This window comes from Daldinia vernicosa, assembly GCF_022497035.1.
Source record: "Daldinia vernicosa strain CBS 139.73 unplaced genomic scaffold F5Y00scaffold_30, whole genome shotgun sequence".
Taxonomy (NCBI): domain Eukaryota; kingdom Fungi; phylum Ascomycota; class Sordariomycetes; order Xylariales; family Hypoxylaceae; genus Daldinia; species Daldinia vernicosa.
Window position 1 is genome coordinate 319,349 of NW_025953946.1, and position 124,078 is coordinate 443,426.

General features: G+C 45.7%; 27 protein-coding genes across 27 annotated transcripts; 16 read left to right on the top strand and 11 right to left on the bottom strand.

The window, feature by feature from the left end:
* Positions 1–844: 844 nt before the first annotated feature.
* On the top strand, positions 845–3,082 carry F5Y00DRAFT_270856 (uncharacterized protein; the record flags this gene model as incomplete). The annotated part of the gene is made up of 7 exons (XM_048012680.1): positions 845–891; positions 943–1,147; positions 1,198–1,482; positions 1,535–1,617; positions 1,659–1,685; positions 1,825–2,021; positions 2,072–3,082. 7 exons carry the CDS (start codon positions 845–847, stop codon positions 2,968–2,970), a joined length of 1,743 nt encoding a protein of 580 aa, XP_047863879.1. The 3' UTR covers positions 2,971–3,082.
* A 211-nt stretch (positions 3,083–3,293) lies between these two features.
* Positions 3,294–4,354, top strand: F5Y00DRAFT_240151 (ARF/SAR superfamily). The gene is made up of 5 exons (XM_048008187.1): positions 3,294–3,455; positions 3,525–3,635; positions 3,706–3,722; positions 3,776–3,921; positions 4,003–4,354. Exons 1-5 carry the CDS (start codon positions 3,397–3,399, stop codon positions 4,213–4,215), a joined length of 546 nt encoding a protein of 181 aa, XP_047863880.1. The 5' UTR covers positions 3,294–3,396; the 3' UTR covers positions 4,216–4,354.
* Positions 4,355–4,701: 347 nt separating this feature from the next.
* Positions 4,702–10,334, top strand: F5Y00DRAFT_240154 (uncharacterized protein). Its single transcript, XM_048008188.1, has 3 exons — positions 4,702–5,197; positions 5,337–9,379; positions 9,442–10,334. Exons 1-3 carry the CDS (start codon positions 5,059–5,061, stop codon positions 9,802–9,804), a joined length of 4,545 nt encoding a protein of 1,514 aa, XP_047863881.1. The 5' UTR covers positions 4,702–5,058; the 3' UTR covers positions 9,805–10,334.
* A 1,044-nt stretch (positions 10,335–11,378) lies between these two features.
* Positions 11,379–13,077, bottom strand: F5Y00DRAFT_108198 (uncharacterized protein). The gene is made up of 2 exons (XM_048003877.1): positions 12,813–13,077; positions 11,379–12,759 (listed from the first exon to the last, which is right to left on the bottom strand). The coding sequence occupies exons 1-2, from the start codon at positions 12,947–12,949 to the stop codon at positions 11,832–11,834; spliced, it is 1,065 nt and encodes a 354-aa protein (XP_047863882.1). The 5' UTR covers positions 12,950–13,077; the 3' UTR covers positions 11,379–11,831.
* Positions 13,078–15,819: 2,742 nt separating this feature from the next.
* Positions 15,820–16,911, bottom strand: F5Y00DRAFT_270867 (uncharacterized protein; the record flags this gene model as incomplete). The annotated part of the gene is made up of 1 exon (XM_048012681.1): positions 15,820–16,911. One exon carries the CDS (start codon positions 16,909–16,911, stop codon positions 15,820–15,822), a length of 1,092 nt encoding a protein of 363 aa, XP_047863883.1.
* A 2,848-nt stretch (positions 16,912–19,759) lies between these two features.
* Positions 19,760–20,816, bottom strand: F5Y00DRAFT_240158 (alpha/beta-hydrolase). Its single transcript, XM_048008189.1, has one exon. It carries the CDS (start codon positions 20,639–20,641, stop codon positions 19,934–19,936), a length of 708 nt encoding a protein of 235 aa, XP_047863884.1. The 5' UTR covers positions 20,642–20,816; the 3' UTR covers positions 19,760–19,933.
* Positions 20,817–25,511: 4,695 nt separating this feature from the next.
* On the top strand, positions 25,512–27,259 carry F5Y00DRAFT_270870 (uncharacterized protein; the record flags this gene model as incomplete). The annotated part of the gene is made up of 2 exons (XM_048012682.1): positions 25,512–26,346; positions 26,403–27,259. The coding sequence occupies 2 exons, from the start codon at positions 25,512–25,514 to the stop codon at positions 27,257–27,259; spliced, it is 1,692 nt and encodes a 563-aa protein (XP_047863885.1).
* A 1,227-nt stretch (positions 27,260–28,486) lies between these two features.
* Positions 28,487–30,921, bottom strand: F5Y00DRAFT_108225 (RNI-like protein). The gene has a single exon (XM_048003878.1). It carries the CDS (start codon positions 30,595–30,597, stop codon positions 28,585–28,587), a length of 2,013 nt encoding a protein of 670 aa, XP_047863886.1. The 5' UTR covers positions 30,598–30,921; the 3' UTR covers positions 28,487–28,584.
* A 3,197-nt stretch (positions 30,922–34,118) lies between these two features.
* Positions 34,119–36,947, top strand: F5Y00DRAFT_240169 (HET-domain-containing protein). The gene is made up of 2 exons (XM_048008190.1): positions 34,119–36,640; positions 36,698–36,947. Exon 1 carries the CDS (start codon positions 34,156–34,158, stop codon positions 36,499–36,501), a length of 2,346 nt encoding a protein of 781 aa, XP_047863887.1. The 5' UTR covers positions 34,119–34,155; the 3' UTR covers positions 36,502–36,640; positions 36,698–36,947.
* A 6,045-nt stretch (positions 36,948–42,992) lies between these two features.
* On the top strand, positions 42,993–44,395 carry F5Y00DRAFT_108327 (uncharacterized protein). The gene has a single exon (XM_048003879.1). The coding sequence runs from the start codon at positions 43,084–43,086 to the stop codon at positions 44,107–44,109; it is 1,026 nt and encodes a 341-aa protein (XP_047863888.1). The 5' UTR covers positions 42,993–43,083; the 3' UTR covers positions 44,110–44,395.
* A 5,368-nt stretch (positions 44,396–49,763) lies between these two features.
* On the bottom strand, positions 49,764–52,719 carry F5Y00DRAFT_108337 (long-chain fatty alcohol dehydrogenase). The gene is made up of 7 exons (XM_048003880.1): positions 52,290–52,719; positions 51,700–52,223; positions 51,447–51,566; positions 50,873–51,309; positions 50,724–50,808; positions 50,577–50,662; positions 49,764–50,510 (listed from the first exon to the last, which is right to left on the bottom strand). Exons 1-7 carry the CDS (start codon positions 52,658–52,660, stop codon positions 49,845–49,847), a joined length of 2,289 nt encoding a protein of 762 aa, XP_047863889.1. The 5' UTR covers positions 52,661–52,719; the 3' UTR covers positions 49,764–49,844.
* Positions 52,720–55,445: 2,726 nt separating this feature from the next.
* On the top strand, positions 55,446–57,246 carry F5Y00DRAFT_108368 (GNS1/SUR4 family-domain-containing protein). The gene is made up of 2 exons (XM_048003881.1): positions 55,446–56,456; positions 56,513–57,246. Exons 1-2 carry the CDS (start codon positions 55,704–55,706, stop codon positions 57,209–57,211), a joined length of 1,452 nt encoding a protein of 483 aa, XP_047863890.1. The 5' UTR covers positions 55,446–55,703; the 3' UTR covers positions 57,212–57,246.
* Positions 57,247–57,900: 654 nt separating this feature from the next.
* Positions 57,901–59,643, bottom strand: F5Y00DRAFT_270873 (uncharacterized protein; the record flags this gene model as incomplete). Its single annotated transcript, XM_048012683.1, has 3 exons — positions 57,901–58,931; positions 59,125–59,414; positions 59,579–59,643. 3 exons carry the CDS (start codon positions 59,641–59,643, stop codon positions 57,901–57,903), a joined length of 1,386 nt encoding a protein of 461 aa, XP_047863891.1.
* Positions 59,644–63,090: 3,447 nt separating this feature from the next.
* F5Y00DRAFT_240186 (FYVE-domain-containing protein) lies at positions 63,091–65,168 on the bottom strand. Its single transcript, XM_048008192.1, has 2 exons — positions 64,112–65,168; positions 63,091–63,986 (listed from the first exon to the last, which is right to left on the bottom strand). The coding sequence occupies exons 1-2, from the start codon at positions 64,571–64,573 to the stop codon at positions 63,603–63,605; spliced, it is 846 nt and encodes a 281-aa protein (XP_047863892.1). The 5' UTR covers positions 64,574–65,168; the 3' UTR covers positions 63,091–63,602.
* Positions 65,169–67,777: 2,609 nt separating this feature from the next.
* F5Y00DRAFT_263131 (molybdenum cofactor biosynthesis prote) lies at positions 67,778–69,914 on the bottom strand (the record flags this gene model as incomplete). The annotated part of the gene is made up of 2 exons (XM_048011480.1): positions 67,778–68,517; positions 68,600–69,914. The coding sequence occupies 2 exons, from the start codon at positions 69,912–69,914 to the stop codon at positions 67,778–67,780; spliced, it is 2,055 nt and encodes a 684-aa protein (XP_047863893.1).
* A 603-nt stretch (positions 69,915–70,517) lies between these two features.
* F5Y00DRAFT_108471 (uncharacterized protein) lies at positions 70,518–72,890 on the top strand. The gene is made up of 3 exons (XM_048003882.1): positions 70,518–70,662; positions 70,768–71,621; positions 71,671–72,890. Exons 1-3 carry the CDS (start codon positions 70,638–70,640, stop codon positions 72,367–72,369), a joined length of 1,578 nt encoding a protein of 525 aa, XP_047863894.1. The 5' UTR covers positions 70,518–70,637; the 3' UTR covers positions 72,370–72,890.
* Positions 72,891–73,791: 901 nt separating this feature from the next.
* Positions 73,792–75,668, top strand: F5Y00DRAFT_108473 (uncharacterized protein). Its single transcript, XM_048003883.1, has 4 exons — positions 73,792–74,037; positions 74,120–74,258; positions 74,317–74,534; positions 74,584–75,668. The coding sequence occupies exons 1-4, from the start codon at positions 73,933–73,935 to the stop codon at positions 75,382–75,384; spliced, it is 1,263 nt and encodes a 420-aa protein (XP_047863895.1). The 5' UTR covers positions 73,792–73,932; the 3' UTR covers positions 75,385–75,668.
* A 2,874-nt stretch (positions 75,669–78,542) lies between these two features.
* On the top strand, positions 78,543–79,790 carry F5Y00DRAFT_270874 (uncharacterized protein; the record flags this gene model as incomplete). Its single annotated transcript, XM_048012684.1, has 2 exons — positions 78,543–79,453; positions 79,664–79,790. Exons 1-2 carry the CDS (start codon positions 78,915–78,917, stop codon positions 79,788–79,790), a joined length of 666 nt encoding a protein of 221 aa, XP_047863896.1. The 5' UTR covers positions 78,543–78,914.
* A 600-nt stretch (positions 79,791–80,390) lies between these two features.
* Positions 80,391–82,297, bottom strand: F5Y00DRAFT_108534 (uncharacterized protein). Its single transcript, XM_048003884.1, has 2 exons — positions 81,513–82,297; positions 80,391–81,463 (listed from the first exon to the last, which is right to left on the bottom strand). The coding sequence occupies exons 1-2, from the start codon at positions 81,866–81,868 to the stop codon at positions 80,848–80,850; spliced, it is 972 nt and encodes a 323-aa protein (XP_047863897.1). The 5' UTR covers positions 81,869–82,297; the 3' UTR covers positions 80,391–80,847.
* Positions 82,298–83,141: 844 nt separating this feature from the next.
* F5Y00DRAFT_240210 (cleavage and polyadenylation specific factor 5) lies at positions 83,142–84,609 on the top strand. The gene is made up of 2 exons (XM_048008193.1): positions 83,142–83,937; positions 83,995–84,609. Exons 1-2 carry the CDS (start codon positions 83,400–83,402, stop codon positions 84,255–84,257), a joined length of 801 nt encoding a protein of 266 aa, XP_047863898.1. The 5' UTR covers positions 83,142–83,399; the 3' UTR covers positions 84,258–84,609.
* F5Y00DRAFT_240211 (UPF0047-domain-containing protein) lies at positions 84,610–85,438 on the bottom strand. The gene is made up of 3 exons (XM_048008194.1): positions 84,909–85,438; positions 84,790–84,852; positions 84,610–84,733 (listed from the first exon to the last, which is right to left on the bottom strand). The coding sequence occupies exons 1-3, from the start codon at positions 85,419–85,421 to the stop codon at positions 84,638–84,640; spliced, it is 672 nt and encodes a 223-aa protein (XP_047863899.1). The 5' UTR covers positions 85,422–85,438; the 3' UTR covers positions 84,610–84,637.
* On the bottom strand, positions 85,434–86,696 carry F5Y00DRAFT_240213 (zinc-finger domain-containing protein). The gene is made up of 3 exons (XM_048008195.1): positions 86,249–86,696; positions 86,023–86,190; positions 85,434–85,918 (listed from the first exon to the last, which is right to left on the bottom strand). The coding sequence occupies exons 1-3, from the start codon at positions 86,540–86,542 to the stop codon at positions 85,856–85,858; spliced, it is 525 nt and encodes a 174-aa protein (XP_047863900.1). The 5' UTR covers positions 86,543–86,696; the 3' UTR covers positions 85,434–85,855.
* A 97-nt stretch (positions 86,697–86,793) lies between these two features.
* F5Y00DRAFT_240215 (uncharacterized protein) lies at positions 86,794–88,420 on the top strand. The gene is made up of 2 exons (XM_048008196.1): positions 86,794–87,477; positions 87,555–88,420. The coding sequence occupies exons 1-2, from the start codon at positions 86,992–86,994 to the stop codon at positions 87,930–87,932; spliced, it is 864 nt and encodes a 287-aa protein (XP_047863901.1). The 5' UTR covers positions 86,794–86,991; the 3' UTR covers positions 87,933–88,420.
* Positions 88,421–91,919: 3,499 nt separating this feature from the next.
* F5Y00DRAFT_108583 (LuxS/MPP-like metallohydrolase) lies at positions 91,920–96,246 on the top strand. The gene is made up of 4 exons (XM_048003885.1): positions 91,920–92,893; positions 92,950–93,804; positions 93,856–95,491; positions 95,550–96,246. The coding sequence occupies exons 1-4, from the start codon at positions 92,627–92,629 to the stop codon at positions 95,858–95,860; spliced, it is 3,069 nt and encodes a 1,022-aa protein (XP_047863902.1). The 5' UTR covers positions 91,920–92,626; the 3' UTR covers positions 95,861–96,246.
* A 1,481-nt stretch (positions 96,247–97,727) lies between these two features.
* On the top strand, positions 97,728–103,096 carry F5Y00DRAFT_108642 (UCH-domain-containing protein). Its single transcript, XM_048003886.1, has 6 exons — positions 97,728–98,408; positions 98,457–99,116; positions 99,177–100,818; positions 100,873–101,218; positions 101,306–102,062; positions 102,113–103,096. Exons 1-6 carry the CDS (start codon positions 98,153–98,155, stop codon positions 102,955–102,957), a joined length of 4,506 nt encoding a protein of 1,501 aa, XP_047863903.1. The 5' UTR covers positions 97,728–98,152; the 3' UTR covers positions 102,958–103,096.
* A 7,376-nt stretch (positions 103,097–110,472) lies between these two features.
* Positions 110,473–113,159, top strand: F5Y00DRAFT_253734 (3',5'-cyclic-nucleotide phosphodiesterase regA; the record flags this gene model as incomplete). The annotated part of the gene is made up of 4 exons (XM_048010089.1): positions 110,473–110,614; positions 110,667–111,518; positions 111,577–112,169; positions 112,227–113,159. The coding sequence occupies 4 exons, from the start codon at positions 110,473–110,475 to the stop codon at positions 113,157–113,159; spliced, it is 2,520 nt and encodes an 839-aa protein (XP_047863904.1).
* A 1,553-nt stretch (positions 113,160–114,712) lies between these two features.
* On the top strand, positions 114,713–119,926 carry F5Y00DRAFT_240250 (Pkinase-domain-containing protein). Its single transcript, XM_048008197.1, has 4 exons — positions 114,713–114,872; positions 114,986–115,672; positions 116,004–119,116; positions 119,173–119,926. Exons 2-4 carry the CDS (start codon positions 115,428–115,430, stop codon positions 119,436–119,438), a joined length of 3,624 nt encoding a protein of 1,207 aa, XP_047863905.1. The 5' UTR covers positions 114,713–114,872; positions 114,986–115,427; the 3' UTR covers positions 119,439–119,926.
* Positions 119,927–124,078: the final 4,152 nt, after the last annotated feature.

A 124,078-nucleotide genomic window follows, 5' to 3' on the forward strand; every position in this document is an offset into this window, starting at 1 on the left:
GCGCATTACAGGTATGTACGATGTATGACTAATATGAATATATCGATGTTATGCATATATACTAGGTTGGTAACCCCTAAGAGAGACGCTGATTCCAGCACTCAGTCTTACCTACTATTATTATAGCAACTATCGTTCTATGTAGACAGGGGAATATGGTTAGTGTAAACCTAGATCAAGTAATGATATAATTTGGGAATATGCCCATTCGTCCAGATGTGTACGTTAGGGTAACTACCTACAGAGCCTCAACGTCCTAGTTAGTAGAGAGCTTTGACTAATAGTCTTATAAATAACTCTCGAATTCGGATATTGATGTCATGTCCTTCGGTGTAGAGAAGTCAAGAGAGCACTTACACGGCATATTAAGCTACTCACTACGTCGGCGTTGCCGTTTACTTTGGACTACGTCATATCATATGTACACAGAGATCTAATGACTTGAAGGTAGTTACGTCTGATGCAATATGTACCTGACTTGTAGAACTTAGATTCTCAAGATGAGTAGGAGCTGTTGTCTCTATTTATGGTAATAGCTCTCTTAATCAAGTATGACCTTCCTTTGCTTATCACATGGATGTAATAGAAGTCACTAAGGGCCTTGGGTATTATTTGTTGCCTTTCAGTTTCGCCCCTTAATATGTAACCTCTCCTAGTAACACAAGTCAATATATAGGTAGCCTTACCATCGCCAATCCCTTATGAGATTGAATATTCAATTCTAGCAACGAGTTGATATATAATCAGTATTCTTTTCTTTTTTTGTTTACCTTTCGTAATAATCTTATTAGACCGAGTCGTGATCAAGGGTTGACACGAAATTACGAACCAAATTCTCTCTACCATGAAGAAGCGTATTGTCATTTGTTGCGATGGGACTTGGCAGAATTCGTACGACATATACAGATCACACCCAATTAAACGAGTACTAATATGTTTTAGGGACAATGGCTACGTCAAGCCATCTGCCTCCAAACCCGTACCGACTCTCCAAATCCCATCGAACGTAACGCGGATCTCCAGAGCTTTCAAAAGGAACTGTTCTAATGGCACATTCCAAATTATCTATTATCAGTCCGGCGTCGGCTCTAGAGCAGGTCCCGTCGACAGAGTTGTAGGCGGTGCATTCGGAATCGGAATTGCAGAGGTTAGATTGGATTATTCCTTCCGCGGTCATAGAAGCTGACTTGAAACTAGAATATTCGCGAGGCTTACTCTTATATCTGTGCGAACTACGTAGATGGGGACGAAATCATTCTTGTCGGCTTCAGCCGCGGAGCTTTCACTGCGAGGTCTATCGGCGGAATGATATCTGATCTGGGTTTGCTTACCCGCGAGGGCATGGAGTTCTTCTATCCGGTCTTCAAAGATATGCAGAACTGGATGAATCCCAATTACGAAGACCCATTTCCAGAGACACCATTCCCGAATAAACCAAAAGGACCTCAAGCTGCTGACAGGTACCGGGACATGCTTGTTAAGGTATTGTGTTGATAAGATCCCCGTCTACCTTGAAATTGCTAATTAGTAGTAGAATGGATATTCCCGGGTACGCCAAGATAGAGGCAAAGGAGATTTGATTAAGGTCAAAGCCATTGGTACAGCTAACGAAACACCGTAAACTGAGTGCAGGTAACGAAGGTTAACCATCTTGACAGGTGTATGGGATACAGTCGGCTCGTTGGGTGTCCCCCAGGGGAAGACGAGGGAGATTTTAGCTCGACTCGGAATTAAGTGGCGTAGCCATGAATAAGTCTAACCTACCCCAAGCTATTTGATTTATATATACTGACAATGATTTACGTACCGGTTCTATAATACTAGACTGTCTAATAAGATCGAGCATGGGTTTCATGCCCTCGCGTTAGACGAGACCCGCGGTCCGTTCAGCCCGACATTGTGGGAGCGGCAACCAGAATATCGAGACACTTCAGATCTTCGACAAGTTTGGTTTCCTGGCAGTCATGGAAATGTGGGAGGCGGTTGGGCTGATCAAGGCGTTTCTAATATAACCCTTGCTTGTCAGTTTCCCCTTTCTAATATGTGTGCCAATGCTTATTCGCCTGAATAGGGATGATGGATCAACTCTCTTCCGTTGGCTGCGAATTCATAGACGACGCCATTGAGAGACTCCACGATCGCAATGTGAAGTATTACCACAGTTTGACGCCGGAAAAGACGAGACGCGAAAAGCTCGTGGACTCCGCTTGTGGATGCTGCGGGGCCATTCGACAGAAAGAGCCCCGACCTTGGGCAGCATTGCCTATCTTCCATTCGAACAAACCTGTCCGCCCGTGGTCCCTGCATACCATCCAAGCGGTGAAGAGCCCAATTTATGATCTCGCTGGACGCGTTACTCGTTCGCCTGGCATGTACAGAAAGATGAATCCCGAGACTGGACGGCCTACAGGTGCCTTTCTTAAGGATACGAACGAGCGCATCCACAGTTCGGTGCGCGTCCGCCTTGCGTGTGAGGGCTTGGGACTCAACGACTCTAAAATTTGGGAATGTAAAGCCTTAGCACGAGCGTGGCGTCCTCGTCGCGTCGCTCAGACATTTCCTGACCCTGTGCCGCACGATGCTAGTTGGGGACCGAAAGCCAACAGTGATACTGGAGGGAGGCAATCTAATACCGCCAACAGTAGCAGCGCTGTTCCTGGCAAAGCCATTTATGATACAGAGGAAAGCGAAAGCATTACTACGCAGGGAGGCAGTTCCTCGCAGGAATCACGCTGGGTCTGGGAGTATATAGGTCCTGAGAAGGGTGCTCCGCCTGTTCGGACATTGGTGGAAGAGAACATAGGTCCGTGGGAGAGACATTTGCTAGAATTATCTGCTGGCAAAGTTCACGTTCGCCAGTACGCGGACGCCCAGGATATCAATAGGCTCAAACCTTTCAGACATAGAGGTCCCGCGAAGAAGTCGATTTTGAAGAAGGCAAACGAATCGACTCCGTTAGTAGGTACCTAAAGGCCAATGGGCATAAATTGTGAGAGACGGGTCACGGTTACCTAGCCGCGTGGCATTTCTTGGCGTTAGTATCGATAGATAGTAGCTTTTTAAGCAGTGTTTTGTCTCCGACACCTATGAATAGTATACCTAAAGATTCTGTTTGAGCTTCTAGAATTTTATGATATACGTGAGGGCTCTTGTTATAAAGGGTCAATGATGTTTATTAGCATAGGTGTAGGTAAACGTAGTGAGTTTATGTTGAATTGAATACATCACGTGAGAATAGGCAACGAATTAAACGATAGTCTAATAAATGCGAATTCAACCATCTCTAAGATGTAGCCTAAGGTCTACAACATCTTTAAGATTATTCAATCAAGGCAAATTTTAGTTCTATACCTTTCATACGACCTTCATCATACTATCCGAACAGACCCAGTAGACATGTTGTCCATTCTTCGAAAGGCGCGGCTAAAGGATAAGGAGATGAGGATCCTAATGCTGTAAGTTTAACTCTTCCGGATCCCCGTAATTTACAAGTGGATTAGTTGGGCTAATAACTAGTGGAATAGGGGCCTTGATAATGCAGGCAAGACCACCATCGTTAAGAGGGTAATGAACGAGGATGTCAATACAGTTAGCCCGACGTTGGGCTTCATCATCAAGACGATCGACTATGAGGGGTGAGCTTCGGGGCCTTTCCTCTATATTCCGTTCCGAGTGTTATGATGAATAATATTGACCTTTCGATAGATATAAATTGAACATATGTGAGTTGAGCTAAGCACTGACTAATCAATGGATGGGAATTGAATGGAAATAGGGGATGTTGGTGGTCAGAAAACGCTGAGATCATATTGGCGCAACTACTTCGAGAAAACGGACGCCCTCATATGGGTTGTCGATGCGACAGACCGGCTAAGAATTGACGATTGCCGAGAAGAGCTTCATGGGCTACTACAAGAAGAGGTTCGCATGTCCTGTCATTGCTCCATGGGTTGGTTGATCTTGTAGACGTGAAGACATGGCTAACAGACGCACGGCACACAGCGTCTCTCAGGAGCTAGCTTATTAGTTTTCGCTAATAAGACCGATGTCCAAGGCTGCATGGACGAGACCGAAATACTGGAGGGACTTCAGCTCGAAGCGATCCGGACACATCGGTGGCATATCCTACGATGCAGCGCTATGACGGGGGAGAATCTGAAGGAGGGATTGTCGTGGGTGGTTGAAGATGCGAAGGCGAGGTTATTCTTGTATTGACGGACTTAATGTACTTCGTAGATGTAAACACATGACATTATGTCGATGCATACAACATAAGAATTATACGAAACGCGATGTGACAGACTAGATGAAAGCTTCATGCCATCCATATTTATCAATTTGCCTATTACAGTACGAATTCGGAGAGTTGAAAGTTGACATTTGGTCGGTTTACATTGACAACCAACAGCTTGTAGTATGCATTGACGCTAACCCTTAAATGGATCAATGTCCATAAGGTTTCCGGGTCGGTTTCACCATTTGGTGCGCTGTCAGGCACCGGGCAGCCAGTTGCCAGGCGGCTAGGCTTAGGCTCCGTTGGGGCTAATAAGCGGGCTTCGTCATTGGTTGTGGATTAAACTCGGTGGGCATCATTTGATCGCACAAGCAGACAAGCTGACAAGGAAACGGCGGCCTGCAGGGATTCAGACGATGACAGCCGGAGAAACCAGGAGTCCACTTTGGACTTGCCTTTCCGCAGTTGTTTAATCAACTTTGTTTACCGTAAACTTTCGTAACTTGATTTCATATTAGGAGTCTTCAGTCCTCATATATGACTTGGACTGTTTAGATATTTATTAGGCTTGGTTCCTAATTAAGCACATCATCTCAAACGATAACAACAACAAGAAGCAAGATTTCTTGTTATTTTTTTTCCCTTTTTTCGACCCATACCCGACTCCGTGCCCGTGGCCGAAGAGAACGGTGTAAACGAGAATCTAGGTTACCTATCTATTCCGCCCCCCCTACGTGTTGTGCCGTAAAGTGTCTGCATTCGCATTGATCCTTGGATCTACCGGTAAAAAAAAAAAAAAAAAAAAGAAACCAAAAAAAGTAAAAATGTCCGAAGACGTATCCAAATTCCTACTCCAGGTTAAGGAACTGGGTGATCGACGTATTGAAGAAGACGAAGCCCGTTCACGAGAGCTTGAAGAGAGAATATTACGAGAAAGAAAAGAAAGAGAAGCTCGGCGCGCAGGTATGAAATTATTCTATCCGTTCCTGGTCTAATTGATCGCTTCCCGTGGGCAATGTCACCCTCTTAAATTCTAGAGGAGGATTTGGGACATGGTTCTACCTTGGACGCAAGGTTTAATTAAACTAATATTTTCTCCTAGAGCGTGCCAGGTCTATTTCACCTCAAAAATCCTCGCCAGTAAATACCCCACCGCCCACCGCCCACCACGTCGACATTCCTGCCTCGCCTGGCCGATTAAACCTAGACGCATCTCCTGTCCTGGAACCTCCTGCTGGTACTCAATCCTTCTCTTCTCCCAACCCCGAGGAAATGGTTAGCCCAGGATCATTTGCCGGTTCGCCCACGAAAGAGAACGAATTTCCAATCGACTTGGAAGGGAAACAAACCCCCCAAACATCTCCTACACGAGCTAGGGGGCTTTCATGGCAGAGACGGCCCAATTCACAAGCCTCCGAACGTTCACGAAGTCGGCCGCTATCTGTAGTTGCTGCCGAGAACGCGGCACGGAATACCCCTCCTGAACCTCCTTCGGCAGCCGAAACTATATCTAGAGATCAAATTACTTCAGCATTGTCCTCTAAAGACCCCTCATGGTTCCGTCAAACTGCGGACAGGGGTGCTACTTCTGCTGCATATAGGAAGAACCAGGTTGAGGATAGCCCAACGGCTGATATTTCTCCAACGCCGGCTCAGCTCCCGGGAATGTCGCGTGCACCGTCTAGCGAAATTGAAAAAGATGATACAGATCCACAGCCAGTCTCCCCCGGCTCACAAAATAGACTAGGTTCGCCTTTACCTCTATCGGCCGCTCAGAAACTGGACCCCCCCAACAACGATTCCCAGCTGGAGACAGAGGGTGATCAAGAACAGCCTCCCATCATGTCTCCTTCCTCGGGACGAACTTCGCCATCTAAACTAGACAGGTCAGGCTCACCAACGAAGGGAATGGGCGGGTTTGTACAGAGCGCCATGATGAAGCGATCCGACAGTATCAAGAGATGGAGCGTCCACTCGCCTACTGGTGCGCCTCGAGTAGACCCGGTTGTCTCTCATAAAACGGGTGGTGGGCCTAGGTCAAGACCTGCCAGTATAATCCGTGACCCCTCTGTGGAAGCTTCGCCGAAGGCTTCGTCTAATCAAGAGGAAGAGCGTCAAGAAGAGGATTTGGCTGCCGCCGAGAAGCCTGCCGAGAAGCTTGCCGATCCGCCCAAAGTTGAAACCACGCCCTTGCCGAATTCACCAGAGCAAGATTCAGGTCGAGCTATACCTACCGTCCCCTCTAAGACAATGGATTCTAGGAGATGGAGCCCTACAAAGTCTAGCTGGCTTGAATCGGCTCTGAACAAACCCGAATCTCCCAAGCGGGGGCATAGCCCTTCGAAAAGTCAACCATCTTGGATGGCGGATCTTCAGAAAGCAAAAGCCGAGAAGGCTGCCAGTTCTAGTACCGAGAGGAGCAGGTCACCGACTATTTCGCATAAGCATCAAGTCAGTATTGGTGGACTTATGAGGTCTTCTGCGCCTGGTACTACTACGAAGCCTCCGGTTGGTCTGGGCGTTCTTAATGTAGGCACCGCCGCCCGCCCTGATGATAGCGGCACGCCGAAAGATCTTCAAAGCCCTATAACCCCGGGCGTTAAGAGCCCGGACTTGGATCGCAACCCGGCGAAACTGCCTTTGTCCGCTAGCAAACCAAAATCTGAGATGCCTCCCAAGTTGGATTTCCGAGCGAATTTGAAACCTAGACAAGTTCCAGCCACTTCTAATGATAACGAAGAAAGCGAGTTCAAGAATGTCTTCAGTAAACTTAGAAAGACAACAACGCAAAATTATGTTGCCCCAGATGAACTTAAGGGTAATATTCTAAAAGGAAAAGCATCCCTTAATTTTACTGGTGGCCCGCAGAAGACAGAACGTGTTGACGACTTCAAGGAGGCTATTTTGACAAAGAAAAAAGATTTCCAGACAGTACAATCAGAGGGCCGTGGTGTGACGCGGAATGATAGCACGGCAAGTGAGACGCCAGTTCCCGAGGGTATAGCCAGGCGAAACACACTTCTGAGATCGAATACGCTTGGCCAAGACTCCGCCGCTGCAGTCAGCGCGGCAATTGCAGATTTTCAAAAGCCAGGTATAGTACCAAGACGTGATTCTGCCCAGGATACATCGTCTAGCAAGTCACAAAGATTTGGTGGTACAGGGAACCTCGATCTAACTGTGGATTCCACTTCCAAAACAGAACTTCCAATCATCCCGAGGCGAGGTTCGGCTCAACCCGTACCAATCTCTAAGGACATAAATGTTCCTGGCCGACTACGAGGAAAGACATCAGGTGGTGGCTTGGTTGGTCGATTCAACCCTGCTCTTGCTGGCCTAATTGCTAGGGGGCCGCCTGGCATAGCTCCCACATCTCCCTCTGGCACGTCGACGTCGAACTCACGCGACGCTTCTTCTGAAGTCAACGATAACGAGGCTGGCTCGGGGCCAAAGTTGACACACATGACTAAGGGTCGCGCTCGAGGGCCGAAGAGAAGCGCGCCGACCTCAGCACCAACCGCGACCTCTCGCGAACCTGAGGAAACTTCATCTAACCATATGCCAGCTGGACGTTCTGTATCGCCAGAGAAGCCTCTCGATTCTGCGTCAAAGCCTCATGCAAACGATGTAGACAAAATTGAACCGGCAAGGCCAAGCCCGCAGCCTATATCTCCTAACCTTTTTACAAATCCGTTCGTCGCAGCGGCGTCAGAAGAAGTCTCCGGTAAGACGCCGGGTACGAACAAAATCCATGAACAGGTAGCTACCTTCGCAACTCAGAGGAGGCAACGGTCACCAACGAAGGTATCCGACGAGCCAAAAGAATCCACTTCGCAACCGCCATCTCCGAAGAAGCTAGATGTGAGACGAATGTCACGATTTCTTGATGATACAACACAAGCTGTTGGGAAAACGGGTGAGCCTCAGGTGGTGAAAGATGTGAAGGGGGACGATGAAATGCCTTCTACGGCCAAGCCAAAACCAGCTTCTGATAAGCCTCTTATTCAGGATCTACCTAAATCGCAACCCCAGTCGCCGCTACTAAACAAGCCTAGGATACCACTGCCTGAACCGCTCTCCTTAGGTCCGAAGAAGCTACCCTCTAACGATGCTTTCGGCCCTTCTACTTCACCGGAAGTTGTAAAGACTCCCCCTGCGATCGAGCGACCCTTACCAGCTGTTCCAAAACATAATGGGCTAGAAAAGGCACTACCTCCTCGTCCACTACCAGCAGAACCTAAACAAACCCCACAGTCGTCACCTAGTCCTAGCTCAAGGACACTACCCGAGACGTCGTCGCCAGTACGGTCACCCACTAAGCAGTCCTTCGACGCATCAACCCTGCTTGGCGATTTTTTCGGTCCCGAGCGTACTCGCAAAAATTATAACGTAGATGCCGCTGAATTGCTAATGCATCGACTGAATTTAGCACCGCCTAGGGTTCAGACATTGAGCGCTCAACTATTCCAATTCTCAGCAGACGGCAAAAAATTGCCTGTTCCGGCCCATAACGAGCGAACGTTGTTCGAGCGAGAGATGTATATTTGCTCTCACACGTTCAAGGATGAATCAGGCAGGAAGCTCACAGAGGTATACTTCTGGGCTGGAGATGATGTGGCCCGCTCTACTGTAGACGATGCGTTATTATTCGCATCACGGGAAGCACGAGCTCTAGGCGGCAGGCTGATCAAACTTCATCAAGGCAAGGAGACTTCCGAGTTTCTACAGGCGCTGGGAGGTATAGTTATTGTCCAGCGAGGCTCGGGTAACAAGTTTGATTCGCTAGCTCCACATATACTATGCGGACGACGATACCAAGGGCATATCGTCTTTGATGAGGTCGACTTCACTCCTGCATCTTTATGCTCTGGATTCCCGTACGTTGTATCGACAGCTGGCAAATGTTACTTGTGGAAGGGCAAGGGCAGCGGGGTGGACGAGCTAAGCTGTGCACGCCTCATAGGGATGGATTACGCATTGTCCGGCGAGATGGAAGAAATTGAAGACGGTCACGAACCGGCAAGTTTCTGGGATCTTTTCAATGTCGAGTCCAAGGCTATGTCTGCCGATCATTGGCGCCTCAAGCCGAACTACGATAAATATTGCTGCAGGCTGTTCTGCTCAAACGCAGCCTCCAAGCAGCAGGTAGGTTTCACACATTTCCCCGTTTGTCACACGAGTCCCTATTAATGCGTAATACCCCGCAGATCGTTGAGATATCCCCTTTCTCGCAGGCGGATCTACGGCCAACGAATATTTACGTCCTGGATGCGTTCTTTGAGCTGTACATCATCGTAGGGTCCCGAGCCCAGGCACAATACGCGTCGTTCCATAACGCATTAGACTTCGCGCAGGAGTACGGCATTCTCGCAGCGGGAATGGAAGATAGGCCGTTTGTTCCATTTTCGACCGTGGTGCTAGAGGGTATCCCTCGGGATATGAAGAGCGTATTCCGCAAGTGGCGCGACGCCGACAGCCCGACAGTTACTAATGTGAGCACCGGGCTTAAGAGAGGGCGTAGTTTGCGGGTAGTGCCGTTAAACCAGGCGCTGCAGGCGCTGAGCGATTAGGAATCGCATCAGCCTTGATGGCATCTAGGGTTTCAGGCAACTAAGGAGGATGTGGCACTTTTCGGGAGGCGTAGACCTTGGCACCTGGCATAACAGCGGACGCAGAGCTTTGTGCACAGATGAGGTCTAGATGACCTTTTGCTGCATGTGCTTACCTAGTACGTGCATGTCTATTCAATTCGTGTATCATTTAGGGGTGTACGGACCGGATCTAAGGGCAGTAACGGTGTTGGGGGAGACATTGATTGTACGTATGCATGTTCTGGCGGAGGAGGCGTATATGCTTGTGTTATAGTCGGCGAAACCTGTGTTTTAGAAATACGGCTGGTTCTTGACACTAGATATCACGACGGAACGACGAACAGACAAGCAAGGAGATTGATGTCGAGACAGTAATACGTCATCCAAGTTTACGAAATTCTGGACTGTAAATTCTTCATTGGCCTTGATGCTGGGCTGCACCAGTTTGCTTGTTGATAAGTAGCAGCATATCGAATACAGTATATTGTGAAAATTGAAGGGTCCCGAGCTCTGTGCTGAGCTTTATGCCCGATTCATATATAATATCGGGTAAGGCTCTATTCACATACAGGTTTGGTTCTGGTTTGGTATAATAATTTCCGTGTGTAATAAAAACAGAACAAGACCAGTCTCGGGCTAACTCGGCCGCTGCCGCATACCTAATGCAAGACTGACGTAATAAAGGCTTGCGGAAACTTGTGGTTCGATACGCACTACTGGAAGATCCCGCAAGGCCACGGGGACTAAGCTATAGTGTACTCGCTATCGCTAGTGTTGCCGGTCGTTAGGTAATTAGAATAGGGCGTACATGGATTGGGGTATGAGGTAGGTGGACGGAGAAAAGATAAGGAATTAAGCTAAGGGAGAAGCCTCGGGACGGTCGAGTGCGAACCCGTTTTTCTTTTTTATTCCCAAGCCATTGCACTGGAACATATCTCAGCCCTAACGCCATTTCGTCTAGACAGACTTATAATTAAGTAGCAGTAGGGCTAAGAGACTCATGCTACCGTAACAAAGCAGCGTCACATAAACCAAAGACATTAATTACCTAGGTATTAAGATCCCAAGATGCTTCTATTATTAGTCCTACAACTACTACTCACATCTGCTGCATCTGCGAGGAGACCAACAGACCTAGGTATCTATCTATGACGTAGCCGGCCGTGTTTAATACCCCCAAATATACATAGCTAGCAAGGATAGTTGGTGAGGGAAAATAACCAACAGAACCAGCTTCCTACATACTGTGGCTGACTACCTACACGAGAGGCGGGCTGATTTATGTAGGTTTAAAACATCGCTTAAGACTATCGACTGCATACAAGAGACAAGGAGTGGTAGAATGGAGAATTGATCGTCGATATCGTCGGTCTACCTCCGGTACTTGGCCTTGCTGATCCCGGTATCGAGAGGAGAATACATACATACATACGTGCACTCACACACACCGACGTGAGGGATAACGGACTCTCAAGGGGAATTATCTAACCAGTCTCACACAATATTCAGGATACGGTACGGGGCAAAGTATTACTTATTAGGTAGTTAGGTAGGTTAGGTAGTTAACTTCTTAAAATTAATATGTGCCTTGGTAGCAAGACTTCATAAAAAACCTATATACACGAAGATGTCTTTCAAAAAACTACAGACTACATGTAAATAGGTAATCAACGGGGCGATTAGCCCCGCCAAATTAATCCCCCGTAGTGCCCATCGTGACAATAGATAGATACTACTAAACATTAGACATGATCGTGGCCCGTAAAACGAAAATCGTCTTTTTCGTTGGAAAAGATTGGTATGGATTATGTATGTACCGCCGCCATCGAGTTCCCCCTCCGTGCCTTGTTCCGTAAAATGAATGCTGCCCGCCCGTGATGGGGTATCTGCCGTGTTTATGCTCGTCCCTTTTATCCTGTATCCGTGATGTCTTTCTTTTTTTTCCTTTTAAAGAAAAGCAGCTTAGCTTGCTTTAGTTGGTTGCCTGTGTTTCAAAGCGGCCAAGCTTATAGCAGGACTGCGAGTCCGGCGAAAGCCAAGACGGCAGCGACAGGGGTGGCCTGGGGCGCGAGGGCGCTGGAGGGGACCTGGGGAACACCGGTGGAGGAAGAAGAAGAAGAAGAAGCGGGGGCTGAGGGGACGTAGGTAGTGCCGGCTGCGCTGGTAGCAGCGCTGCTGGAGGCGGGGACGGAGACTGTGGTAGGGTAAGGCACAGTCGTGGCGGACTTGGACTTGGTGACGATGGTGGTATCGCTGTAAGTAATCCAGACGGTCGGGCTGGCGGTGACGGTCTCGCCCGCGGTGGCCTCGGAGGTGACGGTCACATCAATCTCCTTAGTCTGGGTGACAGGGAGGGTCTGCGTGACGGTGTACTCCTTAGTGGTGTAGAGCGTCTCGGTACCAGTCTCGGTAACGTAGATAGTGTTACCCTCGGAGACGGTGGTGTGGACTGTCTCCGGGCAGGTGACAGTCTCGAAGACTTCGGTAGAAACGTGCTCAGTAACGGTGTAGGAAGTGTACGCGGTAGCGGTGGTGGGTACTGCGGTCTTGACGGTCGAGGTCGAGGTCCATGTAACAACGACTGTGTCACCCCCCAGAGTCTTGGTCTCAGTAACAGGGCATAGCTCAGTCAGAGTTGTGTAAGCAACGTCCTCCGTTGTCTCCGTGGCACCGGGTCCTGTCACTGTCTCAACGAAAGTAGTGTCGACATAGGTGACAGCTACACTAGTCGTAGTATACGTTGTAACGTAGGTATTTCCAGGAGCGGTGACTGTCTCTGTGACAGGGCACGTGGTCGTGTAAGTAACCTCGACGGCAGTGGTGGTGCCAACGGTGGTATCAGGAGCAGTCACGGTAGCCTCGCCTCCGCAGTTACCTCCCGCGCACGAGGTGACAACTACGGTTGAGGTCGTGTAGGTAGTCTCCTCGTAGGTCCTAGTAGGTGGTGAGCGGGTTATACCGAATATTTATATCAAGAGATGACTTACGATCCTCCGTAGGTGACTGTGTTGGTGATCGGGCAGACAGTAGTTGTCTCGTAGGTGGTAGCTGTAACAACGGTCTCGTAGTCTTTGCCTGCTATGACCGAAGCGGCCAAGGCCAACGCAGCGTAAACAGCCTTCATTTTGGATGTGATAGTCGCCAGCAGAGCGGATTAGACTTATAGCGAAAGTAAGCTGAAGCTGCGTAAACACTACTACAACCTGAAGCGAGTGAGATGCGGCACGGCTCGACGAGGGTCTTTAAGTAACCTTAGCGAAGGAGTTACTCGATAGCGAGGCCTTTGAGAAAAGTAGCAGGCTGGGGAGGTTGGTGGTGAGAAGGAAGATATACAAATATGGGATGTCAGGCTCCTTATATCTCCGTCCTACCACACATATATGCACGAGAGCTACACAGCGTCGCTAGTGGATTATCATGACATCTCCTCACAACCTATGTGCCCGGCCAATTTACGGATAACAAAAGGCTTGCTCGAAAAGCCTACCTTGTGTCCGGTGCCCTGTGCCTTGTGCCTTGTGCAACAGATATACATAGGCGTGGGCTAAAACCTCCATCTCGGCGGATTGGATAGACGTGGTGCCTAAGGAGGAAATGTTGCTGAACACACTCACTAGTGTCACTAGAGACAGCTCGACTTGGAAGGGAACAGTCGATCGTTAGCGACCGGCTCGCCGATCGAGTCGTCCGTTCCACTTTCTGATGATAAAATCATTCAATACGTATGTGATCGGTCGACCATGATAGACATTCGGCAACCGGAAGATTGAAAAGCAGGCGACGACGGCGCAGGTCTAGCCTCCGGCTATGCAAGCCAAGACGATATCGCAGCTGCAAGGGAAAGGCTGGTTATGGTTACCCTGCTGGGATGTTTACAGCTCAACCAGGTTTCAGGGATTACCCATGTCTGCTGGTAACGATGATGTAGTCGAGGCTGAGATCTTGGAACCGCACTGGCCCGACAACGCAACCCAACCCCTCATGAGTAACATGTGGTGCGTGGAGGTGGATGTCACCGCTACAAGCTGCATAACCAGCCGGTAGGATTGTATACATAGTGTATCTGTGTATTCCATCTCGAACACATCTTATTTCATTGCGATATCTATGCAGACTGTATGTAAACGCCTTACGCCTACAGAAGGCGGGGATGGCGGCTTAACGGGTGCGTGAGGCTTTTAGAGAATGATTACGCCTGCGGTGATGCCCGGAGCATTTCCATAACCCTGGTCTTTAAGATCGAGATTGCAAGCCTACTTTGGGACCTGGGTATAACTGGTATAAGCGATGAGATAAAATTTTACCACCGTCATCGTAGTGTTACCGAGGTTTCTAGTTGCACCAGCAACAGTTAGAGTCAGAGAGGTAAGCTCGTGTCTGCATGAGAAGATCTGCGTGCTGTATCTGTAGGCGTCCAGTAAGATGATAGGAAGAATTGTGATTCCTGTGATTCCTGTAGTAAAAACTTGCTTTTGGAACAGCCAGTCGATTTGTTTCTCCACAAACCCACATTGGACCTCAACCCCGTGTCGACCGTCGACCGTCGACCGTCGAACTACAACTAGCCCAGCCGCCTTGCCGTTCCTCCCCTGAACCAAAGCCAGCTACTATGTACTGTATGTAGGCAGTTAGTTGCATGCTGCATACCAAAAGCAGTATGGCTTGTATTTTGAAAACGCCATTACCGCCTTTGGCTCTCTACAGGAAATTCTTCATCCCGAAGCGTGCGGCAAGCTACCGGTAGTTTAGTAGGTAGTAGCCTTGGGTAAGTTTCCCATACGCTCTCTACCGTGGGACGGCAACGGTAACACGACGAGGCTGGGCAAGGAACGAATGCTAAACCATAAATCGCGAATGGTTGTCCTACCCGGTGTACATAGATAGGTAGGTAGTTGTATGAGCTGGCCTTCGTCGTGGTCTTCGTTGTGGCCGGAAAACATTGAGTCGCACTGCGGATATAATTGGCTTTTCTTCTGCAATAATCGTGTCACTCAAACCCATTTCAGACCGATTATGGGCGATATTCTGCAGTAGCACAGCATCGCATTGACGTTCTCGCGCAATTGGTGTTCGCGTGGCTATTAAGACGTAGCAAGGTAACAATCTTTTAGCAATCTTTTTTATAAACACCGAATGATCGTCCTGGCTAACCATTAGGACTCGAGTAGTCAGTCAGTCAGTCAGTCAGTCACCATGCTATTGCTATGTTCTTGTGCTAAGACGGGTCTGAACCCGATTCCTTCGCATTTGAGATTGGCAGATTGGAAGCCGGCAAAGTTGATTAATTAGTGGACTCGTATCCGTTCACCAAGGTTGTAATTGTTTGGTTTATCTTCGAAATTGGAATCCTGGGGAAATTTCCAATGGTTCCTCTACCCCGATGAACGCATACATGGGTACGTACCTCATATCTAGGTATTTAAAATATTCATGCATTTATACATTTGATAGGCTTAGGAGGTAGTCAGCGATCTACGTATGCACATATGGGGTTTCTTCGACCCAGAGCCGTGATTAAAACTTCAATCTATTTGCCTTGGAATATTTCGTATCATTGTGGAATATGGTTTATTTCACTCGGAAGAAACTAAGATAATTAAAAGATCGGATAGAATCCACAGCTACGAGCTTAGAAATATGTGTTTGTATATTTAGCCCCTGATTTTGTTAGAGCCTCCTCAGCCCGCAACAGCAACGGTGATCTTTTACAAAGAGAAAATATCAATATCTGCAGTCTCATATTTACTGCCATCTTCGTGAAGCCATTACTATATTCCTCTAAGTTACTTAAATCACTTCTGGCCATATGTCGAGGTTAAGAAAAACATATCAATAAGATAGTCAGTCGATGGGTATTATTGTACAAGCCGTAGATCCTAATCACGTATATACGACCTGTTATACATGAAAGGAAAGAAGGGGAAGAGAAAAAACATAGCTTATCGTAGAAATCGCCATATCAATACAATATAATACAATACAATACCCTTCGGTCTACCGATTCCTCTGAGCCTCTTGCCTCAACTCGATCAAAGTTTTGGCGATGGTATCCAGGGCAGGCTTCGCAGAGCCACGCAATACGCCCAGGCCAAAGCGTTGCATGATTTTATCTGTGTGCCATCTCTTATTTTCTGCATTCATGAGCTTGAATCTTTTCTCGCTCGAATCCACTAGCGACTCTGGTGGCGCTTTAGCGAAGAACTGCTTCACGTTGACTTCGTTAACGTCTGATCGTCGTCCTGATTTTACCGGCCAGGGGATGCTTCCTGGAACCAGGTCGGCACTGCTGTTCCACCCTCTTGAATAGCGATCCCATGAGGAGCGCCATTCTTCGGACTCCCTCTTCGCCTTTTCTCTGGCCTCCCGCTCTTTCTGCTCTTCGGCAAGGCGGACTCGCTCACGAAACGCCCTTTCGCGGGCTTCCTCTTCTTTCCGTCTTTTCTCCTCTTCTTTCCGTTTTCTCTCCTCTTCCTTCCGTTTTCTCTCCTCTTCCTTTCGCCTTTGCTCCTCTTCCCTTTTCCTCTTTTCCTCTTTTCTTCTCCGTTTCTCGTCGGCCCTCCGCTGCCTTGCATCTTCCCTTTCTCTCTCTCTTCTCGTGTATCCATATAGGATATAGTATTCAAGTGTTTCAGTCGTCACGTAAGGTTCGCCTCTAGGTGTATAGTCGGGCCTCCACGTATTCGTATCGCTGTCCACATCGCTGTCCACATCACTTTCCGTATCCTCATCCGACTCGTCATGTCTAGCAGCCCAATCGTTTAGGCGAGACTGCCATTCGCAGAGTATGTCTGAGAGGTAGCGATGATGGTGGTAGCATAACATGACACCTAGTGGTTTGCAGAGTTCCGGTGATGTCGCTGCCTTAGAGGCGGGCTCGCTCGCCAACCCATTAAGAACCCTTAGAGAATGCTTCAAATTGTGTTGAGCAATAGGGTTTCGACACCTTCGCTTTTTCTTCGTAGTACCAGGACAGGTTATAGCCATCTTAGCGTAGTTGAAAAGCTCCAGCACAGTCACTGGATCCCATTTCTGGGAAGTGGATGGGGGGTATGAGTCGTCAAAAAGAGAACCATCACGATAATACATGGTTGGAAAATATTACCAATCGGGGAGAAATTGTGAATATTTGATTTTGAGTGCAATATAGTATATAAAGCTGAGGTAGTATAAAGCTGAGGCTGCTTTCTAGTTCCTATTTTGTGTTCATGAGAGAACATCGAACCCTATTCTTATACATATCGTTATACTTCCCAAGGTGACCTACCTAGGTAGTTGGTTGGCTCCCTCCCGGTTTTTACCACCTGATCTCATATCGACTCACGCCTTTGCTGCGACCTGCATGCTTCTACGCAGCCTGCAGCAAATGTTACAAACTACATAAGATTTTATTCACCGAATAGCGTACCATGGCCATACATAGAATGCGATGAATCGAGTGCGCGGGGTATAACCCATCTAGTGGTGCGACATGGCATAGCCCCATGGGTGGACTGGGTGTAGCTAGTATGGAAGGTCGAAAGTATGTGCCCTCCCTTACGGTTAAACCAAACTACCCCTAACTGGAGAGTGACCACGTATAGCCTCATACTCTGGAACTTAGAAGGTCTTAGATAAACTCTCAACAATGAGCTACAACGAATGATATCGACAACTTGGGCTTCCTACATTAGACCATGCTGCAGTTATTATCCTATATTTTTAGCGAGGCTGATTTTCGAACTTCGTAGTTCCTTTGTAAAAAGCAGAAGGCCTCAAGAACCGTGGGGCCGTGGGAAGGGCCGCAGTGTCAGAGATATGTTGGTTGTGTGTAACCAATCATAGAATATTCCATTCGGCTGGCTGTTGCTATGATTGGCTGGATGTAATGCCGCCATTTTATAATAGCCCTTACTTCTACTGGTCAACTTTGACGAAGCCAGAGGTGATCTGAGCACAATACTTGAAGCGTGACAGCTCGCCGAAGTTGTGTGCTTAGTATTCCTTTGATGATTCAAGGTCTCTTAAAAGGCCTCTTACTTTATATATAGAGGCTATGTTACCATACATAATACGTTCGAAAACTAAAGAGGAATTCTTACTAGGATGGGATGTTGCATTGAAGGCCGGCGTACGGCTGGGCGTTATCTTCGGCGCTTAGCAAACACCATTAGGAAAGCCGGAATCTTTAACTCGGCCCGTGTCACGAAGCACGTTACCTTTCCCGAGGCCGCGCTTTACGAACCCTTTTCAAATTTCATGCGTGCTCTGGCTCTTAGTTGACTATTAAGACGATACTAATACTTGAAATAGTATTACAAATCTGGTTATAGCTATTTTAAGTGTCTTAGCGGCCTAGCGGCCTAGGGAGTAGGATCTGTTAAACGTAAGGGCTCGTTCAAGAAGTAGGAGTCAGGATAACTTACTACTGAGGTGGTCACTGTCGGTCGGGACGGTGTTAGCTTTATTTTCACCACTCTTGTTGCCGAGATCCTATGACTTACAGTGTTGAAACCCATGTTAGGTATACCAACTTCATGTGCAACCATCGAATCATTTATTGCTGAATAGATTCAGGGATATCTTTTCACGTCACCTGGGTATATTCCTCTCGAGCGTTTAGTAGATTCATATCATTCGTTAACCATTCCGCGAAGCAGTACGTACAAGTAATTATCCCCGATGCCCTTCCGCTTGAGCATCTTAGCCATTGTATGAAATTTCTGCCTTCGGCCACCGTGACGCAGGTTAGTGGTTGCTATTTCGTGCTAGGGTTCGGAATGCTTATGAGTACTCCAGAAAGGGTTGTTTCGTGATAATTTCAACAGTGGTCTCTGGCCTCTTAGGACCAGGCTAAATGAGGGGAGAGGAAATACTACTCTCAATGCCACATGTTCCTATCAGCTTCCGAGGTATCCAAACCGTTAAAATTCTACGGCCTGCCAGTGAATCTGCCTTGCACTTTCATGCGGCCCCGGCGGTTAAGATTTAATGATGCTTTTCATTGCTTACCACAAATAAAGCCTACAGCCTTGAGCACGCTTGTGAATGGCAAGGGCTTGTCGAATACAACCCCCTTTTAGGTCAATATAATTACAAAGTTACATGACTAACCCTAGTAAGATTCCCTCTACCGCCTTAAGGACCGCCACTTGGCTGCTCTGTTGTGATGAGGCATCGGCACACGATTCCGGGTTTTATCATTTTCTTACTCAAATAACTGTCGACGTGGGAGTTGCCTACGGCAGGAGCATAGCACATATTAATTACATAGCAGATCTGTGCTACAGCAGCATCACTACATATCGGCGTAATAGCCATTTCTAGTATATACGGAGCTCTCGAAAGCTGGGTTACTACTATAGGGGAGATACTAGGACTACGGGAATGGTACCTACGTCCGAACTGCCACCCAGTGTAGTATTTTGTTGGTTATACCATATTCCTCCAGAGATCTCTCGGTCTAAATGATTCAATATAGTTTTTCACGATCATTTACTGGACCGGTCGGACCTCGGAGGCTCTCATAAGCAATATTAGCTTATTAGGTGATTCCTCACATCAATAGAAGTTACTAGGCCTTGTGGGTAGGTAGCATGTGAGATGGAGTTAACTAAGCCGGTTATTCCTAAATATATCTCTACACCCCCGTAGAATATAGCTTGATTCTTAGGCATCTTCGTTTCTACTTTTTCCACTTTCCACGCCGGTGTTGATGTGCCCTCTGGCCTCAGAAGAGTACCTCTGGTATCACTTCGGAAGCTTTGGTTACCTATGCTATGAACCTATTAAATTTCTAGGATTTTGTCCCTAGTGAGATTCGTGATGACTTAGATGAAGCAGAACATACATTTATATAAGCCTTTGCACTAATAAAATGGCGTAGCCGGCGAATAGGTTAAGGCCTAGCGGTCGTGCTACGCCTTACGTTTATGTAGAGTATACTTCGACATAGCCCCTGTAGAATATAGTCGATTGCTGGCTACCGGAAACAGCATAGGTGTATCAAACATCTACGCCAACTTTTTCTATGTTCTAACTATGCCTAGAGAAGCCCAAGTCTAGCGGGTTCTTCCAAATTTTGCTAAACATTGGAGGTATAAACTCTTAACAAGGTGCTCTGTGAAAGAGTTTAAACATTTAAAACAGAAAACTTCAACCATCTCTCTAGTTCACTCGTCCAACCTAACCGTTCATCACCCAGTGCTAACCCTATCCCATGTGGACCATCTGGAAGAACAAGAATTCCAAATGGCCTCCGGTGCTTGGCCATAGCCGCAGCAAACCCTAACGTATTCTGCACTGGCACTTTATCGTCGTTTGCGGTGTGGAGCAGAAACGTTGGCGGCGTGCCTGTGTCGACGCGCTTCTCAGCGCACATAGCATTCTCAACATCACTACCGGCTTCGCACCCATCACCGATCAGGTTGCGTCGTGAGCCCTCGTGGGTGGTACCCGCCGCCATGCTAATAACCGGATAGGCAAGGATCGCAAAATCTAATTTTGCACCGGGATCCGTCGCCGTCACAGCTGCAAGATGCCCCCCGGCGCTAAAACCCCATATTCCTAGCTTGTCGACCCGGCCCGATGCCCGAATCCGCCGCACTGCCTCAAGCGCCTCGCGTTGTGGAGCTGGGAATATCGGTGCTGGATTTGACGGGCTGGCGGTCGTGTAAGAGAGCACCCACGCATCTAACCCATGGTCATTAAGCCATCGTGCTGGAGCCGTTCCTTCATTTTCCATCGAAATAAACTCGTACCCGCCGCCTGGGAGCACGAGAACCCCCGTGCGGCTGGGGTCCGATGCGGGGTAGAAATCGAGCTTCAAATCCAGGGTCATGGCAATTAGGACGACGAGGCTAGTGGATAAGAGAAATACGGGTAATTAAGCCAAAGAGTTCGATGGTGTGAATATGAGGGGGTTGTTATAAATAGGTATGTAGACTGGTCAATAAGTTGAAAAGGGCATTGATTATTCGTAAGTCTGGTGGCCTTGCAGGCCCTACTTATATACCACACATTACGGCCCTAATCAGGTAGGTGACGTGGATTACTCGTGAGTCACCATCCAAGAAAATAAGAAAAAAAAGACATTGGTTGCATGCAATTAGAGAAATATTAAGGCCAATTAGCTTTTACCACTTTTAGCCATACGCAGTAGTAGTAGAGCCCCAGTCGGCATTGTCCACGAGCCTCGCTGCCACGAGGTCTCATACACTATACTCCTACCGATAAGGGGGAGTAGAGTTCTCCGTATGGATATTGGATATATTCCTAGCTGAATGAGAATACCCCGTGATGAATTAGGATCGTTATAATAGTATAGTAATAACTCACATATATAAGCTTGTAATAAAAGCCTAGCATCGCCGACTAACAGTAACCCGGATAGGATCGTAATGTTCGCAGTGAAATCTGACAGTATGGCAAATACCGTTTCGATGTCGTGAAACGCGGTTACTTATTGCTTGGCCCGAATAACATAACAACCCTATTTTCTATACGAAGTAGGCGAATCGGAAAAGCTAGGATATAAGGTGAGATGGCGTACGAGCTCGGTCAAGAGCGCCTCGGATCCAGACACGGGAAAGAAATATGCATGTTTATCTAGGTACATATATACAATATATACCCGAAGTTTCGTATATGTAAAACTTGCTAGAGTTACGCCACACAGCTGACCTGTCTAACTATACGATTAGGTATCTAGTTGTGTCTCAAACTCAGCCTCACTGCGACCCGTTACGATGTCTCATTTGATTCGGATATTCCGTTAGTTTCCTCATGGTAGTACACACATTAGCTAACACGAAGCCTTCATATCCTCCGCAGGACTCCGTAAGAAGTAGCCGTAGACAGTGTATTAGCCACTTGAAGAGTCCTATAAGTTATATTACCTACCGCTTCAATACGTTACCAGGGCTTACTTTTCTTAATACCTATCATACTTGTTATACGACCGCCTTCTTCAAGATATCACCAATGCGAGCAAGCATTCTACGACTATAGAAGGAGAAAGTCTAATCAGAATAGAAATATTTCATTAAAGTCAACCTAAGCGTGCTAGACATGCTGCTGGATCAAATTTACCTTCTTTCACCCGAAGAGCAAGAGGCAATCCTAGATGGGCCAGCACTCTCTCCTCCTTCTGGTGTTGTGCCAGACTTAGAGAATCCTCCGAATCGCAATTCCGCAACCCTTACTGCAATAGTTATTCTTCTAGTGATAGGAACGCTTGCAATATCTCTACGGATTTATTCTAGGATCGCTCTTACACGCAAATTGTTCTTGGAAGACTGTGAGTTCTGCATAGCCTATCTGCTTTTCTATTGAATTAACTAGGACTAGTTCTTGCGTTTGCAGCATATGTATATCAATATTTACTTCCTTTTATATCGAGTCTATAATAATTAATAATATCTGATAAGGTCCTATTCGTTACATCACAGTGCCTAGGATTCCGTGTCCTTCGTGGTGTTGGGATGTTCGTACACCAGTGGAACGTCCGAGTGAGGGACTTATCCGAATTTCTTTGGGTGAGTCTGGCCTGCGGCTACTCCTTTAAATCCTGAAGACTTCACACTATGCATATCCACCTTAGGTAGGTAGGTAGGCAAAATTTTTACTAAAACAGAATAATTAGGTCGTCACCCTTTGCCTCGCATTTTACTCGATGGTGATAATGAATTTGAAAATAGCCATACTTCTAGAGTGGGCGCGAATATTTGTTCCACAAGGAACTCGTGGTTTCTTCTATGTAAGTACCTACGACAGTTTATCCCTAGTACACGATATAGTAAGAGCTAAGGCATGTACAATGTTTTACACTTTCTATTGCCATTTACGTTTGAATCTTATCTAGACTAACGTATTAATAATAGTGGACATGCTATATTCTAATATTGATCAACATCTTATTCTACACCTCCGCGTTTATTGTGGCGAATCTATCTTGCACTCCACATGAAAAGATATGGGACCAAACAGTGCCTGGAAAGTGCTTCAACAGGAAAGCCGTAGACGTTTCGGCAGCCAGTGTCAATATCGCTTCACACGTGCTTATTCTAATTCTTCCTCATACCGTTATTTGGAAACTTAATATGACGACAAGGAGAAAGATCAGCGTTTCGTTAGTATTTGCTATTGGCATTTTGTAAGTGATTCTCTCGGGTAGGTATATTAACTTAGAATCTCATGAGATATCTACGTAGGGCTTTTATTTCGGGTATCTTCCGATTGATTGTGACGGTACAGTACTTTCAAACCCAAGATGCCACCTATGCCATATCCCGGATGGCAATTTGGTGTGGTACCGAAATGGTGCTCCTTCTTTTGGTCTTCTGCGCACCTACGTTCCCAAGCGTTTTCCGCGAAATGAAGCTTTTGCCCAGTCTCGTTGCATCATGGGGGAAATATTTCCGGCCGCTTTCTAGCAGTGGTAGCCGGAATAGGAAGACCAGTTTAAATCACACATTGCCAAATTCTAACAACCCATATGAGAGGATTAATGAAGGCGCTGTTTCTCCTCATAACCCAGCCCTCCAGAGAGCAGGGGCTTCTGATTCACCTACACGATACCAAATACCTTACAATGACCAACTTCATGTATCTTTGGAGCTAGGCATCCTTCGGACCATCTAGTTTTATATTAGGGATCAGCGGAAACCTGGTGGTGATGTATTTAATATTAATTACAATATTTTCATTATTATTATTATTATACCTACACCTTAGGTACCTAATCTAGGTTAAGCCCTTTTTAGGTAGGGTATCCGGTCTGCATAGAAGCTAATTGTGCGAATAGGAACGGTGCCGGAGAAAACCTATCTTCTCTGTGTTCTTGTGTTTGCAGGTGTTCATCTTCCCAGCAGAGACGACATATTGAAAAGGGGTACGTGCAGTTTTGTACCGGCTCCGGTGTGGGGCCGGGGCTGTAAACGGCTTGCTCCGGAGCTCCGGAGTGACGTATTTAATAACAATGTTCAAGTACCACAGAACATGTGGTTCCTTTAATATCACAACATTTCGAAGTCATAGACTCTAAGTTTTAATAAAACTTATAGTTAAGTAGTTTTGCATTAAAGATTTTAAATATGTCTAATAAATGCATCGGCACATACATCTCTAAAGGTCAAGTGCCTCCGAGCTTTATGTGATGTAATTTGATGCCCCTAGCCCCGTTTACTTGTTTTCTTTTCTTTAACGTAAGTATCTCTTGAACTTATAATAACACGTCTCGTCTGATTTATCTACGTCTCGTATTAGAAGCTATAACGGTTCAGCTCTTTTAATTGTTTATCCATTACTATATAGTATGGCTGGCTCCCGAGGAGCCCATAAACTCATAAGTTTCCATGGTATACCTAATGTATGCCCTGCGGACATCTTGCTAAGTGTGCTGATACCGTCCCTTCACAAATACGAGGTACTAGCACGAGCGGGCCCTGTGGTATCATCATGTAATGTGCTATACATGAGGAACCACATATTTAACACTGCTAATTCCCCGAATATTTCAAGTACGATACTGGGTTGTTAGGCTCGTGAAGAGTGGCAGGGCGCAGCCACAATTCTAAAAGTTTCCCAGGCGATGCACAAGACTAGCCTGGTTTACTAGCTTGAAGTGCCCTCCACTATCATCCATCACTTGCATGTATTATGAAACCTACATTGCCCAGTCTACCTTCCATGTTTCTACACCCAAGCAACTCTATTTACTAATCAGAGCTGCGCATTAGCCAATAAAATTTTCTGGGTTAATAGTTCGCTCTTTCTCTCTCTTCTATACACCTACGTCATATCTGATTTTTTATTGCAAGTACGACTGGAATCAAGATACCAACTACCTTCAACCATCCCGGTTCATCATCGGACATCCTAGTCATACTGGATCGGGATTTGCGACTCGGTACACAAGTCGGGTTGGGGGCAACAGGAGAGGAATCGGATTTGGTTAGTATTACCTTGTCTACTCGCCTGTCTTCGAAAAGAAGGTCATCATCTCACTAACATTTGTTATTGCCAGTCTCCAGTCGCCAGTCACGTTGATTATCTGAAACGTACATTAGGTTCCGCATCGTGATACAAGGGTAAGTGCCTACTGTTTTATTTAATGTTGTCCATCCATTACTACGTCATTGAGACTGTTCATGTTTTGCAACTTCCTAGGAAAGAATCCATCCAACTACCCATCCCTCTACCCATCCTCCTTCATTTGAACGAGTAGCACTTTCTAATTCTAATCACCTCTTCGTCCTCTCTTTCCCTCCAATTTACTCTTCATTCCTCTACAGTGATAAATTGATGAACCAGCAACCTGGCTTCCTGTTTAGAGGTACATCTTGTGTCTTACTTATTTATTCGCAGACGTTCTCCCTTCAACTTCAACTTGCAAAGAAACTATCAACTTCTCTTATCTACAAAAGCCGTGGTATTCTTAGTAATTATCATACTTAAGGTCAGATAATTGGTCGGCAATCATCCCAACATATCTAATACAAGGTCAACATCGCAGGTAAGTCAATGAACCATATATCCATCCCCCCAATTAGGACCTGTGAACCTTTCAGACTACCTTTTCTGAGTTATAAGTTTCGAGGGGCGTCGCGTGCCCCAGGCGTGACCTACCTTTTCCATATATACCTACCTCTTGCGACTGAAATATTTCTATAAGATGTAATTTGATACTAATGGTTACCTTCCATACAGAAATGGCTCCGGCTAAGCGACAGATGTGGGTCGACATCTACGATCCGGAGACGGGTCACTACAACTGCCAACCAGTGGTTAAGGATCAATCACCCGGCCAAGCTTCCGGTGTAAATCTACCTAATAAGGTTCAAGAAGAGACAGCCGATTACAGCGTCAAGCATCCTCAGGAGAATGCGCATAAAACACCTGGCTTCTCGGGAGCTAACGATAGCACCTCGGATGAACCTACTACCACAAACTGGACTCGCCGCCCCAATGACTCAGCTACCAGCAAAGTCAAAGCTCAACCAATTGCCAAGGTTGAGCGTAGTCTGCGAAAGCCAGGAGGGCTATCGCAAAGCCGTTGGGCGCCAAAGAAGGATGCCAATGAGGTCAAAAGCGATCAGCAGTTTACCGCGCCTACTAGCCTAGATGAGAGTCAACGTAACTCAAATGCGATTGCGAAGAAGTATGACAATTCAAGCAAAACCATTGATTCTGGCGTTGTACACGAAGCTCGTAAGGCACTCGCTACTACTACCCTAGTAGATGCTGTGGAGAGAGACTCCCGACGTCACGACCACATGGATACTCAGACAAATACGGGGTGTAATGTCGTACCGAAGGATCACAAGCGTGTTGAGACGGTGGAGGACGAATTTTCACCCACTGAACAGTTTTCGTATCTACCAAAAGATGCCAAGAAATACGTCAAGAATTGGGTTCAGTCAACTCACGAGATTACCGTGGACCTCCATCCCGAAGGGGTTACAAACCCAGAACAATGCGATATAGACCCCGAAACAGGCCGTCTCATGGAACCGGTGATTTCTGCTTCTGAAGTGCATCGTATGGGTACGTACACGATTTCTTAGTGATGATATCTTATGCCTATTACTAACCTGATTTAGCCAAGGAGAACCCGGTAGAACCTGAAGATAATACCAAGCCTATCGAGGAAGACGCATTGCCCGAGGAACTCAAGCCGAAGAGGGAATATAGAAGTGAAGATGACGTGCCTAGGCAGCGCCTTGAAGTTCCCTTAGTCTACCCCGAGCACGCCTCCAATCCGCGTGAGATCAGAGTGCCGTGTCACCTCCGGCCGGCCAGGAGAGACGACATGATGCAGGTAGCGGCATTGTATAATGAAGAGATGGACGCCAGTTATAAGACACCGGACAAGCGACCAGTCGGCCATCATAAGTGGTTCGGCGTCTATGATGGGTGCCGCACCGAGAACATGCCGTTTTTCGTTGCCGTTGATGGCTGGTATAATACCGCCGCTGAGAACAATGGACCCGTCATTGCGTTTGCCGTGATGGACGTAGCCGTCAGGGGCATCTTTGGCTCCTACAAAACGTATGCAGCGCCCTGTGGGAAACTCACGGTGGTTGTACATCCTGATTACCGTCGTCAGAATGTATGCTCGGCGTTGCTTGACGCGGTCTTTAGCTGCTGCTCGACATATTATACATCGCGAGAGGGGTACGAGTTCGTGAACAAAGACAAAGACCGTAGATACATGACTCCGGAAAACAATGTACGCCAATGGAGTTATATCGACATTGAAGTTGTTGTTCCCAGTGGATCTTCAAAAAGGGAGGTCGAGCAGGACGAACGGTTCAAGTGGGTCGCAACTTACTTGAGCAAGTATTTCGACATGTCGGTCGTTTACCACGACGAAAAGCTATTCAAAGATGATCGATACAAAAACCTATGGCTCGACAGAATTACCTTCCGACACCAATGCCGACCCCGAGGATCTTGAGTTTATAAACCCTTAGTTTGCGTTGCAACTCATCTAGTGTCAAAGGCCAACAAATAAGAAACCTGCCTATCTTGCATTGGCTTTTCGCGTATATCGACAGAACGAACGGAAATAAGAACCCACGCCAAGAAAAGGCGTGCTAATGTATAATTCAATTATATGACTCCAATTCGGGACTGACTCTTTTCATGATTCTATGCTAATTGGTATAGAGATCAATTGGTCAAGACAGATACCTTGAGTTCGAGACAGCCTTCGGCGAGTCAAAGACCTATTGGTTGATTTTGATATCTGGTTTCTTTCATGGGGTTGATTTTCGACGAGGCATCTAGCCATGTTACTTACACGGCATCAACCTCCTAAAGGAAGCTGATGAGAATGAGGATAGGAGAATTTTCGCGTTGTATTTCCCACCCTATGGTCTAGGGGCGAGAAGACTTTTACTACTGCGCGTTTCAGAATAAGACCATGTAATAGGGTAGTAGGAGAATGCAAAAAAAAAAAAAAAAAAAAAGAAAAAAAGAAAAAAGAAAAGAAAAGAAAAGAAAAGAAAAGAAAAAAAGAAAAAAAAAAGGAAAACCGAAAAGGGGAAAAGGGGAAGGGGGGAACTTCCTAAATGAACTAGCCTAGCCTCACAACCTAGTTGATAGTTGCTTTGCTAGTGTTTATTCATGTACCTAATACTAATTTGCGCGCTTTCACTTTACATCTCGTGTTGTTTGGAATTCGATCGATACCCGTATTTCAGGGTGGTCTTAGGACTTATGTAGATTACCTGTTTTAGTCGCCCGGGCAAATTTCTAAGTTGGCTGCCGTTCAGAAGTATAGCCTCTAAATTAATACAGACTGTAGGGCTCATAAAAGGTATCAGGGGACGTGAAATCCATCTTTCCAATTCATCGCACTGATACTCAGCATACTGAAATATACAAAACCCCTCCCCGTAAATCTATATAAAAAGTATGACACCACCAGTAGAGACAGACTCGAATGAAGAGTCAACAAGAGCTGCAAGCCACACACATACCATATCCCGAAGGGAGACGCGAACGGACCATCTATCCGTCCCTGATACACCGACAAATACACTAAGCAACGACATTCTTCTTAAAGGGACAGACAAAAAATAGGTAGATTGGTGCCCATGATGGCAGCAGTAGGAAAACGCCGTTAATAACTCCCGTACAGCCAGCAAAAATGTGTACATGAACTAGGTAACTCCGCAAAAAAAAGTGAATAAGTGATAACCAGGCCCGACCTGGTTAGAGCCTCCAACTCCGACAAGTGTGGTTTATGATGCACCGATATACGCCATAAAAACGAGGTCACATGACAACGCAGTTGGCCGCTACGGTTCGTGCCCGGCGGCGACCTGCGGCAGGTCCTCCTTCCTCGTCGGCATGTAGCATCTGAGCGGCCCGAGCGCGACGTCGGCGCCGCCGGGAGCCAGCGCCCCCGGCTCCTATTTCCTCGACGGCTTGCATGTAATCCGCCCACTTCCTCTCCAATCTCGCGGCGGCAGCAAAGTCACCCTTCAGCACCCGCTGCGTGTGCTGGTCTACCGTCTGCTGCCACCCGTAGAAACATTTGAGGCCTATTATCTCGGTGGGATACGTAGCCGACCTCTCGGAAGGTCGCCGTATTTCGGCGTTCCAAGACAAGATCTCTCGGACACCGGTCCACGTCACCATTTGGCAGTCATATACAACTAGCCTGAGACCAATACGAGGGCGTGAAGCAGATAGGGGTGTCCTCGCTGACCGAGACCTGACCATAGCCGCGGCTTCTGTGAGAACCAGGTCGCCGACTCGTGTGTTGTCCATATCTACACTCTCCAGGCTGACGCAATTTTTCATTACAGGCAGCATACCTATGTCACTGAGATTTTCGCAGTAGCTTACAGAAAGATGCTTAAGCTTTGGAGCGCACGGGGCTTTAGCCAGGTGCTCAGAAAGGAAATCGTTGGTCAGTTCCGATAGCTCCTCTAATTCCAGGTGGGTAAGACGAGGAGTCGAGGCAAGAATTGGCCGCAGAGCCGCGTCGGTCAACGAAGTACATCCGTTTAACTGTAAGCCTTGTAGGTCAGGAACGAGGTGACCTAATGCACCTACAGCCTGGCTGGTCAGCTGTGAGCACCGGGTTAAGTCTAGATGTCGAAGCTTCCTTGGTGGAACCACTGGCCGATCCGTTAAGATATCGATTTCGGGTTCAGTACCATGGATCATGGTTTTGAAAGCTTCATCGTCGAGGTCCACGCAACCACTCAACACTAACCGCTCGAGATTGTTCGTCGTAAATATAGCCTCTGCTACCCCAATGCTGTTGAACCCTTTAATTTCTCCAGCTCTTAATTCTCGTAGCTTTGGACACCCTTGGACTACCATTTTGACACCACGAGCATCCATGTACTTACACCACGAGACATTAAGAGTCTCAAGCTGGGGGCAATGTTGTGAAATTATCTTGCATGTGCTATTTGTTACCGCTGTCATACTTGTAAGGTTCAAGTGGGCAAGCCCCTCGTTAGACTTGATGAGATTGTGCAGAGTAGTTCGTTGAAAGTTTCGGCATCCCTCTAAAGTTGCGTTGATCAAATTCTTGCAGGCTGTTACAATGACCTCGGCTCGTTTGTAATGCTCGATTTGGAGACATCCGCGGATATTGAGGTCTTTCACAAAAGGACCTGCCGCAAGGATGATCTTGGCTAGAGCCTCTGCGGGTATTTCCATATAAAACTCGGTAGCATCGAAATGAGTCCATAATTGACCATCAAAACAGAACTTCTGGAATTCCTTGCTTATACGCGAAATACGGATGAGTTCTTTCGGCCGGAGGTAGGAAAAAATGTGAAGTCGAATCTCGTCGGGCATTCTAGCCCAGAATTCAAAAGGCGGTTTCCGGACCGTGCCGGATCTGGACCTCGTAGCCGTGACGTCGGCGGGTAGAGAAACGGTAGTCGGATTTAATTGCGTCGTAGAAACGTAGGGGACTTTACGTGCTATACGAGTTTCAATGCCATCGAATCCAGAGTGCTCAGCTGCCGGGCTGCCGGGTATGGAAGACTGGCCATTCGAAAAATAGCCCGGCGTAACGCTGCCAGAAGTATATTGCCCGTAAGCGGGCGTCGTCGTGAGACTCGCGCATGATAAACTACCTCGCGTGCCGTACGGGGAGCTCGAAGACCGAGAACGACCGATTTGTTGTAACGAAGGAGATGAAGACATGCGTTGAATGCCTTGGAGGAGTCTCTGGCGACGCTTCTCCTTAGGACGACCCTCAGGTGGTGCGACGCCAGGCGACTCCTCGTCAATTGGATTGGGTGGGGTGATATCGGTCATGGTGGGCGTTGGGCGTTGGTAGTTATATTGCGTGAAGCCTCACTTTCACGAAACAACAAAGGTCTAGAAAATGAAGGACAAAAGCAACCGACTAGGACGAATAACCCTATATTCGGCTGTCGTTGCGAGATGCGGGGATTTCGAATCGTCAACTAAATCAATTAAGATGGCCAGAAAAAGGTAATACATAAAACTAGAACCCAAGGGTTTCCTGTGTTCTCTTGACAATCACGAGAGCCAAGTGCTGATGGAGACTAACATGACTCGTCTCACACTCACGCTTCCAGATGTGCCAATTCCAAAAGAGATAAACGAATGTAGTACCAGCCAGCTGTAGTGCCTTAGCAGCGGTAAGAGAAAGTAAAAGACGAGGAGCTGGAAAAAGGAGGTAAAGTAGCACGACGATCAGCCTGCACGGATTACAAGTTGAAAAGGGGTCCAAATTCGCCCCAATACCAGTTTCAATTTGTTATTCGAGGTGGCGTACGGACTACCCAATGCGGGTTGCGGCGATATGCTGAAGTAGCGCTTAGCTGATCTGACACTGACAGACCTATTCCTCAAAGACTATGTAGTGATGAAGAAGGAAAATTCGAATCCAGCTCGACTAAGCAAGGCTCGGGCATTTATTTAATGTTTTACGAGAAATCATGCATTGAAACTAGAACTGACCCAGTAGAAAGGCGGCTGGGATAAGTTAATGATTATATGTATGTATGTAGGTAGGTATACTGGTATGTAGATGAGACAAGATAACAACATAGCAACCATTAGGTGGTTGAATAAGTTTTTAATGCTCGGGTGGAGGGTTGGAATAATGGAACGAAGAGGGTTGCCAAGGGTTGCCATGGCCCGCGGATGGCCCCTCGCAAAGTCTTAGCTGACTTGACCATGTGAGACTCCATAATAAATCAGGGTCGGGCTCTTATCGTAAAAGAAACAGTACAGCACAACACGTGATCAGCACAATAAGAAGAATAAGAAGTGTGGTACAGCGTGGGTAAGGTGGGGTAAATTCCCTTTTTTAGCATTTACATAGATCCACCTATGTAGCAGGAGCAAGGAGTAAGGAGCAGACGGGCTGACGAGGCAGGTTATAACCCCTCACAGGCAAACAGTCCCTCAGTGGAGTAAAGCGGGCGAGTGGTTTAAGTTGTTTACCTACCCCTGACCTTCCCGAATTCTTCCATTTACATACGCCTTGTACGGATTATTCAAATAATGTATTCTACCCATTGGGCCAGACATATTATGCTTCATGCAAGAAAGACGATCGCATCTTCGTGGCATAATACTAAGAGTCCTCAAATGATAGTGTCACATTGTACGCAATGCAGAGTCATTTATTTACTCCATTATTGAAACTCTACCTAACGTCTTACCTTGGCTGTTCAGTCTGAATGGTGTGTATTGCTTCACGACGGCGCCTTGATTTTTAGGTACCTTTGGGTGCCTTTAGGTAGCCTAACTACCATTAGCTTTAGAGTCAGCTCCAAATCCGGAACACGAGACAAAGAATTCGGGAATCAGGATACTCGTTTGCGCGCCTTGTTAGGTAGTTATAAATTTTTTTCTTTTTTTTCCTTCAGGGCTATATGTCAGTATGTTTACGTGGCTCCACAAGCCCAGCCAGCTGGACCTGCGCCGTTTTCACGCTATATCTGGCATGCTTTTTCAAAGCTGACTATGTAGAGCTGTGCTGTAGCCAGACCCGCGCCAATCGTCAGCCTGCAGTGACTAGCAGCCGAGACGGTGATCAATGGTCCCTTCGTACAGCTGCAGCCAAGAGTCTGCCCACCATCTTCGTGTGTTGGGACCGCCTCGACTACCTAATCGACCAGAAGACTGACTAACAACCACCGTGTGACACAAGTCATCAGGTTCTTGGGTAGTTATATTCGTGATTATAATAATATTCATTGGGTTTAGAAAGCTTATTAAGCCTCCCAGGTTTTATAAACCAGATATATCTCTATCATATAGCTTATCTTCAAGTCTAAACTGACCATGTCTTTCGTTCAAGGATTCCCCGCATGACAAAGTAGACAGACAAGGGCTGAGCAGGGGTCTCAAGAAGCTTTAGTACGAACGGATGAGCAAATTGTCTCGAAAGAATTCGCAATGTTTATCTTGACTGATAAGAAATTATGAGATTATGATGAAGAAGACTCTTATAAAGATTTAATGGTTGCATTCTTTAGTTGATCTGCTGCAATTGTGTCTTTCCCCCGTGCTCGGAAATAGATCGCCTGACTCCGGTCACCATGTCACATCTACCACACCCATACCCAGCTGACCAACCGCCTTGATAACGAACAGAGACAAGAAGCTCCCTTAAGTAAGGGAATGTTAAAAGGCTGTTTAATTCAATGATGCCATTTCAGTAAATTGGTCAAGATAGTATCCCTATCTGGATAGTTCGTGCTTATCGGGTTTCAGCAATATTATATTAATAGGCAGTACCGGTGAAGCATTAGTACTATCAATATTGAATAGACAATCATCTCATATAATGAGTATGTTGACTCGTTCAAATATGTTATACGGATAAATATAGTAGCAAGTAAAGTTACAAGGCTCTTAGTTAATGCACCATTTGAAGTACATCATTAAGCCAGTTAAAGGTCATTCATTTATGAAACAATATTCACGGCTTCCACCCTCTAGTTCATGGATTCAGTAGTCTTGGTAAATTAATTTTCAAAGAGAAGCTAACTAGTTGCAGCTAGGAACATTCTTCTATATAGAGGATATAGTCATAAGATAACACAAGGAATCAGTGAAACAATCAATGAGACAATAAACTCGCCGAGATAACTTATGGGAACTCATCTCTGATTAGGTATTTCCCCTTAAATCAATCGAATTCATGGATCTAGGCATAATGTTGCACAATATATAAGGCGTAATTGCTCGTTGGCGATTACGGTGTCGTTTTTTAGCTTCGACACATAATCAAATAATATCTATTGTGTAGCTTACCCAATAGCTACCTACATTTATTAGTCAACCTAGTCACACTGAGCATAGATCATGAAGCAAGTAGGGCATTAAGCGAAATATAAATAACTATGACTACTAAGGTATTGAAATTTTTATAATACAAGATGTTCTATATTCAAACCGTATGGACCAGTAATACTTAAGAGAATTTTACTTTCACTTCTGTTTCTACATCACTGCATGTTCGCTGCCAATAGGCCCTTGGAGATGATATGAAATAGCAATAGAAAAACATCTAACATTCTATAACAAGTAATGCTTCAATATAATAAAAGTCAAATCAGATGTTAATATGAGTTAGAAGATACTAGTATAGTAAGATAGACCGGGGGGGCGCAGCATGTATAGTTGGAGAATGGATTTTACTGGCTGGGGATCTGAAGTCCAGCCCAACGAAGCTTAGGTAATTGGCGTTGAAGGATTTTATCTAAAACGAGAATACCTTCAAATGCAATACGCGATCGGCTGTTTTCGACCTTAACCAATTTTTCCTAATCATACTATTCTTCGACCTTCTCGTCCTGTTTGGTGTGTGATTTGGGTTCTCTGTTCACAATGCTCCGACTCCGAGGGAAGGTTGAGACTCCCAAGCAATTTTTTATTCCCCAAGATGACCTTGCACGGCCTTGCGAACTTTGCCAGAAACTATTCAACGAAGACCTGTACGGGAAGCTCAAGTCAAGTAGCGACGGTGAGACTGAAATCCAGTCATCCTGTGAGCTTTTAACTACGGATGTATACCATAGCATGCTCAATGGCTGTAATCTGTGTACTCTCCTCGGCAACTCAATCCTAACTGCCGCAAAAAACGAGATGCCTCTTCTTAGTGAAAGATCTTTCATCCTCCATATACCATGGTACCAAGGACAGGAGACAACTACAACGACATCTGCTGAATCAGGCACACCACAGGGCAACCACGACGATGACCATCAGCGAGGTTCAGCTTATGAATACCTCATGGGGACATTCGAAAGCCCTGCTGAGCCCGAAGAGTCCATGAAATCACAAACGAGAGAAGCCGAACCTGACTTGACCTTCCAGTCGCTTGACTGTAGCGCAAAGATAAATCTTATAATATCGATTATGAAAGGCAAGTATTCGACTGGGTTTGATCTTATCAATATTGAGATTGAGGCTACACCTAGTGAAAAGTGTTCTAAGCCTTGGATATTCATCCCTCCTTATGGTGGAACACTCTGGCTCGAAGTAATATCTGATGCTAGCCAGGAGGTCTTTAGTAGGGAATGGAAAGGACTTTCTGCTGCGGGCGGAGAGTGGCCGCATGTAGCGCGAGGATGGCTGGACGACTGTCAGCAAAATCACCAATGTACCGAGAATAGTACTTTTCGACCCACGCGACTAATAGATGTTGGGGATCCTCTGCATCCACATCTTGTCGAAACTGGTTCTATAGAAACGGAGGATTATGTAACTCTGAGTTACGTATGGGGTGCTAAGCAAAACTATACACTGACCCGAGACACTCTACCGATTAAGCTCGATGGCCTTGATATTAAAAAAATCCCTTCGTCAGTTGCAGATGCTATGGACGTTACTAGGAAACTTGGCTTTCGTTATATATGGGTCGATGCCCTGTGTATCATACAGGATTCACCTGAAGACAAGCTACATGAACTGCCATTGATGGCAAAAATATACCAGCACAGCGCCATGACTATTTCGGCGGCTAACTCATCTGGAGCATCCGAAAGCTTCTTAAAGCCGCCACTTCCTCCAGTTTTCAAGGTACAGCCATTCCACGTCACCATTGGAAAAGGTGTGCCTCAGTTCCCGCATATAAAATTAAGTCTAGGCTTCCGGGAAGAAGCCCCTGACTTGAAAGACCCCATTGATTCGCGCGGATGGACTCTGCAAGAGTGGGCACTCTCTTCGCGCCGCTTGCGATTCACTTCTCAGGGGATCCAATGGACATGTAACAAGCTGATTGCCGACCCAAGTAGCCTGAAAGAGCACCGAGACCCCCCTATACAATTCAGTCCAGACGGGTATGTCCAAAACTACTTTGGAGAGACCTCCGCCATTATTTCTAGTCCGTGGGAATCGAGACTATCCCATAGATATGCGATAGATGAAGCATATAAACGGAGAGAAATGTCGATGACATGGATAGAGATACGATCTCAATATGCACAGCGATCCCTCTCGTTTCCAACAGACAAGCTTTCTGCGATTTCGGCCGTTGCCGCAATGGCGGCTGAGGATAACGGAATGACCTACCTTGCAGGCCTATGGAAAGAAACGCTTCTGGTTGACCTCCAGTGGTATTATATATTTCGCTCCTACCCGACAAACAGCCTCTCGACCGTTACCCCAAATCAAGAGCCCGGCGACGAATATACCGCTCCGTCTTGGAGCTGGGCCAGCGTGAAATACGATAACGGCACTCTCTACCCGAAACAATCGAGGAAGTGGACGACCGATCGTCCGTGGCATTTTAAAATTTTAGACTGCGCCGTAACCCTTATTGACGGGAGTGATTTCGTGTTCGGGCCGGTCAAGTCGGGGTACCTGGACGTCGAGGGTAGGGTGCTAGACGTCGAGTGGGAGCTCTGGACCGAGCACACGGTGGCTCTGAATAAGCTTGCGTTGTACGAGTCGCCTCGGGATAAGTCCGAGGAAAGGCTGGGGCAGGCGTTCCTAGACTTCCCATCGTCGTGTCTAGATAAAGGGTTGAAGTTCAAATGCTTGATTCTGACAAAGGCGGACTTGGTGTACACTCAGGTCAAGCCGGAACGTTACGGTGATGTGATTTGTGCGCATGCCCTTCTACTGTTGCCACGATCAGAACCGAATACCTACCGACGAGTTGGTCTCTGTTATCTCAATGAAGGTGGTTTGTGGGAAGAGACGACTTTGGAGTCGATTAGGATTGTTTGAATACCATCAACAGTTTATATACTATAAGCTAGATTTGTCTCTGTCAAGTCACTAACCGGCATTTCTAAGATATCATGTTTCCTGAGGTTCTACGCATTATCCCTTCAAGGTATCTAGTAAATACCGTCTCAAGAGGACCCTAGGGCTTCAATTAGCAAACCGTATTGTGTTGTTTATTCGTCTCTCTAAAAATTACCTTGGGTATGACTTTGAATCACTGCGTGTTTCGATTCATAGTTCTCTTCATTTAGAAGTAGTATTTACTGGTGGACATAATAGATGACACGTAAGAACCAGTCACTGGTAATGTTAATCTTCATATCTACTAACCTATCCGATGGTTAGGTGGAAGACGTTTTGATACGAGCAGGGAGGAACCCAACTACGTTATTCTGTAACTACATGACTACAATTCTAACTAATACGGGGCCACTGAATACCCTGATATTTTTTAGTTCTACATGTTCTAGCGGTATTGAGCTGAACGTCCTCCCGGGGGCTTGACTGGGGATGTAGCTCGGATACTAGATTTCTAATGTATTCACTTGGAGAGGCTGAATACGATAGCATCATACTTGCTTAGCTTTTCTTCGGCCACGTCCGACTTGGACGTTGGCTGATCAAATCGAACCATATGAAGTCCGGACAGGGAAGCAAGATATTTCCAAGCGACGGCGCTTATAGCTAGAACACTGCATATCGTCGTATATTACCTAGTCTCCTCCCGATGAATCCTCGAGCAGTTAGAATATTGCTGCAAAAGGGCGGTGAAAATGCGCTCGACGGATTAAAAATATTTCAATTCGTTCGTTATTCTCCTAATCAAGTTTTTTTTTTGCTCGGGACTCGGGACTTTCATGTTGGGCAGTCTTTGGGTATGCCGGCAAGACTTACCAATCCCCGCTGAAGCCCAAAGCCAGCGATCCTTCAGCGCGTAGAATACAACATGATAACTTCGCTCTTGACGTAAGAGTGGCCTTGTAGAGACCCTGTAGATGGTTAAATGACGCGGCATTCACGGTGTTATGAGCCTGAGATGTCCAATCAATTATGGAAATGGTGCAGGCTTGTCAACGGTGAGTCATGAGACCCTACTTGAGGTTTTCATGCGATTATTGGCAGAACGGCGCCTAATCGCCGGTCGCCTTGTTCTCACACCCTGCTATTCCACCGCCTGATGCCCTTTTTTTCCATTGATAGATTGTTGATGGTCGTTGTTCTCTAGGAGGCCTCAGATGTCTTCGCCATAGACCCGGTCGGGCCAGTGGGTCGTTAACACGACATTGGGCCGGGCGGAAAAGCCAGATACGTCAACGAGGCAAAGTCGATCCAAGCAAAATGCCTTGGTTGATGAATGAGTAACTCTGTACGTAGAATCTTGCGCTGTGGGTCTTTGCTCTTTCGTGTTCTTCTAGAGGGCCCCCTCTGATGAGTCTCTCTGCATAGTAGTAAGTACTGTTTGTCGAGCGGATTCGGACGTTCCGCATCCTTAAGGTGTAAATCCCCTATGAGGTCATGGCCTCGCTTATGCATGCACAAGGAAGATGCTCTATCCGGTTCGAATCTGTTAAATGCGGTGGAGACTAAGCGAGAAATCTAAGATCGTTGAGTTGTCGAGTCGGTGTACCGGCGGCAGGTGTGGCTAATAAGTAACGTTGTGATGTGCTGGCGGGTCGCAACGTGGAATCTAGAGTTGTGTAACTAAGCACAGCCACATTTCCCCAGGGTCCAGCCTTAGGTACGTACACTACTTACTAAAAAAAAAAAAGAATTGACTGGGGGGAGGGGAGGGGGTAAGGGGGGGTTTATGGATCGACAAGGTCCCCGCATATGAAAACTAACTTTAGGAGGTACGTACCTATATATGTATGTCTTTTTCAGCTTCACATGGATTTGAACCGACTATTCTAGTGAGGATCACCTTAAGGGTCATGTATCAGGATAATGCCTATCCATTCGCCTGGGAACTCGGCAGGATTCTTCGTCACGGGATGCCTATCATACATGCCCTTACTGTTGGAATTTCCACAAGTTGGTAACATGTAACTTTTAGTTACATACACTATCTGTGTGGAACCGTAGATGTGAACTACCGCGCTAGTATAGTGTATCTCTACACTACAGAAAAGCAAGGGTCTCGTTTAATGCCGAGCTTGCGCCACAGCGATAGAGATCGAGTCTATTTTCACATGTATTCATCATCATGTGGGCACTCCTTATTAGTATTCTATTATTGCATATAGTTAATACGATCTTATGATTCCATATTCTCTTGCGCTATTTCGAGATCGGCTAGTTAATTAAGAAAATGAAAACTTGGTAACCATAGGAATACCTGAAGACGTGTTCTGGCTTCTGGATTTACGAGGTACCTCACTTAGGTAAGTAAAAGACCACGTTGAGCCTCGACTTGGCTCTTAGCCAACGTACAATGACTACATAGGCATTATAGTATTTTAATGCAATGGAATTTACTGGCCATCGTTCCTCTAATGATATCGCCATTGCGCGTCTCGTCTTAGAAAGGGTTAATACCGCCCTCGTAAACTGGCCGCGTGAAGCTCGTGACGGCTTTAAGGGACGCTGACTTAATCGACCTGGCGGCTGCTCTTACATCTACGTCTCCACCAATGTATTATAGAACCATTGACCTGCATGTAAGCGGATATACCTAATGCACGAAAATGTGCTCTCGGATCTTACCACGGTAGATGGTATAGACGAGGCAGACCATGGAAACATCTCCATTGGGTTGGTTGCCTCTCATTTGTGCCCCGACCTCGCGGTTCTAATAGGCTTTTGTTGGTCCGTGAAGAAGCGCATGTTAGTGGAGATAACTTGAATCTCCATATGTACTCCCGAGAAGATCCATTATGACGGGATCCATCGCGACGGGACGTCATGAAGCGATCTGTAGACAGGCAAACAAGAAGAACCTTGCACGGAGAATTTAGAAGCGACGTGGCTTGTCACTATAAAAAAGGTATGTAAAAAGGAGTGAGGCGGCAAGGCACGGAATTGTGGACCACGGAGAGGCCGTTGCTAGCCTGCCGATGCGCAAGAAACTTGGATACGTACCGGTACTTGGGATTAAGATAGAATCGAGATGCACGGACCACGACAAGGTGTGCACGAGCCACATCGGCATTGACGGTCAAGTGACTTTTGCAACCGAGAATTCTATCTCTTTTGCTTCCTTTACCAATCATCAAAATTCATTCAACTATCATATTTTCAGCCAATCGAATTATCTGTATCATATCTCTACTGACCGAAACAGGTGAACAGATAGCTCCAATCGGTTTTGGGGTGGCCTTGTTGATCCTGTCTCCTCTCGGCTGAGAGCGTCTCGAATTCGGGCCACATGACTGATTCTCTGCTGGAAGCTTAGATTCGGCATTACTCGATCATGTAACATGGGCCAATTCATGATAATCAAACTCAAGGATGTTATACATGTAGGAGCGGCTTCGTCCAACAGTAGGCTGTCCTTTATGAGGCATACGTCGACGTGACGAAGCTTCAATTCGCTCAAGATCGGCCTAGTGGATCTCAGGAGTCGGCGGGCTCCTCTATCAGCCAGGTCACGATACGATCGAAGGACCCCGATGACCTTAATATATAATCTGTTAAAGGGTCGATCCGGACTCTCAGTGTAACTAAAGGCCGATATTCCGGAACGGGAACTAAGCTTAGTCTTAGTCGGTGCCGCAATAGGGTGATGGTAATATTCCAGATGAGGAAGTAAACAGATAGGAGGCTGGAGATGTTCCCCCTTTTGTTAAACCCCCTGGGGATCTGAGGCTCCTTTCATGAAACACGAATTGAATTTCTTTTTTCTCGAATTATCATTCGCTTGTTCTTATCCTTATTTTCCGTTTCGCTCAAATCTAGACTTGGAGGTCCCCAGAAATATCATCGTGGTGCTTCCCTGATTCTTCTCATTTTATAGCCAATGGAAATTCAACCTCGAATCAACTTTCTCCACTTCAATACTTTTCCGGTTCGCATGAATTAACCAATAATAACCCAAAACAGCTAATTTACATCGACACACCTCAACTCACCTTCTGCCACTAACATGGGTTACAACCTTGACATATGCCATCGACTGGTTCTCATTCAATATCGACATCGCTCTAGCTCTCGTCAGACTTGCTCGCTCTTTTCTCTTCGTCCCCATCTAGTAATATACACCCGCAATCTGGACCTTATCTTGTGATGCCTCATTTTCATGTATGCCCCATCGACTAGCTTGACGCTGTAAGCGCCTCTGTGAGCGTACAAGACTGCTCGTCCTCGATTGCGGTTCTTCGGCTTATGGATTCTGCTTATGGATTCTGTACCCCAGACACAACGCTCGGCGGATCCATCTCTTCCTCTAGGACCGACCGGCAAGAAGCCCGAGGCGAGTGTCGTTTCTGCATCTGACTCGAAAGGGAAGAGACTTTTTGGTCAAGCGCTAGTTATCTTCTTCTCCTTCTTCGAGGCATACATATAGCTTACTTACTAGGTTTCAGATTATTTACTGAGGTGGCGATGCTTCACGTTATCTCCTCACTCGTATGCAAGTCATCAGGAGCTGCCCCAGAATATAGCAGCATCGCAATGCAGCTCTGGGATGTTGGGGACTCTTACTGGTTGGCAGCAAGGGTGTATCTATTATCAAAGGGATACCATCAGTCGATCAATATCAAGCGATGTTTACCAATTATTTCTTAATCAGTTTCAACTTACTTCCGATGAATAGAAAGCGGCAAGTTGCATTGATACGGCAATTTCCAGAGATGTTCCAAGAGCTTTGGTTGATCTCCTAACAGCGAATTGGACCTTTCATATCGATGATCTATGAGGCACGTTCTTTTAATCTAACTGGCTACTGCATTGGTTACCGTATGGGCTTCTAGGTCATCTGCGCTCAGCAGCATGCATGACTACAACAACAAGGCTCCTTCGGTACTAGATAGAGCTGCAGCTTGCTCAAGAAGTTCATGCAGGGAAAGGCTGACCTCGTAATTAGTATATAGTGCTTTATTATCTGCAACGTGCTTCTAATCTAGTGTCTAGGACTAACAGCGTTATCACATTTCTAGATTCGACAGTGTGCTTATTCATTATTTCAATGCGACGTTAATGTATGAATATCACATCTCAAAAGAATCACCGAGGGAATGGGATTTAATATTCCAAAGTCCAATATGGAACTAGTTCCATTGCAGATGGGCCGATGAATGAGTAGTGACGATATCGGTACCTCTTCTCGGATGAAACAGATGTACCAACCTAGATAGGCATTAGACATACGACTTTCTAGACTATAAATCATTTTTACGGAGCTTTTTTCCTACTACGTGACATTATTAAAGTGATATGAAGCGGGACGAGAGAACTAGTTAATGCTAACAATTACTCATAACTACCTCTTAAGGGATGCTTCATAACGACAAAACCCACCTAGACACATCAAACGAGGCTAAAGGTAACGTACCCAAACATCTAAATTCAAAAATCAAATAATTAAGAAAAACAAGAAACAGTTGATGTTTCCTAATTGAGTGTGCATGTGAGGTATTGAAGGATGTATGTACCGGATAAAGGAAACAACCTTCAAATTGACATATGTCAAGTACATGGGTACCTAACTTTGACTTTGGGCTGTAGGCATGTTGGTGGGTTCTTTCCCAAGGAGGGTTCCCACGTCCGCTTGTATGTATTGTACCGGTACTTTTAGATGTGGCCTGGAAATCGAGTTTGGTTAGAGGCTAGGTAGAGTTTAGTGGCGCTGCACTGGCCACACCTGCAGCATTTTCAGCTCAGGTCGTTCAGTATTACTTCTCCCATTTGCTCTCCTCTTCTTTTGGGGCATATGCAAGTCGCATACACAGCCCACTCGAAGAAGTTCAGTGCGACGATGGCTCCTCTTTTGCCGCGCATGACTAGGGTGCGTCGGCCGTGGTATCGGTGGATTATTCTGATGCCTGCCCTGCGTTGCCTCGTTCTGCGGATGCTACCTGGCGCTACCTAACCTGACTTGCCTGACCTACCTGACCTACCAGCCTACCTGGCGTTGGTGGTGGTTCCTAATGCAAGACAGTGGACACACCATGGGAGACCGTACGAAACCAGGCCTGCCCGCATGGCCCATACCATCCCATTACCAGCTAGGAATGCTCCGAGGGATTGGAGAGGGCGTGCAGGGGACAGAAAATCGATATACTATTATATTGTACACGGCGCGCCGAGGGTGAGAGAAGGGGGGGGAAAAAGTCAAAGAACAAGAGCACCAAGAGGATTTTACTATAACACACCCCCACACCCACAACACGAGTTTTCTCACCCTCCTCTTTCTTCTTCACGAGCTACTCGTCCACCGTTCTCTTCTTCTTATTTGCGGTCGTAGGCGTACGCGCTAATTCCCAGTCCTGGGAACGCCTAGTTTTTCTGTGCCGTCTTTTTATTATTATTATTCGTCTTTCCCATCTCACTGACCCCCCTCTCTTCCGCAAGCGCTCTCCACCATCTTTGGATATTCCTTGTCGCATTTCTTCTGTCCTCCTCCGGAGTTTACAGTACTATACAACAATGCCCCCACAACTGTTACCGGCTTCGGCCGCCGCTTTTGCGCCGCGAGCTTCGTCCGTCAACGTTGTCCTCGGCTCTAAAGTCGAGCCTTGGCTAACACAAACCCTAAAGCGCATCAACAGAGTCAAGAGGCCGTTAAACAGCATACCGCAACACCAAAGATGTTTGACCGAGACGCTCTCATCGCCAAACGCCATCTGGACTTTGGCGTCGTTGATGTTACCCAAGGCACCCGAGTCCGACCTGCGCAAGGATTCTAATCCGCTAATAGAGGCTCTCTTCAACTATCAGCTAATACACGTCGAGGCTTATATTGTTCATGTCGATATGGTATTGCGGAATGAAGTCGCTTATAAGTTGACGCCTGACTCGATAGAATCTCTTATCGAATATCACAAGGATATCTACTGCGTCAACGCTAAGGCCGATACTTACGACTGGCCCGAGAAGGAGCAACACGCCAAGAAATTGCACGAAGACTTCGTCCAGGCTATTAACAAGTTCGTTTATAGAACTCATGTTTCCGCCCTCGAGGGTTTAGAAGAGGAGGGTGCTGGAGAGTTATTATGTGGGAAGAGTGAGGAGGTTAAGAATAACATTATGGGATTGATAAATAAACCGCTACTACCGCCACCGCCGAAGATCGTCGATGTCGTCCGCCAACCGCCATTATTACCCAGTTCACCAGTGGGCGCGAACATGTGGTCGCAGTCTATGCATTCGCCTGCCATGCCTGCCCCGGTTGAGCCATGGAGGGTTTTACCCTCCAGTCCCAACTCTACCTCGGTAGAATCAACCGCACCGATATGGGCCAATATGTCGTTGCAAGATATTCAAGTGACTTCGCCGGGCATACCGTACAGCCAACCGTACTCCACGGCCGGAATGTTCTACAGTTCGCCGATGGTGACGGCTCCGATTCCGGCGCTGCCGCTTCCCAGCATGTTAGCGTCGCAGTGCGGTGTGGGTGTTGGATATGGCGGTTTCGGTTGGGATCGATATCAAGAGTATACGACGACCATATGACAATCACCGCCTGCCACGGGGGATCGCCTGCCAGTGGTAACGACCTCTTAGCAGCGCTCTGACTTCAGATGGTGATTTCGGTTCTCGTTTCCTCCAATTCGAAAAAGACATCTGCAGCATAGATCTCATCGCGTCCCAGTGCATCCCGGCGTTTTGCATCGATCAGGAACGAACTTCTCGACCGTTTTGGCATATATAATAATCTCGGGGTTTCTTTCTTTTTTTTCTCTCTTCATGTTTGGATAGCGAGCGTCTGTTTTTATAGGGTATACCTCACATCGTCACAACCGCCAGCTCGGTCACAAGGCTGTATTTCTTTTTCACCACATGGCTGGGACTCGGTGGGTATCTGATCGCATTTACAAGTAGGGCAGGGCCTCGAGATATCTGAGGCTGGATTTTCCTTTTCTACGTTAAAATAAGAGGTATACGCAGCAATGCACCCGATCATCGCCCGGCAAAGACCTGGACAGGACAAGTTTTTCGATTACCACATTTTTATTTTCCTCTCGTTATACGGCATAAAGTGGCTTTCTTAGACAAAGATACCCCGATTAACCAACCGCGAAACCATGGACGATGGATTCGGCCCTCTGATTCGCGTCCTCGCTTCAGGAGATATTCTTATTTCTTTTCCCGGGATTCGGTTTCATGTGTTACGATTAATGAACGACCTAATGACGAATATTCCTACGAGCTTAATGACGACTTCCCCGACGACAAGGACCATATTCAACTTGATGTTGAACCTTCTCTTCGAAGCAAGAAATCCCATCAAGCGACAATGGATTATTCGAATGGAAGATGCAAGGGATTGAGTCCCATAGTTGCATCTTACACGGTCGATTCTACACGTCGCATCGAAACCGAAATCGAAGCAGATCATCCGAGATACTGCTCCCCAAGGCAGACACTGGTTGTCAGCATGCCAAGGCCTCTTGCGAATTCTGTGTTGCGCCGTGGCAAGATCGGTAAGCAATTCGGAACGCAACGGCCGGGACCTGAAAGCGAGGGGGGAAAGATCTCACGATCACACAAAAGAAGCTGGGCATAATTAGGAAATCCTTGCTGAGCAGGGAAATGCGGAGCCCTTTACCGCCGCCTTTGTCCGCACATTACTAGATCCATCAGCTCATCCCTCGGAATAACGCCTCTCCCAGAGACTTGACTAAGCGCCGCGCCGAGTTAGGTGCGCGACGCGGCCGCCCTACCAATTTCTGGTAGACATGCAGGCGGCCATAGCAGTTGATGAAGGGAGGTAGGTTGTTTTTACAAGGGATAGAGGGCTAGGAATGATGCGCGGCAAATTGTAGCATCGTCTCACTACATCCGGATCTCCCGGTGCGAACGAAAGATTCCCCGGATGAGTGATGGTGAGCCGCACAGGGGGTACATTGCTGCGCAAGTACCAACTATGTGGCATGAGATGCTGGATAAAAAGAGTCGTACCGGCGGTGGCCCTGGAGGCAACTATCAAACACCGCCGGCATGAAATGATCAAAAAGCTCCCCCCTGCATTGTTTAGTTTGAAGTGACAATAGTATCTAGTTAATTGAACATTATCAAGTTCATAAGCCACATGTGTCACTACTATGTTGTTCCCTTCGTTAGGCTCCAACGCGTGGGGCGTGCATGGGCGCAAGAGAAACGTAACACTCTATCACATGCGCTGCGCCGTTCAACTCGGCCGTTGGGATGTTTTGGACTTGCCTTTCCTGTCGCCAGCCTCCGTTATTAGCACAGACACAGACCAAGTAGTAAGCCCTTAATGATCTAGTAGCATGCGCGTCAGCAACGAGACGAAAGCCACAAGTCTACCCAAGTTCTTTTTTGCCTCTTATGATATACCACAGCACGTGGCCCGTTAGGTGCGGCCGCGGCCGCACAGACACAGTCGAAGAAGAGAAGGGCATCTACATAATCTATCCGGAGTTGCGAACCCCATCCGGAAACACATGGCAAGGGACAGCGCCGATGGAACTCGGCAGATCGGTTTCAATTTTGGGGGTGTTGGATCTCACGGCTGCGAAGTAATGGGATACCAAGCTTAGATACCTCCTAACCTAGCATAGCAGGGCTCGTTACCAGTGAAGTTACTATGTTTATCTAAACCGAATCCACCCTTCGGTCTGCGATTTCTTACGGGCCTACTACCTACCTAACCTAACCTATTGTACTATATGGTGTCGATCGTATAATATAAACAACGCCTTATACGGAACTCCGCGTGCTGATATATATACCTACCTATAACCAACTATTCGCCCGGTAAGATGTATGTATGTAATACGCGACATGGCTCCCTAGTCGCGTGTTCGTGCGTGTGCGAATATCAGGTCCGTTGCAATATGTATCGCATAGGAGACAAATTCGTCTGCCGTGAAGATCTCGTCATCATCATGTCCGGATTAGGTAGGTACTCTATTGAGTTAGGCTATCTTTTCTCCGTTTCTGCTTTTTTTTCGCTTTTTAATCTGTCCTGGTCGTTTATTATCGGACAAATGTGGGGGATCGCCAGGACCTGCCGAGCGCTGCTACATGCCTTATGCCATATGCCATACTGCTTCTAACGTGTGGCCTTCACATTTCTTCGACGGTGGCTGCTAGGTATGTAAATTTGATGGTAAAGTGTAAGTGGTATATGTGTATGTACTTGCATGTGACGTTAACTGCGCCACGGAGAGAACACGGTCGAAACATGCTGCACGGACGATGCGATGGGCTTTGTATGTGTATGTATGTAGGTATGAGCTATGCATGTTGGGTCCATGTAATGTTGTTTCTCAACTTTCACGCATTACGCAACATCCGTATGGGGTAAAACACACGCCAAACATACATAATTTCCGCATCAAAGCCTGCTTTATGTGTCAGTCTACCTACCTATGTATTAGAAACAAGACGGCGGTATTCGCGTTTTGCGCCGGCGTGCCACAGAACCCATCAAGGAGAAACGAATACGGCCCGCATCATGTAAATAGTAAATAGTAGGACGAGGTGCATACATTACATATGCATGCATCCATGCATGCGGGTGTAGGGTCGTGGCGGAGAGCGACCAACATGGCGACCCGCATACAACATACATGAAATAAAATAAAATAAACTATTTGCCCCGCCCCTTTTTCGAGACTGCCGGATGCTTCACCGTGATGGAGTACGGCATCGCATTGCCGGATTGCGAAAAGGAAAGGAAAAGGAAAAGGAAAAGAAGAGTCGAGAGTAAAGGGAGTAAGTATACACAAGAGATAATATAAATTGATATAATGCCCTATAACTACTTGGGTAAAAATTAAATTATATGTAGATAGAGGTAGGTTAGTTACGTAGGTATTCATTTTACTTGTTTACGTTATACTATCATTTTTCAATATTATAACTATATTATATATTATCCCGTCTTAAGCGCGAAGCGTTAGGTAGTCTAATAAGTGATAGTGACGCGCGCGTCGCAGAGCGCAGAGGGAGTTCGGAGTTATCAGCCGATGTCTTTCTGATAGCCGCGTTGTTCCCGAATCCTTTTTAGGTGCTGACGGACGAGAAGCGCATGAGGCATATTCATATTCGAAGGCGCGACGATAACAGCCCTACGAGCCTTGGGTTTTTTTCTTTTTTTCTATCAGGGTGGGAATAGAAGATGAGATAAGCCTGCCGTTGCAACGTGTGCGGCTGAGCCCCGAGCCTAGAAGAATATCCCATTTTCCCTGTTTTATTGCCATCGTTTGGGAAAAGGGGGGGTCAGAAAAAATAAATAAATATCCGGCTTGGGGTTTTCCCCTCCTCTCCCTCCCCCCCCCTTTTTTTTACGACCCGAACACAGCAGAAAAATTGGAGTGGTGTCAACGATGTTTATTGGTCGCCGTACGAGGAGTAAATGATTGAAAGAATACCCCTAGAAGCTTACTAGAGAACGCAAATAGTAACACCAGACGGGAGTGCCCGAAAGTCTAATTAACCGCGCCGTCCCTTTCTCCAGATTATTGGTAAAACTTTAATCTCAAAGTGTCGTTTCGTCTTTTCTTTCCCCTTGCGCTGTTACCGTCTTGGACTTGAATTGGGGGCTAGAAGGTTTCGCCATGCGTGCCATGTGGTAATACACAAAACAAAGCCTTGTTAAAGACCCATTTCTATAAGATGGGTTACCTACCTGCAGCCCTGCATAGTCCTGCAGCTTGTAAGCCTGGTATGTATTGTCAGTCGGTACCGTGCTTACCTATACGTAAACAGGTGGGCGTTTTCTTTCCTCCCTTCGTATGATACAGAAAAGATAGCCTCGTCGCCACTATGTATTTATACTCCTCGGTTTCGAATTGGAAAATGCGCAAGCAATAGTGCGGCACGAGGGAAACACAACAGAAAACGCCCACGAGTAAGTAAGGCCGCGCCGTTGACCGCTCATTCTAAAGACTTCGTGCTACTACATAGGTAGACTACCGAACAAACAGGTGTTCCCGGACGGACGGCCAAGAAGACGTAGCTTGTAAGCAGGAGCGCTGTATCATCTAGATCATGCCACCATCTGCCTGTCCGTCTGTCTGTATGATTGATAGTCTTCTCCACTACGGCCTTGCATACCGGAGGTGACGCTGACTGCCATGCATAGAGTAATCGATTATAATGCCCCCCTGAGCGACTAAGCAAATAACACATCTTAGGTTAGGTACTCATTCTCAGCCCGATGATGAGTGCCTAGGTAGATAGCCTACTGCCAATCCTTGGGTCACGAATCTAGACCGGCGGTCAGCTAATATTGAGTCCTACCAAGACGGGTAGAAGAAATCAAGGCTAAAGTATTGCAGCTATGCTACCCCCCGCGGATGCGCGTACGGCATTGATATGTACCCTTATGACAGCGTTCAAGCATCCCCATCTTTGTGTACCGCAATATCTGACTAGGACGCATCACACCGTAATACTTGTTTCCAGCCTCCAGATCTCCGACGACGTGGGACAAGATTGTGATGCGATAGAACCAGATGCTGATAGCGTTGTTCTTCATTAAACCTGCTATGCATAAGATTGCTGCGTGGTAGTGGGTGGTCGAGACGTTCAGCTCATCATACATACTTCATGCGTCCTAGATATTCCTTTGACAGGTCTAACTATTGTTCAATAATACTAAGTATAAATATTATAAGTATCATAACAGGTAGAGTTACATAAACTACCGTAGCTGCTAGGTAGTAAGCCTGCAGGACAAGAAGTGTTCTTGGGATACTCGTGCCTCAGCTCGGGCCGTCTCCCGGTATGAAGGAATCTTGTTAGGTTTGAGATAGCAACCCATACCGTAGTATAGATACTACCTAGGATCTATTAAAGGGTGCCGGTTAACTCATAGTACTACCCACATCAACACCGAGTCTACCAGTTCCGAGTAATCGGGTTTCGCGCTTGCTTATCCGGATGAGATTCCACGGCGTCCGTAGGATTTCACTGCGACGTGTGAGACTTACTTACAATTTTATTACCCTCGAAAACACTTTGTTCTTCTGCAAGTCCGTCCGCTCTGGGATTTTAAGGTCTTTGAGAAGTCCTAGAAATTCGGTAGGCATCGAGAGAATAGCTAAGACATAGCTTATTATGGCAATATACCTAACTCATGTCAAGATAAACTCCAGGGCGTAGATAAATCGTAATAGCAACCTCCCCTTACGAGGTTACTTCAGACCCACCACGTAATAGTACATCAGGTACTCGTGGACCGCGCACCCCCTAATAGAGGTCATACGCATATCTCACAAAGCGGCGCGAATCCAACCTTCCCTTATCAGATCCTGCGAGACGCGCCTGGCGATCCAGTCCGCAATAGCCATAGTGGTAATCATAGGGTTAACGCCACTCGCAGTCGGGAACACGCTCGCGTCCGCCACGTACAAGCCACGTGTTTCCCAGACCCTGCCCTCGGGGTCGACGACGCCGCGAGCCGGGTGCGCGCTCATACGGCACGTCCCCATCTGGTGCGCCGACGAGAAGGTCGCGTCCGGGTAGTTAAGCCCGGTGCGTTCGACGGTCTTAATCCAGGCGGCGAAGTCCGGGTCGTTGATACCCTGGTCGATATCGTTCGACTCGTCGTCTGATTCTGCTTCTGGCGCGGCGTTGGTTGTTGAGCGGGAACGCCGTACGAACGACGGTATACTTTTGGCGAATGGCCATATCTCGGTTGCGCCTTCGATGTAGCATAGTTTTGCTAAGGCGATTATTCCGGCTAATATGTGTTTACGGTCGAAGGCCGAGGGCGAGTATTCGATGGTGGGCCGGCCGTCGTTTGGATCAGGATATACTCGTCCTGTGTCGCGATCACGAGCTATGGCGATGTAACTGTTCATCTGTCGGCAGCGAAGAAGGTCTAGCTTCCACTGCAGCGCGCTTCGCCAGGGGTGTCCGTGAAGGAACATATGAGGCTATGTTTAATCGCGTGAATTAGTTAGTTAGTTAGTTACGCCTGAGTAAGTGTTGGGCTATCTTACAATCATGCTAGTCGGTTCAAGTTTAACTCCGTGCCCTTTTCCATCAAGGTTCTCAAAGCTAGTACAAACACTTGTCAAGATACTCCCTACATAACACCGTTAGTCTTGGCGTTGTTAGATACAATATAGAGATTTACTCGTACTCACCTTCCCAACCTTTAATGTCTTCGTCAAAAGAGGCGTTCATTTGGCCGACTGGGTGTACATAAAGGTGTTTGCCGATATGAGGGTTCTATTAAATCGTTAAGCTGCGCCATCCCCAAGGTATTACATCTGTGATAAAATAGGGGTCATACCTTCAGCCCGCTTCTCATTAATAACAGTGGACTGTTGAGTGTGCCACAGGCTACAATCACTTTCTTTGCCCTTATTCTAAGCTGTCTCTGGATCCTCTCGGACTCGGGCGTGTGTATATTTCCATCTTTGTCCCGTGATGTCCATGTTCCTAATATACCAACTGCCGTCTTCAATCCGCGAATTTCGTCAAAGAGCACCTTAGAGACGTTAAAGCCTTCAATAAACTTCGCGCCTGATCTTGCTGCAGCCGGAAGCCAGCTGACAGAGGGGCCTTGTTTTTCGCTAGATCCGCAGCCGGTAGCACAATGGCCACAGTAGTGTTCGGTGCTTCCAGTATTCTGAGGACATGATTTGGCAGCCCAGCCCAGCTTCCTTGATCCGTCGAGAATCACGTTTGCCCCATGATTATGGCGTATATGGGCATCACTAACCCCCACTATAATAATTGCAGTTAGCATTCCCCCATCTGAAATAATACACGAAACAACGAAGTGCAACCCGACTGCTCAAATGCAATATATCCTAACATAGATGCAGAATCTTATGGAACATAATGTTAAAGGAGGATCTCACTAAAATCGCAGACACGATCTACGCAGTGTTGGAACTCTTGCGTGATGAAGAAGCCCAGGCCCTGATCCGCCCATTCCTGTCGTAAAAACCCCTGGGGATGTAGGCTAACACTCCAATTCACTGTAGTAAAGTGTGTTAGCGCTGATTTTGGTGGAAGAAGTCGGCGTGATGGTATTTAATTTGCGATGAAAAGTGATTCCTCGGTACTTTTGTCGAAGGAATCCTAATTTCGACATATGATAGTACTACATACCTGTCCCACCTCCTCCCCAGCAGCTACCAGCAAGGAGGGTCACGGACCCGTCTACGCTCTGTAGGGCACCGTTCCCTTCGTACAGAAATCTAACACCCGCCTCGGCTGTCATCGGTAGTTGAGAAGGGGGAAAGTGATAGCCCTTATCGACGACGATCACTTTGTGTCCAGCCTCGGAAAGCACCTTGGCACAGACTGCCCCTCCGCAACCCGAGCCGACGATTACGACGTCAGTATCGACCGTTTCTCTTTCAGGCCCGGCCTCAAACTGCATGAAGTCGAAGTCAAACGACGGGCCGGGTCTATAGCCGTCGGTAACTTCAGTGTAGCCGCTCAACTCACGAAATAAGGGGTCTGTTTGAGCAAAGCAGACCTTGGCTATTCTGGTAATCGAGTTTCCGATTACCGGCCAAACAGTCACCCACGAGTGATTCCACGCTTGAATTATTGATTCCCTGACATGAATTGGTTGTTCGTTCAAGGGGGTGTAATATCCCGTTGCAGCTAGGCTCCCCAGACGAGTACTTTTCAACTCGTTAGCTACGCTGGGATTTACGGTTATCACAATACGGGACAAGAATATGCCTTACGCCATTAAATTTAGGATAGCGCCGAGCTGTTTTCTATTACTATTTGGAACGCCTTCCAGTATGCGCTTGACTGCTCGTAAGAATCGCGGGTTGTCCAAGGGACGCGCTTGGAGATACTGCTGGAATTTCTCATAGTCTGGCGGGGTTTTCATAGAATTCTTTATATACTCATAAGACTCGTGTAATTGAGATTTGGATATTTGCAGGTGATTCTTCCTGTCCGTTACTCCTGAGTCTGCGACAATCGACGGAACGGTAGCGTCGACCAGCGCAAGTAGAATCTGCCATTGCGTCTGAGAAAAGTATGTATCTGGCTTCAACTCGGGGAGTTGGGTAGGAATAGGTGCCGTGAGGTGATTAGTAGCAACCATTATCAAAACAGAGAAAGAGTCGTGACTTATAACATGTTATGAGAATGAGTTGATCCATGTTGTTTACTTTTATTACCTTGAAGAGTTGTAGTTGAACTAAAAAGATACAATACAACCATAAATTGGTCTGTGCCCTCTTACTTGCCTCGGCTCTTAGAGGTTACATACTAGGTAGCCTTCCTTGAGTCTGATTGGCCAAGGTAGCTTACGTAACTCTATGGAGAATAGCAATTGTATACCAGCTCGCAGCTCATTCAAACTCTGATTGGCCATTTTCTCTATAAATTTCAGTGTACCCCCTGCCTCAGTCTAGTTCTGATCTGCGTATAAACCTACCTTACATGTACATACCTACATGTGTGTATCTCCTAGTTAGTTAATGTACGCAGTTTCTTCAGCTCCAGCCTGATTGCGGGGTATGAGACAATTGTCTAGGGTAGCTGTTTAGTTGAAACCACATACATAGATCTACTATTGGCACTGGGAACGGTTGAGATCTCTAGCTCATACATAGCAGTTGCGGAGGTACTGCACTCTTCTATAAGGCATCGGAAAACTCGGATGTCTGGGCAGCGGGGATAAACTAGAATAGTTATGTCAATCAAAAACTTTAAAGGCGGGGACTTAGTTGAGATGCTTCGACCCTGTTACTAGTATTGTTTGATGTTTTGATGTTTTTAAAAAATTGGATGGATGCGTGACATAATATTATATGATAAAAAATATTTGTTTCAAAAAGACAGACATGTCCGACGTTTTTGTGATACCTACTGTTTGGTGATATCGTAATTGAAACTAGCCGAATACTACCATATGTGGTCTTCCGTCGCATAGTAGGTACGCTATATTAAAACTTAGCTCTATAAATGTTATGTTCCAAATTTTGTTGGGAGAGGGGCAACTTGCATTTTGGAGTTGCGCGTAAAGCCCGCTACGTTCATTTAGCATCTACCATAAAATTGAGCGAATCTATGTAGCAAACCATTATTTTTCCTGTTAGTTGCCGAACAGTATGGCATAGGTCATTACTACGTAGGTAATGATCGATTACGAGGTTGACGGGCTGTACGCTGACGACTTTCGCATGAGCGCGTAAGCTTCCTAACTTATTAAAATTCAAGGTCATGACTTATATGCAGTCGGGATTCTGCATATGTATCTCAGTACCTTTTCACGACTCTATTTCCTGATTGGGAGATCTGGTACGATCAAGCCGGGGGCTCCACACACCCAGGAACTCGCCCCCAAAAAGAAAAATGCATTGGCTGATACGATCATAATGCGGGGGTTTATGCAATGAGGGGAAAGGCAGACTGCAAGACTTGCTGGTTTTGTTGGGAAGCGGATCTCGGAACTTTGAGGCTTGATTGCCTACTTGATAATGCAACATACCTCAATGCAGCATAGGTACATACTACCTACACGCATAACTACCTCTATAGTAAGTAAGTTATCTGGGGTTCATCGTCTGCAACTTCAAGAATCGCCAAATGGTGAGAATCCCACCTTTTGAATTGAACAACAATACCCTCACCCAGGTAGGAAAGTGCTTACTATTATGCATGAAAGAAAAGGAATATAATATGTAGTCCATGCCCGGTCAAAATAGAAAAGAGAGAAAAACCCAAAAATCAAAGTTTCTTGAGTTAATGAAACTCGGAGAGTCTTTAGGATTGTTTCGCTTTCGCGGCATCCACAACGCCGGTTGGCCCACACTATCCGCATTCCCGGTGCTCCGGACTGGTCTACCAACAACATGATTTTAGGTTTACCAGTTCGGTACTCGCCATGGATTCTAGATCGTCTTACCGAGGCGTACTTGTGGTATCGGGCTCCAAAACTCAACTCTTCGCTCTCTTATGACGACTATACTATGGATATCGGCATGGAAGCCGCTTTTCGCAACCCAGTCGAACCTTGGGATAATGGAGAGATCCACAAACACCGGGCATAACGAATTTCCTCGGCATATCAGATGCGACCACATGCTTAACTCTAATCATTGGAGGAGCGGTCAGAGTCTAGGGTCAATGGGGGTCAACGTTATGTTGCGTAACAACGGTAACAATGTTGTACCGCCGTTGCTTAATGGGCGATCCGGTTGTGTAAGACATCGTTACCGTTTTAATTGACGCCTGCAGGTCTCGATAGGAAACTTGCTTTTGTGTCACCAACGTCACCAACAAAATGGAAGAAGGGATAGGTATGTCAAAATTGCATCCCTATGACCGAACTACGTACAAACGTATGATGTTTGGGCAAATACAGGATAACTATACGTACCGAATGTCTATCTTATACGATATGTACATTAGGTATGTACCTAACCTACTTAGGTACATACAGCCGGTTAGGTACAATTGGACATCTACCTATTGGCGCTAGAGAGGTACAATACCTAATGTATGGAAGCCAATTCGAAAAATTCCACAACCCGAAAACAGCGTTTATACCCGATTCGGCAGGGGCGAGGTTAAATAGACCAATGAAATCCAAGGAAATCTTTACCAGGCTCTTCAACTGTTGAGCTTTCTGGTCTTCGTGGTACTTTGAGCGACGACAGATATCGTGACCTCGCCGTCATTCCCCTGTCGCCTCCCCCGTCCCAACCCAGCCTTAGCGCACCCAGAAATCAATTGTACCGCGGTCCAGTCTGCAGGAACCTTGCCGCATTGCATCCCTCAATTTTTTTTAATATTTTTTTTCTCATTGTGGTAAATCTGCAGAGGCGGTTTAAATATTTGATGGCGTCGAAAAAAGGAGCCAACCCCTCCTACATATATGTCTTTTTAAGCGTGACTTTTTATTTGAAAAAGTGACTTCCAGTAAGGCCAGGCCTAGGTTGCATTCTTTTTTTTCTTGCTCCATGCATTCATAACAACTCTCTCGACTTACACCTTGACCTGTTTTGCAGATATAAGTGTACATATCGCAACCAGTCGCGTGCACATTCTACATCCTCCTGAATCCATATCCAGCACATAGGATTCCAGTTACCGGAGTTTCAAAGACCTTTCTCCGATCTGGGATACCAATAGTGAGAATGGCTACACCCATCGTCTACCTCTCGCCTCCAGCGGCCACCCTTTTTCAGTTCCCGCCTCACTCAGGGCCGCATGTTATTCCTCCTCCTCCGAGCTTCAACACACCTTTCCGCATACCGGACAACTTATACGTCAACGCCTTGGACCCAAAAGTGCCTATCACCATCGCTGCCGTCTACGCGGTCACGGCCAAGGCGCTCAACGCGTACAACAGGTCAAACGGCAAGAAGCCATGGGCTATCAGCAAGACAAAGACATTCCGCTTCTTGGTCGTCCTCCACAACGTCTTCCTTGCTGTATATTCGGCATGGACCTGGTTAGGCATGTTGAATACCTTCCGGAACTCGATTGTGAGTCCGGCTGGACCTAATGGCTGGGCCGGTACTGTGGACAGTATTTGCAGAATCCATGGAACTGCCGGTCTGGAAAATGGCATCAATTACAACCAAGCCCGAGGAGTCTGGGAACCATCGTTAGGTGCCGGTGCTACGAATACTGTATATTTCCCCAGCCCAGACGACAGGGGCCGATTTTGGAATGAGGGGCTAGCATTCTACGGTTGGATCTTTTATATCAGCAAGTTTTACGAGGTTATTGATACCCTTATTATCCTCGCCAAGGGCAAATACAGCTCGACACTCCAGACTTACCACCACGCCGGTGCTATGATGGCCATGTGGGCTGGTATGCGCTACATGTCGACACCCATCTGGATCTTTGTCTTCTTCAACTCGGCTATCCATGCTCTCATGGTAGGTTCTCGTCTCTCTAAATCTAATTATATTTATAGCTGCTAACTTTGAGAAAGTACACCTACTTTACCGTGACAGCTTTCAACATCCGCGTGCCTCAGGTAGTCAAGCGCACACTTACCTCGCTTCAGATCTCACAGTTCATTATTGGTGCTTCCGTTGCCATCGTGCATTCGTTCATGTCGTACTTGGTCCCGGTTCAGGTCGAGGTTGCTGCTGCTGAAGCTAATGCCGCAGCATCGAGCATCTCTGCCTCTGCAAGCGCGACCCCTAGTTCCGCTAGCTTTGCTAATGGGCTCAAGAAAACACTCTTCGGCGCTGCCGAGGCTGCCGGTCCTGCTGCCGTGGTGTCCTCGTCCGAAGCTAACTCCACGCACCAGGGCGCCAGTTACGTGACTCGGTACCAAAAGGTTGACTGTATTACAACAAGCGGTGCAACCTTCGCAATTTGGCTTAACGTTATCTACCTCGCACCCTTAACCTACCTATTCGTGTCGTTCTTCATCACGAGCTACTTACGCCGTAGCAAGGCTGAGGTCGTCCGTGCTAAGAGCAACCCGGACCGTCGCCTAAGCAATGTCATGCTAGCAGAGAAGGCTAGCTGGGATGCTGCAAAGGGCCTTGAGCGCGAGGTATATGGCGAGAGCAAGGAGGGCGCTATCATCGAAGACAGCGATGACTCAACAACTAACAACGACAACCTTCACCCATCATCGGCTGCTCGAGCCAACAGGGTCAAGTCGAAGGTTAGGTAATAGAAAATCCAACGTCGGGAAGTTCTTGAAAAAAAAAAAGATTCGGAATCAACCCTACCAAGGGAAGGAATTAATAAGGCGAACAACCCCAAGGTGGGCATCTACGAATAAATTCGTGGCAGCTAAGCTGCAACATTACCGTAGTATTATTGCACCCGCGATGTATTAGACCAGTCACCGGAGTTTGGGGATGGGGGAAAATAGGAACTATGAAAAAGCACTTTTGCATAAGAGGGTACACGGCGGTCATGAGATCAAGCCCAAACGAAGTTTGGCTCGGTAATGATAAAGGGTCATCAAAGTTAGTTAGATGTGTACATATATAAAGCCAACCCCAATTAAAAATCAGTAATGTATATAATACAAAATATCTTCAATGAAGGAGCTCTTGGTCAATGTTACGATTGGTGTTTTCTGGGGAATCAGATACAACTACGAATGAGAAAATGTACTACAACCTGTCTCTTGTTGAGTCATATTGGTCTCCAAGTCCACGTACAGAGCGGATAGTAATACATTAATATATTTCTACCTAATAACACTCTAGCAACTCTCCAGAGACTTACTAGCAGTAGTAGTAGTGGTAGTAGTACGGTATTACATAAGATATAACTAACACCAGACCCCTCTCCTAACCCCTATGCATGTCCTTCAGCTCCTGCAACGCATAAGTTAAGACTCTCCCAAACTTACTCCTTCAAATCAGCCGCGAGTCCCATGACCCTATCGAGCATAGCATCGGCACGAGCGTATTTCGCCCGCTCAGCCTTGTAGTCCTCGACTCGCTTGCTAGCAGCGCGAGCCCACTGTTGCAGCTCCGCGGCGCGTCCTTCGTCCGCCGGCGGGAACCGCACGCACAGCTCCTGCAGGAAGCGCTGGAACGTCAGGTCGATGGTTGGCCACGCCGCGGAGCCCCGGGATAGCTCGTCGTGCCGCGCGAGCTGCGTCTCGAAGAAGTGCGACCAGGCTTTGAAGGAGTTGGCCCTGACCCCGGTGCGTGTTGCTTCGGCCATCTGCGCGATGGCGTCTTCGGGCGTCTTCGGCTCCGTGCGGCCTGGTTTGAAGGGCTTTTCTTGTGGGGTGCTGGAGGGCGCTGGTGGAGGCGAGATACTATTGCTTTGCTCGGCACGTGGGCGTGTGAAGCTGAATTGTTGGCGTGGTGTGGGGATGGATGGCACGGTTGAGGTTGAGCCGGGTTGGTGTCTGATAGGAGGATTGGAGGATTTGTGCCCATGCCACTTCGAGCCATACGGTTCGGTAGCCACACTGCTAGAGCGGGCGTCTTCGTCTCCGTTATTTGGTTTGCCATCCTTAAAAGCAGGTTTCACGTTGGTGGTCGTGGTCTCCTTGCCCTTGCCTTTGTACATGACCCAACCTTCGTCCGTGCCAGTCACATGGGTGCCTACACATTCCTCGTAGAGCTTCGCCCGTTCGCTCACAGAGAGGCGAAGCTTGCGGATATGGTCTTGGGTATAATTATCCAGAGAAAAGAGAAGGGGACATGTTATCCCGGTTCTGGCCACTTCCAGAGCCCAGTAGCAGAAGAAGTCATATGCTTCCCACAATTTGTTGACGCCGTAAAGACGCTTCTTAGGGTCGCGAATCCAGTTCTCCATGGTAGTATCCAGAACGGGCTTGAGCCAGGCCTGCTTAGGCGATGGGTCGATTTCAACGCAGACGTGAAGTCGCCTCGCTAGAACATACTTATGAGTCGCCCAGCCTAGTGTTCCATGAAGTTAGTAATATCTCTTCTCCTTTCAGCACGGGATATACAATGTTGTTTTATACTACTCGATATGCCAAAAAGGGACGCAGACAGTAGAAGTATTAGGAAAAGGCATATACAGTGGCAAGATCTCGTAGAAAGTAGAAATAGGAGAAGACTAAAATCACCCCGCAAGAAATATACATACCAACATGCTTCTCCTCGTCGAAGTCCTCGGGAAGCGGAACGGCCCAGGCAGGGAGACCTTCAAAAGCTTTCAAGCCATTACCCAAGTACTCTGACTCGAAGATATTCTCAACGAAAGCAGACACGGCTTCTCCAGATTGAGCCCAGATTTGGCTAAGCGTTCGAATCATTTGTCCGTACGCTGCGTACCCAGCCCAAGGAACGAGGACAGTTCCGGCAGTCCTCTGTTCTTCATCGCTCATAATCTTACGAGCCTCTATTACCGGATAATCGGTAGATTCCGGACCGTCACTAATTAAGTATATGGTTAGTAGTTAGAAAACAAGGAGATGAGCTCGATGAAAATATAGAGGGGAGGCATGGATTAGGATGTCCGTTGGATAGAGAAGTGGGAAATAGGGTTAGGCTAATGTTTATATAGTTATAATACAGAGGGAGGAAAGGAATGTACTTACTCAACGTCAAGCAAGGAAAAGGGGTTGTTGCTACTGAACATCGTTTGCTGAGAGTTGTGGCTCATGTCGTTGTTGTTGTTGTTGTTGTTATTGTTGTTGTTTAGGGAAGGGAAGGAATAGAAGGGATGCTTTGGGGAGTTGTAAATTCTAAGGAGGTAGTTTATATACATTTATGTTCGGCGTCCAGACTGGCGCTTAAACTACGAACATAAAACACAGGCGATGTTTGCCCACAAGGCAAAAGGAATATGTGTCAAGGATATGTTAGGTAGTAAAAGGAGTGATTTGGATGGCATACGGTGAAACGAAGTATGAGTAGGATGAGATATTCAGGATGTGTAGGAAGCAACGCACCACCCTGCTAGCATATTCAGGGGAATAGGCAAATGGAGTGAATGATATTATGAGGCTCCGGGTTGTAATATTTCCATAGTTCCTCAGGTAGAACCATATCCCCCAACCAGCGCATTTTTTTCGTAGACACGTTCCATATCACGAACTATCAGTACACTAAGACGTTATGCTAAGTTTATCCAGCTGAGATCAGGATACAGTCAATAAGATGACCAGCTTATTACCCAGCACTTGTGATTCTCTTTCACCAGACTATTGTACCATAGTGACATGCTCTAGAAAGTGCTATTTACTATGAAAGGTTGCGTGTCTCTTTACAAACATGATCAAAGATACTTCACTCCTCCCCCTTTTTTTTTAATCCTAGCCGCCTGGATGAGATTTTGACTGCAAGCAGATCTACACAAATACTCTGATTATGGTGCACATGGGAAACCAGTATTGGCCACTTGGATTAAAAAGGCTACTGTTAAGGAGTAAGTGGGTTGGGGGTAGATTCAGGGGCAGATCTACTAGGATATTGGGTATATAAGAGGCGTGTAGAAGGGTAAGTGTTAATAGTTCAATACGACTATCCCGACATTTACTCTACGTAGAACTCTCATCACGGCCGTCAATCTGACAGCTATTTAAGTAAGAGTTTCCTTAATTTAGCCAATATCATACGGACGATCTTTTGCGATGTGATATAATGTCGTAAAGTAAATTACGACTGCCATATCTGACTCTTAAGCTCTAAGTCCTATAGGTGTGGGGAAATTCTATTTACTCAGCAAGTGAGAGGTAGTATTTCTTGGATGTAGTCGCGGTGCTTTACGTGTAGGAGCTTGTCTGTTTGGTCTATCGGAACAGCTGTCTGGTACTACGAATCGGACTTCATCGGTCCTACGACGATAACCTAGCCAGCTCGCAGTGTATTCTAGTCACTTGATAATAGGGCGATAAGAACATATTAGCCCCAACTGTGAAAGGGCCTAGGTAAATACCAAGGTAGGCAGCATGGCAATGCGTGTTCTGACTCGGCCCTAGTTAGTACCTCGCAGATCTATTATACGGAACAAAAATGGATGCCAAACTCCTAGACTCGAGCATTATTGAACCTTTCTCTGAGATATGGCTTGCTGTTAAAGGTGTAAGTAGTGCTGGCATCTGCCTTTTATAGCTTTATATGTTACGATTTGGGTTGTAATCATATATGGTGCTACGAACATCGCGAACACTACAGCGACAGCTATCCATGTGTCACTTGAGTCATTTTCAAGTTTATTCCGAAATAGTCACAACAGTTACGTACGACTAGCTTTGCCATTCAATGACAGATCACCGGTTTCCTTTATTCATATCAGCTCTTCAAGCTGAAGATACCTCAAGTCTAACGGGTATACCTCATATTGACCTTCAACTCGATTACTTCACTTTCAGAATTAGTTGGCTGGCGAAAAACTTACTGAGGCTATACCTAGCGCTGAGCATTCTATGTAAGGCATAACAGCTCGGCTCTTTACACTGCCCAGGACGACCAAGGAAAAACCACTACGGCGAGATACGAAACATGGAGAGTGATTGGGGTGTATACCAGATCGGATATGTCCTCTGGTACACCTACTAAAGACCTTCTTCGGGACCAGCGCATATGCTGCCCTCGGGCGTAACCCGAAGTTAGGACTATATTTTAATAGCCAAGGCCAGCCTCCGTTTCACCGTAAATCACGAACGAGGCCACGTGGGTGTTTCCCTATGTATGCCATCGCTATACCACCACGTCAACCTGGGTCGGTATGTATCACAACCTCGGTCTACAGACCACCGAACCATGCACCACCCGAAGCAAAACAATCGAGCGGCGCCATCGAAAAACACACACACACACACCGGTGAAGTCATCTCCGAACAAAACGCCCCAATCCCCCACACCGTGGCACATGAACAGCTGGCCCTTAGCACACGAGATTGGCTTAAGAATACGCCCCTTCCACCATATATGTATATATGGAACTATCTCACCTCAGCTACCTACTCTATGTCAATCACGCCACCTCCAACGATACCTACCTAGGTATATGTATATTTGCATCCGCATCTAATTTCGTAGTGGCGAGAAAGTCGCCTCTATTTAGCGTCAGCCACAATGCCCGCCGGGACTCAACGCGGAATTCCGGAAATCCGCGGAAATGCGGCGCCGAAGCAGGTATCCGCTGTGCCGGCCGCCTGCCTGCCTGCCTGCCTGTCTGTCTTATCCGATAGGAACTACACTATAATAGCGCCTTCGCGCTACGTATATAGTTAGACCACCCCACAGACGCGTTTCCGCCTCGTACACTACATACCTTAGTAGGTACCTACATACATACGTCGCCTCTCGCGCGTCGTTCGCCGTGGCAATAACCTCGGATGTCAGGAGTAAAGGGTATTGTACCGTTTTATTTTATGTGGGGGTATCTTCCCCCAAAAAGGAAGAGCTAGGCAGTTTTAGCGGCTACAGCCGGATCCGCCAACCTGGTTTTGGCGTCGGTGCAGCGTGCTAGGGCTAGCGTCGGGCTTGCCGCTTTCGGCTTTTCCAACACGGCCAAATGGCTACCTGCCTTAGACTTACATAGGTACCTACGTGTATGTACCTCTTGACGCTGATGGGAATCTTCGATTGCCCAGATCGAATTTATGCAGGTAGGCACGTCGGAGTCTCACCGACCCTCCAAGCATATGCCATTATACTACGTATATACTACGCCGGTAAGCTTAGGTAGGCATGCCGCTAAGTACGGTAGTTAAAGCTGCTGGGACGTTACTAGGATGCTGCTGGGAGCTTATTCATCGAGACCCCGAGATTGGCTGCGGCATTGTCCCGGAGTGCCCAGGTGGTATGGCGGTTAAAATGAAGGAAGGCTGCCACACTTGATCTTTATCATAAATGACGGACGCCGCAGTCCATTGCGTTGGATTAGATACCCCAAGCAGGTAGTAAATCGTGATCTGAAAAATCAACTCGGATTAATCAATCTACTCGGCGCAAATCCTCCGTTATCGTCAACGACCTTGCAACCGAGCTGCCCGAAGGTTGGGCATTCAACTCAACTATGTCCACTATGCGACTATGCGACTCAACTATGCGTATTGAAAACACCTGAACGCCGGGGCTAAACAAGATCCCTTTCTAATGCCCGTGATATGCACGCTACCTGACCGGTCCCTTTATCATTGAGATAAAAAAAAAAAAAAAAAAAAAAAAACGCCCGTAATCACCTTGCCGCAGGATGCATTCAGTACCAATCGCATAACCGCTCCCTTGCGCATGTCACCCCCTCGCCGCTCAATGGAATTCGATATCGAAATTAGTACTTGAAAGTTGGGTATCGTAGGCCGAAAAGAAATCCAACAATGATACCACCATGCAATGCATGAGATTCGTGCAGAAATATGCACCTGTACCGTAGTTCCAGTCTATCCTGGAAATTTCTAGTCTATGTGAAGGTTGTATGTATATCCCGTCATCGCGGGGAAAGTTGTCGTTGTTGTCGTTGTGATTAGATCCGTTGTCTCGTGTATCATCACTTAGGTCTGTAGAATTCTCTCTGAGAAGTTGACGTAAAGGCTAATCCGGATTCGCAGACACCCGGTATCGAGTATAAAAGGATATTTATATCCCTAACGGAGGCATCCGATTCCAAATCCATCAGAAGGTACTCCAGTTCCAGTCCCGTGGAACGCTCGCCGCGATGTCCTGATCATGGCCATTTTGACCTTGGATTGCCGTCGGGGCTGAAGCGGCTGGGCTTGAGGGTGCGGTTTGCGACTCTCTGCCGGTGGAAGACGTGTCGCTAGAAGCCTGGCTATTTGTCCGACTACGCCACGCTTTGAACTCTGAAAAACAGTGGGAACACGCGCGGCTCGGAGTACCTCGTGGGTTATAATTCGCGTCTTGATCGAGAGGAACATCGTATGCCGAATGCGAATCGCAGAAGATGTTGCCACATTTCCGACAGTGATGCCGGCGTGTCCAGTAGTTGAAGTGGCGCATACATGAGGGCTCGTCGCAAATAGTCGATTCCGTGTCGGGCTAAGTTTATACGATGTCAGCTGGAATTCTTGTAGTACCATGAAAACCGAAATGAGGTCATGCGTGGACATGCCGCAGTTTGTAAGGCTGCATATCTGAGACACAGCCTGCCGATCAGGACTTACCTTCCAGTGTTGCCGCGTGGGTTGCGCCGTCGGCTTAGGAAACATATCCAAGTCCCATTCGTCATCATCGTCATCATCTACACACTTTCCGCTGTCACCTGTAGTACGGCGACTCAGTCGGCTAAGCGCGCCCAATCCGGCCAGGCTGATGAAGCTGCTGTTAGACGATACCGGATTATCATCCTCCTGTGCTTCTGTCTTCCTCTTGTAGGGGTGCTCGGTCGGTCTTAAAACTGCGGGCATGTAGAGAGGCCGTAAGCGTTGACGATGATACGGTTTGGAGGATTTGGAGGAGGTAGGTGAGGCGTTGGTAGAAGTGCTCAAGGGCGAGATCTGTTGAGAATGGTATCCTTGAGATGGATAGGTCGGAGATGGCGACGGCGCGGTGGGCATTTGGCGATAAGGATAGAAATGCGCCTGCGGCTGCTCAGCTGGCCTGGGCATTATGAAGTCAGTCGCCATCCTTTTTTCGCAGCCGCGCACGGAATCCAGCGTGTGAGACACGGTGTCGGTAATTTGCCAAAGGAGTTAAGTAGGATAGAATGATAAAAGTAAGATAGGGAAGATTAAATTAGCGAATGTTGAGAATGCGATAAGCGGCGTAAGCTTTCGCGACCAAATTATTGTTGTAGTAATTATTGCTCAACCAAAGACTGGCCGAAAAAAAAGCCCCAAGAGTTTATTAAGACCAGACAAAATAAATAATGCTGGCTTGTCCCAACCTTTGACTTTGTACGAGTCGTACAATTGAGTTAGTCAACGGTAGAGGTTATCGCCGGGAAGCTAATGACTTGGATGGAAGGGTGTATTGGTTGTATCAGGAAGGCTCGATCCTAACTCTAAAAACAGTGGCGGCACGGATGGTGACTGGAGGATGAATGATATCCTCGCGCTTGTGATAAGGGTGTGATGTAAGGTGAGCTTAAATCAGGATAAGTGATAAGGCGAAAAAGGTATCAAAGATTCGTAGGCTACCAGATCTGAGGCATTGGAGCGAATACCTGTTGCATAAGATAAAAGGTGAAGTAGGTGATATGATTGATATGATTGATATGATATGTAAGGGAGGACAAAAAGATACAATAGGGGAGGAGGGATAATAATAACCTTCTGTCAAGTAGTAAAGTACGTACTGCGTACCTACTACCTGGCACCTTCCACCTTCCAAGAACCGCACTAAAGAGAGAAGTTCCCCGACGCAGATAGTCGACCGGCCGTGGTGGCACCGGGGTGGCACTTGGTGGGCCGGGAACCCCTCGATAACATCAAGCGGCGTCCACTTACGTAGTATTTGAGTCCATCCTGATTGGCCTAGTTGAATTAGCTAAGTCTGGTAGACACAATTCGTACTGTGCTTATACTCGAGATGCACTTGACATTACTCTTACCCAGCAGCCCAGCTTCTTTTTCTTTCCATTTCCTCACCACTGCTTTCGAAATTACGCTGCATCATTCTTCTTGCCAAGTTTATAACGCCAACAAGACTAAGGATGTCCGTCCTGGTTAGTGCAGATTGTTATCATCATTTCTGTGTAAATAATTAAACATGCAAACAACTTGAAGTTTAGTGTAAGTTGTTGCGAACTTGCGCCGCTTCAAGCTCATCCTTCCCCTCCAAGCCCAAAACGACCCCATGGCCCGGCACGGTATCGTTTCCTGGCTGCTCGCCTGTCCTCTTACCCAATCTGTCCAAGGTCGCTGGATACCGATCTTCGGCGGTTCAAAATCCGTTGACTTACCAACTTACGTCAGGTTTTCCTGTTGGACCCTTCCAGCCCTTCATTTCGTTACAATCTATCTCATCAAGTAGAAGACATTCTGGGATATCCCTCCGCAATCAACAGCGCAATCAACAGCGCAATCAACAGCAAATAATTATGTATTCTACCCAAGATGAGTGGCCGGTGATACTAATTTGAGCAATCATCTCATCCTTCTTTCTACATCAAGATTAACTCACCTTGAGTCCGATTCCCAGGAAAAAAGCAAGCGGCCTGTTACAGTTGACGTGCAGGACGTTTATTTATTATAGGGATTTTTGTGGCACGTCGGCGCGTCAGCCATCTTTTATTCCATTCTCCATTCGACCACTACTACGGCTAACCTGGGTGCAATCTATCGCAATGTAACAGACCACAGCTCACAGTAGGTGGATACTCCGTATACTGTCGGGAGTGTCTATCGATTGTTACATGCGTCGATGAAGAAGCTGGGAGGCCTGTTGCGATGACCTCACGATGTGAAGTTGACATTTGTCAAGACTTGACTTTGCGTTGTTTTCAAGAGATCCGGTCGGACGACGGCGATGCAGATCTACATATGTAGGTCCTAGGCCCTTGGTGACTCCACCACGATCCGACCTCCCGCAGTGCTGTTTTTTCTTTTCCCTCACGCGCACACAACAATATCATTTTTATAGAGTAGGTACCTGTTAAGTCGAATCCTTTCTTCAAGAACTACAAAATAGAGAGGATGCAAATCGAAAAACCGCTATTTTATTTCTTGGTGGCGAAGCAAATCGAGATTTCTCGAGTCTTTTCAAGATCAGTAACATGTCGTCCGATAGAGATGGCATTCTAGATAATATATTAGTCCACATGTACCTAGGTAGTCTAATTTTTTTTTTATAGCGCGGCGATGGAAGCGCCACAGTCCGGTACAGTGTTTGCGCTTCTGCAGGTTTATCTTTCGGTCTTCGCTGATTGGAGGCTGCAACTTCACTAATGCGAGTGCGTTTAGGATGCTTGGCTTTAAAGTCGAGGCTCCAGCTCTTGTACGACCGTGTCCGGGTTGTCGAGTTAAGAGGCCGGGGTCTGCTTGACCGCTAAATTAATTAACGTATTATATGCACATTACATATGTAGTATATGCACTTTGTGTAGCTGACAGTCCAATAGTAACAACTTTCAGTGCTGATTCGCCCGTCGCAATCCTCAACTTCACGTGCCTTTTTGTTCGTGCTGTACTTCGTATACGAGTATGTATATACAGAATGCTACGAAGCAAAGCTTATGCCTGACGGGTTGATAGATCTTGATAACGCAGGTCTCGTGCTTTGACATCATACCTGTTGACTTACTCGCTGTGACGTCGAGTATACAGATAGGTGTATACCGAATTACCAGGTAGCCAAGGGAACACTTTGCTTTTTAATCACCCCGCTAGTTGGCGATATGCAAGATCTCTGAAGATCACGGCCTCTTGGATTCTCGACCTATGCGTCTTTTCTTACGTGCAAGTATTATTATTACGGACAAGGTTCTAGGATCCACACAGTTAGAAGGCGATGGACCCGAATATAGTGGGAAAGGGGTCCTCGAAGTGGACCTGAACCTCAGTTTTGTTATCGCCGAGGTGTGATTGGAGGTTAGCCCAGGCTGGGCAAAAGCTTTCCAGCTCGGTGACCAGCAGCAATGGCGGGGTTAATGCTGGTGTCTCGAATTAAACTCCCCGCAACACAACCGCAGACGACCCTTACTCAAAGGCCTTCTCCTGCAAGAGCTTCACAAGCAAAGATCATTCGATGTTAGCGTAATAATACATACAGACGAAGCTGCTACCCACACATGCCAGATGGTTAGTAGGAATGGTGGAAGTGGCATATATTAGGCGTATAGTATAGTTGTATATGTTCATGATGAAGGTCTGAAGCATAGGTAGATCCTATTAGTTTAGTCCCATCGAGTCATCTTGGGCTCCATCTACCCAACGGCCACTCTTACCCCCCTCCTTTAGAATGACTCTCAAGCCTTGGATGCTCATCCCCTTATCTACCGCCTTGCACATGTCATAAACAGTTAACGCTGCCGTAGAAGCCGCCGTCAAAGCCTCCATCTCTACCCCGGTCTTGCCTTCACAGGCTACAGTAGCCTCAATCTCGACTCGACCGTTTTCGCTATGCTCATCTTCGAGCACAACAAGGTCTACAGCGACCTTGGTAATGGCAATGGGATGGCATAACGGAATGAGATCAGATGTTCGCTTTGCGGCCATAATACCGGCTACGCGAGCTACCCCTAAAACGTCTCCTTTCTTGATTTGATTCTCCTTTATGAGCTTGCATGCCAACTCGTTTGTAAAATGGACGCTGCAGGCTGCCTTGGCGACTCTCTTGCTAGGTGTCTTGTCTGAGATGGAGACCATATGGGCAGAACCAGACTCAGACACATGTGTTAATCTAGCTGTGTCATGCTTCCTGTCAGGTCGTGAGCTGCCAAGTGAGAAGCATCGTAGTTGCTGCCCATTGATGAAACGGGTTGGCATTTTAAGTAGCCAAGGGGAAAGCTGCTTGGAAGCAAGCGGTACTACCAGAGGGTTTTGGATAGTATCCCAAGCCGAAACTTGGGAGCGATTGGCTGGAATATATTGCTGCGAACCTGCCAGATAACCATTCAGTTCGGGTCCTCCTAGACATCCCAAGTCAAGCAAGACTTGTACCTGGTCGCAATCCTCCGAGGGTTTCGTTCCCGCGCGCTAGGAGTCACCCACCTATGAGTATCATGGGCCTATTCTTCATATGCTCCAATTCACCGATGCCTGCGTGCTTAGCCTTTTTCCTCTTTACAGCCATACCTATGACCTCCAAGAGTTTGCGCTCATTAGGTGCTATGCCAAGGGAAGTTGGCTCTTCTGATATTTGCCGTCGCGCGTCCATCGCTATAGTTCTCATTGCCTCATAAGTCTCCTGGTCGATCGGATCGCCGCCATTAGATTCCCTTAATATATCTCGCAACGAGACTTCTGCATTTCCAAAGAGACAAACTTTGAGATTTCCATCGCTTGTAATGCGAAGACGATTGCAGGTTCCGCAGAAATTGTGCGTCATGCTGGTAATGAAGCCAATCCTGCCCACAAAACCGGGGATCTTGTAGGTTTTGCTAGTATCGTTCTTGTGATCTCGTATCTTCTTGAGATCGGGGTAATTCTCGCGAATACGATCCAGCATTTCGGTATAACTGAACATTTTACCCTTGTTCCACTTATTACCATCGAATGGCATGTATTCAATGAATCTTACTTCGATATCTTTCTCTCGAGTCATCTCAACGAAAGGGATAATCTCTCGGTCATTGATACCTCGCATGATAACCGCGTTGACCTTAAGCTTAATTCCAGCTCCGTGCTTATTCAGCTCGAGGACTCTCTCGATGCTTTTCATCACGGCATCGAATCCATTCCGCCGCGTCATGATTTGAAATTGCCATGGATCTAGCGTATCCAGGCTCAAGTTAACACCTGTTAAACCGGCCTCCACCATTCTCTCGAGCTTTCGGTGAAGAGCTATACCGTTAGTAGTAAGGCAGATTTCTCTAAGGCCGTGTGACCGAAGGGCGCCGATTTGCTCCATCAGGGACAGGATATCCTTTCTGATAGTAGGCTCACCGCCGGTGAGGCGGATTTTGTTTACGCCTTGGGAAACAAATAGAGATGACAGCATGACAATCTCGGGCGTTGTCAGTAGTTCCTTTGGAGGTGAAAGAGGGACTCCTTCCTCTGGCATACAGTAGATACACCGAAGATTACACCGTTCCGTAAGCGAAATGCGCAAGTAGTCGTGCTGTCGATGAAAAGTGTCCGTAAGAAAATCGGAGAATGGTTTTGCATCTTTTAGCAGTTCGCGGCGCGAGAACTGAACGGTCGGCGCCTCAGCCGGATTCGCCGGTCCCGGGATGGTCTGAACGGCAGCGGCAGCGGCAGCAGTAGTGATTCGTCGAAGAGGCTCAGTGCGACATCTTCCGAACCGGGGCTGCAGACCCTCCGATACGGTCCGCGCCCAACGAGGCGGGAAAGCCCTGTACGTCATACTGAGGATATAACCTACTAGTTAAATTAAATGAATAGTTTACGGGAAATAAGGCATCGTGACCGTGTTATTTTTCCTCTCTTGCATATACATATGACAAAAATCGAGAAATCCGTCATATACTAGCTTTTGAGCGACTTCAACAGATGGTATAATTCGAGGTTCCGGAGTGTTGCCAGTGTTGCCACAAGCGCGGAGATGCGTATAACTAAGATGAGTAAGCAACGGGGTTTAAAGACCAAAGCCGGGATAAGCACGAGGAAGGTGGATCAGTGTGGGGCGCATGCCCCGAACTCGTAGTCATCTGTATTTACATAGTAGGTAACTAATTGGGTATTAGGTTCAAACTTATTGGACCCGGACCTGATCCCTAATCCCTAACTCGCCAAAAAAAAAAACAAAAAAAACATCAACCATGTACCTATCACAAAAGTCAACAAATACATACCCCCACAAAGAGTTATCCCCCCAGACCTAATTGAATACCTACCTAATAAAGCTGAGAGCTCTCAACGTCTGACCAATCATCGAGTCTTATCAAACGGCTCCCCTATCAAGTGGTTGCGGCTGACCATCCTAAACTGTGGCAGCCGTGCCTTGCCGTATGTTGACGTGGTTATGACTGAACCTTCACGAAGCCAATTCTCCGGTCTCATTAACAAGCTGTATAATAACCAGCATCGAACCCGGGACTGATTCAACTTAAGACATAGTTGTTATATCATGCGTTTCTCTAAAGCCCTTCAGTGTAGGACTTCACTCACCCCTAGATTATACAATAACAAGCCATTATCTTTCTATTTGATTTTATTTATTGTACCTACCTAAGCCAGTTACTGATTCTAGCCACTAGCATCGCCTCACTGTTACCCGAGCCCAGATGGCGAACTCATTGCTACGCTCCTACCATCAAGTATCGTTGTACGAGCTGTTAAGTCCTTAGACGTCCTACGGACCATCAAACTACCACTGGATCTTACCGGCGGCGTATCAAATTTCATTTGGTCACCTTCCTCTACACGACTCTTAGTGGCTGTTGCCGATCAGATACATGTATTTTCGGCCCGAGACGGCAATTTTCATGGAACCGTTAGGATTCCTTCTTCAGCCACCAAGCCTACCTTCGTCGATTTTGGAGTTACTGATCACGAGGTTTACATATGGTCGCCTTTCGGCATCAAGCTAACCATCATCAATTTTGAAAGCTCAAAAGCAGTAGAAATTGCTAACCCCAAATTTTACAATGCCGCTTCTGCGACGAAGGGATACTCCTTTCGGGCGAGCTCGCACCACCTTGCGTTGCTCACAAGGTCTTCCGGCAAGGACATGATTAGCATACATTCCCCAGAAACGAGGGACATTGAACGGTCTTGGTATCCTGACACCATCGATGCCCAAGGATTAGCCTGGACCCCAGACGGGAGGTGGTTGGTGGTGTGGGAGTCATCCGCCCAAGCTCCCAGGGTCCTTTTCTACACTTCTGATGGCCACATTTTCAAGGATTGGAGAGGTCCCCTCCCATACGAATCTCAGGACATGGGCCTTCAATATAGTGCAGGTGTTAAAGTAGTCGCTCTGAGTCCAGATGGACGACGTGTCGCAATTGCTAACGGTTCTACTTGCACATGCATACTAAACACACCATCCATGGTGGAAGCCATGCGGCTCCGACACCCCCAGGTTGTCCAACCAAAAGATACATTACAAGTAAGTCGCCCCTTTGGTGGGGTTGTACGACAGTCTGCTAACTGCGAAGATCTGGCAAGAGAAAAATACATTTCCCAATACTGGGTCGTTCTCGTCGCCAGAATTCGTCAAAGCCACCCAGATGGTGACCCCCGAATGGACGGCATTGAATAGCCTTCAGGAACCCGTGTCAGGCTGTAATTTTGCCAAATTCGACTGCTCTTCGTCCCTCCTGGCCACGAGGCTAGAAGATGCACCAGGTACGATCTGGATCTGGGATATTTCTAGTTCCGATCTTCGGGCGGTGCTAATGTATCATTCCAATGTAACAAAACTAGAATGGCACCCTATGCAGCCCGAGCTCCTCCTCATGAGATGTGAGGGTGATAGCTACGGCAGTCTCGTGTTCGCCTGGGATCCTTTAAGCCACGGCCCGCGCTCGGTTGACTTAGCAGCACACCGACTTGCAAGCGCGACTAATAGCAAGACGTACGCCACATGGCTGGGGGCGACATCAGAATCTCCTGCATTTTTCTTTAGTGACAGCACAACCTGCATGATGGTTTCACTTGCAGATTCCGATGGAGAAATCCTTCCCTGGCGAGGTGCTTCTGCGCCCATTAATACCATCAGTCATGGGGACGATATGGGCATGCAGTCATCACTAAGGCCCGCATCACCTTCAGAGGATGCTGAAGACAGCATTTTAATTGACATAGACGATGATACTAGCGAGCCAGATGACACATTCCAGTTCATTACCCACTAAGCTGCCCTAATATTCTATCATATCTCAAACGAATGAGATATTAGACAGGATACCCAGTGCCCAGGGGCCGTAGAATTATAGCTTTTTAGCTTAGTTCCGAAGGCAATGCCAACCATTCCGAATGCAAGAATACCTAGCCATCCAGTCACTTGGAAGATGCAGGATACTTGCGGATATTCGTACTGTTTGCGCGGCGATCGGTTCAAATTTGCTTCGGAGATTCGGCTGAACTACAAACATAAGACGCTAATTGAAAAAAAAGAAAAGAAAAAAAAGCATTCGGTCTGCGAGCGATGACTGATACTCAACTCCAGGGTTCGATAATCATAGTCGTTTCGAAATAAAATTGCCGTTAGGAGTACGTCTGCCAAGTCAATAGCTTAGCTACCTAGGTATATTGGAGAGAGAGAACTTGATGGTGGGCGGTTTCAGTTACGCAGCAGCCAACAACGGGCAGTAGGTATACCCTTGCTGTGCTACCTCATGCAAGAAAACGTTCTTGGAGAGGCAATTTACTTCAAGATGTTTGCCAACCGCGGATACTCGATCCAGCTTGCCGCTAGCAAGAAGCAACATTGTACTAGGAGAATTCCATAAGTTGCTACTCGAGAAACGCCCAATGGTTAACAAGGATTAAAAGCCATCGAAACGCCACCTCCACGATGCCCTTGCTGCAGAATGCGTGGTTTGACCAACATAGTCGAAATGGCCGATAGTTCGATGCTGGCGTTGAGAATCCCGAGATACATGAGCCTCAAAGATATAAGCTATAGATATCCAGGCTCGTGGGATCGAAAAAGCCCTCGGAGTTGACACCGCACGTTGTAATAGGTTAGATTGTCCTTTTCTAGATCCCTTTCGTACTGCATCGTTACCCACCTTAGCTATACTATCATTATGTATAGATCTCGTCCAACGGATTATCTCCTTAACGTTAGTAATAGGACCACCCCCGTCACCGGGTACAATGCGACAAGGAGTCATCTACCCATACCTCGTCAGCTTCGATCGATTCCAGATCTTGGTCCTTGGACGAAATATGAGAGTTCACTATGCCTAGCAACAATCTTGGTCTGGCTGTCTCCTCTTCGTGCAGGCAGCATACTGCCGCGATCAATGGCGGCCGAAATCCTATTGGACCATTGGACTAGCATATTTACCTACGTTCTAATAATATTTCCATATGCTTATAACAATGGTCTTCTTCACTCGCTGAAATATCCGCCCAGTCGATGGTGCATGTCACCGGTAAAGAAAGCTTTGCCTATTGGATGTACCTGACGCGGAACGATCCATCTCGAAAGGTATTCTTGCATAAATTTAAGCTTCTAATATATCCCCCCAAAACCTCAGGCTGTTATCCTGTGTGACGCTAGGTGATGGTGAAGAAAACAGGCCTTGGTCAGCTCATACTCTAGATCATAGGAAACCTCGTGCAACATATAAAGAGCCCCATCAGATCGTTCATACTGCTGTGCTTGTTCCACACGATTTTCTCATCAAGGGTGCACCCTGCCAAACATTTTCGAGTAAAGTCTGGAGAGCTGCAGCTGTCCGTTCACGATGTCTTCTGATACCTTTTCTCATCAAGTCCCCATCAATGGGACTATTCAAACAAAAGTTTCACCCGGAAATCAAACCAACATATACTATATTCTGGTCTCAAACGTAAGTCGAACGTGAATTGATGTTATTTACATCGTGCAATCTATACTATACAGCTTCTTCGTGCTGACAATGCGGTTAAAAGTTACCATGGCAAACATCTTGGCAGCAACTGAAAGACCATGTACGAACCGTGAGCGCCGTTGAGCGAGTTGAAGTATTCAACGAGAGTACCTCTGGCTGGGTCTCGGTTCGAGGCCGGGAAAATTACGATGCAGCTCTTCGTATGTTGAGGTTCCAACCATTTTTTGTATTAAAGATTTAACTAATGGTCGATTACAGGTTTGCTTAATGGGGGTGTCTTCAACGGTCGGGCACTTCTGGCAGACGGGAAAAATGCCACAGAACCCATTATGATCAGAGAGCCTGTGGGTGTCTCTGCAACTGGAAACTCCACCTCAAAACCCTCTCATACGCCGAGGTACAGAACGCCTCCTTCGACACAATACTCAGCTAGCACACCGCCATTAATGTCACCGCTCGCGACGGGATATGGGGAGGTAAGAATCTCCCAACCCAGACGAAACAGGGCCAACTAACTTTCCACAGTGGACATCTCCCGCAAGTCCTTCCACATACGTAGCTACTTCCTCAATGGAGTGCACACCTTACAACATGTCTGTTGCTATGCCGTATGATTATAACGAGGCGCCTAACTGCTATACCTACGACACGTCGACTACAAGCTACCTAGACCAAACGGCCATGGTTTCGTCTCCTCCGATGGTACAATATCCTTATGAGGCAGCTTACTCACAGCAATATCAGATGGGTGAGTATCACGGAAACGACTACGCCATGTATAGCAATTTACCCAGCCCGGAATCTATATCAGGGAGACCTAGTGATTCCTCAAATGGTATGGTCCCCACCAAGCAGCGAAAAATAATCGTGAAACAGCTCCAACCTTGGATCACCTTCAACCAGGTACAAGATCTCATCCGAAAGAAAGCCGGATCCGATGCTGATAAAATTCAGCATGTTGACCTACCACTAACGGAAGGCCAAGAATCGAATAGAGGCTATGCTCTAGTCACATTTCAAAACGAAGAAGTGGCTAATAAGCTGGTTCGGCGGCTTAACGGATACAAGTGCGACGGCCGTGAACTAAAGGTTGACTATACCAAAGAGGGAGTATCAGAAAATGAGATCGTCCACTCCCGGACCTCTGGGCATAAGGAGAGACGGGACGACCGAGAGAAAAGGGACAAGAAGGATATTCCTCGGGGGTTGAGTTCTAGCGATAAAAAGAGCAAATCCCATAAATCCGGTGTCGTTATTGCCCATGGGTCTTCGTCATCGTCTTCGAAGAAGTCGGACGTGAAGGAGAAGTCAAGCAAGCGGCATTAGACCAACACCACAGTTTCCTCAAGCTAAGCCACGATGATTTAGGCTGGAAGGGTTACACCGGGATTAAGCGATGGTTTTTCGTGTTCCGTATTAGCTATAATCTGCGGAATTCTGTTATTGGCTTTCTTCTGTTGGCTCCTGGATATGGAAGGCGGTTCCCTGTTGGCTGGTATACGTGGTGGTTCAACCGTCGCTACCGTAAATGTAACTACGCACTTGTAGATGTCCATATGAAAATATCAGGCCACCCGTGGCCATGTCTGATAGGAAGCCCGAAACTCATCGTACAATTAACATAACCATGGCCTAATCCGGTATTAAGGTATACTCGTCCTAACAGATCCGAATGCGTCGTCATCTCCTTTCCAGCCAAGGCAGGTTCTTCCGTTCCGTGCTTCGCAGGGCCCATAGTAAATGGTCATGGCATAATTTACCACGCCATCCTCTTCAGAAACGGGCTGAACACAGACGGATAGCGAGCTCATTTCTCATCGATGCGGCTCTCGCCCTCACAAGAATGGGAACTAGAATATGTGCTCATGCCATGGCACATGACGGATCATTTCGTGTTTCTCTCATCCCTATAAACGCTGCATCGGCGTCGTCAGTCGTATGTATGAGGTTATAATCCCAGAAGCACACCTGCATATGCAGAACACGGCCGCAGCACCGGATATGCACGTATCTTAAAAAATCCCTCTCCCTGCCACTAGTACCCCCATGATGGGGACCTCATACGTCGTCCCTTACCCTGGTCTGACGTTCGAGATTGCCGGGTCGCCGTTACACGACGTCAGGCTTGCAGATGCCCCTACCCGGCGTGCGGATCTATATGAGCCCCCTTGCTCCCCCCTGGCTACTCCTTTATCACCCCCACGCAAACCCCAGTGTCTTATATTAACGATGTAGTCCGGGTCGCAACAGGTGCCATCTCCTCATGTCATACGTGAAGTGCGTAGGCTTGGCAAGACAAACAGGGCTCCGAAGGCAGCGCGCTTGTTCCCAACAAGCCCCGACTCGCCAGCCCCGGTTTCCAATCCCCCACCCCCTCCTCCTAGCCCACGCCCACGCCCACGCCCACTCCGCCGTTCGTTACACGCATACATGTAATGTCTCTTCTACTCAGGTCGAGACTTGCCGATCGATCTACATCGTTGGGGTCTACGGGACCTAGAACGCGTGGGGTCGTATCGTCTATCAAAGTATACCTAGAGACTAACTTGCGTGAGTGTATAGTTAGGTACTAATATGATATTTCCTTCTTTGCTACCTAGGTTAGGTAGATATCCGAGATTCAAGGCGAAACCAATGGCTCAACGCTGTAATTAGGATTCTTCCGGTCTTAGAAGACGGCGTAAAAGGTATCTCGTACATTAAAACCCGGTGTAGGTCGTATCTCGGCTATCTTGTAGTTATACCCGTAGTCCCCGGTGAATCTGACAGGGCTAAGGTAGCTCGGGATTAATTCCGTATCATAGGATTGGCCCTCGCACACGTTGCCGGTATGCACAAGTCCTTATAAGCCAAGCCATCTCACTGCGGTGTTAGAGAATATTATGTAAACACCGCGGTGGTGTCGCGGTCAGGCCCGGTGTCACTGTCTAAAGTACAGCTATATTCCCCGTACCGAGAGGCGTGGACAATATAGGTCCTGCATCCACCGACCGCTGTGATCGGTCTTGGCGACCTATTTCATACGCCTCTGTTTCTCTCTCTTTTCTGCTTCTTCCCCTCCTGATTCGTCTAGCATGGTATTACAACAAGGTGGCATAGCATCCATGTGGTCAGTATAAATATTCGGGACAATGCGCTCGCCCGTCTTCTAGGGTCCTCTAGTATGGGGTCGAACGTGTCTCTGTATAATGTATAATACCGGTCATAAAGGCTAGGGACTTTCCGGGAGGCTAAGTTCCGATGCGAACAATCTACGTAGCCCAAGCCATTATATCATTCTCAGCCTTGCGATGTACCTAGCCGATCGATACGGAAAGGGGACACATGCATGAGAATTGTCCAGGGCATATGTTGCCGGTTTAAAATTGTATGGCTATAATAGGTACCCCCTTTTTTTATTCTTCTTCTTTTCTTCAGATCCCGGGAGCCTAGATCCCGAGGTAAATAGAAACCGACGAACACTTGCATAAAATAAAATGACATGTCATTATCCCGCAATGCGAAGAAAGCTTAAAGCTTATAGCTGGGCATTGCCTCGACTACATGACCTAAAGGCTAACGCACGTAGACAATAAGTCACCGACCCTGCGGTACCTTGTCTACGTCCCGTCCCCCGAACTAGCCGTATCCAACCGGCTTCCATCCAGTCCGCCAGAGAAAACGACACGATGGGCGTACAACCTAAAGACCATAGACGCCAACTCTTTCCGAAATATCTACCTTCCGCTGCTAAGAAGCTGCTTCGCGTCGGATAGGTAGTAGGTATTATCAAGTACGTGGCACCCGGCTGCCTTCCTTTTTTCTTCACCGCATTAGTTAATTGAAAGAGGGCGGTTCTCACGAACTCGTCTCGTTTACCTACCTAACTGCCCCGACTCGGCCCTCCCCGGTGCGCCACAAGAATCCCTTATTTCGACCGGACAAAAGGGACCATGTACCTACCTTTTTCGTCCCGTACAAACTGCAAAACGCACCTAACGCCCTAACTATATGCAGTCATAAAATTCTGAGCGCTCGGCCTTAGGTGTTCTGTCGGATAAGGATTTAAACAAACAGGGGTATCGGCGATGCTGTATTTCAATAGCAGTATCACAAAACAGGAACAGGCCGGAAAGAAACGAGGGGAAAAAATTCAAGCTGTGAAGCGGCGCTAGGAGTTACTACCATCCCGATGTTAAGATCTCAGAGTTGTCCCTTAGGCGATGATGTCCCCATCCATTAGGGAGTAAAATATGTGTTGAGATATTTTGCAACATTACAAACATTGGCGACTAGAAAGAGAATTATGAGGCATAAGTAGCTAATAGACATCATAGCATCGCTACTATTAATACTATTATATAAAGTTGAATTAGAGTTCTGACGAGTAGCTACGATGATATAATTGGATCGATCCGTGAATGAAACCCTTGTATGCCATACCCAGCAAAATCCCCATGTCATCGTGGATAAAATCTACGACTCGACACTAAGCATGGATAAAATCCGCATCCCAGTTTCGCCTATTCTATGGTTCTGAGTGATTCAATTAATTAGTTAATATCGACTAGTGGAGTTATCTTAGTATTTTGCCAGCAAATAGCAACCGTAATCGAAGGTCTTGATGATGTCGCGATGAGGCGATGAGGCCACCCCGACCTGCTCTTCGGTTGCAATCTGGTGGCGAGGGCAACGGGTGAACATCGTGTTAACATTACGTCTGATGGGAGAGCGCGCAAGCGAAGCTGGAGTAGAGAGCCCATAGCTATAGACCTATTTTATTCTACCTAATTAAGAGTAACTACCTATTCTATGAAGAAGATATTACAAGCCTGAGACTAGTACTAAAGCGAAACGAGAAACGAGAAATTAAAGCCATGAGAAATTTACTACTCCGCATCCCTCTCCCCTTATTCTCCCTAATCGGCGAGTCCCAAGCCCTCCTATACCACAACCGTTACATCGACATCAACCGCAACACCACCACCCCACCCGTCGCCGCCGCCGCCGTACTCTCCCCCAAGTCCATCGCAAGCACCACCTCAGACTGCGCAGCCGCATCGACCAACACGACCTTCCTTCTCAGCTTCATCAGCTACGGGAACTACACCGCGGTGCCCGGGCAGGGCGACGACGACGGGGGCCTGGTGCCGCGGCAGCTGATGTCGATGTCGTTTGCTATCGCCAACTTGGCCAACGGCGCGTCCACGACCTGCGCGTTCCCGCTGGGCCGTCTATCTTCCGCCGGCGACCCGGCTACCTGGGTCGACGACGCGTCGTGGCAGGCGTGCGCGGACCGCCGCGACTCCGACGGCAAGCACCGGTTTACCATCGCGACGGGCGCGGCGTTTCATCGTGCGGAGCGGTTTCTTGCCGTGAATCAGACGTGGTTTTGCCATGATGATGTGGGACGACTGTGAGTTAGTTGGGAGGAGGTCTTGTTCTTGTTCTTGCGTTTACTTTCCTTGCCTGTCTAACCTAGAATCTCTCTCTCTCCGCCTTGAGGTCTTCCGGGGGGAAATAAGTTTAATGCTACTGGCTAAGAGAGAGAGAGAGAGAGTATTTCCTTTATACATTGCCCACCTCTTTTTCCCCGGTCGCGAAGCCCTCCCTAATCTTCGTCTAGGGTTGCGTATACGGGTATTGCGAACGGTAGTTTAACTATGAGTTGTGCCGACGGCGGCGAATTGGGCGGCTACCATGTTGAGAACTGCACGGCGCCTGACGGGGCACTTCCTGTGACGCTACTTTAGGATTACAAGTTTTTTCTGGCTTGACCACGTCAGATTGACCTGGTTCGATTTCACTTAACTCATGGGAGCTTTGTTTGCCTCCCTGGGAATATATCGTAGGAGATTCTTCGCGATGTCGTTGTTCCAACCTGGTCGTTTGAACATATCTTAATTAGCCCAGGTCGTATGTGCGAAGGGATATAATAATAAGAGAGAGTTACCAGAAATAAAAGAAAAATATTGTGGTTGGAACAGATATAGGGAATAGCTCCGGGTCTATCGGAGTTCGAATTACTCCTTTATAGTCTTAATATATTAATAATGTCTATAAAGTGACCATTGATCCTGTTTATATATTTGAGTTCTTCTGAGCGTAGTATATAAAGACTTTAAATTGTTAGTTTATATGTCGAACACCTTGCTCTCTAGTCTGTCCGCTTCACCTACATTCAAACATGACCCGTATGCCAGCCAAATGGTCTTTGCCCCTTTTCTACGAACAGTTCAAGCGTGCTTTCCGCCCATTCAAGGCCATGAAATTGGCCTTTCGGATCGTTTTATGATATGGTTTATACTATTTCTTTCAGGCTTAGCCGATTAAGACCATCCTAAATGCGTATAATATAAGCTCGAGCCGGAACGTATCGCTATTAAGGCATTGGGCTTTCCTATGTGGCGGGCCTTCCATATTAACATACATGGTCCAGGATGGTCGCAATGAGAAGCCCACCGACTATTTGATGCCTATAGGATATTCTCATGGAATAACATCTCTATTCCACCCGGCAATACGAAGGTCAAGCTAGCCCCTGTTATACTTGCCCCCGAGAGCCCACTGATACCTACATACAATAGCCGATAGTACAACGTAAAGTACAACTAGACGAAAAGTCGTATGCGAATTGTAAACGCCCTCCACGCCAGTCATCTACCAAAACGCCTCGTTTCTAGTACATAGCGCGGGGACTATAGTTGTCAAAAACACGAGGAAATTTGAAAATCGCCTCACGTCGTTCATTATGATACTCGAATTCCATTATCGCGAAAATATAAAGTGACACCAGCCCTGCCTTGCAGCTTAACTAAAAGGTCTGGTTAATGGTTGGTAAAAACCTTGATTGATTCCATAGCTGCCGTCAAGCTCGGCCGCTTCTCTGGTTGGCCTCGTTCCCATAGGTACTGCAGGAGCTTGCGCGTGGAACTCTATTGGAAACTTCATTTCCTGTTCAGCGCTTTGCAATTCGATAGGGTGAGGGCCGACCCTCCGTCTTCTTGATCGAAACAGGCAGAAGGCTATAGTTCCTAGCAGAATGATACCGAGAGCAACGCCACAGCCTATACCAGCCTGCGCCCCAGCGGATAGACCTTGCGCACTTGATGATTGCGTTGGTAAAGCTTGTAGTGGTGAAGTCTGCGCTGGTGATAAGGATATCGCGCCGCTGGTAGACGGGACGGTTGCCTTATTCGTGGTACTCGGGAAGTCAGAGGCCTGATGGTTGAGTTGGAATAAAGGGGCGAAGACCGTGAAAGTCGAGATAACCTGGATAGTACTAACGTCGGCCGCAGCATATGGTATCGTCACGTATTCAAAATGAGCGCTGGTCCCAGATTCGCATGTCACAGTCGGGACTGTGGTTGAGGTCAATGTCGTGATGCATGTCTGGCCGGCAGCATTCCGAGAACAGGCATATCCCCTTTTCATATTTTCAGCATCGAGGTTTAAGAAGGGTTATTTTAACCTACGGTGGACAACAGCCAACAGCTGTTTCTGATTCTTCAGGGCTGAAGTAAAAGTTGAAGTCCCCTGTCTTCTTCGCACCATTATATGAACAAGCCGTCGTGTATCCCTGAGGACACACAAGTCCCGGTGAATATATGCCCCATGCCAAGAGAGGTTGGCCCGGCGTTGTTGCACCCAGGGTCCTAGGCGGCCAACAAGACGTCTCGTCGTGAACTTCATCGAGCCCACCGCATGTTTGGGCCAGCCATCCATAAGGACATGTACTGCAACCTGCAACCGCGATAGTACAAGCAGGCGGTGGTGTCCAAGTTGTTGTCAAAGGTCCCAACAGTACTGAAGTACCGGTTGCCGAAGTCATATTATCGAACTCAGGGCTAGAAGGGTATAATATAGACAGTGTATAGACAGTTACATAGGAAAATGTTTATAAGCATGACGAAATGAAATGGTAAATCAGGAAATAGGGTTGTGGAATGGAGAAAAGGGATTCATGTATGACACCTTTCCCAGCCGTAATATGGACAAACCGCTAGTGACCAAAACACGAAAACATCACTAAAGGGTCAGTTTTATTATTCCTTGGCTGTGTCCCCATCCGAGTTTCACACTGCCAGGCCCGATTGCACACGAGGCTCTATCTAGATAGGAATTGCATTTCTGGATATAGGGTCGGGTGCGATGATGGGGAGGCCCCCCCTATACTCCCAAGTTTAGGACCGTGTAAGAACTAAGTGCCTCAGATTGAAACTGGGGGTTTCCTATATAGCAGTAAAAGGTGTGTAAGACGCTACACACCATCTTAGGAAATTATCGTAGCCTGTCGATTGAGTTCAGCCGCACCCGAATTAGAAAATGCTAATGATACGATATAGTGTGTATCTGCTGAGTTTTAGATTGGGATGACTTGTCATATTGTATCTTTCCGTGCCAATAATAAGCTACGATTGGTTACACAGCCATGACATTAAGACACTGTCTCGAAGCAGGTCTGCAGCCTTACCAAACGGTCCTTGGAGTTGCCGTACATTTCTGGAACGCGATCTTGTTAGCTGTAAGATTCCTTGAGCATGATCTAATGTTACTTTAAAAGCTGAGCGATGCTTATATAACCCTACTTAACTTGATGTATATTTATGAGTAGGTCCTGTCGTTTTATTATACGTAGAAAATTATTTAATATTCGATGCCCGACTCTTTGGACAATATCGTATGTATATGCGCGGAAGGATTGATATAAGCCGCCAGGTCTCTCTTACACGGTGTTTGAGGTAGTGTAATAATGCACTTCACGGAGGCTTCCATCACTCCTAATTAGGGAGCAGTTTATGAGATACTTCCTGCGGGCGAGATAGATATGATAGTGTAAATGACTCTAATACACTAAATACCATTGATGCTTTATGGTAACTAGCCGATGTTTGCTTCCAAAGGTTAGGTAAGTACGTACGGATTACATGCCGACAAGTACCCAAGTACCGATCTTTTGCTTACTAATCAAGCCAAATAATTGGGTGCACTGGGAGATGTAGCAGGACCCATCTGAGCCAATGAACACCGACGCTTAGCTTTCGTCACCGCCTACTTGATTTAGAATTTAGTCAAGAACGCCTAACGGTATCGATTTCCGATCTGCCGCGCGTTTGCTAACCTTAAGCAAGCTCCAGACTCCCAGATCCCAGTCCTGACAACCTGACAACGCCGTAGACATTCTCTTGAACAACCTCAACTCTGCCTACATGTTCAACTACCTACCTGAGGCATAATACCCTCTTAGGACTTTATTCATAGTTACCTATTTCTGTGCCTATGTACTTTAGGTTCTCCCAGATTTAAGGATAGCATCCTAAGTTTTCTGACATCTCGTTCTCGAAGCTGCATTCTAGCCTACCATGTCTACGGTTACCGCCACGGCGCTTCAGAGCGCATATCCCCCCATAATTCCCCTCTCGTTTAACTCGAACCAGCCAAACACGATACGACTGTATCCTCTTTCCAATTACACATTCGGAGTGAAGGAGACGCAACCAGAAGAAGACCCTTCGGTTATAGCACGACTGAAGCGCCTCGAGGAGCACTACAATGCCCACGGCATGCGTCGAACCTGCGAAGGCATCCTTGTTTGCCACGAGCACAATCATCCTCATATATTGATGCTCCAGATAGCAAATGCATTCTTCAAGTTGCCGGGTGACTATCTTCGACCAGAGGACGACGAGATCGAAGGATTCAAGTCCCGACTAGATGAGCGATTGGCCCCGGTAGGCAAGCTGGGCGAGGGTGAGGAGCCGGCTAATTGGCAAGTCGGAGACTGTCTCGCGCAGTGGTGGAGGCCCAATTTCGAGACCTTCATGTATCCCTTCATCCCGGCCCACGTCACGCGGCCAAAGGAATGTAAAAAGCTTTATTTCATACAGTTACCGAAGAGTAGTACGTAAAGTCATCATCTGCCCTAGGGTGCAGACCGCTAACCATAGACTAACCCAGAGGTCCTGAGTGTACCGAAGAACATGAAGCTGCTCGCCGTGCCGCTCTTCGAGCTTTACGATAACACCGCTCGATATGGACCCCAGCTTTCTGCCATCCCCCACCTCTTGAGCCGATATAACTTCGAGTTCGTCAACGAACACGGCGAGGTAGTAGCTGCCACACCTGGAGCGAGCCCTGAGGCTTTCAACCTCAAAACGAAAGTCCTCGCTGGGGGCGATGAGGATATGAGAGACGCCAAGGAAGAGAATGGCATCAACTAGTTGTGATAGCCATTCAACGACCGCATATCATCAAACGGGACTTTGTATCTCTAGGAAGGAATCGTCGCACGGGGAACGAGCCGATAATTCTGGAAATGGGGAAGTCCAAAGGCAGCACTCAAGATGTTAATTTTGGCCCTAGGCCTCAAAAGGTCAGGAGATCATGAGTAGGTAGGGTTCATCGGGGTTATCTCGAGCACTATATAGCCTGTCATCTCATGTGTGCTTTTGCATTGAAAAAAGGTGCGACGAAACGGCGTTCGGCGTAGGGGTTAGATCGCTGTCTTGAGAGCTGCGAATATCTGGACCGATCACATGAGCTAGATAAAATGAAATAAAAACCAAGGCACAAGATGTCTATATTCTAGTTCTATCTGAATTCATGCCTTCTCTCCTTGAATAGTTGCTACAACCTTTCTTGTATGCCTCATCTCTCGGAATTCGAGATACCAAATTCCTTGCCATGTTCCCGTCGCCTTGTAGGAGCTTAGCTAAATTGCTTCCCTAATTAAGGGGGAGTTGCGCGACTTACCAGCTTTCCATCTTTTATAGGAATGGTAACACTAGCGCCGATGAGCGCCGACTTAATGTGTGCCTTTTCTTTATTAGCGTTTCCCCCCGCCTGTCATAGATGTTTTCTATATAACCCACCGGCATATCGTCGCTTCCTTCAGCACTATGTCTATACAACTCCTCTCCCTTAGGTCCGGCTTCAGGCGCTATGCGGTCTAGCGCATCGCTCATATCAGCGCGCACGTCATCGTCCCAGTTCTCGTTCAAGCTCAGCGCACAACTCGTGTGCTGGATGAATAGGTTTAGCAGGCCGACTTTGTAGTTCCTGATCTCGGGGATCTCTTTTACGATGTGGTCGGTGATAAGGTAGGAGCCGCGCGAGCGCGGGGGCAGCGCGAACTGCTTCTGGAACCAGGACATGGTTGGCGCTGGTGGTGGTGGTGGTGGGGCGGTTGAAGATGGGCTTGCTGGATATAGATAAGCGAGGGGGAGGGTGGTTATGTAATGGAATAGACTTGGGAAGAAAGCTACCAGGAGCACGAGTAAGAAGAGCACGGTGAAGAAGTTATGTGAAAAAGACGCGGTGGTGGTGGTGGGTTTGGATGTGGATGTGGATGACGGCATGGCGATTAGCGATAAATGTTGTTGCATTTGGTGTTGCTTGCAGCTTTGGTGGGGTTAATCTTCTCCCCCTGTAGGTTCAATTGGAGACTACGGGTACTTGAACCGTCTTGTATTGTACCTTTGTCTTGATCCGGTTATGCAATTGCTAAACATTACGTATCATATGTAAAAGTACCTAAGAGATTACCTTGTACTTAGCCTTGGGGATAAATCAACCAATGAGTGAACAAATAAATGTAAGTCAGTCAACAAAGAGCGGAATTTGCGAGTATGATGTTTTTGTGTTGTGCTTTTACCAGGTGCTGACTTTATAAAGCATTTCTAGATACTTGAGCAGTCGGAATAATATGTACATAGCTGGATGGACTCCCTGTTTGACCTGAGTAGACTTGAGAATTGTATAATATAATATCAGTTCAGCGCTACTCCGTGACTACCATTTGACGAGCGAGTGTCTATCCTTATGCGAGAGGATACGAGGTCTGCGGTAATGATTCTAGGTGCTCTCTGTGATGTTCGTTTGCCTGAAAGCACTGATTAGTTATTCCCTCATACGAAGCATATCTACTATCCTCTCTCCAGGGAAGGATAGGTAGCAACAGCCTTTTATATCCGAGATAAAACTCACAAATGGATTACCGCAGTAGTTGCAAGTAGCAATCTCCGGCTTGTCTGTGTTGATGAAGATTCGAGGATGTCCCGCCGGGCCCCCTCCACCGTCGCATGCTACTACTCGGCTGTGAGTCCACTCGACTGGCTTCTTGTGGATGAGATCAATAGCTGCGTGAGGTTGAGGCTAAACTACCATTAGCTAATATTCGTAGGGTCGTGGACAGACGCTATGCGAATCTTACTTGAAGAGAGAAATCGGTCTGTTCGAATCTCGGGCCAGTCATAGCCTTAGCCCTTGGTCTTTGACTCCGTGACCAGATCTCGGTTCGGTTTGGCGCCTGCTTCAAGCCCCTCTCTTGATTCTCTACCACTCCCAACGAGTCCTCTTCGCTCTTGGTTTCGGGGGTAGTCTCGGCTCTGACCTCGATCGGGTTCTTGGTATCAAGAAGGCGGGCGGAGAGTGCGAAAGTTCGTTGAGTCGCGCATGCTCGCTGATGGAGCTGCAGAGACCTCCGGATAGTCAATCGCGAAAGCATCGTGGCTTATTGTAGTCGTCAATGGAGGCGACTGATCGAAAGAAGTTCTAGGATTTATGATGATTTGAGGTTGATGACCAGCTGCCGATGATTACTGGCCGTCGGGAGCTCGGACCACATGTAAGAATCAATTAAAAATACCTAATTTCCATTAATTTAGGTACTTAGGTACGTATGTACCTACCTGACTTGATTCTTTTACCAGGGCTGCCAGGATGGAAAGTGCCGATTCGACAGCAACTAGGTGGTAACCTACGAATTAGTAGCCGTCCGTACTTGCGTTCAATTTTTTTCTACTTTAGTTCCCTCAGCGTCTTTGCGGCGCGCGTAGTAGTATCCTTATTCTTTTGGGCATTTATTCTTAAGAGCACTGCTAAATCTATCCTACCATTCGATACGATCCTTATACACAACATTTTATTCGAAAAAGCTAGTAGAGTCGCGACAAGATGGCGACACCGACGCCCACTAAAAGTATGTCGTCGAGACTACTAACTATGAAGTTCATGCAAAGAGCTGCCGTCGCCTCGCCCTCCTCCCCATCCTCTACCACGCCAACTCCAGACGAACAATCCTCAAAGCGACGCAAGGTATCGCATATCCCCGCAAACCGTGATAATATCGATTCCCTGGCACATATAGACCAAGCTGCAGTACAAGCTGCGATTGCCGACGAGGAGAGGAAGCGCCAGGAAGCTGTGGTACAGAATGCTGCTAAGCTTGGGGACGCGCATTGGGTGCTTGATATACCAGAGAAGACAACAAATTCTAACCGTGGAATACAAACACCTCTGAATGTAGTTCAAGTTGGATTTGCACAGATTGATTCCCCTATTGACACCTCTGATGCTGCTGGCTCTGATGACTTTGAATCAACTGACGCCTCCCACATAAGAACCCCAATGATTAGGCGGTATAATATGGATAACAAGAAGGTGAGTTTTGTTTCCCTACTTTGTCGTGTTGTCTCTGTGTAGCATCTCCCTCGTCCATGTAACTTACCCACGTATAGGTGTCAAAGGACAGCGAGTCTGAAAGTGACGATTCTAGCTCTGGGTCGGATTCTGACAACTCTTCGGACGACAATGGACGAGGCCGAAATTCTTATGGTCAAAAGTCAGAGGGACGGTCGGGATCATCTCGTCCGGCCTTGAAAAGCAAGAGAAGTGCCGAACAGATCAAAGCTAAGCAGTTTGCCGAGAAACGGAGAAAGAAGGAGGTTAAGTTGAATGGTATTAAGTCATCTCCTGCCTCTGGCGGCCCGTTATCCATATCCTCAGGAGGCGGTACTTCACAACGGCAGCCCATGGATTTCACCTGTCATCGCTGTGGCAGACAGGGGCATAAAATTGCCCAATGCAAGAATACTCCCAAGCGGCCAACAAATTAGAATCTGCGCATAGTGTCTATTTACAAGCGTTGCTTTACAGAATGGTATGTGCTAGCCCTTTGTTTCTAGATGTGACTTCACTCTCAGGGCCAAGGCAAGTACCTCGGATGCATCACCACATAGGTAGTTTTGCTCTTCACTGCAAAATTATTCATGTTGACATACTCTCGGAACATGGCAATTCTATCTAATTAGATAGATCTGCTAAGTAGAGCCAAGAAAGAGCACGAGGCGTACCTATTTGCGTCATCCTCTTTGTCCATCCTAGATATAGCGTTACATACGTTGATCTCTGGGACAGACTTCATGCGCAGAATTAAAGGGGTTATATACGGGTAGCCACTAGCATTAGGTGCCACTATAGGTAGATATACTCCTGAGAAGAGATGTGATATCGAAACCTATCTTAATTTCTCTTTAGAATCCTAGGACTAAGCCGATTAAGCAAGGTCACCCCACGCAAGTGGTTAATTCCTACCCATTTTTTCGTATTTCATCATGAGCTGTCTCGTGCTTGTGATTATGAAAAATGAAAGACTATACCGATCGTAGTGCAACCTCGATCATTGTACACACCCGTGGTGACACCAAGTATAATGTTAGGCTTCCGTGCCAATCGATTTCTACTCAAGCCCTACCGCATACGCGTAGACCGAATACCCGATCGACAACAGCCCCCTTGCCTAATGATTCGACAGTATGACCATGTGCTGTTATTATACGACATTTCATACAAATCTCGTAGAATAAAATACCTACCTAATTAAAACATGTAAACAATTTTTTCGCTCTAGATAGTTAAGTCCGGTTAGCATTTCCACGATACCGTGAGACGGTGCAAGCCGCGGCTTTCAGTGAATATGTGTGATGCTTGCAGAATATCATCGCAATCAATATCAAAGTGGATACGCTTCGGAATTATCAAATCGCTATTGGATACCTTCTGGAGCATCAGTCGTCCAAAGCAAGCATCGGACGAGTGGATACAAGGCGAACATGGCCAGGTCAAAGCGGACTGTGCTCCGGCAAATATTGCACGGCACCTCATGATGCACAGCTCCCGCCTCCTGCGTACATACACTACATACCAGGGCTGCCAGCGGTAGGAACCCAGCGTACCTATATCAAATTTAAGCACCTAACGGCCGCGCGGTTCGTGCGACGTATGGGGCTAGACAGCGAGGTTGTTGCACCTACGTTAGGCTATTGATCACGAGATATGCTCTTCTAAGTACACGTTACTACGTCCGACAGGAACTGAAAAAGATTGGAATATGCAACTTTCTTATATATTCCTATATTGTATGTAGGTAGTCTGATTTATTGTATGTATGTACACGTCGACGTATATACGACTCACTTGGGCTGAAGAGCAAGGGTCTTGGGCCAACCGGAAATATTCAAACATACCCGGGAGTTGATTTGCGGCAATCCATGCAGAAACGTGGAGGATAGGTTGTTAAGCTTTGATGCTACCTTGCCTATCTTAGGGTCTCCTACCTATTCCAAAACTACTCCTTCTATATTATTTATCTCGAGTAATAGAGATGGAAAAGGTGTAATGTTTATCTAGGTTAGGTAAGATCTAAGCCAAGGGATGATCTACGGCTTAATATCATAATCTAGAGGCTAGGAATAGGCACCTGTTAAGTCTTATTAACGTTCAAAGCAAGTTGTTGTTATATCGAGGGGGAATGCAGGTTTCTGAAGAAGACTTAACGACAGTGAAAGACACAAATCTGTCGCAATTTTTCTGTTTAAAGGTTCCACAAATTGCGGTAAATCTTCAAAGTTAAAACGTCATAGTAGGGCTTAGCATCACGCAATGCAAAGTGACGAACATAGACATCATACCAACCTAGGTCTATCGGTCTATCATACACTACATATATACACGCGGTTTTAGCGAGAGACGACATTCTATTAAGACTAAGATAGTAAATAGTTTAGAATAGAAACCTCTCATGTTCTTCGATTTTAATCGGAGTAACCTTAGATTAGACATATTGGCTATTGGCCCCAAGGGTACTCAAAAGCCAATAGTTTATCTGGTCTTCTCGTCTCCTATTCGTTGATGTTGTTTAAGAAGATGACGTTCTTCAGAGATTTCGAGGCCTTTTTTTCAATGAGAGGTTTTTTTTTTTTTATGAGAGCGGAACAGGAAGTTCCAAGACACAACCACGTTCACCGCGTTTCTAATAAGACCCTAGTCGCTAACTAGCGAATAGCCTCTTAGGTTCAAGTTGCATTCAGTCCATCCTTGACAGAGATGTGGTTTGGTTCATTAGGTAAACTTGGTACCCAAACAGAAAGCTAGTACAATAGTTCGGCAAATTTGGTATACCCTCAACTTTTGCCTCCTTGAGGAACGGCTCTTCAAATATGCGTCACATGTTGCAGTATATACCTACCTACCTATCTTAATATGTAAATCCGACTTCATTGGAAAGTTTTGTAACCTAGGTTAGAAGGTTACGTGCTTATATGCATTTGATACCTGCATACTCGGGATAATGTCATATAGTTATACTTTGTTAACCATATGCCAGTATGCATACACCTTAAAGGTACGTGCACTTACAACTTAGGTACATGTACCCGACTCGTGCACCCGTGCGGACAAGCCGATATGGACCCTGTTTCCCCCACATTCCTTTCTCTGCTAGTTTTTGGCTCCTTGACCTACACCACACATTACATACTACATACTACATACATACATACACTTATCACCATCGCCCTTCGTCATCCCTCGAATACCAATCCCTACTTGTATGTATTGTACCTCCATACAAACATCTGATGAGGCGTGCTTAACCTATTTTGCGTACTGTATGCGTGTTGGCCGCGCTTATTTTTTTTATTCAATTTTTTTTTCATCTGACTCTTCGTTTCTTCGCCGCCGTCGTCTCATACATACAGTACAAATATATATATATAATACCTAAAGCACGCATATATACCTGCCCACCTATATAGGTATATTAGGTATACTGTAATACATGTCTTAACACTTTAGTAAGACACACATTGCTTACCTAGACGTATACATACATCCCATATGGTATATCTCTAAACTCGGCGTTAACTCTTCCGGGCGGCTGCTGCATCTCAAATTTTTTTTCCCACCCGCCGTCCGATACTATATCAAAGCCGGACCTAACAATTCTCTGGATGTCTGGGCAGTGATCACACCTTGCTAATTCAACAACTACCGCCGCCCTGCAAGGACGTACGTCACCGGCCTTCGGATTTTCAACTGAATATCCCCCGTCTTTCCAGACCCAACCCAGATCAGACCCCAGACCGCATTTCAACGCCAAGGTACCTACGTATACGTTGGGTAGCTACAGCAATACCTCATCGACTAGTTTCCTGTAAGAAAAAGGTCTATTACCCACGGTGTTTGTTCTCATCCTCACCCCCCCGGCCTCCGCTCTTCTCAATATTGGGCCTTATCACTGGCCCGTTTTCACGTCACCTGCTCAGTTAACTGATGCAGCACATATTATTATGCCTTCCGTACTATTATTATGAAATCTCCAAGCACTGTTCTAATTGCGGCCCAATCGTAGGGTCCTAACTATCTCGCCATCACCAATTCTTCATAAAACTCAGCTTTCTCGGCCAATATCCGAGCCCAGTTCTTAAAAGGTAAGTGATTAAGCATGCCAGCCCATAACGTACATGAGTATCCATGAAATCACAAGCGTCCCATCGACGATCCATACCTCTACTGCTCCTTTTCCCTTGTGAATCTATCTATCCGTGTTAATATTGGCAATAGCGGAGCCGCTACTGGAGTATCGCCCACCGGATCTCAGCTCGAGTCAGCCTTTCCTCCATTCTTTATACATTTGTTCTCAGCTCCCGTACTTCAAGTCTAAGGTAGCCTTGCCATTGAGCCACAGTTTTGTCTTCTACACTACTGTATTAGGTACTTAAGCCCCAGTCACCGACACAAGAACAAGGACAGGAGACTATAGTAAAAGCCCGGGTCTGCTATATTGCATCTGGAGGCCAATTGACTTCTTTCAAGATCGCTTCGCTCCTCTTACGGTCTCACCGCTGGGTAATCCAACTCTGTAGGTGGTCGTCGAAACTTCATCGTCTAGAAGACTGTTTCGCAGCTACGCTATTGCTAGATTTTGGTAGAGTTGCTGATTGGGTTGCAAGGTCCTTCTTAGAGTGACATAAACAACATCTCTAAAATCGGCAGAAAGTTCCCGTTGCATATTGGCAAGTGTAGCGAACGACTAAGACTGCGGGCCGATTCGTGGCACTCTAAACGTCGTGTTACGATTCGGCTTCGAAAGCTGGTCGTTCTAGACGGTTGTTGAGAAAGGAACTTCCCAGACAGAGCGAGGCGAATTTCTCCTACATTAGACTTCTTTCCAGTCCTCTGGAAGAACCTGGTCCTTGTCTCAGTCAGGTACGCTAGCGTCTCCACTGAAGGCGATTTGCACAGATTGACGCTACCCTGTCACCCCGTCCTATCCTATCCTTCGACGTCTGGATAAAAGTCTCACGCTCATCCGCCATCGGCCTAAGTCTCCTTTTCCAGCTCAGATCTCTCGAGCCGGGCGTTGCTTAGAATTGTTAGAATAAATATCTGGATTATCCCTCGATTATCCCCTGGACTTTGTGTCACAAGCCCCCCCCAGTCCTCACCTAACCGTTTCTAATCATTCGCCATGAGCTCCGCAACGCTGCAGGACGCACCTACGTCAGGCGTCGTGATGCGGGACCACCCACAGCAACCAGTCGAGCGTGTTACCGACCAACTGGAGGTTCCTTCGCTAGACGACCGGAAATATCGTGTTATACGTTTATCTAACCAGCTTGAAGCGCTGCTGGTCCATGATCCCGAAACAGACAAGGCCAGCGCCGCATTGGATGTTAATGTCGGCAACTTCAGTGATGAAGATGATATGCCGGGTATGGCACATGCAGTGGAACATGTAGGTCACGTCGGACAAGATCCAATCTAAACTTTAGCTGATAAGAGGTACTATAGCTTTTATTCATGGGTACGAAAAAATACCCGGTAGAGAATGCGTATAATGTATACCTCTCTTCTCATTCGGGAAGCTCGAATGCTTATACCGGAGCCACTTCGACGAATTACTTCTTCGATATTGCCGCGAAGCCGAGCAATGGCGAGGAACCTTCCGAGACAAACCTGTCTCCCCTTTACGGTGGCTTAGATAGGTTTGCTCAGTTCTTCATCGAGCCCTTGTTCCTTCCGTCGACGTTGGATCGTGAGCTACGTGCTGTCGACTCAGAAAACAAGAAGAACCTGCAGAGCGACCAGTGGCGCCTCCATCAGCTAGAGAAATCTCTATCCAACCCTAAGCATCCGTATTGTCACTTCTCGACTGGTAACTTCGAGGTACTCAAGACTGAGCCGGAATCTAAGGGCATAGATGTGCGGCAGAAGTTTATAGACTTTCACGAAAAGCACTACTCTGCCAACAGAATGAAGCTTTGTGTCTTGGGCCGAGAACCACTAGACGTACTTGAGAAATGGGTTGCCGAGTTATTCTCTGGCGTACCAAACAAGAACCTCCCTCAGAATCGTTGGGAAACAGAAGTGCCCTTCACTAAGGAGCTCCTATCTATGCAATGCTTCGCAAAGCCAGTCATGGATTCCAGAGAGCTTAATCTCTATTTTCCATTCTTGGATGAGGAATATCTTTACGAAACCCAGCCGAGTCGGTATATTAGCCACCTAATTGGCCACGAGGGCCCTGGCAGTATAATGGCGTACCTAAAATCGAAGGGATGGGCCAACTCACTTAGCGCTGGTGCATATCAGATTTGCCCCGGTACTCCCGGCATTTTTGACTGTCAGATCCGGTTGACAAAAGAGGTAAATCATTCTAATCATTTGGGGATATTGATTGCTAATGCTCTAATGTAGGGTCTAAAACATTATCGAGAGGTCGTCAAAGTATTCTTCCAATACGTATCACTTCTCAAACAAACACAACCTCAAGAATGGATATTCGACGAGCAAAAGGGCATGGCAGATGTGGACTTCAAATTTAAGCAAAAGACACCAGCTAGTCGCTTCACAAGTAGGATTTGTGCTGTGATGCAAAAGCCGTTGCCCCGAGAGTGGCTACTCAGCGGCCAAAGCCGCCTACGGAAGTTCGACCCGGAAGCAATTGTGAAAGGGGTGGAACTATTGAGACCCGATAATTTTAGAATGACTATTGTGTCTCGGGACTTCCCGGGGGGTTGGGATCAGAAGGAGAAGTGGTACGGAACAGAGTATAAAGCTGAGAATATCCCCGAGGATTTCCTGTCCGAGATTTCCAAGGCCCTAGATAGTACTTCCGAGGACCGTCTTCCTGCTCTGCATCTCCCACACAAGAACCAATTCATCCCGACAAAGCTTGAGGTGGAGAAGAAAGAAGTCGAGCGGCCAGCTCTGGCGCCTCGAGTGATCCGAGATGATGAAGTAGCGAGAACGTGGTACAAGAAAGATGACACATTCTGGGTCCCGAAAGCGAATTTAATCGTCAGCATCAGGAACCCTGTCATATTTGCTTCGGCAGATAACTCAGTAAGGTCGAAGCTGTTCACGGATTTGGTACGGGATGCACTAGAGGAATACTCATACGATGCTGAGCTTGCTGGGCTGCAGTACAACGTCAGTCTTGATTCTCGAGGGTTGTTCGTCGAGGTGTCCGGTTACAATGATAAACTGCCCGTATTACTGGAGCAGGTTCTTATTACTATGCGGGACCTCGAGGTCAAGGACGAACGATTTGAGATCATCAAGGAGAGGCTAACTCGAGGTTACAAAAACTGCGAGCTGCAACAACCTTTTACACAGATTGGCGACTACGTGTCCTGGCTTACATCCGAACACGATTACGTGGTTGAGCAACTGGTCGCCGTGCTACCCGGAATTACAGCCGAGGACGTAAGACAGTTCTACAAGCAGATCATGTCACAGCTGCACATCGAGGCTTATGTTCACGGAAATGTGTACAAGGAGGATGCCCTCAAGCTAACAGACATGATCGAAAAGATACTAAAGCCCCGAGTCCTGCCAAAGGAGGAGTGGCGTATCATTCGGTCGTTAGATTTCCCTCCAGGGTCAAACTTCGTTTTCAAAAAGATCCTCAAGGATCCGGCGAACGTCAATCACTGCATCGAGTATTATCTCCACATCGGCGATAAAGGAGATCGCCTGATCCGTGCAAAGACGCAACTTCTTGATCAGATCATCCACGAGCCGGCGTTCGATCAGCTACGGACTAAGGAGCAGCTTGGCTACGTTGTTTTCAGTGGCCTTAGAAGTTCCGCTACTACGTACGGGTTCCGCTTTATAATACAGAGCGAGCGCACTACCGAATATTTGGAATCTCGAATCGACTCCTTCCTAGCTGCGCAGACAAGTTCTCTAGAAAACATGAGCAATACAGATTTTGAAAGTCACAAGAGGAGCGTGATAATCAAGCGTCTTGAGAAATTAAAGAATCTGGACCAGGAGACTGGTCGTCACTGGACGCAGATCAGTAATGAATATTATGACTTTGAGTCAGGTATGGTGCCGTCATTATTCCCCCATATATCATTATAAACGACTAACAGCATGTACAGCCCAACGAGATGCAGCCCAAGTTAAGGAACTTACAAAGTCGGAGATGATAGAGTTCTACTCAACCTATATCAAGCCCACATCACCAACCCGGGCGAAATTGGTCGTACAGCTCATCGCTCAGGGTGTTAGCCCCAAAGCGAAGGAGGTCGAGGAGTCGACAAACGGAGACACAACTATAATATGGTCAAATGGTACAGAGCCGGTCTTGATACGAAACGTGCGGGACTTCAAAGCAAGACTGTCAGTGACTCCAGGAGCTCGTCCGGTTAGGGACCTCAGCGACTTTGAGGAAATAGACTCCAAGCTTTGAGACAAATTTTTGGGAGGAAGTGTTTGGTAGAAATTAGAACGCAAAGTGCTATACCCATCTGTTTGCATAGTACATTTACAGCGTATTTGGTTTCTGGGCAAGAAAGGCCAGTACGGTACATTTCAATGTGAAATGAAATCGCGTGAGTAAGTACCTAACCTAGGTACATAGATAGATCATGCGTTTCTTAGACTTTCTCTAGAAGTTACCTGGCGGGAAATGTCTTATTGTTGTTGGTTTTTCTTTAGTCTGCGTGCGGCCGGACCGAAGAAGAAAAAGAACTCGAGACGTGGGGATAATTAGAAGTAGACGTGGAAAACTAGAGACAACAATAGCTGCTTAGAAACATTGACTAGAGGGGGAGTCTTTAAAAATGCATACCTAGGTACGTGATGAGCTATCTTATACGTTAGGTTAGGTTAGGTTAGGTACTCGTGGACCTTATTAAAACCAGGCTTCGAAGAGACTCGAGTTAGGTTAGGTTAGGTACGTATAGGTTAACGTAGGCCACAAATGGCGGGTATGTACTTGTGACGATGCAGGTAGCCACCTGCGGCCTTTAGACGAGAAATAGGGTTATTCAGATAAGCTTTAAAAAAATAAAATAACATAAAACGAAGCTGTTCAATGCTACTAGGTTACTATTTACTTTAGCCACCTAAAGTACATGACTAAGACATTAGGCCTAGAAATACGTGGAAGGCGCTCCTGCCCTGTATAGAATAACAAAATATCAATACACAAGGTTTCTAATTTACTTTCCAGTTGCTAGTTAATGTTATTATTAGTGTTAAGGTCGATTTGCCAGTTCGTCTGAGACGGTAACAATAACTCATTTTTGTGTCGTACACGTCCTTTCCCCTCCATGCAGTTCTAAAATAACATACATCATACATAAATTCATACGACGCTACACCCCACACCTGCCCTTGTTTTTCTTCGATTTATTCCGATTTTAGTATAATTATTTTGGGTGGAACAACACACGCAGGTTGGTGTTTGATCATACCTACATAGGTACGTACATGTAGTTGTCTAAATTCACCTACCACAATGACTAGGTTCCTGCCAGAGTTATATGTTTACGTTTAATGGCTTTTAGACTACGGATTATTAACATGATACATAGTGTAAACTCATAAAAAGGCAGATGCACCAGGGTAACTAGAGTTTGCCAATCTGAACTAGTGGCAGGTCCAAGACCTACGTATAAAACTGTGCCCTCTGCCCTCTGCCCTCTGTGCCCTTTGTACCCGCTGTGCTGATAACCGTAAGTACCTGCCTTTGGAGTGTAGTGGTACAACAAGTGGCTGCTGCCTTCCATTGGAACAATTTTTTTTTTCTTCAAGGCGAACCCCAAAGTACCTATTTGATGCCAATCAGCAAAAGCGCCCACAGAGAACTGACCGCTGCTGTTGCGCACTGCTCACTGCTCACTGCTCACTGCACACGCAACATACCTATTTGCGTGCATCAATTCGAGGCAAAGGAAATTTCGCCTTCCTTTTTTCCCCTTCTCCCAACAAGAAATAGAATATTCTGGTAGTTGAGTTATTGGTCCAAAACAAAGTCAACCAATCCTAACCATAACCTATACAGAACCAGACTTCAGGACTTGTCTGACAGCCATTGAAGCAAATAGTAGACATCATTGTCAGAAGTACTAGATTGTCTACCCGGAAGCTCAGATTTTCCTTTATTACAGGTGCACCGACTGACCAATGAGCACACGCCTCTCGCGTCAAGCGAACAATCATTTAGTGTCTTGTGTAAGATTCCTCCTACACATTCATACGACCTCTTGCTCATAAGCGCAACCTTTTACCACCATATTACCACTGATTCTCCCAGAGCTGCTCAAGGCAGCTCGCCGCCAAGACGTCTTCCTCAAAGAAACGGAAGATTACAAATCGCCAATCCACTGCTAAAGACGAGAGCTTAGACAGTTGCAATTCCTCGGACACACCTTTACCATCCTGTGAAGTAGACACAGATCCGAACTATTCATTCTACTCTTCTTTCGACAGCTTGACCGCCAACTCCCGCCGCGCTAACTCCGTCCCGCCGGCATCAAGTCTCCCCCCTCGATTACAAACCAATACCAGCTCCCTTAGCTACGCCGAATACGCCTCATCCGCCGCGAGCTCTCCCTCTGGTGCCTGCGCTGCGCTAACAATCGATAGCGATTGTGGTCCCGATAACCCAACGCTCGAACTCAGCTCCACCTCTTCTAATATATTTTCTGGAAGGGGTAGCTCACCATTTGCCAAAATCACCTACCATCGTGCAGTCATGGGCGGTGCCGCCGATTTCCCAGATAGAGCCTCCTCTCCGTTAAAACGACGCGCCTCCAGTATGGAACCTGATATCGCAGATCAAGATGCAACTGAAGATGTCGATATGATTGCAGCACCACCGTCCGATGCTCCGGACACATCTAAACCCGAACAACCAAACGGTCACATTGCAACCGATGTAGGTCCCGCAGTGAATGGCCATGCCGGTGCGACGGCCGAGGGAAGTGCAGAGCCGATGGACATATCACCACGTAGGTCGACTACAAGCAGAACTGGGCAGCATAGGCTAATTTCACAAGTTCAACCACGTCAACCCCCAGAATCCATAGAGGCTCACGTGAAAGCCATCCGAGTGTTCGTGGAAGAGCAAAACACACGCCCACTTACAGAAGGCCAGGAGTGTTTCCTAGTCTCAAAATTGTGGCTGGCTAATGTGCCGGACGATTTATCACCAAAACACACTATCGAGGACTGGGCCTCGATACCACCAGTAGATAACTCGGACATCATCCAAGAGGTTATAGATGATCCTTGTGTCGGTAGTGGCGTGGTAGATGTTCTAAAGAAAAAATTCGTTCGGTTGAAGCCGGGTTACGACTCGGAACAATTTGAACCTTTCCCTAAAGATGCCTGGGATCTTCTTGTTAAATGGCCCGGGTTGAAAGAGGACCAAATACCTATTCTCCGTTTGGCACATGCTACAACGGACGATGGCAAAAATGTTATGTGGGAGTGGCATCCGCCTGTACTCTCGATATATCGAATCTGGTCTGCTAATAGTGAGTTGCCAATCGAAGCAGCTATGAAGGCCACGAACCCACCACCTTCAAGACTTGCACGTAGTCGCTCAACAAATTTCCAGACTTTCTTGAAACAGGCAAAAAGAGTCACAGGAATAGATTTATCACAAAGAGTTCGAGCTTGGAGCGTTTTACAGCCACCTATTGGCCAAACACCAGGTAATGCAGTGCCCACTCTCTCCGCTTCTCAAGATGATACGAAATCTAACACTTCGCAAGCCTGGAGCCATCTTCTCTTGGACGTTGAATCATTTCTGGCCCTCGAGAGAAAATCAGAAAGAGAGCTCATCGATTTCGGTGATCGAACAGATCAGCCAAATCAGAAATCTGTCAAAACGCTAGGCCACTTCAGTATTGCGCAAGATCAAGCCATTGTCTTGGATCCTCATGAAAGCGGTACCACTTGGACTTCGACTCTAACGTCTTCCCAAGCACGAACGTCGCTACCATCTAGAAATAGCTCTACCAATCTAACTGTACAAAACCGGAACGCTAGAAGCGGACGCACTAGTCCAGTATCCCAGGGGTCTCTCACGCGTGGTAGAGCAAAGTCTGGTAAGGTTCCCGGGTGCGTGGGATTAGCAAACTTAGGTAACACATGTTACATGAACGCTGCGCTCCAGTGTGTCAGGAGCGTTGAGGAATTAACCAAGTATTTCCTCTCGGGAGAGTGGGAATTAGAACTCAACAAGGAAAATGTCCTCTCCCACAATGGCGAGGTGGCTGCTGCTTATGCCCACTTATTGAAAGAGATTTATAAAGATTCGTCGCCGGGTTCTGTCTCACCCCGTCAATTTAAAGCCACGATCGGTAAATATTCTACGGGATTTTCGGGTTATGGTCAGCAAGACTCGCAAGAGTTTCTTGGATTTTTGCTGGATGGGTTGCAAGAAGATCTTAGTCGGATCAAGAAGAAGCCTTATATCGAGAAGCCGGACTCGACCGACGAAATGGTTAACGACCCTGCCGCAATTCGAGAGATGGCAGCTAAAGTATGGGACATTACCAAGAGACGTGATGACTCCGTCATAGGCGATCTATTCACTGGCTTATACAAGTCGACACTGGTTTGCCCGGAGTGTCGGAAGGTTAGCATTACATTTGACCCGTTCAATAATCTAACCCTGCCTCTACCCGTAGAAAATAAGTGGAATCACACCATCAAGTTCTTCCCCCTAAATGATCGACCGATTGACATTAGAGTCGAACTTGACAAGCATGCCAGCATCAAATCTCTGAAGGAGTTCCTGTCTACCAAAACCGGCGTGCCGGCTGAACGCTTGTTCGGTGCGGAAGAATGGAAGGGCAGGTTCTATAAGTATTATACTGACGTCTCTTGCGCCTCGGAAGAGATTACACACAACGACAACGCTTGGTTCTTCGAGCTCGAGGTTAAGCCTACAAACTACGGTGCCAAACCTCATAAACAGCAGAAGTATGGAGTAGCAGTCAGATCCATGATCGATGAGGAGGAGCACAACGCCTCAGCTTCGTGGAACGACGAGCAAGCTGAGAAACTGCTTGTCCCCGTCTTCCACCGGCGTCCAGCCCCTTCAAAATCCAGTTATCACCAGGGTAGATGGGTACAAGCCTGTGCCCCTCATTTTGTTATCATCACACCCGAAGAAGCTAAGAGCGAGGAAGCTATTCGCCGTAAGGTCCTGGAAAAGGTCGTGACGTTAACAAAACATCCTTTGCCTATACGCGGGGAGGATTTGGAGGGGTCCGATAGCACCGACCTCGAAATCATAGGGACGAGCTCCGACACGGGTTCCTCCAACGAAGGTAGGGTTGTTGCCCAGTCCGTTACAGGTGAGGATGACATGGTTGACGTACAGATGAAAGATGGCGGAGTCCGAAGGTATGTGAAATAGTTCCTTCGTAAGGCTAACAAGCAGTGCTAACTGATTTTCAGCAACCCTTCAGGCAAGCAATTATGTCACAAGAGACCGGCTTGGATGGCACCGGGGTTGTTTCTCCCTCCCATTCTTCAGAATATGTTTGATATCTGCTTCTACTCGGAATCGGGAGCATGGTTACCGACTGGCATGAGCGGCATTAATGATGACAGGCAATATCCGAAGCTCTCGACCAGGGTTCTACCCGAGTCTTCATCGGAAGACCAGTTCGACAATGCAACCAATGGCACGGCCTCTAATGAAGAGTCCAGTTCAGACGAAGCTCCCCGACGAAGTACTGAGCATTCCTACACACGCATGCAAGACGAAAGCGATGATGAGGATGCCAGCCCGATCATTAAGGTATGCTCCGACCAAACCCTTTGGGGCCGCCTAAACTTTCGACCTACAAAAACGCATTGTTCCATTTCAGTACTAACATATAACCAGCCGAACCACCACCGCTCTAAGCAGAACGGGCGGGCTAAAGGCAGAAACAAGCAACAGAAGCACTCTAAGACGTGCAAGAACTACGGCAAGGGGGGCAAGAAGAAGCTACGTCAGCAACAACGCCAATCAAAGGAGAAGCATCAGAACCTAGAATTGGATGAATCATTTAATATAGGCGAACCTGGTCCCGATGGAGGTCCCTTAATCCGCCTCAAGGAAGCTCTCATTATCGACTGGTCTGACGGTGCTTATGATCGCATCTTTACTGATAGTAGCGCACCAGCCAATGATAACTCGCTCGCAACATGGATTTCCTGTGAGACTCTACCCGATCCCGAGCTGGACAGAGCCCAGGCTGCTCGGACTAAGAGTCGTAAGAACGGTATCTCTCTTGAGGCATGTCTGGACGAGTTTGAGCGAGAAGAAATCCTTTCAGAACAGGATATGTGGTATTGCCCTCGCTGCAAGGAGCACAGGCGTGCCAGCAAGAAATTTGACCTATGGAAGACCCCAGACATTCTCGTCATTCATTTGAAGAGATTTAGCTCTAGTGGTTTCAGAAGAGACAAATTAGAAGTTTTGGTCGACTTCCCTCTTGAAAACTTGGACATAACTTCTCGCGTTCTCCAGAAAGAAGATGGAAAACAGGAAATTTACGATCTGATCGGAGTTGACTGCCACTGGGGCGGCCTGGGAGGCGGTCACTACACTGCTCATGCGAAGAACTTTGTGGACGGCCAGTGGTATACGTATAATGGTATGTATTACCAAATTAGGTTTCTGTTGTATAATTGCTAAACTTTCTAGATTCGTCGGTATCGCGAGCGTCTCCAGATAGAATCGTCGACTCATCGGCGTATTTGCTGTTCTATCGTCGACGATCTGAGACCCCCCTTGGCGGGCCTCGCTTCCAGCAAATCTTGGATAAGTTCCAAAATGATGGCTCCGACAGCGAACTGGCTGATTCGGGGGAAGATCAGCGTCTCGGCGAAGGCTTCTCCCAGAATGGGTCGTCGAGCGCGTTACAAGGAGCAGGAGCTACTCACCTGCGCGGAAGCACTGGTGGTAAATCGACGAATGGCTTTGCAGTAAATGGCGCAAATAGTAGCTGGGACATAAAGACCATCGACGATGTCCTCGAGCATCCCTCCGAGGATGTCCATCGAAGTATCGAAGAGGATGAAGGCATAAGCTTAACCGAAGACACAGTGCAACCAGCAGGTTTCCAACCGCTTACGAATGGTAATTCTTGGAGCTTTGACAACCTTGTGCCTAACGATATCGCGGATATTGAAAACCCCCCCTCGGAGAGTCCCCTTGGCTCAGATGTGGCCTCAGATGTAGCACAACACGATTCATCTGGTGATGAACGGGTGCTCAGTCCCCGTGACATGGATTTCGAGCCAGACCAGGAGCCAGAATATCCGGGAATGTCAAGTTACGAACTATCACAACCCGAGACCAACGTACCCTCGTATAGTGAAATTCCACCCCCCGACTACCGAGGTGAAATGACCCAGGACGATATGGACCAGATTTGGGATCAGAAGAACACGATCCACAAAGTTGCACCTGGGGGTGAGAATGATGCGCGTTCCGAAGACGCAGCGGAAATCCACATCGGCGAAGAGGATAAGATTAAGCTCACCTAGTTATACGGGAATTGATTGTCGGTGTCTAAGCAGAGCACTATGCCAATGAATCCAGAAGTCTCCCAAATGAGGATCTTCGCCTTGGTGCATTGACAGGGAAAGGAAATACCTTGATACCTACAGTACATTAAGCAGTGAGCAATCGCTTACTAGCAATTCACGAAGGCCATGACGGAATACGCGTCTATGCAATTACAGCATGACATGGAGTATTCGAGACGAAACTGCCATAGTTTCCTATAATGGAAACAATATAGCATATTTACATAGTATTCCTCTCAGGTATGACCAGCATGCATTACGACAATTACGGAATGGCAGCTAGTCTCATAGGAGAGGCAAGAGAGCACCTGGGGGTCCCGTGTAGCATACCCTGTCAAGTATTTTTGCCAGGTTGGCAGGTTAGTCGGTGGGTTCAGAGGGCGGAAATAACATAGCATCATTAGGTCTACCGCCTTCACGGAGTTAACAGACAGACTGTCTTTGTGTTGCATTAAAGTGGCGTTTGTTGCTGGCTCATTGTGTGAGTCGCCAGTGCCATGGTGAGGAGAGTCTCTAACCAGCGTCAATCCTTGTATATATGTTTATGAATAACATGATGCTTTACTTCTATGAGACTTGGAAGAGTGAAATAATTGCGCATTCTTGTTAGCCAGCGGGATCAAGATGAGTGAGAAGCGTGGGTTTGTCGAGTAGATTAATCAATATCTGCCTACCTGGGTATCTATCTAAGACAGCTGTACTTTCTTCTCTCGTCTTAATTCATTGCTTCATAAGTAGCAAAGGATATTGTGAAACCAAGGCGTAATAAAATCCATGATCACGATGTGCTCGAGTTGTGTAATATAGATAGCTATAGACAAACACATCAAGTAGAGATAGGTAATACAATATGAAGCTTCCAGAAAAGGGAGCTGCGGCTTTTCATGCTTAATAGCCTTGTGCTCGCCATAACACTCAACAAGTAGGCTTGAGTCGGGCATTACACTCGTTGCCCGGGACTATGAGAAAGCTATCAGGATGACATCCGAAGTCGATACAAGCCGAGGTCCATGCAGACCCAGCTAGGTTCGTTGCAGGGCGTTGCCTTCTAAGTGAACGCCCTTTAAGTTGAAAGCTGCGATCGAAATAAATCCCCCGTTCTAAGATCCCCGCGTCTACTTCATGAGCATGTTACGAGCTACAGTAGTTGCCCTATTCAGCAGCTCGGCGCGAACCTTTTAGCACTCGAAATTTTTACGTCGTACATGAGTTCGCCTTAAGGAACTAAGGGGAACAGCTGGAGCTTCATTGCGATGTATGCATATACATATATTATATAGGGTCACGTTTGTGGGGTTTAGTACGCAGGATAAACCAAGCGCCCAGACAAGTCTACATACCGTACACTTTTAAGGGTTATTTATGTACGAGAGCTAGGCTTTTTCTCTTGTCTCGATATTCGATATACCTACCCATCGGGCTCTTAACACGTAGTCAGGGGAACTATTTACGCAGGGTATATGTATAACCTTCATTTCTTGACATCTCCGTATAGGGAAGCCTTTTCATCTTCCTCTCCAGTAACCCGTTTATCTAGACTCCGCAAAAGAGCTATTCTGGTTATCTAGATACCTATCTAGATTATGAGTTGCCTTGTACCGTGATATGATTCGTGGTGTGGCAAATGTAGTTGCCTGGGGCTTGCTTACGTATATTGAGTACAGTTCTAGGTTGATAGGGTATATTTAATATATTATCCATATGTAGTGACGGGGGTTATTTATGTATATGCGGGCTACAGCTATTTCGTTTCTTATTATAGCTGATTTCCAGCCTCATGTGATCAACTGGTATGGGTATCTGATGTGGCGAGTTCACAAGCGGTCACGATGACTTGTGTCCACGTGAAGGGTAGAAACTTGCTTCGGCTGCACGGCTGCGTCCCTGCGTACAGTGATCGGCGTCTAGTGAGACGACTATGTCTCAACCTGTGCCCAGGCCGGCTGTGGATTTTATTGGTGTAGGACGCGGTGGCTTCTTCAGTACCTGGTATATGTAAAGTATGCCCTACGGGCCTCACTACGAATTGGCGGCACAATGGTGGAGATAAAGGCATAAAAAAAATCGCATATACTCCCTTCTCAGCTGGCCCGGTCCACGCGACCCCTTTAGAATTTACGGGACATGAGGTGCTACGATGGTTTGGTGGAAGTCTAAACTTAGGCCAAGCTTGAAATGACGAGGCGAGGTAGACTATGGTAAGCGTTGAAGTTTCGGATGAAGAGATTGTCGTAATTTGGAGTACTTTTCAGTGCATTTGAGGCTTGCTCGGTTCGGACATTGATAGACGAGCGATAACCTGGAAAGCTTTGGTAAATTGGGCCTTTGATTTATTGATAGTAATTTCTTCAAGTTCAGATCGTTCGAGAATAGGATCTCACGACGGGTAGTTTCTACTACTACGTTACTCGAGCGTTCGGCATCTGCGCTTATTCTCCATCAAAGAGGCTCATCCTAGAGACACGTCAGATCAGCTGGGAACCTTTGATCCCAGATAGCGCATCGAGAGGCTACACGATACTCGACGAGCCATAGTTAAAGCAATGGGGAGCATCCAAACCATAAATGTAGACTGGTTTCTGCGGCCTGCATCGGTCCTATGCCTCATTTAAGGCTCTTTCTTAGTGGTGATTGTCGATCATAGTCGCGGGACTAGGAATACGACTCTAATCGCACGATGTCCGTTCACTAACAGGCGCGCCGAGCTGAGACAAATATAGAAACCGCGTTGACGGGCGAAGCAATGCAAGAAATTCGGTAGAAGATGACGACAACCTGCCGTACCAGGTAGAAGCCTCGCTAACGTCGGGAATATTCTTGGCTGCGGTGGACTCGAGCCAAGTTCAATCAGGGCAGAGCGAGGCGGCAACCGAACCAACCAGGTGCGGCATATTCCGTATAAATCGGGACGTGTATAGATCTCAATGCTATGATACTTACAATCGTTCGCAGCAGTCAGAAGTTTCTTTTACTTCCCGAGGTATTATGCTAGCTATTATGCTAGCGTCATCAAGGACTCGGTAAAAAGAGATACCTTTTAATCGAGTATGTAGTCCCGGACGAGCCGCGGAAATTTCGGCGATCCGAGAGTAAGTTTATATCTCACGATCCTGCATGGCAAATAATGAAAGCGGATCATAGTAAGGCTGGCGGCTGACCCGAATAGAAGCGGTGAAGTGTTCCAAGAATATATAATTGACGTCAATGGACTGTCATTGGTGAAACGATTAGACGTAGGCGCTGCGTCTCGAGATATTCTATGAGGCTGAGCACCTAGGAACGGGCTTCTCGAGGGGACCCTGCAGTTTTAGTATATGATGATAAATGGTGGTAGATAACAGTAATAGGGTAACGACAGGGTAAGCTGTATTGTACGTAGGTGTAAGTCTCGTTGTATTATACATAGGACGGAGGCCATCTCGGACTGAGATAGGCCAGGCTTGGATCTGCTTAGCCTTGCTGGTTCGTCAATCGCACCTCGCTTCCGTAAATCCGGTCGCGGCGCCCGACTAGATATAGAAGGTAGCTGGGTTAGGTAGCTTAGTTAGATAGCTAGTTAGCCAAAGAAAAACACGGCATATTGGGATAAGATGGTGCGTGTATGGCCTAGAGCCGCGCGAACGAAATATGAATATAAACTAAGACAGGCAAGTTGAAAGTGTATATAAAGTGTATATGCATCTTGAAGTGTTTTAAGGTTGGTTTAGGGCTCTTACATTGAAACCAAGCAGACGGATGTGGGGGCCGTGTAATGCCGTGCGCAGTAAGGTAGTAAGGCGATGAGCGATGGTCGATGGAAAACAGATCCGAGACCTCGATTTGTGGTGTTTTGCCTTTGTGGGGCTAGTACAAAACCAACAGACGCTCGCCGTTGCAGAGGATGCTACTGTAAGGGGAAGGTCACCAAAAGGAAGCGGCGAAGTTACTGTTTGGGGGTTACACAGCCGGAAGTGACTATTAGTAATACCGTAAAGAAACATAAAGAGACATTAGAAAGAGCAGGGATTCGGTATTGTTAATTCAGGGACCGAGAAGAAGACATGCGGTTAAAAGCTTGAATACGTAAAACGATGTACAACTTTTATCACCTCAGCACCTTTATCGTCGGCGATAACAAAGGTACATTTAGATACTTCTCCAGAACTTTAGCATCAAATCTGGAGGATTTGCGACTTGAGACAAACACTTACATACATCATCCACTTACACCCACTTGGGCACATATCTACCTAGTTGATGCACTTATGTATTTGTAAGTGATTATTACCAGCATGCCACTCGAATAATGTACATACATTACTTGCAAAGGTTAGGTATGTAAATGTATTATATGTACGTAGATGGAGGCGCGTTTATCTCGACTGCTAATTCGTATTTGAGAGGTTGTAAAATGACGAATGACATTTATTTCCGAAATGCATTCCTATAAACTTGAGCATTATTACTGACTTGTTTTTCGATAGTTCCTCTGCATATAACCGCATACGATTTTTACGTGGCAATAGACGCGATAGGCAAGGAATATACATACACCTTACGCACCGACGACAATATGTTTCACGCATGCTTTTCCGTCACCAAATAATACAACGTAGGAACATAAATTCATCATAGGCAACTCGCTTCGTTGGCAACCTTGGGTACTGCACTGCTGTAGATACATACACACAAGCAAAAATGACGAGTCACTTATTTCTAGCCTTACTTATTCCTAAGGCGTTCATTATCCCAGATGCCCAAACTTATTTAAACTTATTTAATGTACATACATACGAACATAGAAGAGGCGAATCTGGATAGGACCATAATTAGAAACGAACTTTGGCCACAGGAGGAGCCGTGTGAACCATGTGGCCATCGTCTGCTCCTCCATTGTATGATTACATATGGGGAATAAGAAATCTCTTGCTATGACATAACCGCTCTGCAACTTCAACGGCTGCAATTAAATATGTATTGGATATATGGCTCGACAAATAACAAAAAAAAGAAAAAAAGTCCGAACCTCTCGCACCTAAAGAATGTTAATTAAGGATGGGCTTCGTTTATGCTGAATAGATTATGAATACGTGTTGGTAATGAATTGTTATCGCGTGTCGGAAGCCCAAGCAGCCAAAATAGCCAAAGGTAATCCCAAAGCTAATCTGAGCGGAATCAATGGATCTTCAATGGTTGCGTGGGTTGTGAGCTGCATGAGTTGATGAATGATCGTCGAAAGGCGAACAAGCTAAAAAGGTAAAAAGTGCGTGTTGTGTAACTGCGTACGTACTGTACGGGTCTAATATTGCGCATCTTATTGGCTTGGTTAATCCACCTCTCCCGCTTTTCCCACTTTCCCACTTTTCTTCTTTTCTTCTTTTTTTCTTTTTTTCCTTTCGATTTCCAAGGCCGTTCGCTACAGGCTTCTATCAGCCTTCTAGAAGGCTTCGAAGCTGGCTAGAAGCACCTAAAAAGGCCGCCAAGGTTCCTCGTGGTTGCCCGGCCAGACAGGGGTCTCCCGGGCCATGCGCAGGGAATATCACTGTTTCAGCCAGTCATATTCCATCATTCAATGAAGCTTGTTGCTTTATGGTGGGTTATGCTTACGATGCACGCCCAGGGAACCAAAGAACGTAAGCAGACCTGAGTCGGTTCCTTTCGACCACAGCTTCTGGTGTGGACGGCAGCCCCGAAACCCCATCGCAATGTGGGCACTTTTACATTCATCACTTCCACTATCAATTTCGCCATGTCCTTGCTATTGGCTACGGTAGTCGTAATTATTAACATACCGTATCCTTACCAAGGTACAGTACGGATTACTTAGCCGTTGACATTCAATCAGCCGCACGGATCAGAGATATACGTCGGTAGTGTACATATGTATATGTATTAAAGGCAGCGCCTAATCATAAGATGTAGGGCGTAACTCGTACATGTATGTACATGGCTCTTAAGAGGGCAGGTCGAAGGAACATTGAAGTATCTTGCTGCGGTATGAGGGGTACGGTTTGCATTGGCGATACCTACCTACATACAAATCGGTACCTAGGCGGGTGGTATGTATCGCCTAGGTACTTCGAACGGTTTATCATTTTATCTACGTGCTACAACGCCTACGTATGACACAACATCTGATGAAATTGAACCTCGGAGTTGCTTTTCGAAAATCTACTCTATAATGTCTCGAGTTCTTTCCATGACAGACACTGACATAGCAGCTCTCCACAGCGCCTGACTTAAACATCGGGCAGATCGGGTTTACCTGGGTACCACGTTATTATACCAACCACCCTAGGTAATGGTCCACTACGATCCTACTGCTGGATTTCTACATAGCACATGCAGTTAATGCCCACGTTAGGTACTAATGTACCTACATCTGTACATATATGTACTAAAGTACACACATGTACCTAACACGCGGTGGGCCTTGGGATTCCAAGCAAGCAGCTTCCACTGCCGTCGCACTAAAAATGACACCCGATTAATCGCAGAACTTCACTTGTTACCCTTTCCTTTTCTTCCTTCTATTGTACGATCCACATTGGGGGAAGAACTCTAGTCTACACCCTTTTCAGTTCCCATCTCTTGGTCTTCTAGTCATTGCTTGTTACCTCGATTACCTCGAAATACCTACCACCCTCCCCTGCTTTTTATTTTTTTGTCAAAACGTCACGTACAACACCTGCCTGTATACTATTCCCTTGTCGTCTCCTCATCAACAACAACATCTGTGTTGCCCAGTCTCCCGGCTTCATTACTAGACTAATTTCGAAACACATATATCCAAATTGACGGGTATTGAGTATTTTTGACCTAACCACTACGTCCAAACCTTCCCACGGCGTAAAGAAATAAAACCAGAAACAAAAAAACAACACCAAGAAACACGATTAAACACGTTAGAGACTTGGTCGCAGACGTTGCGAGACGCATTATCGTTCCTGTTAAGAGTGTAACGTCGCTCCCTTCAGACGAACTCGCAGCAGGGTGTGAGGCGCGACCACCTTTTCACCTTTTCGGCTCTATCCACACGTTTTCGACCATAGAACACACATATGTGCGCCCTCGCTTGTCTCGAGTCCTATGTTACTAATCCGTTCCACCCTTTCTCGACATCTCCCTTCGATTCCCCATAACCAATAACTATAACCGCACCGAGCTGATCGTATGCGCCCTTTGTCTTCCGGACCTTTTGGATGGTTCCTTCTGAGGTGTGACTTAATTTGAGTGGCTAGCCTATCGAGGAATCCTCGAGTCTCGAGTACGACCTTCGCGCGTCAACTATCAACGTTCCCGTCGCACTTACAATATACTAAAATAGCTGTGGGCTAAGACATTTCTCATCTTTCATTAACGACTCAATTGATTACTTCTCACCATATAATTGCTCGCTTTCATAGCTGGTCTCAGTTGCGACAACAATTGCGACGGCAGGTTACTCTGGCGGAAGTGCTCCGGTCTCTAGACTGGATGCCATAGCCCGCCGTGATGGATAGCGCAACTTGTAATGTGATTTACGTGGATCGTAATGTACTCCAAGACCGATCACTAGGCTCTGAGAGCACGGATCTGCCGGAATCTGGCGAGCTTGGGGATAATTTAGGACTCTTACTAGATGCCTTCGGTGACGGTCAGTTCTCGATATAAGCTTCTACTATAGACAAGCAACTAACATGTCGCAGTACACGTGTGTGCAAGCGGTTCTGCTTGTATATCTAAGCTATTTCACTTGCAAGATACGTCCATGGTAGGGCTTAAACCGACTCTTGTACTAATCGACACGCCGTACGAGGAGCAGGTGTTAGAGCCGTTACCGCCCGAACGAGACCATTCGCCTTTCTCCGAGGCCTCCCAGGACGGCCAGGTGGAAGAAGAGCTATACGGATTAAGACTGCTTGAGCGGATTGTTTACGAAACTCATCTGAGAAGCCTCTCAAGATTAGTCGTTCCCATTCCCGTGATCAGCTTCCCTCTACTACGAAGCCCGCCAGCGAATGACGGTACGAACGATGATCCTCCACAACCGCCTTATGCAGATTACCTCTCAGAAATTCCAGGCGCGACCGGGAGATCATTGACAAACCGCGCTCTACTAAGAAAGTGCCTAGACTGTGGTGCCGTAGATGTAATGGCCAGTCCTTTACATATTAAAACATTAACAACTCTCGAAGTTCATGCGTATCGTGCGCACAAAGAAGCTGCTAGGGAACAGCAGGCAGCGTTAGAGGTTCGGAGGGGTCGTAAACGGTCATGGGTAGGTGTGCATGAGGAGCAGCCTTACTCGTACCTTAGAGAGGCTATGGTATCTGGGTTAATGAGAGGGATTTGCCTTTCCGGTGAAGAGGGTGAAGATCGCATTGGGAACGTCAAGGTTAATGTTCCATCTGACCGCCGGTCTCAAATCGCCAGGGCTATTGGGAGATGGCATTTTTCTGCCCACGATTTCTGTGACGATTCTCTCCTCATTGCAGCCATCCTCATGTTTAAGCATGCCTTTTCCATGCCGGAACTTGAAAAATGGCGAATACCAACAGGTAAATGACTTAACCCTATACTCGCTACGCTGTGACTGCTAACCCTCCCGAAATATAGAGCAGTTAACAACTTTTCTTGTCGCAACACGAGCTGCTTACAATACTTTCGTGCCATATCACAACTTTCGCCACGCTGTTGATGTTCTCCAGGCGACATTTAATTTCCTTGTTCACATTGGAGCCTTGCCGCCATATCCCTCCCGCCCTAGATCGTCCGCCGGGTCTATCAAAAAGAGTCCACTCGTTACTCTAATCGGACCTTTTGAGACTTTAACCCTTCTCATAGGGGCGATCGGCCATGACGTCGGTCATCCTGGTGTAAATAACGGCTTCTTAACTGTGCTTAATGCGCCCCTGGCGCAATTGTACAATGACCGGTCTGTTCTCGAGTCTTTTCACTGCGCAGCTTATTCACAAATCCTCCGGAGATATTGGCCTAAGGTCTTTGAAGATACAAAAATGCGCACCCTTATGATCAGCTCAATTCTGGCGACGGATATGGGTGTGCACTTCGATTATATGACCAAGCTTGAAAATCTCGAGAAGGAACTGACAAAGGAAGCAATTGAAAATTGGAGCGAGAAAACAATAGACAAACAGACGACGCTTATATGCTGCCTGATTATAAAGTGCGCCGACATCAGTAATGTTGTACGTGTTATGTTTGTCTCTTGTGTGAAATTACATAGCAGCTAATGATATCGATAGGCACGAAAATATGAGGCAGCACTTCAATGGATGTATATCCTCTGCGACGAATTTTCCAGGCAAGCAACGATGGAGAATGATATTGGTATTCAATCTTCCCTCATCTCACGTCCCAAGAAGGATTTTTTGTCGCTAGCTCAGGCTCAAATAAAATTCATGGAAATATTCGCCATTCCCCTATTTCAGGGTATCGCTGAAGTGCTGCCTACCATGCAGTATACGGTTGACGAGCTCGAAACAAACAGGGCGTTATTTGAGAAAACCGTACAAGAGATTCCGCTAATGGAAGAAGAGCATCGAAGAATATTTACGGAAGGTGTTCTTTCACCTCGTGCTTTAGGCTTGGCTATTCAGGCAGAAGGCGTCGAAAATTTCCGAATAGACCCGACAAAGTGCGATTTGCTCTCAGACCATGCTGAAATAAAGAAAGCAGGCTCGTCAGCGCCCGATCAGCCATATCAGACTCCTGGTCTCCGGGGAGCATATAAGGAAATGAACGGCATTCCATTCGATACCGATCCGTTCAGCACCGCCGACCCAGAAAACAGAGTTGGCCATAATGGGAAACAGCGTTGTAGCGAGACGACAGACGGGAGCAATTCGGTACCCCCGGGAGACTGGCAGTCACAAGCTACTAGCGCTACTACAGGCAAGATGCCACTCTCGCCAAGTACTCAAGGTACTAGCATCGTCAGTCAAGAGTCTATCGAGCGCGCTGGAGGCGTCCCCGTTACTAAAGTCATAGTACCTGATTACCGGACGATGGGACCAATGCAGAGTCTTGAGTCGGGTAATTCCGAGGAGGATTCTAATGGAAATACACTCAAGCCGGAAATACCACTTAAGAAGAAGCCCAGCAGGTTCCGAATGAACGTCTCAACCTTTTTTCGGAGGAACAAGGGTGCGAGTTCACCGTCATCCGGCGGTTCTTGAAGCTACTGGGGTGATAAACCAGTAGCTAAATAATTCGAGATACGATACCCAACTACAGAGGAAGAAGATAGGAGAGCATCGGTACGCGTTTGCGAGTTTATACACGCAGTCAGACGACACCGCGACCACAAAACGAAGCATTGTGTAGGGCAATAACAGTTGATAGCGTATTGCTCATCACACGTATATATTGTATACTAGCCGGGTATGGGACGAGGGCGAGGGCGAGGGTGATTACTCAGCGTTTCTGGTGGTTTACCAAAAGTTTTAGGGTTAGGGAGTGGAGAGCTGGTAAGCCCGAGAAGGGAGGGCACCAAAGGTGGCGGGGGGGGTTATATTACCAAAGATGCATGCATGGCGTTCAGGAAATAGGGTCGGTGTAGGAATCGGGACCTGCGGCCTCCGAGGAGGAGGAAACGTGCATGGGGGAATGGGTCTTGCGGCGGAGTTTATGTTTTGAGATGGGAAAGGAATACTTGAGACACCTTTTTCGGCTCAGGGGAAGTCCTCAGGAAAAAGGCAGAGTTCAACCTGCGCGGTAATTCTTGATGGGGGGCACTTTTATTACATCTGTAAAGTGATGTGATCTTCGTTACACCCTGAATGCCGGGTTTTGATAGTATTAAATGTATGAATATATGAGAAGGAGAAAGGAGGGGTTGAAAAGAAAAACAGGGAGAACTCCCGAGATTAGCTTCATAGTACGATACAAGGCGAGAAGATCTCTTGCTTGAATTAGAAGATGATCTGGGAAACCCCCCCACGAATTACGATCTATGGACATCTGCAAGTGGCTTCATGCAAGTGATCAGACTAAAAGTCAGGAAATCCACTAGCGAATCGTATGAATCGTATGTTCTACCGTCTAACATGCAGCCCAAGCAGCCCAAGCTAGCTTGATGTCGACGACTATGTACACGAGCAGCGTCATTGCTGTTGTATGCTATGCCGTGGCCTATTGCAGCCGCCAGAGGCGCGTCTTGTACATAGGAAGACTAATACGACTAACACGATGCGGACCAATGAATGCCGAAAGACATTGGTGTGAGCCCCCTGCTGATTGACATCATAGTCATCACCCAATGCTTGCTCAATGCTTAATCAAGAGCCTCGAATTTCTCGGCAATATTGTGTGCGAGGGATATTCCAATACGAACATGACAAATACCTATAATATGAAGCTTTGAACAAAAAGGTGTTCGTGATATGTGGCTGCCCGCATTTCGATTTGGAGAGCTTGTACTACCTAAGTACTTGAAAAGACCCTATAGAAAGACCCTGAGCGTTCGGACCATCTTTCAGTTGAGCGACTCGATTCCTATTAGGTTATCTACCTAAGATACGGAATACTTGAAAACCCACTTCTATGTACATATTGTACGGATCCGTTAGTAGCGTACGTACGTACTTGTAAGAAAAAAACACTGTATCACTGTACGGATACATGGAGGTATGCAAACATACCGATTAACCTAAGATTTAAAACCATGTGAGTCGTCTTTGTCCGAGTTATATATACCTCAACAAAACATTTTAATAAACCTATTCCACACGCCGAATCTTCTTTAAAATATAAATATTAAATTAAGACTATAAAAGAAAGACAGTGCACAAAGAGCAAGGGTTCCCCAGCTTTCCACAATAGCGAAACGCCACAGCTGACCAGTACCGTAACACCTGCACCTGATTGAAATTTGGGCTGCTAGCAACTAGGTATGTATAATTGTACATAGTCGGCAAGCGGACTTAACCCCCACTGCCAACCCAAACCTTAACAAGCTTGCAGCCTGAGGTAACATATGTATGAAGTACCTAACCTTTGGTAGCAAAGTTTAGTTGGTGTTTTAGAGGGGAGGGAAAGAATTTCCCACCGTCTCCAAATATTGTTTTCTCTTTTTTATTTCATTTTAGACAAGGTCTTGATTAAAAGTCTCGATTAAAATAACCCCGCAGTTCCGCGTCTCCGCTAGCCGTCAGCTTACCTCGCCTTATTAGATATATACTTCCTCTGTACAGAACATTAGCACCCTGCGTGTTCTGCCTTGCCCTGCGTGCCTCACAGCAGCGCCGTACCTCCCAACAGTATCTCGTTATCCTTATCCTCTCATTTATTTTTTTCAATTTACCTCACTCTCAGTCCTCCGTTCAGACTTATTGCGCGCGCAGGCCGTAGCACAACTTCTATTACTGTCTGTCAATTATGAAAAATATTCATGGTGGAAATCAGGACTGTGGTGAGTTTCGAGGTTGAAAGGACGCATCATATTCATGCCCATGGCCACTGATCCCGCTGCCTATCCACAAGGCGCCGAGAACATTCATCAGGATGCAGACCCAGAACCGCAACGCGGCCGCGACCCCACGAGGAGTACGAAGTTGGCTGCACCGTTACGAATACCCAAGAACCGCAGCACTGGCAATCTCGCCGTTGTGGCTGAATTTCCTGAGAGATCGAGGTTGAGGTTCTCTTTCGACACGGGATCAGGCGTGACAGAATCTGACCAAATCACAAGGTACGTTCTAGCGCAATGTGGTACCGCCTCCAAAATCCGAGAATAGACACACGGGATATAATGGAGAGGCATGTCATTACCCATAATCCACGCATATTTCCTTCGCCAATGTCACATGCATCTACTCAGCCGCCTTATTACATACACACCAGAGTTCCCGTCCGCCAAAAGTAAAAAAAAAAAGGAGAAACAAAAAAAAAAACCAAAAAAAGCAAACTAGGCGGAATGGGAGCTCGGGGGACAAAAAGAAGATCAAAACTCACACAAGTTGAAACACTATATTGGTTTAAGGTCAAACGTGACTAATATCTTGGTTGTGTCAAAACAACAGATCTCCCATAATTACCGAACATGACCATGGGCTGGGTATCTCTGGTTTACGACGCATTCGTCAGCATCCAACCCCCCGCACTCCTACGATGCCTTCGAGCGCCGTATCTTCGCGAAGTCCCTCTACCGGTCTCCTTCGCTCCACCTCGATGTCTATGATGCTCCCTTCAGGGCATTCTACCCCGTTATTGGGCCCCTCGTCTCCCAACTTCTCCGAAGACCTGTCTCGCTTTCCGTCCGAGTCCCTGCATTCCTTCTCCTTCGCCCATCAATCCGAGGAGTTTATACATAACCGTCAAAATGTGCTAAAACGGTCTATAGAGTTTATGAAAGACCGCATGGGATGGGCAGTTTCGTCGAATGCGGCTATGGCTAGCGCTCAAGCTAGGGTCTCCGGCGATGTCGAAACCCAGCATATGCTTAATCTTCTCGCTAAGGCACAGCTGGTTGGGGCCGGAAATTTGCCAAATGCCGACTCTTCCTTCAATCCAGGCCCGCTGACCGGACCAGCTCAAGTCTCACAGAGTAATATTTTCGAAAAGGACTTCATACCGAGGACGAGCAGCCCCGAGTCCTTCGTAACACCGCTTGTGTCTCCAATTGCCCGAGGGCCTACCGTGGATGAAACTCCAGTTGCTACTGCACGGCCTACGGAAGGCGGAGAGGGCGAAACGCTGCCAGAGCAAGCGGATACGTCTCAAGAGCAACCGGATTCTGAGAACTCATCAAGAACGCCGACAAATGAGAGTGGCACCACGGCTAAGACGTCACCTCCCATATCCAGACGCCCGAGCTTGAGGAGAAATTTTACGGACGTAGGAACAGCTGAGAGGCAGCAAAAGCTTGTGGATACTATGACGCAGCCTTTTCTTGCTGGCTCGTCAGAAGGTTATCCCGAAGCATTGGTATCTCCTATGCTCCCGCCGTTAACTATAGGTTCGTCACTCGGCGCATCTGGGTCCCTGGGTTCCGTGGTTCACGGTCATGCAGCTCGATGGGTTCCAGCAGCGCAGGCTATTTTCACAACCGAATCCAAACCCCCATGGACTATATTAGCTGCGAATGACTTGGCTTGTTTAGTGTTTGGCGTGACAAAAGCCGAGGTTCGAAAGATGGGGATCTTGGAAGTTGTGCAAGAGGAAAGGCGAGCCTGGTTAGAGCACAAACTCCTTCGCGCTGATCCTGATGAGGTGGGACAAACACCTGCACAGACTGTACCGCAACCTGCTCCCTCAGCCGGCTCGTCGTTATTGGGAGGTCGCGGGGGTATCACGGCACAATTGCTAAGTAAACCAAACTCTAGATCCCAGCCTCCAAAGACACCTGCCCGGCGTGCACAGACTGTGCACAGCGGAGATACTACGCCATCTAAATCTCGAGGTACGAGTCATCGCAGTTCAAAGTCAAGAGGGGTGTTGCTCTGTGGTGATGTTGTCCCCATACAAAAGCGAAACGGGGCGACGGGTTCTGCGAGTCTGTGGGTTAAGGAGAAGAGGGTAGGGCTGATATGGGTCCTCGAAGAAATTCACGAGGATGTTGCCCTCGTGAGTCTTGACGACGACGGAATCGTCACCAAGATCTCTGGAGACACGGGTCCAATATGGGGAGATGAAAATCTACAGCCAGGCATGGATATCGGGAAGTTGATCCCCCGCATTCCTCGACAAGGTATCGATCCTAGATATGGCGCAATAGACTATGCGCAAATTGCGAAACGCAGGTATTTTACTTGTCGAAATGGGGGGAAAATTAATATTCCTGCTATTGTCGCACAGACGAGAGGTCAGACCGAACTACGGGTTTCAAGCTTCCCCCATATTGCGGGTATTATCGTAGTCTCTCCTGATACGCTCCAGATCAAGAGCTCAAATTCGGCATTCTGCGGGGCCCTCTTCGGTTATGAAAAGCCGGAGGGACAGTCGGTCACTAACTTGATTCCGGACTTCGACAAGGTTCTCGAAATTTTGGTTGATCACGATGGGATTCATCTTCAGGATGGCATCGTAGTACCTGAACATAGTTTCAGAAAAGCGTCTACTTTGTTGGCTTTACAAGATGGCAGACCAGATGCTACCAGCATTTTTCTAAACCCTGATGGGCTCCCGGCGAAACACCGTGACGGCTCCGAGTTAAAGATCGACGTTCAAATGAGAGTAGTAAAGAGTGAAAAGCACTCCAGCAATGATTCAGGTGCGAGTGACGATGAGTCACAGGGAAGCGAAAGCGATATTGAGTCAGAGGTGGTTTACGCGTTATGGATCACCTATTCTCGTCACTTACATACGTCCAACATCAAGTCATCAGCCGCCACTAGCTCTAAATCGCCAGTATTGTCCAGGGCAGTGTCTCCTTTACACCAACCCTCTCCCGGTCAGACACCAGTGCATACACCGATAGACATGAGCTCGGATACAGAAGAGGTAAAGTCTAAGCTTACCTCCGCTGCGTCGGGATTGTCTCAACAGCTTAAAGTTGCTGCAATAAATGCAGCCGCTAAACTCACCGGGCAATCTAAGGCTTCAGAAAAACAATTATCATCATCACCGCCTCAAACCAACGCTCCAGAACGTAAAAAGACTATTGATGATTTCGTTATACTTGAAGACATGGGCCAGGGTGCTTACGGCCAAGTGAAACTAGCACGGTACAAGTACAACGGCGGGAAGAAGGTTGTGCTGAAGTATGTGACCAAGCGGCGAATTCTCGTTGATACATGGACTAGAGATCGACGCCTCGGCACAGTCCCTCTTGAGATACATGTGTTAGACTATCTCCGACGGGACGGTTTTAAGCATCCTAACATCGTAGAGATGGAGGATTTCTTCGAGGACGAGACGAATTATTATATCGAAATGGCTCCTCATGGATATCCAGGGATGGATCTCTTCGATTACATTGAGCTCCGTGCTAACATGGAAGAAGAGGAATGCCGAAGCATTTTTGTCCAGGTTGCTAGGGCGATACACCATCTCCACACTAAAGCGAAGGTGGTTCATCGTGACATCAAAGACGAAAACGTCATTTTAGACGGTGAAGGGCACATTAAGCTGATCGACTTCGGAAGCGCAGCATACATCAAGAATGGGCCTTTCGATGTCTTCGTAGGCACTATTGGTATGTCACTTTTCTCGTTAATATTCAGTATATCGACTAACTTAAATTTACTCTAGATTATGCGGCCCCGGAAGTGTTAGCAGGGAAACCGTATGGCGGTAAAGAACAAGACGTATGGGCTCTCGGAATTTTGCTTTACACCATCATCTACAAGGAGAACCCATTCTACAGCATCGACGAGATAATGGATCGTGATCTAAGAGTACCATATGTAATCAGCGAAGAGAGCATTGACCTCATCCGCTGTATGCTTGATCGCGATCTTACGCGACGATACGATATCGAACAAGTGATTCAGCATCCCTGGTGCCAGATGGATTGAAGATGTGACGATAGGGAGTGAACAGCTGGGCTGTCCCATGAGGACTTAAGGGGATATGAGTGAGGAAGGGTTTGTATGGCCGGGTTGGTTTTATGGGCTAGCTAGACTGTTATTGGAGAACAGGGCACAGAGCACAGAATTGGGGAATGAAGACAATTTACTGCATGATACCCAGCTCTCGAAAAACTACGATTTTACGAGGGGCTTAGGAAAGAATAACATAAAGAGCTATCTATAAAATACGGAATCAAGTAAGCAAGATACACAGAATAGGGCTGGCGCAGGGTCTATTTTTCCCATCTTAGGTATTGGTTTTGTTGCTAGAGCAAGTCAGCGTATCTTGGCGGTGGAAATCAGCATACGCTTTCGGCACGGAGTTTTTTTTTTTTTTTTTCTTTGAGAGGGCTTTATGATATCAAAACATATGATATAAGAAACTAAAGAATGGCTGGCTTTTCCTCTCGGATTTTAGTTTCTGATTATGATTTCCTAGTTTGCCCAAGTCTGGCGTATCAGCCTAAATATGTCCCGAATCTTTTCGATTTCTTTTCACGTCTGCTTATTGCATCGGTTGGGCTGGCATATGGTGTTGGGTACGGGATATATATACCTACCGAAGTTGGATTGGAGAATGAGGTGCTGGGACGTGGCTGGGGAGCTGTAGGCTTCGGTAGGTAGGTAGCTGGTTAGGTCTGTAGACAAACAGAGGGCCGTAACGCTTCAATAACAATAAGGTATATGTCCAAGATTTTTGCATGGTCTTCACTGAGTTGGCTTGAAAGGGGAAAACTAGGTACTTAATAACTTGACGGTGTGACGAGAAGTTAAAGGGAACGTAGGATATTAATATCAACTAGTTAAATTAAATATATACCTCGTACTCGGACAAGAACATGGTCTTTTTAAAAGCCTATATATTATTAAGTACTGTGTAGCTTTACATAATACAAATAAGTATTTAAGACATGTTAAATATACTTATTAAATTAATAATATTAAAGTCTTTATATAAATACATATTTAAATAATAATAAAATATAATAATAAAATAATTAATTAATTAAATTTTAATTATATAATTAATTAAATAAAAAAAATTTATAAATTATAAAAAAAATCTTTTTTATTTAATTATAAATAAAACATAATTTTATTGGCTTTAACTTTAATACATATATTACGTAAACACGTAATTATTATTTTAACATTAATAATTTTTTCTTTTTCGCGTAATTACGTGTATTTGTACATATATCGGAATTTCCTTTTTTTTTTTATTAATTATTTTTAAGTTAATATTATTAATTATTACTTTTTTTATAATACTTTTTTTTTTCTTATTTTATATATAATATAATTTTAATTAAATACGGTTACGTCATTTTATTTAAAAATATTTTTAATAATATTTTCGATAATATTATTATAAATTTATTTAACTTATTTTTATAATTATAATTAAATTTAATTAAAATTAATAAATTCTTTTAAAACTTTATTAAAATTTAATTTAATTATTACATTAATTAAATTATTTTTACCATAAATTTATTAAATTTTATTAATTTTATAACGTTTATAAAATTATTAAAATAATATAATATTAATTATAAATCGTTTTTTTTTTATATTATTAAATTTTATAATATATTTATATAATAAAAATAAATTAATATAAATTATTACTTATAAAAATTAAAAATTTAATTGTTTAAATATAAATGTTATTATTATATTAACAATTAATTTTATATTTACATTATAAATTATTATATATATTTTATTTATTAATATATTTTTTATAATTTATTAATATTTAATTAAATTTTAATATATTATATTACTTTTTATTATAAATAATTTATCGTTTTTCATTTTATTTATAATAATAATTTTATATTTAATTTATAAATTAAAGTTTTTATTATTTATAAATAAATCGTTTATAAAAATAAATATTTTAACCGTAATTAAATTAATAAATATATATTAAATTTCTTATTTAAAATTATTAAATTATTATTATAATCTTTTATTTAATTTAATTATTTTACTTTTTTTAAAATTTTAATATTATACCGTTTTTATTAAATTAAATATAACTTTAAATTAATAAATAAATATTATATATAAACCTTAAACTTTTTATTATATATATTATTATAAAATATTATTTTTTTTAATTTTAATAAATATTATCTTTTTTTTTTATCTTTTTTATTATATATAAACATTACTTTTTTTATTTTTAAATAATATATATTTATTAAAAATTAACTTTTCTTTTTTTATAAAATATATTTTAAATTTTATAATAAATTTAGTTTTTTTAAGCTTTTCGTCCTTTAATTTATTAAAAAATTTATTTAATATTTTTAATATATTATCAGTTTATATTATAATTAATTTAAATTATTTTAATATATTTATTATTAAAAAACATAGGTTATAAATTAATATAATTATAAACAATTTTTTTTTATAATAAATAAAATATATTACTTATTAATATATTTTAACTTTAAAAATACCGTATAAAAATTTAATTATAATTATAATCATACCTTTTAAAAATATAAACGTTAATTTTTTTAATAATTTAATTATAATTTTTTAAATAAAAAAATTTCGAAATTATATATATATTTATATTACATTTCGTAATTAAATTATTATTTTCCCGTTTTTTTATATATTTTAAAAATTAATATAAATACAATTTATTAATTTATTTATTAAATTATTAATAATTATATTAAAATTTTTTTTTTATTTTTATTATTAAAGTTTTATATAATAAATCTTAATTTTTTATATAATATATTAATTATTTTTCTTTTTATTTTATAAATAATTTTTAAATTAAAAATTTAAGTATTTTTATATTTTTTTTAATTAAATTTTTTAAATAAAAATATACCTTTTTTAAATAATCCTTTAATTTTAAATTTATTAAACTTTTCGAAAAATTTATCGAAAATAATTATTTTTTTTTTCTTAAAATTACATTATAAATCTTACATCTTCCGCTTTTTTAAATAATTAATATATTACCGTTTATTTTAATTTATTTTTACTTTTAAACGGTTGTTTTTATAATTTTTTTTAAATTATTACTTTAAATTATAATATATATTTATCTTTTTTTTTTTTATTAAAAATAAGTTTTATATTTAAATTATTATCGTTATATAATATATATAAATATTTATTTTTTAAATAAAATTTAATAATTATAATTTAAAATTTTATTAATTTATTATTTATTTTAATAATATACGTTTTATTATTATATACGATTAATTTATAAAGTTTTATTTAATTTTTATTTTTTTAATAAATTTAAACTTTTAATTATAATAATAATTTAAAAGTATTAAAAATATTTAAGTTATTTTTTATATTTAAAACTTTACTTATTTATCGTTATAATTTAAACTTACGTATTTTTATTATTACTTTTTTTATAATTATAATTTTTATTATAATTAAAGAAATTAAAAATAACATTTTTATAAATTTTAAATATATTTTAAATATAAATAACGTAAATATTAATTTATTAAATCTGATTATATCGTTAATAACTTTTATTACCATTTAAAAAATATTATATTTATTTATTTATATATTTTATAAATTTTTAAATATTACTTTATATATTTATTATAATAAATCGTAATATTATTTAAGTTGTTTTATTAAATTATATACTTCGATTAATACTTTTTTAATAATAATTAATAAACTTTTTACATTAATTATAAATTCGTTTATAATAAAGTTTTTTTTAATATTAAATATTAAATTATTAAATGGTTTAAAGTAATTATTTATTTAAATTATTTATAATATATTTTAAATATATTTAATTATTATATCTTTTAAAAATTTTATTATTTAAAATAATATTATTTTATTAATTATATATAATATAAATTTATTATTAATATATATTATATTTACGTATATATTATAATTAAAATTTATATTATTTTTTATAATAAATTTAAACTTTTTTAATATGTTTTTATATATTTAATATTAATAATAATATTTATTAATTTTTTTAATAATAAATTTATTAAATTTATTATATTTTATTTTATTTAAAATATTATATAACCGTTTTATAATAAAATAATTAAAACGTTGGTAAATTTATTATAATTTATTTTTTATAAAATAATAATATATAATTATTTATTTTAAATTATTTAATAAATATTATATATATCTTCATTTTTTAATAATAAAATAATTTTTATTTTTATAAATTAATATATTTTTTATATTATTTAAATATATATTAAATTTATTTATATTTTTAAAATATAATAAAAATAATATATTTATAAATATAATATAAAAAAAAATAATATTAAATAAAATATTTATATATACCGTTTTTATATTTTATTTATTTATGTTATTATTAAAACGGATTATATATTATTTTATTATTTTTATATTTATTTTAATATATAAATATATTTTTTATAAAGCTTTTATTTAATTTTTTCCTTTTATTAATATATTAAATATTTTTATATTTAATATTATACCTTAAAATTTATATATATATTAATTTTTTATATAAAAAATTTATTAAAGTTTATAATTTATTTTATTAATTTTTT

Coding starts and splice junctions, on each gene's coding strand:
- F5Y00DRAFT_108642 (XM_048003886.1), top strand. CDS start 98,153: ATGGGCGGTGCCGCCGATTTCCCAGATAGAGCCTCCTCTCCGTTAAAA. Junction 98,409..98,456: donor GCCGATGGACATATCACCAC/GTAGGTCGACTA, acceptor TAATTTCACAAG/TTCAACCACGTCAACCCCCA. Junction 101,219..101,305: donor ATGCCAGCCCGATCATTAAG/GTATGCTCCGAC, acceptor ACATATAACCAG/CCGAACCACCACCGCTCTAA.
- F5Y00DRAFT_240151 (XM_048008187.1), top strand. CDS start 3,397: ATGTTGTCCATTCTTCGAAAGGCGCGGCTAAAGGATAAGGAGATGAGG. Junction 3,456..3,524: donor GAGATGAGGATCCTAATGCT/GTAAGTTTAACT, acceptor CTAGTGGAATAG/GGGCCTTGATAATGCAGGCA. Junction 3,922..4,002: donor ATGGGCTACTACAAGAAGAG/GTTCGCATGTCC, acceptor CACGGCACACAG/CGTCTCTCAGGAGCTAGCTT.
- F5Y00DRAFT_108473 (XM_048003883.1), top strand. CDS start 73,933: ATGTCTTCTGATACCTTTTCTCATCAAGTCCCCATCAATGGGACTATT. Junction 74,038..74,119: donor ACTATATTCTGGTCTCAAAC/GTAAGTCGAACG, acceptor TGCGGTTAAAAG/TTACCATGGCAAACATCTTG. Junction 74,535..74,583: donor TCGCGACGGGATATGGGGAG/GTAAGAATCTCC, acceptor AACTTTCCACAG/TGGACATCTCCCGCAAGTCC.
- F5Y00DRAFT_240210 (XM_048008193.1), top strand. CDS start 83,400: ATGTCTACGGTTACCGCCACGGCGCTTCAGAGCGCATATCCCCCCATA. Junction 83,938..83,994: donor CATACAGTTACCGAAGAGTA/GTACGTAAAGTC, acceptor AGACTAACCCAG/AGGTCCTGAGTGTACCGAAG.
- F5Y00DRAFT_240215 (XM_048008196.1), top strand. CDS start 86,992: ATGGCGACACCGACGCCCACTAAAAGTATGTCGTCGAGACTACTAACT. Junction 87,478..87,554: donor ATAATATGGATAACAAGAAG/GTGAGTTTTGTT, acceptor ACCCACGTATAG/GTGTCAAAGGACAGCGAGTC.
- F5Y00DRAFT_240154 (XM_048008188.1), top strand. CDS start 5,059: ATGTCCGAAGACGTATCCAAATTCCTACTCCAGGTTAAGGAACTGGGT. Junction 5,198..5,336: donor AAGAGAAGCTCGGCGCGCAG/GTATGAAATTAT, acceptor ATTTTCTCCTAG/AGCGTGCCAGGTCTATTTCA. Junction 9,380..9,441: donor ACGCAGCCTCCAAGCAGCAG/GTAGGTTTCACA, acceptor AATACCCCGCAG/ATCGTTGAGATATCCCCTTT.
- F5Y00DRAFT_240186 (XM_048008192.1), bottom strand. CDS start 64,573: ATGGCGACTGACTTCATAATGCCCAGGCCAGCTGAGCAGCCGCAGGCG. Junction 63,987..64,111: donor CCACGCGGCAACACTGGAAG/GTAAGTCCTGAT, acceptor GTATAAACTTAG/CCCGACACGGAATCGACTAT.
- F5Y00DRAFT_108368 (XM_048003881.1), top strand. CDS start 55,704: ATGGCTACACCCATCGTCTACCTCTCGCCTCCAGCGGCCACCCTTTTT. Junction 56,457..56,512: donor CGGCTATCCATGCTCTCATG/GTAGGTTCTCGT, acceptor ACTTTGAGAAAG/TACACCTACTTTACCGTGAC.
- F5Y00DRAFT_108225 (XM_048003878.1), bottom strand. CDS start 30,597: ATGACCGATATCACCCCACCCAATCCAATTGACGAGGAGTCGCCTGGC.
- F5Y00DRAFT_240158 (XM_048008189.1), bottom strand. CDS start 20,641: ATGACCCTGGATTTGAAGCTCGATTTCTACCCCGCATCGGACCCCAGC.
- F5Y00DRAFT_240211 (XM_048008194.1), bottom strand. CDS start 85,421: ATGCAACAACATTTATCGCTAATCGCCATGCCGTCATCCACATCCACA. Junction 84,853..84,908: donor AAGGAAGCGACGATATGCCG/GTGGGTTATATA, acceptor AATAAAGAAAAG/GCACACATTAAGTCGGCGCT. Junction 84,734..84,789: donor CTATAAAAGATGGAAAGCTG/GTAAGTCGCGCA, acceptor AGCTCCTACAAG/GCGACGGGAACATGGCAAGG.
- F5Y00DRAFT_240250 (XM_048008197.1), top strand. CDS start 115,428: ATGCCCATGGCCACTGATCCCGCTGCCTATCCACAAGGCGCCGAGAAC. Junction 115,673..116,003: donor GAATCTGACCAAATCACAAG/GTACGTTCTAGC, acceptor TCAAAACAACAG/ATCTCCCATAATTACCGAAC. Junction 119,117..119,172: donor TGTCTTCGTAGGCACTATTG/GTATGTCACTTT, acceptor AATTTACTCTAG/ATTATGCGGCCCCGGAAGTG.
- F5Y00DRAFT_108327 (XM_048003879.1), top strand. CDS start 43,084: ATGCCCCCACAACTGTTACCGGCTTCGGCCGCCGCTTTTGCGCCGCGA.
- F5Y00DRAFT_108198 (XM_048003877.1), bottom strand. CDS start 12,949: ATGAAGGCTGTTTACGCTGCGTTGGCCTTGGCCGCTTCGGTCATAGCA. Junction 12,760..12,812: donor ACAGTCACCTACGGAGGATC/GTAAGTCATCTC, acceptor ACCACCTACTAG/GACCTACGAGGAGACTACCT.
- F5Y00DRAFT_108471 (XM_048003882.1), top strand. CDS start 70,638: ATGCGTTTCTCTAAAGCCCTTCAGT. Junction 70,663..70,767: donor TTTCTCTAAAGCCCTTCAGT/GTAGGACTTCAC, acceptor TCTAGCCACTAG/CATCGCCTCACTGTTACCCG. Junction 71,622..71,670: donor AACCAAAAGATACATTACAA/GTAAGTCGCCCC, acceptor CTAACTGCGAAG/ATCTGGCAAGAGAAAAATAC.
- F5Y00DRAFT_108337 (XM_048003880.1), bottom strand. CDS start 52,660: ATGGTTGCTACTAATCACCTCACGGCACCTATTCCTACCCAACTCCCC. Junction 51,567..51,699: donor CTGGGGAGGAGGTGGGACAG/GTATGTAGTACT, acceptor ACTTTACTACAG/TGAATTGGAGTGTTAGCCTA. Junction 51,310..51,446: donor AGATCGTGTCTGCGATTTTA/GTGAGATCCTCC, acceptor CAATTATTATAG/TGGGGGTTAGTGATGCCCAT.
- F5Y00DRAFT_108534 (XM_048003884.1), bottom strand. CDS start 81,868: ATGACTTCGGCAACCGGTACTTCAGTACTGTTGGGACCTTTGACAACA. Junction 81,464..81,512: donor GCTGTTGGCTGTTGTCCACC/GTAGGTTAAAAT, acceptor AAATATGAAAAG/GGGATATGCCTGTTCTCGGA.
- F5Y00DRAFT_108583 (XM_048003885.1), top strand. CDS start 92,627: ATGAGCTCCGCAACGCTGCAGGACGCACCTACGTCAGGCGTCGTGATG. Junction 93,805..93,855: donor AGATCCGGTTGACAAAAGAG/GTAAATCATTCT, acceptor GCTCTAATGTAG/GGTCTAAAACATTATCGAGA. Junction 95,492..95,549: donor ATATTATGACTTTGAGTCAG/GTATGGTGCCGT, acceptor CAGCATGTACAG/CCCAACGAGATGCAGCCCAA.
- F5Y00DRAFT_240213 (XM_048008195.1), bottom strand. CDS start 86,542: ATGCTTTCGCGATTGACTATCCGGAGGTCTCTGCAGCTCCATCAGCGA. Junction 86,191..86,248: donor AGACCGATTTCTCTCTTCAA/GTAAGATTCGCA, acceptor ATGGTAGTTTAG/CCTCAACCTCACGCAGCTAT. Junction 85,919..86,022: donor ACTACTGCGGTAATCCATTT/GTGAGTTTTATC, acceptor CAGTGCTTTCAG/GCAAACGAACATCACAGAGA.
- F5Y00DRAFT_240169 (XM_048008190.1), top strand. CDS start 34,156: ATGCTCCGACTCCGAGGGAAGGTTGAGACTCCCAAGCAATTTTTTATT.